The 144,179-nt window shown below is 35.3% G+C and overlaps 9 protein-coding genes across 10 annotated transcripts; 4 read left to right on the plus strand and 5 right to left on the minus strand.

Annotated features, from left to right (window-relative positions):
* Positions 1 to 4,389: 4,389 nt before the first annotated feature.
* LOC123309674 (potassium voltage-gated channel subfamily KQT member 1-like) lies at positions 4,390 to 13,844 on the minus strand. The gene is made up of 4 exons (XM_044892887.1): positions 13,807 to 13,844; positions 7,565 to 7,669; positions 5,868 to 6,057; positions 4,390 to 4,499 (listed from the first exon to the last, which is right to left on the minus strand). The coding sequence occupies exons 1-4, from the start codon at positions 13,841 to 13,843 to the stop codon at positions 4,448 to 4,450; spliced, it is 384 nt and encodes a 127-aa protein (XP_044748822.1). The 5' UTR covers position 13,844; the 3' UTR covers positions 4,390 to 4,447.
* A 10,565-nt stretch (positions 13,845 to 24,409) lies between these two features.
* Positions 24,410 to 27,608, plus strand: LOC123309981. Its single transcript, XM_044893311.1, has 4 exons — positions 24,410 to 24,844; positions 25,926 to 25,995; positions 27,206 to 27,293; positions 27,527 to 27,608. The coding sequence occupies exons 1-4, from the start codon at positions 24,518 to 24,520 to the stop codon at positions 27,588 to 27,590; spliced, it is 549 nt and encodes a 182-aa protein (XP_044749246.1). The 5' UTR covers positions 24,410 to 24,517; the 3' UTR covers positions 27,591 to 27,608.
* Positions 27,609 to 28,879: 1,271 nt separating this feature from the next.
* On the minus strand, positions 28,880 to 30,398 carry LOC123310002 (tubulin alpha-4 chain-like). The gene has a single exon (XM_044893357.1). The coding sequence runs from the start codon at positions 30,283 to 30,285 to the stop codon at positions 28,942 to 28,944; it is 1,344 nt and encodes a 447-aa protein (XP_044749292.1). The 5' UTR covers positions 30,286 to 30,398; the 3' UTR covers positions 28,880 to 28,941.
* A 3,154-nt stretch (positions 30,399 to 33,552) lies between these two features.
* On the plus strand, positions 33,553 to 38,827 carry LOC123309944 (UDP-glucosyltransferase 2-like). The gene is made up of 4 exons (XM_044893254.1): positions 33,553 to 33,875; positions 35,534 to 36,331; positions 36,690 to 36,909; positions 38,531 to 38,827. Exons 1-4 carry the CDS (start codon positions 33,632 to 33,634, stop codon positions 38,574 to 38,576), a joined length of 1,308 nt encoding a protein of 435 aa, XP_044749189.1. The 5' UTR covers positions 33,553 to 33,631; the 3' UTR covers positions 38,577 to 38,827.
* Positions 38,828 to 40,950: 2,123 nt separating this feature from the next.
* On the plus strand, positions 40,951 to 51,954 carry LOC123309943. Its single transcript, XM_044893253.1, has 17 exons — positions 40,951 to 41,097; positions 41,809 to 42,031; positions 42,222 to 42,390; positions 43,056 to 43,276; positions 44,275 to 44,323; positions 44,571 to 44,665; positions 45,240 to 45,417; positions 45,511 to 45,649; positions 46,007 to 46,192; positions 46,284 to 46,471; positions 47,364 to 47,516; positions 49,770 to 49,820; positions 49,889 to 50,039; positions 50,638 to 50,751; positions 50,961 to 51,009; positions 51,500 to 51,563; positions 51,784 to 51,954. Exons 1-16 carry the CDS (start codon positions 41,017 to 41,019, stop codon positions 51,559 to 51,561), a joined length of 2,109 nt encoding a protein of 702 aa, XP_044749188.1. The 5' UTR covers positions 40,951 to 41,016; the 3' UTR covers positions 51,562 to 51,563; positions 51,784 to 51,954.
* Positions 51,955 to 52,153: 199 nt separating this feature from the next.
* LOC123309538 lies at positions 52,154 to 63,662 on the minus strand. The gene is made up of 18 exons (XM_044892701.1): positions 63,525 to 63,662; positions 63,268 to 63,457; positions 62,740 to 62,923; positions 61,510 to 61,741; positions 60,680 to 60,750; positions 59,668 to 59,846; positions 59,267 to 59,303; positions 59,089 to 59,195; positions 58,200 to 58,443; positions 57,688 to 57,838; positions 57,448 to 57,633; positions 56,385 to 56,572; positions 56,010 to 56,165; positions 54,336 to 54,392; positions 53,236 to 53,368; positions 52,698 to 52,808; positions 52,373 to 52,407; positions 52,154 to 52,279 (listed from the first exon to the last, which is right to left on the minus strand). The coding sequence occupies exons 1-18, from the start codon at positions 63,594 to 63,596 to the stop codon at positions 52,273 to 52,275; spliced, it is 2,340 nt and encodes a 779-aa protein (XP_044748636.1). The 5' UTR covers positions 63,597 to 63,662; the 3' UTR covers positions 52,154 to 52,272.
* A 497-nt stretch (positions 63,663 to 64,159) lies between these two features.
* Positions 64,160 to 68,972, minus strand: LOC123309444 (lipase 1-like). The gene is made up of 7 exons (XM_044892571.1): positions 68,834 to 68,972; positions 68,132 to 68,451; positions 67,754 to 67,997; positions 64,803 to 64,958; positions 64,653 to 64,740; positions 64,409 to 64,554; positions 64,160 to 64,352 (listed from the first exon to the last, which is right to left on the minus strand). The coding sequence occupies exons 1-7, from the start codon at positions 68,858 to 68,860 to the stop codon at positions 64,188 to 64,190; spliced, it is 1,146 nt and encodes a 381-aa protein (XP_044748506.1). The 5' UTR covers positions 68,861 to 68,972; the 3' UTR covers positions 64,160 to 64,187.
* Positions 68,973 to 71,851: 2,879 nt separating this feature from the next.
* LOC123309530 (WD repeat-containing protein 26) lies at positions 71,852 to 79,554 on the minus strand. 2 transcript variants are annotated; one of them, XM_044892691.1, is made up of 10 exons: positions 78,973 to 79,554; positions 78,384 to 78,540; positions 78,147 to 78,331; positions 77,643 to 77,877; positions 76,180 to 76,339; positions 75,946 to 76,121; positions 75,536 to 75,714; positions 75,047 to 75,263; positions 73,455 to 73,626; positions 71,852 to 72,851 (listed from the first exon to the last, which is right to left on the minus strand). In XM_044892691.1, the coding sequence occupies exons 1-10, from the start codon at positions 79,152 to 79,154 to the stop codon at positions 72,793 to 72,795; spliced, it is 1,722 nt and encodes a 573-aa protein (XP_044748626.1). In that variant the 5' UTR covers positions 79,155 to 79,554; the 3' UTR covers positions 71,852 to 72,792. The 2 variants fall into 2 exon arrangements, with proteins under 2 accessions (XP_044748626.1, XP_044748627.1); XM_044892692.1 differs by having other exon boundaries at positions 71,852 to 72,952.
* Positions 79,555 to 82,299: 2,745 nt separating this feature from the next.
* On the plus strand, positions 82,300 to 86,800 carry LOC123309545 (venom allergen 5-like). The gene is made up of 5 exons (XM_044892708.1): positions 82,300 to 82,578; positions 84,541 to 84,705; positions 85,753 to 85,843; positions 86,209 to 86,359; positions 86,420 to 86,800. Exons 1-5 carry the CDS (start codon positions 82,447 to 82,449, stop codon positions 86,748 to 86,750), a joined length of 870 nt encoding a protein of 289 aa, XP_044748643.1. The 5' UTR covers positions 82,300 to 82,446; the 3' UTR covers positions 86,751 to 86,800.
* Positions 86,801 to 144,179: the final 57,379 nt, after the last annotated feature.

Below are 144,179 nucleotides of genomic sequence, written 5' to 3' on the forward strand. Positions count from 1 at the left end.
CCCTTGACTCTATAAACAAGTTGCTTCATATGACCCAAAAAGTATTTTTCACTTTCTCACTGCCGTTTAGTTAGCTGAAAGACGATACCTGGCTTTCAAAGTAATCTACTGATAGTAAGATTCCAAGAAGCCGATATTTTTCTTATTTATTTCCGCTATCTCTTGTCCAATCAGATTAGGTTAGCCAATCACAGAAATTCAAAAGCGTCAAACATCAAAATTCAACTTCAGTGATCAGGTTTCTAGGGTTTCCGTTTGACGCCGCCTACTTGGACACTACAGCGGGATAGATAAGCAAGACCCTATCAACTCTGGAAATGCCAACCGTCTTCTCATTTAAGCACTGTTTTCTTGTACAAACACTCACCGATAAGTGCCGTTAATAATTCAGAGTTGACATACTGATGTAGATTTTTTCTTGTACCTACAGTTTTGTCAATAAGTTAACTCAGGCGTAGTGTTGGGTGCACTCTTTCGACGCCTTAAGACCCTCGAAAAGCAGATATTTCGAAGAAGCTACAACTTTAGTTTTTAATATCTGGAGATTCTACGACAGAAGTGGAGTTTCATTGATGGTAAACTTTTCTAATGGAGCTTCGAACAAACCGTTACCAGAAGATCCGATTATTGTTCAAATAACGAACAATTGGTGTTACAAGTAGTAGGCGGATATGGAAAAAGTTAAATTCAACTCGATCACGCCATTGGAGCCGAGTTTTAAGTTATTGCAAGACCGATAGTAGCAGGAAAACACTAAATTAGGATCCCACAGCAAAACTGGATAGTACATTCAAAGTTTAAAAGACTGCGGCGTTCAGAACCCTTTCAAGTAAGAATTTTGTCTTCCGGAAAATGAGAAAATCTCCATAATACACAGAGGCTCAATTAGAGAGGGAATTCCGAAATATAGTAGCGCATTTCGTGAACAAGTTGATCGTTATGGACAATGAAAACATTCCACTTCCTCCAACTCGGAGACGAAGGACAATGAAGGTTTTAGACGAACGATTACGAGAATATTCTTTTTTATTAGGGTATGTAATTTTTGAGGCGGTTTAATCTCGCAGTGCAGATGATTTGTCTAGTGCAGAGTATTATATCCGATGATGTTTCTCCAAACTGCGTCAGTTTTCGAACAGACTTCATGCTACTGAGGAAAAAATAACTTGGTCAGATTAACATCAAATTATTTTGATCCTATACTTATTTGACACAAGCTTATCATTTATTGAAAAAGCCGTAACAAGATGACAAGAATATAAGAAATGTAGAAGCTCATCCTAGTTCATCCTTCTTCAAATATCTTCCAGTCTTAGAGTCATTCGGGGTAACTGAGCGCAGTGGGTAAGTGTGCGCAGTGCGTATATCTCGACTATGCAATGTATGAAAGAGGAGTTCATTTGGGTGAAGCAAGGGCGCAGAATCGCCATATTAGTTTTTCATAGGAGTGAGCCGTTCCACGTTTCTTTAACTTTTTATTTGCAATCAATCAAATTCACTAGTTTTCTTGTTAATTTTTAGCATCTGCCAGGTCCAAGTTCCGAGTCCCTCAGTGTTAAACAATATTTTATTCGATCATGAGCATATTAATCTAAATATATAATAAAAAATTTTAGGTTCTCTTAGCTGCTTAACTCTATAAGAACGTCAATTCAAATTTTGGCTTACTGGGGAAAGTGTGCGCGGGTAAGTGTGCGCATAGATTCTTTATATGGGCATTAGTTCAGTGAGGAATAAATTATGACATTGTTGATTTTCTTGGTTAAGACTCGATCAATATTGTCCTGTTTGTTCAGAAAAATATGAAGAGCCACCAACAGGGGAATGTATCAAGTGTTGTGTTCACCAAGAATTGTGGCACGAACAATAATGCACTGCTTGTAAAAAGGCGCTCCTGTATTGACAATAAACAGCATTTCTCTAATATTGTAACATTTTGATGACATTATTTTGTAATTTGTTTTGATTGTGTGGTTCACATAGCACTGCGTTCACTTACCCCGTGAGGGTGCGCACACTTACCCGCAATACGGGGCAAGTGAACGCACTCCGACTTTCTGTATTAAATTCTTTTTTTGTGGACAGAAAACGTTTCCGTTTGTTTGCTTTTTGATGTTTTCTTATAGATTAGAAAATTCTCTATCTTATGAATATGTTTTAATTTTCCTAGCTTCAACATTTGAAACAGGGTATGGCTTGAAAGGCAAAAGTGCGCACAGTTGCTCCGAATGACTCTAATATTTGAAAATTCTTCTATGATAGCTTCTCTCCAGAGTTTTCTCCCAAACAATTTGCCTATGAGATTCATTATTCAGAGGAACAGTGTGCTCTGAGTGATCTAGCAATACCTTCGTTAGTGTTAAAGCCACAATTATAAGGAATTTATCTTATGATTTTCAGGGTGCTGCATAGTGATCCCGAGGGTGATCCTCATAATTATCAACGAAATGTTCGAGACTATTTTTCATAATATGATTGAGATCATTACTGGTGCATAGTAGAAAGCGGTGTGAACAGTGTATATATACAAGGTTGCAAATGGATTTAGTAATCATGATATAGACCTTTCCGAAATATATACTCAAGCAGAAAGAAGTCCCTTAGCGGCTACTAAGTGGAGTTGATGTCCTTCGAGATTGCTGGTCTCCATTATCTCGCTATTTTTACGTTTCGACCCCCACACTTTTTATGGTTTTTTGTTACTTATGTCAGAGCGTGTCAAGAATTCCAACAATCCTATATACCTATATATTTCGCCAAGGTTCGGATACATGAAACACGTCAAGAAAGACATTGAATTTGCAGAATTCCTTCACCGAAAGGGTATATTCGTACAGTTAGAAAGGCAGAATGACCCTACAAGGTCGTGGCCCTTATCGATTCAAAAGAGATAGCGTGTAATTAATGCATGGATTCTTCTAAAACTCTTCAGCTGTTGCTAAAGTATTTCAAGCGCTGAAGTCGTGAAGCGCTACCTGAAACTCTGATGATAACATAATTTGTCGGTTCGAAATTTCCAATAATGATTCTGAAAACGCATTTGGGAAAAACTATTCTGTTACAGCTTTCCTGCAGATATTTCTTACAAAACACATCGCTATGAAAATGGCTTTCGGTTATATTTTCAAAATTGTAGATTTCAACTTCCTCGGTAGAAGATTCTATTTCTAGAGGGTGTTGGAGATGAATGGTGAAGCTTTCTGTTCAAAATTTTCAACAACTCCGATTGTAACAAAATTTTAACTTATCTGGGAATTTGCTGTAAATTCAGTTTAACACGTAATTGACAAAAATACAGTCTCAGAATTCCAAGCCATAAAAAGGTTTAATGATAGTGTGATATGCTATCCTTAACAACAGCATCACTGTTTTCAAGTTATATGTATTTCGAAAAGTCATATGAAAAATATCATTGGAATTTAAATGGGGTGTGATTTCCTTTTAAAGAAACCTATAGATGGTAAACCAAATCTTTGGTTCTTACAAGAAAATGTACTTTTTCGTCCATATTTCTGAAACTACTCATTTTACAGAAGAAGATTGAATACATTTTTTGCTTATTTCAACCTCTCTACATGATGAATACGAAAAAATATTGTAGCCATTTGAAAAAATTATGTTTTGATTGAACTTCTATTTGAATTTTTAACTTAAATTTTTGAAGACCCTGTAAAACAGATGACTGAAAGTAGAGATGTAATATGTTGAGAAGAGTTGGGTAGAATTTGGTAATGATACATTCATTAGAAAACTAGTATCAGCTATTTCAGTGAGCGCCTGCACCTGTCAAAATTTTAGGAAAAAGTTAAATATCTCAGAATCAGTGCTATATAGGACCATGGTTGTCAAACCAAAATTACCTTAAAATTCGACAAGGAATTCAAAAATGCAATAATATACAGGGTGTTCCATTTCAAATAAGAAAGTTGGGAAAAAACGGAGCACCCTGTATTAAGGTGGGTTATATAAAATAAAAGTTCAATCGATTACAGACAAGTTTTGTATGCAACTTTTTCTTCTAGCTCCTTTAGTTTACACAAAAAGGTATAGGGACGCTTCAACTCGGACACTATGTACTTATTCTCTCCACGCTATGGGTGGTTCCAAGACGCTCCAAGACGAAAAGTATTGGAGGACGCGACATCGTTCAAATTATCCCAAATTGATTCGAAATTCCCATGGTCCCATATTACACAAAATTTTCACTAACAATTTCAGCAGGTCACAGAAAATTTCTGCAACATAATCTGGTTCAATATTTACACAGTTTTGAGTTTCAGGAAGTGTAGGGAAAGTATTCTGTGAGATCAACAGAATTCTAAATTTCAATTTATAAGCAAAATGCGGATAATACGAATACAAATGAAACTGTTGAAACTAAAATTACGGCCTGGCATTACTGATTGAATGTAAATGACCGCAGGATATTCTCCTGGCGCTGACATGGTCATATTATATGTTGATTCTCCTCCATTTGAAATAGAATAGCTCCGTATACGCTGTAACAGAATAATTAACTTTGGTTCCGGTTGTGTTGTATGTCGTTAATTGATAATGAATGTAGGATTCCCTGACTGTGCCGAATATACCTAAACCCACGAATTAAAAATATGAATTTTTAATATAGACTTTGTGCGTTGTATGAAGATTGAAATTTATAATTCGTCATTTAGTAAATACAACATCTACACAAGTAGATTATATTGATGAAAAATTCGGTATACTCGACCCCTTGGTATTTTCTATTTCCCTTTCAAACTTATTAATGTGGCAGTTCATAATCACCAAACACATTACTACACGTGTATGGACATTCTTAATCATAAATATTACTCCTGCCATGTTTGTGGTTTTTGTACTTCTGATCATCAATTATATTTTTTATGGATGATCATTTGTTTTTCTCGATCCACAGAAGTGATTAGTCCGAATGGAATGTAATTAATTGGAAGCTTTTACGAAGGAACAAGGAATAAAAAATGTTATAGGTAGCTTAGACTGATATTTCCGTATGCGTTTTTCCGAATTAGAGAGTCAACTATCATTCGAAAAAGTAGGTTTATGTAGCGTCAGGAATTCATATACAAAAAAACGATGTATTCTTAACCTCTATATATCTGAAAGCAGAAGTACCCGAAAGATCAGGACAAGGGCGCTTACTTCACAATTTTTCTATGATGTACCAAAGAATCCAGGAAATGTACATGCATTATACGCAGATAACATCGAGAGGAAAAGCTTCTGCGAGGTGCAATAGATGCACACTGGTTTGTTATAAGTTTGTTAGCAACAGACAGATTGAAATGTGAAATGGAAACTATCGAAGATCTTATGAACAGAAAAAACGAGAAAATCATGAACTTTAGCAGCCTGGTGAACTATGGACTGAAAGAATAAGGACTTACAGAAGGAGACTGGGAAGGAGAATGCCAATTGAAGAGAAAGTGAAATAAGAACGGAGAAAGATCTCCAGAAGTGACAAAAAAAGGAATAAACGCTTACACGATAGTGAGCAAGAAGAAATGAACCGATCAAGAGACTGAAGGGCTATACGTAGATACCTAAAAGCTAAAAAAAAAAGCAGGTTAGGTTTAGTGGGTATACGAACTCAAGAATGTTAGGACTCTGACTCTACCACTGTTTCCCCTGCTATTTCCATAAGCCAACCAGAGGAACTCTGTTCCAATTATAAAAATTGACAGTAAGCCGACACAATCCATTCCATAGAATACTTTATTGATTGATGTAGTTATCTACTTTGAAAAGAGTTCAATTCTTGAAAAACTAGAATAGCGTTCTGAAATAATCAATAAGGATTTCCATAATTTTTCTACGATTTATAACTAATGAAGTATGAATGTACTTACACTATAAAGTGATATACAAAACATTTCCAATTATCTGGTCTCTCCAGAAAATTGTAAACCTGACCTTGAAAAGTAGCCTTTCCTGCTATCTTTCGATGCTGATGCAGCGCGTAACGGGCGGCGCGTCCCCATTTTGGTGGACTCTCCAGAAGAAGAGATGAAGCTGGATGCAGACAACAAGGCGTGGGTGCTGCAGAATTACATATGTTCATGTAAATTTTGAAATTTAAAGTGATTAAGTATATTGTAGGCAAGAAACTATGTTGGACGCCAGTATAATTTTCAAAAACAAATTATAGACATCTTGGCTTCTAGTAGCATTAAATTGGGTCAGTCACTTCCACATCAGGTGAAATGCGTTGCTCGAAACTATGATAATCGACTTTAGATGGCCTCCTCTTCAACTATACAAGAAAATTGTTCCAAATTTTATGATGAATTTCAAATCTGCATTCGAGAAAAATCAGGAACTTTTGAGTTCAAACCAGATAGACAAACACTCACATTATAAGTTGACGATGTGGATCAATCTCGTATTTGGATTGATGTTGTGGTCATCTGAATCATTTAACGCGATAAAATAAAAACAAATATTTTCATAGTGTTGATATTGCTTGAATGTTGTCTGTTGAATAATTTCTATGATCTAATATCAAAATACCAAATATTTCCTTCTTATATCGTATATTTTAAGATATTTACTTGTCCAATTTATTATAATTTCGTCTCCGCCACTCTATTATTGAGTTAATAGTAAAGGTATTTCTCATAACATAAAAAGTGATATCTGTTGAATTCGGAAATACACCTTTTACCTTCATGTTATTCTTCGATCCGCTGAATCAAAACTGTTTAAAAAGTGGCTGCCCTTTATAAAGTCACATCACTTCTAACAGTCTAGAAGAATTTGATATGAAGAATCATCATGAATCTCTTGCATTTCCAGGAAAATTTATTTTAAAACTGGATGTATAGATTTCAAAGTAGCCCAGAGGGGAAATTGAAAACTTTTCTGGATGGTTAACAAGCAGTATCGATCGTCTGCTCTAACCAATTATTCCTTTATCTGAAAGATTGCTGAATTCAGGAGTCAGAATAGTGGTAATTGAAAACCGACCCCATATTCTCGGTATAAACGGCAACTGAACAGTAGGATGATTTTGAAAGTGTTGGTTTCTGGCTAGATAAATGTTTCTATTTTTCCGTAGAGTTCGTATAGATATAAAGAGTCCTTCATGACTAGCTGAGTTGACTGGAAGGTCTGTTCTAGTCTATTTATATATATATCTACAATATACAACTTATAAGGAGCTATCAATTAATTGTTTAATGAAATCCAGTTCAAAATTATTGTATCAAGTATTTGAGGCAGTCAAAATGTTGATATACCAAAAGAAATAAGAACCATATATTTATATTTTTATTTATTTATATTTTATTTAATTATACAGAGCTTTGACAATCAATATCAGATTGCGATATAAAGGTTAACGTCAGTTTAACAAAGGTGAGATTGTCAACGATCACAGAGCATGTGTTACATCTAAGATCTGAGTGAAGTTTTTATTATTTTGCATCGCCTTTGTCATGTGTTACGCTACCAAAGTAGCGTAGAACTGACAAGGTCATATATGACAAAGACGATTATCAGTTTGTGGTGAAGAATCCTTGACTCATTTTTGACAAATTATACTCACCATTGCCGGTATCCAAGGATGTTTCCAAGAGACTAACTGACAGAGGACTAGGCTGAGGCGAAGATGGAGATACATCTACTATGGTGACTGACAACTGTGGTCTTCCTGTAATCAGAATTTCAAAAGAAAGAAACAGTCTCAGTTCCGACCTCATATTGGTTTATTACTTTTCTTCCTGTCTAGATTACAGAAAAATCACCATTTGACCTTGATAAAGTTATCAAGGTATCAAAACCATGTTTAATTGTGAGAATTTGGTTCAAAATAAAGTAAAACTTCTTACCCTTTCAAGTAAATATAGAATATACAATTCTGTTTATTGGGTATTTTAACAAGACTTGTACATCTACATGTATATATCGATACCAAAAAAATTAAGTGTCAGAATCGAATGCCATTCAACTATTATTCTAGTATACGCCAATTTCGAAGATTTTACCAATTCAACAACGTTGACACGATCATTTCATAAGCATGAATCCGAGTGGTTGAAAAAGTAACTGCTTGGGATCATTCCATCATGTACAAGCTTTTTTTGGAAATGTTAAAAATTTATTATACGATACCTCTTGCGATCCTACAATATCTGACGCAGAATTTAGTGCTATAAAACTTTTTTATAATTGATTATTCGACAGTCGGGTGTCCTAGGACGATATAAACGAAAAATCTCAGAAGCACTTCTCCTGGGATCACATTTATAGACGCCAAAAGTTGAGCTCAGTTCTGCCCAAAGGGAAAACCTAGTAAAGTTTTATTAGTTATGTTATGAAGCCATTGAAACAATAAAAGCTTCTGTGGGAATTAAATTCGTCTGAATCCCAATTCATCTGCATATTTGTATACAGAATTCTGCAATCATATTGGTTGTTCCCATAAATATTATCGGTTGCTTGTCCGGACACCCTGTATATACCGAAGTAAAGAGGTCAAACTTATCGATTATATGCACAATTCGGTATATTGGCTATAAAAAAGTCAGGGGTTGAGGCTTGGCGTGATATATCGTTAGTTAAATATTCAATTATCCTACTTGCAGACTTCACAATTGCTCGAAGAGTTAAAAACTATATGCGTATGTTTATATCCCTATATCTGATTCTAATTCTGCTCATTCCGGACATTCCATAATAACGAGCGTTAAAAATATTCTAATAATAATATAATAATAATAATATTTTATTTACAAATGCATACATAGGTAAGTACCCCTAAAATACACTTATAAATTTTTGTCGTCAAAATTACACGACTTGTCAAAAAAGGCATGTATAAACAGCTCAAAATAGTACAACAACAACATTCAAAGACTAACATAAGGCAAACCACAAAATAGGTCAAGACATGAATTCTTCCAGGCTATATAATGTCCGCTCCAGTAGCAGTTTTTTCACCATTTTGCTGAATTTTGATTCGTTGAAGCTTTTAACATCTTCAGGCAGTCTATTATAAAGTTTAAGCGCTGTATAGTTTGTTCCCTGTTGTGTTCTCTTTATCCTAGCCAGTGGAACTGTGAATTGGTTTCTTTTCCTTGTACCGTATGAGTGAACCTGTGAGTTGGTCGGAAATTTATGTCGATTCCGGTGAACGTACTTCACAGCGGCGAGGATGAAAGCTGATATACACGTAAGTATTCCCTCTCTCCTGAAGATGTCTCGACAACTCTCTCTTTGGCCCATGCCAAATATAGCTCTTATGGCTTTTTTCTGTTTTATTAGAATTTTCTGAGCCGCGCTGCTGTGTCCCCATACGATTATCCCATAAGTCATCTGTGAATGGAACGTAGAGTAGTAGGTCAGTTTGGCTATCTTCACAGTGGAAATCATTTTCATTCTCTTAATCAGATATATAGAAGATGACAGTTTACCGCACAGCTCCTCAATATGGTCGTTCCAACTTAAAGAAGATTGAAAAGTTACGCCAAGATAAGAGAGTGAATCATTGTTATGTTCCCTACTACTCAATAGTAATCTTTGTGTTTTATTTTCGTTCAGCAGTAGACCATTTGACGCGAACCATGTCCGAGCCTCCGAGAGTGTTGCCGCTGTCTTAAGCTCAAGTTGGTCCTTAGTTCTTGAACTATTCATGAAAGCAATATCGTCAGCATAACTGCATTCTTTATCCGATGTAAGATTTACGTGTAAGTCGTTTGTATATATTATAAATAATATTGGGCCAAGAATGGAACCTTGAGGTACTCCCGTAGTAATTTCTTTCATGTTAGAAATAACATTGTCCCATTTTACTACTTGATATCTCTGCTTCAGGTATGAGGTTAAAATGTTGTACGCCTTGCCTCGCACACCGAAATACCAAAGCTTACTCAGCAGAATCTCATGACAGACGCTGTCAAAAGCCTTGCTGAGGTCCACGCACGTAAGCTCCACATCCTCCCGCTTATTGAATGCCTCAGCCACCGCATCAAGCATCTCAGCCATCGCCGTACTTGTCGACCTGCGTTCTCTGAACCCGTGCTGTGAATCATGCAAAACCAAATACTTGTCAAGAAAACTCACCAATCGGTCCCTCAAGAGTAGCTCGAACAACTTTGATACCGCCGGCAACACAGAAATTGGACGATAATTTGAAGGCTCATCCGCAGACCCCTTCTTGTAGACGGGTGTAATAACTCCAACCTTCAGCTCATTCGGAAAGATCTCTTGTTCCATGCAGTCGTTAAGAATCTTGCAGAGTGGTTTCTTCATATGGGGTATTATTTGTTTCAGAAGGGACACTGACATACCGTAGAAGTCTTTAGTGTCCTTGCTCTTCAATCTTGATGATAATCTTTCAAGTTCGCACTCTGTCACTGGTTTCAGGTACATAGAACTGACGGAAGTGGTTTTCAAATTGTTTACCAACCTTCCTGAATCTTCTGGTGATGGATTCACAACACTTTGTATATGATCTCCAATAGAGGTGAAGTGGTTGTTTAAAGATTCCGCAGTTACTTTATTTAAATTATTTGGTTTCGTGTCCTTTTTTCTTACTTCCTGTTGTATCAATTTCCACATTTCTTGATGTTTATTTTTCGCTCTTTCTATTCTTCGGCAGTTTTTCAGCTTTACCCTGTTTACTATTTCAGTCTTCAGAGAAGTTTTCAATAATTTATAGAGCTCGTTACTGGCTTCGTCTTTTCGTATTTCATATATCGTTTTTGCTGCCTCCACTCTATTTTTCAGGGTAGAGATATCTCTTGAAATATGATATTTTTTTGTGTTGCGAATTTTATATTTTTTTTCAGGAAAATATCTTTCGTACAGGTTAATCAACTCATTATGGAATTTGCTATACTGAGTTGCGGCGTCGTTGTCGAATATTTGTTCCCAATTTATGGATTTGATACCCTCCATGAAACGATGAGTGTTTTTTTTATTCATCTGTCGTTTCACTTTATATTCAATTTGTTTTGTTTCAGGATTATCTGTGATTAACTTCAAAACTTGTGCCCTATGGTCAGACAGGAAAGGTTCATATGTAATAGCCACGTAATCAGTCTGTGATGCATTTGTGAAAATGTTATCTATACAGGAACTCGAGTGTTTATTGACACGTGATGGTTCTGTGAATATATACGTCATATTATACATTTTGAAAGTTTCGATGAGTTGCATCTTCTCTACAGATGATTTTCTGAAGTCAATGTTATAATCACCAGTTATCAATATTTTGTCATTTTCACATTGTTGAAGACATTCCTCAGATATCTGTTCGAGAACTGCCAAAAGATTGGAGAAATCTCCCTTTGGAGGCCTATAAAAAGATATGATGGTAGTCCTCACATGAGGCAATCTGACAGCCGCTATTTCAATTTCTTTTTCAATAGAAAGTTTTGTTATTGTTTCCAGTTCCTTGAAATATCTTCCACCCCTGACAAAAATTGCTGCACCTCCACCTTGGGACTTTCTGCGACAGAATGCGCTTGCCACACTGAAATCTCCCATTTTTATTCTCTCTAGTACACCCTGTGACATCCAATGTTCCGTGACACAAGCCACATCAATTTTTTTATCATTCGCAAAAAATACGAACTCATCTATTTTATTCGTTAGAGATTGCACATTTATATTAGTCAATGTAAGAGTCGATGCATGCATTATTTCCGAAAAAACGAGAAACGTCGAAGTGTTATACCACTTGGCCAGTTTTCACCCTTATATAATTCGTCAATCAAGTCCAGATCTCCACCGACCTTGAACGACCGACTGGTTGCTTCCGGTTTAGTCGGCAATGACTCTACAACAAAGATTTTCCCAGGGAATACTTGTTTCAGATGGTCTTGTATCATTTCAGAAGTGGTTCCCATCTCAATCTTACCGATACACAGCCATACCCTCTGTTTTATACTTGAAAAACTATCATTTACTTTCCTATTTCCTCCTGTACCCCGTATAATCTTATTACGAATTCGATTTTCCGTTTTATTGTATTTACTCTCATTCACTCCTACATCTGCAATGCATGAATTCGGTTTGTTATCGTCTTCATTAACAGCTGATCGTTTAGGATTTGTTATCAATTTCCATGAGTTCGTTGAACCGGAGTTGGTTTTCTCGGATGAAATATCAACACCTGTTAATTTGTTTTCTTTTATCACATTTTTTGAAGGTCTGCGTGCTACGTTCACAGATTGTTTTGGTTGAGATTCAGTCGGACAAACGTCTAGTGTTTTATCCTTTTCCAACACATTTATTTTAAATAATAGAAGATTATTTTTGTCTTCCATCTCATTTATAAGCTTTCTCAACAGGGAATTTTCTCTTGAAAGGGCTTCATTTTCTTTCGTTAAATCGGATATTACTCGTTCATTTGTTTTCTCCACTTCACTCAAGTTTATCAACTTTGTCTCGGTCTCAGGCATCGAATTTGTACCTTCCGCATAATCACTTTTGAGGTTAGTCAATCGTTCCTTCGGTTCACAGCATACAATTCTGAAGTCGTCAAGTCTTTCAATATCACTGTAATATTTCAGGCACCCTGGATGCATTACTATTCCACACTTAATACATTGTAGTCCATTATTTGGAATATTATGACACTTTTTACACTTTTTTGCCGGAAGTTCATATAAACACGTCTTATTCGCGACCATCTTGAAATAGTCTCTCTACTTCAAGTAGACTGCAAAATAGGTCAATATAGCCAGGATCAGATCCAAGGATTTTCGTCTTATCTCAACCGATTCTCCACAATAATATTTGAAACTTAATAATAAATATGAATTTGAAATTCAGATATCACAATGAGAAATGCTTCAATCAGGTGTTACACCTGATTATGATCTCTTAGGACAAAACTTTAGCGGGATCTTAGAGTGAAAAAAATGGTTTGAATGATCTGCTTCATTATTAGATTCAGAGCAGAGTAAAGAACAATGTCATAAGGAACTGTGACAAAGAATTCTTCATGTGGTGAGAAATATCAACTCATTCTAATCTGAAGGTTTATAAACGAAATTCATTCAGATACTTAATTTCCATTGAGATTAAATCAACGAATGTTAAGATCTGAATCGTGTATTAACAGTTAATTGAACGTTTCCAAACTTCTCTTTCTACTCTGCTTGATAAATGCAATATGCGGTTCCTGCAAACTGATAGTTTGGAGCATTTGCTCCAAATTGGATTGAACCAATTGTTTCCTGTCAGGTAGCGCTAGGGTATACCCCAGCCCTCTCAAACAGAGGGCTAAACAGAGGGTATACCCACAGCCATAGCTGTGAATGAATATATTCATTCATATTGTATGATAATAAATTAATAATAATAATTCAATATGTATAAGGATAACAATACTTGTTCAAATTGAAAAAAAAGAGAATGATACGAAAAATTTAGTGATTCTAGTACGACAAATCAATAATTGGTCACCAAATTTCATCGATATGATACAAAACTGATTAGTATCTCTAATTGAGAACAGTCCTTAGTCATTATCTATTCGTTTTAGGGCAGTCCAGCGTATTATCTCCTAATTAAAATGCTTTATATTGCAATGAATGAATTTAATCAGTTTGCTGGAATACTCGATTATGTAACAGCAGTAACTAAACTCTGAAGCAAAATAATATTATCAATAGAAACAGCTCAGTTCGAGCGTATAATCAGAATTGGATTACCGATGTTCATTACACGAGTACTTAATAAATGAATTAATTCTTTTTGTATCGTTTCTGAAATTATTGGAATGGAATGTGTATTGGATTCCAGGAAAATTGAATTTGAAGAAATATATAGGCTCACCTGCACTAAGAAGTTTCTGTTGTTCATCCAAGGCCATTTCTGCTGAGACTCAGCTTATATCCTCTATCTGCAACAAAATGTGTATAACTTTTTCTCTATTGTGAAATCCAAAATGTGTATAAAAAAAATGACACCGGTGACATGAATCAGGATCATTTGCGCTGCATTCAACTTCATATCCATCCCAATTATTTTCAGAAATACAAATGCGATTTAACTTGAGTGTTGAAAAATGTTTTGGAGCTTCGTGAGAAATTTGACTGCCATTGTAGAATTCCGCCTAATTCTATTCCTAGAATGATTGTGGAGATGCAGAATTTATTTGATTTATTTTTTTATTTTCTAGTGATATGCTCCCCACGAAATTTAGCGCCTTGGCGTACTCTGCAATTATCTATTTGATTTCAATTAAATGGTGTCGGCAATTTTCTCAATATTGAGGGAAAAATTTAAGATAACCTCGAAACCGTAAGCTGCATAATACACATTCTCTTTCTACTTCGAAAATTTGAGGTTTCTATGTTTTTCTTTTGCAAAAAAAATTCTGATAGATATGTATACAGACTGAGTAGAAATTAGCGCACAAAATTGGATTCTACTTCACTTTAACCTCCTAAATTCTTCTCTACTCTACTCCACTATACTATCCTCTACTCAATTTCACTCGACAACACTCTCGTCTTCTCTCCTCAACTCCGTTCTACCCAGTCCAACTCTTCTCCTCTACTCCACTCTACTCGAATTTACAATACTTTCACTCTACTCTGCTATAGATATTTTAATTTACTCTACCCTCTCCAACTCTTCGCCACTCTACTATATTCTAGTCTACTATATTCTACCCTACTGTGTTCTACTCTACTCTACTCTACCCTACTCTATTCCTGAGGTCGATGACATACATACTTTATGGGAGCTTGATGCATCTATATTTTAGATAATACTTACAAAACTGTAAAGTGTTATCGAAAATATGGTCTCAATTCCAAAAATTTATGAACATGTAATTGAAACATATTTCATCTAGCTTATCTCTCAATCATCCAATAATAATAGTCATCTAATAAAAATAGAGTTGATTGAGACACCCCTTCACTGACTACATCATCCTCGGTAACAAAAGGTGTGTAAATTTATGACACATTGAGTTAGTATTGCCACTAAAATATTATTCAACAACACTTCATCCCTTGTAGAGAAGGTGCATGACATAGAAATCATACATAGAAAATTGCGTACTTAACTTAAAATAAAAAATTTCTAGCATTTTTCTACAAATATTAGTGAATACAAACCAAAATAATGTGTTTGGCGCCATACTTTTTACTGACTCCAGATCTGATTTTCTTATTGTTATTAACAAATGGATTGAATTGTACTTAAATGTGTGACAGCTTCTCATGGATATCTGCTTCTTCAAATGTTTCACCTCCACAACAAAGAACATCAGAACAACATTTTCACAAGATTTTTTATGACGCATACGTAATAAGATCCAGTGAAATACAGGGCCTTAATAAATTATTGAGAATTGAAGTTGGCGTCAATTCTATATTTAATTCAGAAGCCATTAGTTAGGCACAGTACAAAATAATTTAGAAGTTGTATGTGATGTTACAATCAACCTACAACCTACAATTCCATATATAGCTTTTGTTCATCTTCAAAGGTAATAAATTTACAACTAGTATCTTTTACAACTCCACTGGAATTGCCAAATAACTGTGTCGAGAAAAGTTTGGTTAACCAATTTCATGAACAAGTGTGACTATTTTTTTATTTTCAGATAGTATACCATTGTTCATATTTATTTCGACGAATATAATGAATATGAATATCATTCTTAAATTTTCGATGTAGGGGATTGAAGTCTATAAAAAGTTTCAAGAATAATGCTTGCTCCGTCCAAAATATACTTTAATCATTATTTATTATCCTGAGTTCGTTTTTGAATTAGGCCAAAATAACGCAGAAGTTGGGCCAAGTAATAACTGATAGTAATTAATATAGTTCAGTTTGTCGTGAATGTCAAAATAATGATGGTATCTTATTCCTCTGGGGTATAATAATAACCTCGCTTCTGGACCCATTTATTATTCTGATGAAGCCGTACACATTGGAACAAGAAGTAATATAGGATTATATAAGCTGAGTGGGATCCGAAATGTACATCCAACGAACGGGGTAATCGAAGCAGGCTGCAATATCCTCGCGGTTGAGAGATATCAGAAAATAGAACCGCAATAGTGGGAGAAAAATCTGTGATCTGATCGAATTTGAAATATTTCATCACGAAAATTTTTTCTCAAAATAAGACCACAGTTATAAACCGTGAAATGAAAGAACGCAAGATAATGAGGCAGAAATCTCTAAAAAAATTACATTTCCACTATGGTAATAGTTTTTTGTAGTTTCTTGAGAAAGGCCAACAGCTCTCAGGCTCCATTCTTCGATAACATGAAGCACTTTGTTGTGACTTGGAATGAAACTCTTGTTAGAATGTTCTTATCAAAAGTAGAAATGAACTCAAATACTTCTAACTGGGCAAAAATTATTCTTCTTCCTATCGTATCGACTTACATTATATAGAACTAGAGGAACAATTAGATACTTGATTTTGACCTTCACATAAGGTCCTTTCGATTGTATAGGAAGTGTAGCACTTTTCTACACTCGGTGTAATTTACACTAGATTTTAGTATTCGTTTGCTGATTGGATTTACACCAGTGTAGAGGAGGTGTAGTTTATCCACACCTAGTCAAAGGAGGTGCAATATTAGTGTTCTATAGTGTGAAATGCAAAATTTGATGTTAATATCACGGACGTAAAGTTTGCGCAACTACACTGAAAATCAGCTGATTTCAAGTGGAGTGTATATTACACTATACCAAGAAAAAGACAGAAGGACCTATAATTGAAGTTGCTATGGTGACAGCAATAAACGTGTGTCGATTAAAAACTCATCTTAATCCCATATTTATACATATATAGGGCGAGTCTTTGACTCGTTCAAATATTTCAACAGTATAGATTCTTGAGGTAAAAGAAAAACTTTTTTCGCTTACCATTTTTTCCGATTCGGCTCTGATAAAAAGCTATAGCTATTTCAAGTTTTCAAAATGTGATGTGTCACCTCGGAAAAATAAAATTACCTTCAGAGTAACTAGCTACATCTGTGGTACTTCACATCTGTGGATCTTTTAACCAGAGTTGTATTCAGCCAAAGTACTCAATTTTTCAAATTTCACAGATTTTTTAACATCAAATTACTAGAAAACGGCGCTCTATACGAGAAAATATGAAGAATACTTTTATTTCATAAAATGTTCAAATAATATTCGTAGCTTTCACTTTAGTTTCAAGAGTTGGGTTCTTTGAATTTTTCGTATTTTTATGGTACGTAATGGTCATAATGAGAAAACTGGGTGGATATATCAAAAATTAACATTTCTTATGGTTTTTCAACAGCCTGTATCTTTTAAACCGAACCGATTAGAATCTACTGTTGAAATATTTGTAAGAGTCGAATACTCACTCTGTATAATACAGGGTGATTCAAAAGTCCAAATCATAAATTTAGGAATTTCGGTTCAAATTTTGTTTCTATCTCAAATCTATCCGGAGATACTCAATTTTTTTATTTCATTTTTTTATCCTAACCGAGTTGGGATACTGAGCTTTTGACTCATGGAAGACAGTTTACTCAGGGGAAACATTTCATAACTTGCCAAAAGGTAGTTCGAACAAAAGGTGTTGATTGCTGTGAGGCAAATATGTATCGACAACTTTGAAGTAATTTTTCTCAAAACCGGTACTTCCTAGCGGCTTTTGAGAAGAGTATACCTTCCTCATTGGTGTAGACGAAACTGTGGCTTTGTAGGAACTAAAGAAAAAACATGAAAATATTGGAATCCTGTGGATACGTTATCCTCCAAAGTTCTGAAGCTATGACCTAGACTTTTGACTTACCTTGTATATGAAAATGACCAATTATTAAGGGCCTTTTTTGCCAGAATTTGCGGGTTTTCGTTTGAGTTAATGGGAACTGTCCTTTTCTGAATTCTGATAAACAAGTAGATATATTTTTATTAATGGTGTACTGTCCTCATTTCACACAAACTTTCTGATCTATATTGTGGATGATAATGATACCCAATGAATAATGAATTCTTATTGACGAAACCATTACCGTTCTGTTTCTTGCGAGGGAATTATTAGTTTCACAGTTGTAGGAAAAATACGATCATTATGTTTTAACATCGGGATAACGTGTTTAACAAATTTTTCTGAACACGTAGATACCTTAATATATTTAATTTGTTGGTGAAAAGTGCAGCATACACAACATGTAACATGTATTATGCTCTCCGTAGTTATAAGAGATATGAAAAACATTTGGCATAATAATGGCACCTTGAGGCACTTACCCCGTTTAACACCCTGCGTTACAACCACTCCAAAACAAGAAATACTAATGGCAATCCCTATTGGTGATATATTTGACAGCTGGAATATAATGTTTACGAGTGATACAAGAAAATGCTTGAAAAAATGTAAATATTCGCAATATTAACATATGACAATAAACCAAAAAAATTACTCACCTTGTCCGTTCATCATTATAGAGTATTTTTTTCGAGCACCTATTAATTATGTAGATTTCCAAAGTAAGGGTTGCCATTAAAATTTCTTGTGTGGGCGGTGCCCAGGGCGTTGCTCAAATGCTATTGAAACATTTTACCTGTTTTTTTATTCCTCTTATAACTAACTAACTCTGGAGATATGAGAATTGCCAGTTTTTTTGAAGATGAAGAACAAAAAAGCTCCCAGACATTTTGGTATTAAATGCATTCCTCACGTTATATTTCGATATACAGAATATACTTTTGCGCACAGAAAAACTTCTCTATGTCTAATATCTTATATTTTATTTCCATGTGAGGTCATATTCTGGTTTTTCACAGGACAATTCACTATCCACGTTCCTATTGTCCTGTGGAAAACTGTATATCTAACTTCTATATGTGAACTGATTTAAAAGATTTAGGCTCTATTTGAAGAGCATTAATCTCCTAAACAGATGAAAATAACTCATTAAATGTTAAATTGAAAACTCATTGGCTTTATGTAACAAAACCTCAATACAATAGCATTCGATGCTATTTTGCATATTACAATTCTTTAAATTGAAACAAAAACGTGGCCGCGTGCCTTCGTCTTCTCCTATCCGAGTGTCCATCGAATACATTTTTAGCCGTTTCATTTTGGGAAATGTGCCCATTAGCCGGCTAAAGATGAAATTTCCTGACGCAAATGGAGACTTTATCGAACTTTAGCCGGTCCTCGAATATTAACCTAATTTAGGCTAATGTTGAGTTTATGCTCACACCTATCTTTAGCCGTAACATATAAGTACACGAGTACATTTAATCATCTGGGTTTTGTGTTGAAAATTTATCAAAAAATGGTTAATGCGATATAAAAAATCAATAAAATCCATTACTTATGATGGAAAACAAAATGTATGTCTCATGTGGAAAAATCAATTTTCATAAAACGTTCCATGGGAAATGACACTAATTTAATTTACTGAGTGATTCCAGAGCAACATGCTCCTAAGGAATTAGATGAGGCACTAAATCGGACAGCTGGGAACAATATATTTCACAATTTACGCAAAGCGTCCATCACTGTTATGACCATCTTTTAAAATAATGGTTCACGAACTATCTTCCAGAAAAGTGGAGTTAGAAGGTTCAGCAAATTAATTTTTCTCCTGACTACATCCAAGCAATAAATTCAGAATGAAAAATGTATTACTGCACAAGCGTATATGACAATGATATTTACTAAACGAGTTTAAAAAGAGCTTTGAAATTTACGAGAATAGATTACATACGCAACTTTCTCTATTCTGAACTTTCATTAGTAGGTATTTATTTATGGAGTAATGTTCTGAAATTGTTTAATATCTTTTTGATGTGACACTTTTTTTCAAGAGAAAATATTAATGCAATAATGCAATCAATAACAATATTTCAATGCCCAATCCTGATGGCGTTTTATATTTGTAAAACTAGTGCGGTGCGATTACACATTTTGATGTCACTACACTCATTCCAAAAGTTCTGCATCTAGTTCTACCAATGGAATTCGCTGATATAGAAAATTTCATTAGAAAAATTGGTTCGCCTTGAGTGCATATTATAATAAGAGAGCAATAATTTCAAGATAACTCATATTCGGCGTCCTTTGATACAGTGCAGCACTAGTTTTACCAGTCGAAAACGCAGTGAATTTTCTTATTATATATACCGTATTCGGTATACTCTCTTTTTTTCACGCACTTTTAATTTTATTCATTTACTTATTCATTTATGCAATAAACGGTTTTTACAGAGATTTGCTGTAAATATATGACATCGCACCTATGCTTAATTGTTACCGCACAAATAATCTCATAATCTATGTTATTTCTTCTATTAATACAAACCTATTATAATATTTTTTATTTCTAATTCTCAATTGTGGAATTCAATATTATTCAATTATCGATGTATTCAAAAAGTTCACTGAAATTGTTGTTCCTGTTACAAATAAGTGTTTGGAGATGGCCCATTATTCATTATTAAATCATAATGAAATGGACCTGTTTCATTCCTCAGATTCCAATTATTAATTTATATCTACAGCTCTTGAACTTAATAAGCTCTTACTTTCACTTAAAATCATTTCGAAACGTATAGTTTCGATGCGCTTTGAGCTATAATAATTATTCTGAAAATGATCTCGGATTATTGACGTGAAATAATTGCTGATGGAAAATTTATTGTGAATGGTATTAGGTTCTTTCGGTCGTCTTGGTTTATGTTTTTCAAAGTTTCGACAAGCAATCGCCAAACGTTCTCAGGGATTATATTATTTTGGGATGAATATGCTAAGACTATCAAATTTCTCCGAATGAGGGGGAACTGAATAGATAAATTCTGCACAAATTAGTACTCTCAAGGTCAAAGATAGCTGAGCAACGGTTAGCGGTTCCCGAAGACGTTTTAATTGCTAATAATTAAATAATTTAACTTGATTCACAACAGAAAAGGGTTGATACTATTATAGTACAATATAGTACTATATATACTACAGGTGTGAGTCTTTGACTTCAACAGAAGATTCCTGTCAAAACGAACACTTTTTCTTTTTACCATTTTTCTAATTCGACAAGATTGAAAAGATACGGGCTGTTTAAACAAAAAATGTAATTTTCAAATGATCCTTTCGAATAGAATGACCAAACTCCCAAAAGTAAGTTGAACGCTCACTGAGGAATATTTGCCATTTTGAAAAAAAAAGTTATTCCTCATATCATTTTCTAGTATAATGCGCCTCTTTCGAGTAATTTGATATTCAAAAATAAAAAATATTTGTGAAATTCAAAAGAATGGCTACATTGGCTGCATACAACCCTGTTTACAGAATCGCCTTCAAAACATAACATATTTTAGATTTGTAATGTCGTACATCTAGCTTTTTATTCTGAAGGGAATTTTGCTTTCATTAGAAGTGTTTTCTTCGTTCGTGTCAACTTATCGAAGAAGAAGAACATTTGAACCTTGTTTTAATATGGTTACTCACGAAATGTAATACACAACTATAATAAATGATTATATATTTAAGAATATCGGAGCTAATATGGGTATTTGCAAGATGAATGACTTATTATTATAGAAAATTAAGTAGAAACCAAGACAACAATATTTATCCCCAACGAAATTTCGGTAACTCATTTATTTTTTACCAAAAATACCAGTAAAATGAACTTTCGATGAATAAACAATCAATGAAAGGATTTTTCAAATTTCTGCTAACAGTTCCTAGTTCCTACAATTAAAAACTGAAAGAAATAGGCTGAAGTAAGACTATCTTTCCGAACCAGTCTCGAAAACTCGAATCGCTGTACTAATTGGACACAGAAAACTTAGTTCATGTTTTTTCTTGGATAATAAGGTTTTTGAACTAGAGTAGACCTTGGTGAACAAATGCAATTGCTACTTTATTTCTAATGTCTATCTTCAAAGAACAAGCCTAAATAGACTAGTTATTCTATGACTCCTTCTACAGTCTACAGTGTTTCTTTTTCTTACTCAAACCCTAAGAAGAATGAAAAGTGAAATGCATAGAATAATTACCGTCGAAGAAAACCGTATCTCAAATAAACCACAACATAGAGGAGCAGAAAACACATAGAAGAGCAAGATGTAACATGTTTATATTTCGAATTTGCCATCCATCTCGTTTGTTTTGGAAAGTTCTTCCTTTCAACGACCGACTACGACGACCGCGCACAGAATATAACGGACTCTGCCGAGTCTTGCTTCGAAATGCGTCCTTTCTAGCGGGAAATTCAGGATAATCGATAAACTAAATGATGCCGCCTGTAGTTTATTGGAATTAAGTATAAGAATCCTTTTTTCCCGCTCGTCAGGCTCAGTTATCGTGAGAGGAAATGTCAGGAAATAAAATCCCATTGCCGTGATCTTTCAGAAATATCCTTTCTCCATCGGCACTCTGACGGACACGCTGAACGCACCCCCTCAAATTCAACGATCCATCAGATGCTCTCGGAGAGGAAGTGGAGTACTGGGAGGAGTAATTCCAGTGGAGGGCAGATACAAGGATGGGTCGGATATTATTTCGATATGGGCCGAATACTTGGTACAGATTAACGATCAACACAGACAAAATATGTTGGATTTATAGGTTATGGGGAACTGTACGACGAACCCAGAGTGAATGAGAGATACGTTTTTATATTATCGCCTACTATTGGTATGAATTCCAATAGACTCATGGCAAAACTTACATCATTCTTTCGAAAATTCTGATTTGGAAGCTTTATTCGCAAGGCTTTGATGAAAGGACATCTTCGAATTTCACCCGAATTTTCAGCTTATTGGAAGGTTTTATGTTGATTAAAGCCATTAAGTTATTACGGTTAGTCAAGTGTGTTATACGAGAAAAACAATTTAACGACAATCCACCAAAGAACGAGGGAATTCTTGATCTGCATTTCAGTCATTCAATGCATTCCCGTTTTCCACAAGAAGAGACACTCTTATTAAATATTGGCACGTGAACTGAGTACAATCCAGTAACACAGAGCGCCACCCAGTATGAGACGATATCCTATTCAATCCCCTCCAGATAGAAACCCAGACGACAACAATGGCATGTGTCCCATATTTCCTCTGATTCAGTGCGCCAGGTGACGCTCTGTGTTACTGTATAGTACTCAGTAGCACGTGCTAAAATTCAACAAGAGTCAATTCCAAACGTTTTTCCATCAAAGAAGAAGCTATTGGAACAGTTTTTTCACAGGGGTTAGGACCACTAAAGAAAACAACCTTATAGCAAAGCCGACGTTTCGTTCATATATTTGGACTTCTTCAGGGCTGCAAGGTAACAAGTACACAAATTACAAACAAATACAAAAAGGGGCACTCATACATGGTTAACTCACCGTAAGCTAAATGTCGTTCAGTGTTGTTCTCATCACAATTCAGAAAACAACGTGAGAGGAACGGAAATTCGTTCAAATTTATACAAAATAAAACCATGAATGAACAAATAACAAAATCGTCAGTCAAACCATCAGAATATCATAACAAGAAATTATTCAGAATGACAATTACTATCAGTAGGAAAAAAGAAAAACAATAAACGAACATCAAGACCTCATGCGCAACGGCAGATGGTATCCACATAGAATTACAATATAAACCATCGAACAAAGAAATTATGAGTTTTCAGACATGTACTTATTCAATATATTGCAATAAATTGAACACAAACCCTGAACATCCGTCCTAGAATTTACACAATCATTCAAATTAATATAAATCATCTCACTAATACACCTTTTTTTGTAATTTTCCTCCCTGTCTAAAATAGAAGAAGCCATGTCTAAAATAGAAGCAATTCGACTAGTTCAGTTCAGATCGTATCACTTGATGATATTTATATCAGCGGGTGATATGCCTCTAAATTGAATCAGTTTATTAAATCTATTGCCTTTAGGCGCGATCTTTTCGATTGGTTAATGTGGAAAATAATCTGCTTGGATGGAAACATTTAGAATGGGAGAGGATAAGTTTATGAAAACCTCAGGAAGGTATACTACTCTCTAATTCGAAACAAGTGGGTCTTATACAAAGAAATAATAAAAACCATGGAAGAAATTATGTATAGACCCTGCAGAAACCGATACTGCTATAGGGACGTTCAGAAAGGTACGCAAGTGCTAGGAAGAGCAGAAGAACATGAAAAAAACATAATCCACTTCGGCAAGAAGTGCGGGGAGATCAGGAATCCAACCGGCACCAAGAGAATACGAGGAGGAAACAGAATCTGACCATCACCATGATCCCGAAAACCGGAAAGAGCCCAAAAAATCTCAATTCTTTTGATATCTTGGATAAAGGATTGTCCCTCTGGAGACTGGAGAGGAGTGTAAAAGACGCAAGGCTAAATTCAAAGCAAAAACATTTCAAGTGACATCTCCCCATTTTCTATGCATTCTGGTAGTTTGGACATGATAGATCATCGTCGACATTGTAAGTTGATTGTCATACACATAAATCATCAATTTCAAATACGTAATTAAATTACTAAATTCTAGTGAAAAATCTCTAATATATCCCAGAATATTTCGTAATGCCAAAAAAATACCCCTGGCCTACTGCTGGTTTACAAAAATATTCGGAACGCCTCAAAACCTTCATTCACGAAAGATGTACCTGTTATCCAAACCTCGATGACGACATGTTTGAAGTTCCCGAATTCTTGGTGATAGATCCAATTAAAAGACGGCCCTCTAAATTCAAGCTGAGTTTCGCTGATGACTTTCCTTATACCAGATTCAAGGACAATGAATTTAATAACGAAACTTGCGCTTGCAACCTATGCTCTGTATGCGAATGCAATATGAATTTGAAGCCATTTCCCCACTACGTCTTATATCGCGAACAGTTGCCGCCGTGGGTATGTAGTTACAGATGTAGAATCCAGAAACAGTAAAAAAAAAATTCTAAATCTCATAGAACTCAGTGAAATATGAGTAATTTGATGCCTAATTGTTGGAACCTTGAAATCTTAGAGATAGTGTGGTGAGATAGTCTAAAGCTATATGTATTTTTTGTTATCCTGAGCAGTTGTTGAATTTGGTGGATTCAGTCTAGTAGGATATTTTGTGGTCGAGTTGATTTCCAGTGGTAATTTTTTTACAAGATGTTTTATTGTGGACAAATTATTGGAATAAGAAAGCCATGGGAGCTTGCTTCTCAGACTTTATTGCTTATACATTTTGTTACCTGCTGCAAAATCATAAAATGATCACCGAATTATTTAGATTGTAGATGATGATTTAAGGGCGTTTTCATTGCACTGCGATCACAAGGTCTATTGTGTCCATTAACAGAACTGTTCACGCCTTTGCATAGTCTACAGTTCTCCCCCCAGCTCTAGAGTTACAATGAATTCCAGTATATTACTGACTTCTACAAACTTTTCCATTTTTTTCGTTGGCGTCACCAGGTGCTTTTTTCCTTCTCCTCAGCACAGAATTCAGCACTCGTCGTTCTCTGCTAGACCCATTCTCATTATGTACTTCCTGAGGTGGCAATGTCCTGCAAGGAATTAAGTGAGGAGGTGTAGCTTGCTAAGTTTCAGGTACTTCTTAAATGTCGCAATATTAAAGTTTCGAAGAACTACAAAAGAGAGTGTCAGGATCCGAGAAGGAAAAAACTGAAAGAGTAACAGAGTAATTGTCTGGATTGGATCATCACCGAAGCGTAGTTTGCCAAGTTCATTGAAATAACGTATTTCAAAAATATGAATTGAGTTTTTGCTATAGACAATATTGCAGGCACTTGAGCTTTCAATATTATACAAGTGAAATTTCGCTTTCTATCTGAAATTAATCGATAAAAAAAGATTTCTAGCAATCTAGTTAAACATCTGATGAACTTCACTAACTGATATGGCTATGAGAAGTGCATTTTTTATCCTTCACAATTCAATGCCCAGGTGGTCTTTGCTCTTTACTCATTCGATCCTTTTTCAGACCAGAAGAGCTGAAGTACGTTTCAGGAAGCCGGTACCTGAAAAGCGATTCTCTTCTGTTTCTCAGAAAGGTAAGACTAATAAAATTAATATTATGAAAGTACTGACGTGAGTTAGAAATTTGTTCAAATTCATAATGAATACGGTCTCCCATGCAAGTATTGAACTCACCCATCGAATTAGAAAAGTGGGTTTTTCTAATATTTTCAAAACTAAAGATACCATTTTGCTGAAAACTAATAGGTAGGTATTAGGCTTCAAAATGATGTTCTGAAGGTTCGCCTAACAGGCAAATAGTTTCTAAAAAACAGAATTTTTTTTTCTAAGTAGGTCATCTCAACCTTTTAAGAACATTTTCGGCTCAAAATCTGAAAAGAACAGACATTTAGGCAAAATGACTTGCCATGACAAACGCGCAAACATAATCCAAAACATGACCGTGAAATATATAGCTTGTACACCGAATATAATTACCGGATAATGAATATTTTATATCGTAATTCCAATGGAAAGTATAATTTCAAAATCGATCAAGTGGTTATAAATTGGTTGCAAGCGAGGAATCGATTGAACAGCTGAAAAATTTAATAATTAAAAGATGGGAGATGGGGCGTGATAAATTTCAAGTCATTAAAAGCTCTGCTCCATTTTGTTTCTCCCCTCACATTGAAATATTTTACATTCATATTTCGAGTTCTGTTGTCTCTAATTTACATATTTCATTAAATTGGGGGAGGTCGCATGCATGGCAATAAAGATACCTTGAAATTAATTGATTCAAGTTACTTGAAGAATGAGTTCTCTTGCTGCAAACATCAATATTCCAAGTAGGAACTTTTTTGTACTTCGACTCAGTGTTCATTATTTCTAGGAAGGTTTGCCATATGACTCCTTGTTGATAAAAACCTGCATCACATCACATTTAATTCACCTTTCAGGGAAAATTCACATTATATCTCTTAAGTTTTTCACTATACCTACATATAGTTTCCTCGCCAATTCAAAATTTCTGAAACTGAATATTCTGTATGAAAGTGGTTATAGTTATTGTCAACCTTTGAACATTCTGAATACCTTTTAGATTAGATTCATTTGTATGTTTTTCATGCGAAGGTTGAAATGTGGAAATTACCTATATCATTCGGATCGTGAGCTTAGTATGGCATCATTGAGGAGAAAGATCGAATTGGGTATTTTTTGGCATTCATTGGGGTTATAAGAGACAACATAATATATTGAATAGGGCTAAGCTTTAAATGGACATATACGTATCTTTTTTAGGTTGGAAACCTGAACCCATGAAACAAAAAATGGAAACTGATGAAGCACGAGTAAAAAAATCAGAAAAGAAAGAGGAGCCACCAGTACAGTGAGTATGAGTTTATTGGTTTCAATAAATACTGCAAGTTTTTTATATGATTTATAGTTTTATAAATCATATAAAAAACTTGATGATGTGCAGCCTTAATGCTGCGTGGAAAATCTCTGATGTTCTACCAGCATTAGACTGGCTGCTTGAGAAGAGCAGTCAATAAGTTGCATTTTCTTAGGACTTACTACTTATTTTCAAGTTATTCATCATCATTATCTCCTTTTTTGCAGAGTCCGGAGGAAGATTTCTGCATTTTCTTTCGATGATGATCCATCAAAGTTTCCATATCTTTGAAATTATTTCAGAAGTAATAATATTTTTAATAAAGTATCAATGAGTATATCATATTTTTTATTGGTAACATTGGATATTTGAAAGCATCGGCGTAGACAGGTCCCTGCCAGAGTTGGCCCAATCCCAGATACTGAAATAGACAATTAATTAATTAAATAACATAATTTTCAAGCAGAAAAGGTCCTGGATACGCAAACTTTTCATTTTTGGTCGACGTTGGATCAAATCTTATGCATAAAATTTCTTATTGTTGAAATAAAGACGACTCAACCTACCCTTTATTCAGATGAATAACAGTCATTGATATAAAATCAATGAATGTTTCATTAGGACCTAAATTGAACTTGCCATGATTCGGAGTGTCAACAGAAAGACTATTCCACCGAGGAAGAGTTGATGTTGACCATAGTTTCGTTCTTGTTTGACCTCCTCAGAGCAACACAGCTCTCTTCTCGATAGAAATTATAGACGCTTTATAATTCTATGCCAGTGACTCTATTTGGCACTTTTGCTGTTTAAATGTGAACAGAAGATAACACTACTTTTTTCGAAGCCATAAAAAGCAAATTGTGAGATGTTTCGTCGAGAAAACCTGTCATGTGGCAACTTTGGCCCTCGAAAAACAAAGGACCTTCAACTGAGATCAATATATAACCATCTGTTGGCAGAAGTTTTTGGTTAATTGAAAGCAACCAATTTCAAACGATGAGTCATTTTGCATCACGATAATTCGAGCCTACAAACGAAAGAAAGAAACGAGAATTTGGCAGCACAAAAAATCTAGTTGATAGGTCATCCACCTTACAGTCCCAAATGATGCTTATCAAGTAGTGAATAACAATTTCAATCGCCTAATAAGTGATGGAGACCTTCAAAAAACATGTTTTGCAGCTATTATCCTCTGACTGAAAAGAGCGCTTTGATTGGATGCTTAAGTGTATGAATGTTTCGTTTTTTCTATGCTCAATAGATAACTAGCAATCCTGGTAATGTGACGATATATTTTGCCTACTTACGTGAATCAAGTATGGTAACCTGAATTCTGTTGCGTCTGAGATGCGTCTTTCATATCTACATCTACACGAATAATCTGAAAGTTTTAGAAAAAACGATATTACTTGTAATAAATTCTTTGTCTTGAAGCATCTTTAATTAATTTTTCATTGTGGATAAATCATAATGAAATAACTTATAATAAGACAGAATGAATCCTGCTGAAAAAGCTCTAATGAGTTTAATGGATTAGTTAGTTCTTAGTTATTCTCCTATTTGTAAATGAAACGAAACGATAATACGCATGACAATTTTTATTCAATGAAAATTTCTTCAAATTTATTGAGCGAGAAATGAATCATGCTTCTTCCACTGGAGGCTCTTCCACCAGGTCACCAGAGACTTCTTCATAATCTTTCTCGAGTGTTGCAAGATTTTCTCTGGCCTCTCCAAATTCTCCCTCTTCCATTCCCTCCCCCACATACCAGTGCACAAAGGCCCTCTTAGTATACATAAGATCAAATTTCTTGTTCAATTTCGCCCACGCATCTTGAATCGCTGTTGTGTTCGCCAACATGCAGACAGCCCTTTGGACACGAGCCAAGTCTCCACCAGGAACAACAGTCGGAGGTTGGTAATTGATGCCCACCTTAAAACCAGTTGGACACCAGTCAACGAATTTCACACTGCTCTTAGCCTTCATTTGAGCTATGGCAGCATTAACGTCTTTCGGTACAACGTCCCCTCTATACAATAAGCAGCAAGCCATGTATTTACCTTGGCGTGGGTCACATTTCACCATTTGATTGTGGGTTTCGAAGAGTTCAGCTGTGATCTCAGCTACGCACATGCCCTCATGATATGCTTTTTCAGAAGAAACCACTGGAGCATAGGCTGCTAACGGGAAATGTATCCTTGGGTAAGGCACTAAATTCGTTTGAAACTCTGTCAGGTCAACATTGAGAGCACCGTCGAAGCGCAAGGATGCTGTTATTGAAGAAATAACTTGGCTGATGAGTCGGTTCAAGTTTATATAGTCTGGTCGTTCAATATTCAGTTTTCGCCTGCATATATCATAGATTGCTTCGTTATCTACCATGAAAGCACAGTCGGAGACATTCAAGGTTGCGTGTGTGGTAAGGATTGAGTTGTAAGGTTCAACAACGGCAGTAGAAACCTGGGGCGCTGGATATATAACGAATTCGAGTTTGCTCTTTTTACCAAAGTCCTGTGACAGCTTTTCCATCAGCAACGAAGTGAAACCAGAACCAGTTCCACCACCGAAAGAGTGAAAAACGAAGAAACCTTGAAGGCCGCTACATTGTTCTGCCAGTTTATATAATTTCTCCATAACAGGTTCTAGGATTTCTTTACCGATGGTGTAATGCCCTCTCGCGTAGTTGTTTGCTGCATCTTCTTTGCCGGTCAATAAGTTTTCAGGGTGATAAAGCTGCTTGTATTTTCCGTTTCTCACTTCGTCCACGACAGTTGGTTCAAGGTCTACTAAGATTGCTCTCGGGACAACTTTCTTATTTTCTACTTCATTGAAGAATGTTCCAAAGCAGTTATCTGCAAGTTCGTCGGCTTGTGGTGATAGACAGCCATCAGGTTCGATGCCGTGTTCCAGACAATACAGTTCCCATGTAGCATTGCCAATTTGAACGCCAGCTTGGCCAATGTGCACTGATATGCATTCCCTCATTCTAAATACACTTCGAATTTGATTATTTGACGAAAAATAATGAAGAAAATATAAAGAGAATACTTTTGATTTTGACACTAATTCATTCGGATAACGTCGAAGATGTATCCCTGGTAACCAGATTTATGAACTTTTATTCTCATCTAAGATGTTTTTAGACATCTTATTCTCATCGAAAAAATTCCGAAAGTTGTTCAGTGCGAGTGGTGATATTCTCTCTTCCGCTATATCATCTTAGTTTCTCAGCACCTGTTTCTGCTAGAAGGAAATTCTGTTTGAATGAACTGAATAACTTCACAAGAATTTTGGTATATTTCAAAATGATGTAGAACTGACTAGATAGAAATGTTATTTGCGTAGTGTACTCTATTGATGTTCTGAAGTATTTTCAATATAATCATTCCATCCCAATTAGTACAAAGTAGTCTTCCACAGGACGTTTTCTTGGACATTACGGACATCCATGGGACAGGTACAGTGGAAGTTCTATGGACATGCTAGGGACGCACAAATGTCCAAACATCCAAAGGACATACAAACCAAGTCCAGGCAGGTTGCGACGATAAATGGACATGAATTGTACGTCCCAAGGACGTTTTATGCTATTAGGGATTTCAGTTCATTATAAACATAAAGAATAAAGAAGAAATTCCTCACAAAATTTGTACTGGAAAAATTTCAATGATATTTGAAATCATTATTTGATCCAATGTTAAATAATTTCAGTCTTATCAAAGTTGGGATTCAACGCATTTGAATGATAACGATAAAAATTAAGGAGAGAACAGAGTCCTAAGAACATTTTGTTGCGAGGTTTTGCGAGATGTTGCGAAATGTTGCGAGTTCCGCATTTCTTTCAGAATCAAATTTCAGCTTGCAACACTTTTTATGAGAGACAAAATGCCCAACTCTCGTCATAAAATGTTCAATCCAGTGTTTCTAGCCAAAAGTTACTTTGTCACCAGAAAGAAATATTTTATCATAATGAAACACATAGTTTCTGTTACTCCGAAACGGTCGAGCTGATTTTATGTACCTACGAACAACCTGATGCATTGAGTTTCGGACTGAATCTACCTCGCGAATTTAGAGTCTCTGCCAGAGACTGTTGAGAGAGGTTGTCTCTGGTCTCTGCTCTTCTCTGCATGAAGTTAGAACTGGATGCACGGCGAAAGAGTAAAGAGTTCATCAAAGATATAATAATATAATATATACTAACTGACAAAGAAACAGCAACACCCAGAAGGAGCTGTTTGAATTTGAATTTTTTTTTTTTGGAAGAACATGGCAAGGAATAAATGATTGAAATTCGGAAAAAAAATCGTGAAGGTTTTTTCATAAAAAAAAATTCTGTTACCTATATATTGTGGTCGTTTTTTGCAAATTTTTTAAAATTTACAACAAATCAGATGTTCGAGGAGATTCAAAGTCGATGCTTAGTTGTTGTTAAAATGCCTAAAGTACGTGTACGCAGAATTTATCGCCGGCTAAGTGAATTTTAGAGAGGTCGAATTATTTGTCTACAGGAGGCGGGGTTGTCATTTCAAGAACTCGCTAACCGTACAAACTGAAATCTAACTAGTGTTATGAGATGTTGTCAAGCGTGGCTTGATAATGGCCAAAATCGAAGAAGAGTAGGCACCAGACGTCGAAGGGCCACAAATGAAGTTCAAGATCGGCGTCTAAGACTTATGGCCATTAGAGACCGATTTGCGACGACTCGATCTTTGGCTGATGAGTGGTTAGGAGAACAAGGCCGTCCTGTAATTGTCCGAATGGTTTACCGCAGCATAAGGTCTTTTGGATTGCAGCATTATCGACCCCATCTTGTGGAACCTCTTACGGTTGAGGAAAGACGGCAACGATTACAGTGGTGCAGAAAATGATAACATTGGAATATGGAATGGCATCAGGTCTCTCATCTCGATTTTCCTTAGGTGAACCTGATGGCCGAAGAAGGGTAGGACGACGTCCAGGAGAAAGACGTGACAGTAGGTGTTATGTTATGGGGTGCTATTTAACATGAAAGTAGTTCACCTTAAGTCTTTATTCGAGGTAACATGACAGCGCTGCGTTACCTTCAAGAAATAGTGGAGCCATATGTTCTTCCTTACCTTAACCGGCTCGAGAATCCAATATTTCAGCAAGATAATGCTCGACCTCATGTTGCCAGAGTAAGTTCAAAATTTTTGACGCGACCCATGTGAATCTTTTGCCATGGCCGCCCAGACCCCCCGATCTTTCGCCCATAGAGCATGTTTGGGACATCATGGGTAGAAGGCTTGAAAATTTCCCCCGGCCCTCACGGACTTTAACGGCTCTGAGACATGAAGAACAGGTAGCTTGGGAAAGTATCCCTCAAAAAGAAATAGAACATTTTCTTGCATCAATGCCAAGACTTGTTGAGGGGTGCATAGATAACCGCGTTGGACAAACACATTATTAACAAATTTTATAAAAAAATTGTTTTTTTTTTCTCCAAATTTAAATCATTCACTCCTTGCTATACTATCTATGTTTTACCAAAAAAAATTTTGAAATTTTAACATCTACTGCTGGGTGTTGCAGTTTCTTTGTTAGTTAGTATATATAATATACGATCTGGACGATAATAAATGAATAAAAAATAGAAATGAGACGTTAAGTAGCGATCGTCGTAGAATGGCTCGAATTTCAGCCAATATCCTAGACTTGCTCCAACATGTCAATAGTCAAACACCTCATCAGATCAAAATAAATATATCCAAAGAAGAAAAGTGCTATATGATTCTTAAATTCCCTAAGGAATTTAAAAGCAAACATATTATGAAATAATGTTCTACGAGCTAATTTTATCTTCTTGAATAATGTAATTTTTCAAAATATACATACTTAGATATCGGCAAATAAATGAAGATCTCAAGAGTAGTGTAGTATCGATCTTTTTCCATAATCATTATCAAGTGAGTCTTCAAAAAAACCAAATTACCCCAACATCACTACTTATTTATTGATGTTTTTGAAACTTGAGTAGATATTAAATTAGGGAGAGCTTTTCAATCGATAAAGCTCTCAACGCTAGCCATATCAGCAAAAAAAAAAGTTAGAGAAAGTACTTCATGTGTCTGATCATATAAAATATTTAATAATGATTTCAGAGAGTTTGCTCTTGAAACTAATCCAACGATTTTTTTTTGAAAAACATCCGACTCTGTAAAATCAAAATGTTTTATTAATATTCCTTGAATCAGCATATTTGCATATTTCCCTAATAATGGTTCGGTACGGTGAGACAGCGACCTCTAATTCTCTAGGACATCTATCTATTCATTTAAAAGTATGTATTCATCGGATAAACAACATTAGGATGTCGTTCAGGAACGTTCTCGTGTTGTTATTTGTTGTCCTGGTGTCATCGCAATCACAATGTTACAATATACTAGGTCTGTTCAATATACCTTCGAAAAGCTTACATTTAGCTGCAATAACATTGGCAAAAATTCTAGCTGGGAAGGGACATAATGTGACGATAGTGACCCCCTATACGTATAGTGAAAAACATGAAAATATTAACCATATATTCCTCAAGGAATCTGCGGAAGTCAATGAACGTGAGTATTCCACTGAAACACAAATTGATTTTTTTCAGTTCATTGCTCGATTTTCGTATTGTGGAGCATTTTATTTCTCTGTAAGCTAGGCTGACCAGATTATCTCCAGTTCAATGACGGACGGACCTGGGGAATGTGTATATGTATATTTATATGTACAGAGCGAATCTTTGAATCGTAAAAATATTTCAACAGTAGATTCTAGAGGTCAAAAGAAACACTCTTTTCCTGTATCATTTTTTCCGATTTAGCCCTGATAAAAAGATATAGCCATTTTAAGTTTTCATTATGAGCTGTGCCACCCCTGCAAAAGCAAAATTACCTTTAGAATAACTAAATGAATCTGTGTGACACTACACACATGTGGATCTTTTAAAAAGAGTTGCATTCGGTCAAAGTACCCAATTTTTCAAATTTCACAAATGTTTTTTATTTTTGAACGTCAAATTACTCGACAACTATATTCTGAAATTCATTTTCATCTTTTAAACCAAGCCGATTCGGAAAAAATGGTAAAGGAAAAAAGTGTTTCTTTTGACCTAGAGAATCTGCTGTAAAATATTTGATAGGAGTCTAAGACTCACCCTGTATATGCTTCCAGCTACTCAGTTTCCTACAACGTATGGTGATAAAAAAATTTTTAATTGAAAATAGAGAAATAATAAAAGTTTATCACAACGCAAAAACGAAAATTTAATAATATTAATATTATGGTTGTGCATTACACTGAGGAATGAGAAGAGGGCTTCAGGCGTTGCTAGCCTTTCTCCAAATGCAAACTGAATTGACCCAAAAATTCTTTTGAAAAATCTTCCGTAAATTTGCACTTTCTTTTTTTATTATCCATCTCAAATAATCTTGAGGAAAATACTGAATTAAAATCAAGATTTAAACGGACATTTTGCCGGACGTTTTCCAATGACGGTCTTCTTGGACGATTGACGGACTGTCCGTCACAATGACGGACGTCTGATCACCCTACTGTAAGCTAAGTAGATGTTAAAACAATGCTCAGAAGGGAGAGGGTCTAGTTAGGTTTTTGCTAAAATCGCCAAAATATTTAGCCCATATTGGATTTAACGTTGATAAATTTTATGACGTGATTCGTTATGAAAAAATTTCAGTCAAATCAAAATTTAGTTTTCCAAAGCCCTTCCATAATTTCACCCAAAAAACTATATATTTGTGATTATTTTATAAAAATTTTGAGGACTTTTCAGGATATGACTCCTAGCTTCTGAGCGGTTGAATATGACCAACACTGGATTAAAAGCTTTGTAGTAAAAAAAAGGATTTACGATGTGATTTATTCTAACTCAGCCACTGACTTTTATCACCTTTTATTCACAGGGTGTTTGAGTATGCCTTTGCATAATCCTTCTTCTTCTGCGAGTTTTGAATCTTTTGAAATTGAATTAATTAACCAACTGTCGACGACTATAAATGAGGGATGCCACTACAGATGTATCTTTTTTGATGTGAAGTCTGATTATCCACAAAATGCTTCAGAAATTAAAATCACTTCTTTTATTTTTATGACATTTCCATTTAAGATAGACATGAAGAAGCCGAATTTTTCACTGATGTCTCAGGACAAAATAAATGGAAAGTTTAAATTTTCGTAAAAAGGCGCTAAGAAGATGTCTTTCATTTTTCAGGTACCTTCACTAATTTCTTCGAATTCGAAGTTAACCCTTATATGATATTCCATCAGTTGGAAGTGGTGGGAGTGGAAAACTGCCGATTAACATTTCAAGATACAGCATTCCAGCGATTGCTTCAATCGAATAGCAAATTTGATTTGGTTATAGTCGATCCGTATATGTCTCTGAGCCTCCTCTATTTCTCAGAGCATTTTAATGCACCAATTTTGTTATATTCATCTTTCGATGCTAGTTATTCCATAAACCCTTTGGTTGGCAACCCTTCACCACCTTCTTATATCCCGAATTTATTTCTGAAATACTCCAGTGACATGTCTTTCTTTCAACGATTGGATAATTGTTTCGTTTATCTAATGAACGAGATAACCTTAAATTATTACTCCATCCCTAATCACAATAAGTTAGTGAAGGAGTTTTTCCCTGAGGCTCCCGATATTTCCGAATATCTATACAAAGCCACTCTCGTTCTATTGAACAGTGATGTAAGCATAATGAATCCTATGCCAAAAACACCAGGGATGGTACACATTGGAGGCTACCATGTAAGTAGGCCGAAACCTTTACCTCAAGAATTGGAGAATGTCATGAATAACGCGAAAGATGGAGTTATTCTCTTCAGCTTGGGATCTAATATAAAAAGCTCGCAAATGCCGAAATCGAGAGTTCAAGAAATACTTCAAGTTTTTTCGAGACTTAAGGAAACAGTCATTTGGAAATGGGAAGATGAAAATCTACCGGGAAAACCAGCCAATGTGATAGTGAGAAAATGGTTGCCACAGAACGACATCTTAGGTAAGCTGTCCATTATTACTCATATAAATATGTGTTTTCACAGAAGAAATCTCTTACTTGTATTTGTATTAATCACAGGTAAATAATTTCAATAATTCAGAATGATTCAAGCTAAACCATCCAAGGAAAATATTGTATATACGTTTTTTAAGAGGTTATTTCTTAATGATAAAATTCCCCCATTGAAGAGTATTGGAGAATTCCCGAATAAAGAGCAAAGAAAAAGACCTAATCTACAAAATTCCAACATAATTTTTATTTTTCATATTTACAAGGTATATTCTGATGCCTTGCAATAAGATGAATAATATGGATTTAAAAGGAAGTTCAATGATCCTAAAGAAAATTTTTTTTTCAGCTCATAATAAAACGAAACTCTTCATAACACATGGTGGCCAACACAGTATTCTTGAAACAGTTCATTACGGAGTTCCTTGTGTATCTATCTCAGTTTTCATGGATCAAGGTGCCAACTCTTATAGGGCTGCTAACCTAGGCTACGCTGAGTGGATACCATATGACGACTTCACTTCAGAAAAATTCGAGAGTGCTATCAATAAAACATTGAATGATCCAAGGTGTGTCTTCAAATTATTTTCATTCGATTACTACAGAATTCATTTTCCAGATTCAATTGAATCCTTTTTATTTATCAATACGGATAGTACAGTTTTCTTGACCCACATCTTTCGATGAGATTGATAATAAAGAATTTTTCCTGAAATGAATTGCAAGTGAGATAAATAAAATCTTCAGGATTACCTATACAGGGTGGGTGGCCTATTTATTAGACATTTACGGAGAACGGATCATTCTGAGAATTCTGGTACTGTGGTTTACGCTTGTGATCTATCTGAGTGAAATATTTTCATTGTTATGGCGTTGCTGCACAAAAAATACCCGCAATGGGAAAACCTGTAGGTATGGAATGTATACCGGCCAAACAGAGCTACTTGGACATCCTTTTAGGAAGGTTTTGAAAATATATCAATGTTTTTTGATTAGCAGAAAAAATATCTACGAAACTGACGTAATTTATAGTACTTATCACGTGAAAGTGTCTATTTATTGATTAGGCGGTGCTTAAAATATGTACCTTGTTTGAACGAGAGATTAATGTATGTGATAGGTTTGTAATACTCCCATGTCCTATATCGACAAAAAGTAAGACCATTCAAAGAATCAGGAATTTATTGAGCATTCAATGAATATGACATCATATGGAAAAATCAATTTGCTCAATTGTTTGCTCACACGTTACTGCGTTGTTACACTACTACTACGGAAATCTAGGTCTTCAGTAAGGCTTGTGATTCCTGAAGCTGAGAAACTACCAGGCAGGGGGTTTCAATTGAAAAGAAGCTTTCCAACGAAGCAAGTCTCTGTGACTTTGTTCTGTATTTGATGTGTTAGACCTCATTTGCATGGGTGCCTTTGCAAAATCCTTTGAAAAGTGTTAAATGTCTATAACCTTAAATGCCTAAGTCTACAGAGTGCTTCTGGTTTCATGAGAAACCCATCCGCAATTGAGTTCTGTATCTGAAATGGACTTGGCAGACCTCTCGATTTTATCCTGTAGATTTATACTAGGATTTGTATTGATCCCTCTTTGTTCTCCTTCTATGTTTATAGGCCGAAAATGCATTTCAAGAAATCTTAGAACCACGGGATGTTTGGGAGTTGCTTGTATGAACATCCATAGATTAATCTATGTGAACATCAAACTTCTATTTCTCCTATATTTCCAAAAGAATAAAAAATGCCAACCATTGATTCCTGAGACCAAACTTGGTCTTGTAGGTTATTATAATTTCTTTTTCGTGAATAAAATTTCACAGAAAGGAACAATTAATTTTTTTGTTCAACTCAACTTGAAACAATGGAGGTTTAAGAAGAAAATATTTTATTGCATTGTTTGATTTGTTTTCATTATATTTATCGTTTTTGAAGCTTCAATAATTCCAGATGTATATAGAGTGGTATATTACCGTCTTTGTTTAATGGGCGATATATTACTGATGAAGTTTACTAGGTCCATTCACATTTTGGGGTTTCTGCATCTCTTCACGTTTACACTAATCTAAATACTCGGCTCCGGCAAGACCTTTCTCCTATTCTCCTGCACAATAAACTGAATGAAAACTGTTGATTTGATTTTTGAAACAATTTATAGCTGTCAATCATTCTTTTTTATTATAGGTACTCTGAAATGGCAAAAAAAACGGTCAAAAATATTACGAGATAAATCGAGGACCCCACAGGAAGAGTTAGCCTTCTGGGTTGACTACACCGTGAGGCATCAAGGGGCTGAACATCTTCAGATGGCAGGTTTGAAGCTTCATTGGTACCAATACCTTCTTCTTGATGTTGTGTTGTTCTCTGTAATTGGTATTATATCATTTGTACTAGTCTCTATATTTATAATAAAAGCACTTATTTCTGGTCTATGTAAGAGTAAAACGAAGAGAAAGAAAGAATAAATGGACAAAAGTGAAATTATTTGTTGTTTGATTGATTCATTATTGATGTAAGTTCATTGTCCGCACCTAAAACTGTTGATATCTCGCATTCGCTTTTGACAATGAAAAATTTAAATCATTACTTTTTCACCCTCAGAGTTCTGTAAGAGTATTCGGTTTTTTCAAATGGAACATATTCAATAAATTCATACCAAAAATAAAATCGGTAATCCTACTAAACTTGTATCATTTTCCATACATGAACATTACTTATGAGATGTGTAGGATAAAAGGGTTGCTATTTTCATTGATAAGTTTGACATACCTACTCTTTAAAAACTCCAGCTTTTGATTCGGACTAATCTCCCATTGCTGCTTTAGAGCAGATGACAGGAATAATCCCAGCATGGAGAACAGTTTCGATTTTTAGAAATTGAAATTGAATTTTTTCATACCTATGGCCACATGAAAGTGAAAATTAACAAGATTGACTTTTATAGAGATATCGCAGAAATATCACTTATGTTTCGCAATCAAATGAGCTAATGAGCTATCATCGGTAATGCATAGACCTTGACATCCCGTTGGGAGAACGAGATAATTGTCTGTTATATCATATCATTGTTCACATTATGAATTAGATCATGAAATGCCGGAATGATTTCGAATAACATTCAACGTGTTTGTTTTCTTTTACAATCAAACTGATCAAAATTAAAAAAAACCTTCAAAATTTAACGGTTAGATTGAACGAACTATTCCTCTCAAGTTCATTCTTCACCTTCACATTTTCATATAAATTCAAATCCTTATCAAAAAATAGTGTGGGTTTCTCATATAATTTTTTTTTTAGTATGGTTAGCCTCTGTACAGAAACATCCCTCTAAAATGGCATTCTTAGATTGTTATAGGAATAGAAACCAAAAACTGACAAAAATGAAATTGTGAAGACATTCCATGAAAGCGAGAGTTCAATAAAAAAATTCTTGTGGTGTATGTAGGTCCTTTCGTTTGCATAAAAAGTGTAGCACTTTTCTTCACTCGATTTTAGTATTCGTTTGCTGATTGAATTTACACCAGTGTAGGAGGAGGTGTAAATCAAATCGAGTGTAGAAAAGTGCTACACTTTTTATGCAAATGAAAGGATCTATTAACTATAATGTATATATAAGCATGATATCCGCCTTCTATAGGTATTCGAAGATCATTCCAGTCTATATGACACACTACATATAAAAAAATACCTGTTGATAAATTCTTTTTTCTCGAAAACAGTTACTTTTAGCAATAAAACACAAGAGACCTTATTCATTCAAAATAAATATCAAAAAGTTTTTTTTCAATAGTAGAGTATGAATAAGGAAAAAAGTTCCCTGCGAATCAAATTTTCGGGGTCGCTTTTTCTGCCTAACCTGATAAATTCGAAATGATTGTATCACAGGAAGTAAAATACGTTGAAAATGCTCATAAACCTGTTCACTGACAGAATTTCCTTCAGATGAGCCCGTAGATAGAGGAAAGAGAAGATACCGCATTGCGCAGCTACGAAGGAGAGCTCTCTGTGTCTAACATCAACTTGTTTTTGTTTACGTTTACCCCAATCCGAATGTATCTTTTTCGGCATATTTTCCACAAATTACACAAATTCCTGGCATTTCGACACCGAAATTCTTGATACTCAAGTCTTAAAACGCACGAAACACTATTACATCGAACACAAATACGATAATAAACATTCAAATATTGGGGTAAACGTAAACAAACATGGAGTAGATGCACAGTAAATGTCAACAAAAACATAGAGATGTTGGAGACACTTTTCTTGTTGTTTACGTTATCTTCCCCTTCCTCTATCTACGGATGAGCCCAATGAAGAAGCCACAATAAACCACATCGCACTTTATGGAAGTGCTCTACATGTAAAAAGGCTTTCGCTCGAGAGATCAACAAAGTAGGTAATTCGGCCAGATAACCACCATTAATTTTCTTTGTCGAACAAATTTTTTCGTTTTTATGAAATTTTATTCTAATAAAGATTTCTGGATAGAAACAGGCTTTTAATTGATTTTGTTATAAATAACACTACTGCTACCGATTATCTTTGTTGTGATCATTTTATGGATGGTTACAAAATAAATGTCATCGAACTGACATTAAAATTCAACATAACGTATTGAAATTTTGAAGAAAACTTGAAAAGTTTGATAGAGCTTATTGCAATATAAAATGCAAAGTGATTATAATGTCGAAAACGTGACTATAATGTCGTTGAATCAAATGTGTGATCTGGCCCTTGGTTTTGTAAACGTAAGTAATATTGTTATTGACCTCCACAAAGATGTGTTCCTAAATGTAACGTCATGATGAATGAATATATCCACGAATACCCGTGAGATCAGTGAATTGGAGATAAATTCGTATCTAAAACTGAAATCACCAAAACATAACATTATTTCATTGATTCCAAATTCAACGGATATTATACACAATTACTTTCAGTTTTCACATTTTCTCGTCTATTCGGAATTCTTTTGAATTCTCATGCAGACAGGAGAATGATTAGGTCTGTATATTCTTTTGACTATCAGCAATACATTTTCGAATTAAACTAAAAACATAATTATATGATTTTTACTAACATGAGTTTTAAAGCACAACACGTGTTTTGCTATCACAATAGCATCTTCAGGTGGGTGAAGGTAAACTGCCTTTACCCTTCACCGTGAAGATTCTATTGTGATAGCGAAGAACGTGTCACGGTTCAAAAACACATGTTAGTGTGAATATCATATATAATGCTGTTTTCAGTTAAATGATGGATTTTCATGAAGTATTGGCTACATCAATTTCAGATTCAGTTATCTGAAATATTAACAACTGAAATATTATTCTTCTCATTTTTCTTCGAGTTTTGCTTCGTTATTCTAAATTTCTTTCAGTAGGTCGTGATATGAGGTTGCATTTCCTTCTTGAGTTGAAATATAATAGTAGGTAATAGTTAATAGTCAACTTTTACAGCCTGGCATAATTCATTTTGATCTATTGCATCAAATGTTGCAAGCCATAATACAGCAGTGTAACCTAATCGATGTCAAGATTAAGATCGGAGGTGATAAGAGCGCGGAAATACAAAAATTCACAGCTGGTTCCCGAAAAACAAGTCAAGGTACTCTTTCTTCTGTGAAAGGAACAAATCCATTTTCAACTACAGAAAACTCTAAGGTTTCCGTACCTGAACAAGGTGAGAATCTTCCTTTCACATTATTTTGATTTTCTATCTTTGATCTACTTTTACTGACAAAAAAATTGTTTTTGAAATGCTTGAAATAGCAGAACACTGAAATCTACAGGTCCCCATTGTTCCTATCGCCATTTTTTGGTTCGAATAACCTGTCTGTATCACTCAGTATAATGATGTATTCATTCTCCAGATACGAATGTGATTATTTTGGATCAATCTTCAAACAAACCACTTGAACATACTGTATCCATATCTGTGGAGCAGATGCAATGGATAATTAACTCAATAGTTAATCTTCAGACTCAAATAAATGAAATGAAACACTTCCCTAATAACCAAGATATAATTGAAACGTTAAGGTGAGTATCTAAATAGTAAATACCATGCAATTTTCTTCTAACCAATTTTTGGCAGCTTTCAAATCAGGATACGCTTAATATTGAATTAATCGCTTATTTGTTGTTCTTCTTTCATATTTGACATAGTATATTACAGGTGATTGAATTTATATGATATTTCCGCATAGTATATTGATGCTGTATTGTTGGTTCAATACCCAGGGTCGCCAAAATGTTGTTTGCCGTACTAGAGGATTTTTACCGAATAATCATAGTTCACATAGCTGATAATATCGATGTTTTTTAACGTTCATCGTCCCTCACATAAGGTTATAACAAATATTATATGAACTCCTTGGTTATAGTAATATGTGCTTTCAACCCACCGTATGTCTTAGTTGTTTTGTTTCATTCGATAAAGAATCGGAAGGAAGTCTATTATTATGAGAGTTATTTTTATTGAAGTGGACGCCGTGGACGGAATAGCAAACAACCAAGCAAAACATTTATTAGTTTTTGCCGAAAACCTAAGCATAACTAATTGGAATGACGAAAATTTGCCCTGTGGACAAATTAAAGTTGTTTCAGAAACTGCATGAATAATCTGCTGGCCTATGATCTATATTTACGAACCGCTACTGTCCTTGATCACATTTAAAAAAATAAAATAAAATGTCAAATTCCAGAGAGAGTGGTCAATCCATGAGTGATTCAACCTTCAAAAAAATGTCCCAGAAAGCAACCGAAAGTATAGGTGGCTCTCAAAAACAAATGAAGCGTAGTGTGAGTGATACACCGTTGGTGGACATGTTTCAAATATCGAGTCTAACGAAAAGAGTGGATGCTGCTGAGGATTCGATAGCGAAATTAGCTAGCTTAGTTGAAGATTTAGCACGGGATTCTCCTGGTAATTTCACCATTTTCAACGTGAAGACTTCTCTGATTCTTGTATACCGGGTGGCCCACCCCAGACGCGGCTCTCATTTTGAGGGAGTAAATGGAGATATTTCGAAAAATTTTTCTTGTGGTGTGTGTAGGATGTCCCAAAGCACAATCTAAAATTATTGTGACATATACAGGGTGTTCGAAAACAAAAATATAGTCCAAAGTTACACTTTTTGAAATGTAACACTAGATGAAACTAGTTACGCCAGCGGTACAGACAGAGTTTTCTCGAGTAGATAAGTTGGCTACTGCTACATATAAAAGAAAATTTCAACTCTGGAATATACATAGTGATCATAATTAATTCTCAAACATCATCTACAAATAATCGTCGAAAACTTTCTTATTTCAAATGGCACACCCGGTATTTCTATATCTCGTAAAAATTTATTTCGAAACTATCTTCATAAAATTCTCCTACATCTGAACCTGATAGTTTCTGAGCAATTTCCGATTTTTAATTCAAAACTAGTAAACCATTTTCGCCATTATCTCGTAAATGGTCCTTCTAAGGTATAAAGTGATCTGAAGAAGATCATCATAATTTCAGCTTGCCATTCCATTTTTGAGGTCAAATGACAATAATTTTAAATTGTGCTTTTGAACACCTTACACACACCACAAGAAAAGATTTTCAAAATATCTTTATTCACTCCCTCAAAATGAGCGCCGCGTCTGGGGGGGGGCACCCGGTATAATTGAGGAAACATATTTTCTCGCCCTTCTGCGGAATCTTCAGTATTTGGAAAAAAGGCTATTTTTTCCTTTGAATAATCCTATATCTATGGAATGCGTCAATCATGTCCGACTCTAATCTAAGTTGGAAGCTTCTGACATTATTCATAATCAACCACCAATAAATATCAATAAAACTCCTTGATATCTTGATCTTGAGTTGAGAAAAGAGACATGAAATTTTACCTAATATAAAATATATCAACCATTAAAATCAATTTTCAGGTTCTAAAGGACACCTATTAGAAATTGAAAGTTTATCGGAACTGAAAGGGTAAGTAATTGCATATAGCACAAAATTTCCGGGAAAATCTTGTTTTTTTAACTATTAAGTTTCTGACCATGCACCTAATAACTATGGTGCAGAGGGCCATACCATGGAACTCAAGTTTTGTAGGACAACAATCAACATATCAAAAATCAGAATATGTATTTCAAAAACAACTTAAAATCTTTTAGGAGAAATTAACTTGTCTATTTATTTCGTGTAATTTGATATAATCATCAATGTTGTATTGCAGGGAGTCAATAGCAATCATGGGTAACAGGAATGCATTAGAATTACTAGCAAAAGAGGTGCAAGCCTTAAAAAGAACTATATATAGTGAAGAAGATGGTAAGTACCTAATGAGAAATAGAGTTTCTAATAACGATAGAAAAATATACTTCACGTTGCTTTTACGTAGAGCAGACAATTTCGAAAACTTACTTAACTTATTTCTGAAGAAATTCGATAAAAAACAATACAATTTTCTAGTGAGAAAGGAGCGAGAAGACTGCATCATCCATAATTGCTCAGAGCGATTCTTTACTTTGTACACTGAATTCACACTCTTTTGTGATTTGGAATATGAATCAGAAGATTTTTAATTTTTGGCTAGTGAATTTTTTGTAACTCATATGAGTTGAACTATTGGTAGTTGAAAAATGCCTCTCTGGTAGTTACAAAGTTTAATGGATTCAGGGAAGATTCTCGAAACACTAATGATTTTCATAACATTCAAATCATTCAAAGTTGAACATTCAAGAAATAAGAAATATTTAAACCAGTTATACCCTAAATTCTTATTAAAGAATTGCTGAATGAAAATTTTCCATCAGAAAAATTTGTGTACAAGATGAAGACTCACCCTATAGTTACCCAAACTGTATAATCATGCTTCAATCTCCAATAATTTATTTCTCTGAAGAAATAGGCTCAGTGGGACCTAACTTACTGACAAAGATAGCTGCAGTTGATGTTAAACTCAGACAAACTTTAGATCAAGTTGAAATTCTTGATCGATTGACATCGGAGCAACTATGTACTTTGTTTGGACAGTGCGATGGACTAGAGAATTCCATCATTCATCTGGAGCAAAAACTGATGTGAGCTATGTGTTCTGAGATTCATTGGAAGAAATGCATTTTCAAGAGATCCTTTTCAGATAGAATAAATTGAACGATTTCATATAATTACAGGGATATTATCACGAGCCACAAGGCTCCCTTGATGTCGTTGAATGAAAAATATAATGAGATGAGAGATCAGGTTGATAATGTTTTAGTAGAGCAGAAGAAGATAATGGATACCAATGCTCAGAGAGAAATGAAAATTAATGTAAGTCTCGAAACGGTCCTTCCTTGAAAGAACAAAATGATCAGTTGCAAAATGGCGTAGGTACTGGTTACAAATTTTAAGAGAAAAGAAAATTCAGAAAATATCATTTAACAATCGTGGTATTTTAATCGCATATCACGATATTCATTCCAATTCTAATTCACTGCATTCCTTGCCGGTTATGTATAATAAAGCTACCATTGATCTTCATTTCTTTAAAACAATTTTTGATATTGATTTTCATCTACTTATTTCATCTAAATATTCCGAATAATATTATAACACTGTCTGGTTCTTATACCTCACTCTTTTTGATTAGTTTACTGCTCAATATTTTATTGTATATTTCTCTTTTAGTCTCTGATCGAGCAGGTCGAAGTTTTGAAAACTACCAAAGTGAATCAAGAACAATTTGAAATCGCATTAGAGTCAAAATTAGATGCCGATAAGATTCTGACCAAGGTTTCCCAGGAGAAATTCGATAAAACTTACGAAGAACTCAAAGTGAACATTGATGAAACCATAACTAAGCTTAGAACACAGGTGACCATAATACTCTCCGAAGATCAAAATCCTGCGTTATGCTGGAATGACGAAAATGTTACAAAATTAAATTTTTCTGTATCGGTTGTAGGAAGATATGTGGCAGAGGGCACTGATAGAATTACAGAACGAGATGGTTACCAAACTGGAAAAGAATGAGCTTACCGCGTTGCAGGAGTTTGTGAAGGGCAAACTGAAAGTTCTAAGGGATAAAGTGAGGTCTATGAAGATTTACCAGTCTGAACAAGAAGCAGCAGCTACGAAACAAGAACTCATCAAGTGGGTAGAGCTGTTGTTATGTTTGCTAAATATTTAATTGATCTTCAAAATGAGAACACCACCATTTTATCGTGTTTTCAAAAGCCAGCCTTGTCATTTATGTAGTTACATTAGTACATATGATAGAATATGACCCAAAATCTCACGTTATATTTTTCTCCGAAATCGACTCGAAGCAAACTGTTCAATATAGGCTTCTCAGGAAAAATATCAAAATCATAATTGTACCTACTCTTGGTGGATTGAAGCAGATACTCCAAATTTATTATACAGGGTGTCTGTAAACGAATGCGAAGGACTTGGGGATATGATTCGTCAATGAAAATAAGCAGGGGTAGTTTCTCCCTTCCAAGATACAGCTTTTGGAAGAGGACGAGTTGAAAGTTTTCAATTTTTTTAAGGGTTTTAAAAAACGCTGAGTCATCATACATAATATGAAGAACTAAGTAGATGTTACTCACACAATCTTTTTAGATTTCATAACTTTATTATCCTTATGATTTTCCTTCAAGAACTGTTTTCGTGAGTTAGATTTTCAAAAAATAAAATTCTCTTATGGTTTCCCATTCAATTCTGAAGAAAAAAAGTCTCTTACAAATTTTCTCTGCCTCATACACCTTCGTATACTGCTAGTTAGTTTTTATTTATTCCGAGAAAAGTATCGACTGTATCGTAATTTTGCAACAGAATTTTTTTCTCCAGAATTGAATGGGAAACCATGAGAGAATTTTATTTTTTGAAAATCTAACTCACGAAAACAGTTCTCGAAGGAAAATCATAAGGGGTTGTTATTTCCACCCCTAATAATAAAGTTATGAAATCGAAAAAGATTTTGTGAGAACCATCTACTTACTGAAGATGGTTATTGAAGTCTTTTGCTCCTTTGTTCTAGGAATGTGAAATGCCTCTCTTGTGATGCAGATGTGTCAACAAGGACGAGAGTAAACCCTCGAGACTATCCTAGATCCCCCGTTCTGCCACCCACCAGAACAATAGCCCCTTACCTGGCCTACGAACTGGACGTCATGAGAAAGCAGCAGAGAGGGTAAAATTGAAAGCAATTTGACTAATTAGGTTTATAAAGACAGTCATTATCCAGATATATGTTATCTTTGAGGTTATATGGTCGCTGATCCCAGGTTTGTGCATGGTTGTGCAGATTTGGATATCTGAACATTATAATATAAATGCATGCATGGAATGGATAATAAATAAACTGCTCCACAAGTGTTAGGGATATCGTTTTCAATTGATATCATAAGTATGTAATCTTCGAGAAAATCGCTGTAAAATCATTAAAAACTGAATAACAACTTGAATCGATCCAATAAAAATCAGTATGAGACATTTCGTCAATCTGGTCCTCTTTTTTCTGAAGTTTGGTTCATTGCATAGGCTTCATGAATGTTCTTATTTTGAAATGAAGTCAGTTTATCAAAGGCTTCGATTTGAAACGAGTTTTCTTAAAATGCCAAGACATAAATTAACAAACGCTGAGGCTAATAGGGCTATTGGAATGCTACAGGGTGGCCTAACTCAGGTTTTTGTAGCGGAAAGGCTCCTAGTCACCCAAAGTGTGATATCTCGACTTTGGAATAGGTTCAGAGAGACAGGTTCCGTGTTGGAAAGACCAAGGCTTGGTGGGCGACGAAAAACAACACCTGCTGTGGATCGTTTCATCACCGTTTCGGCGGGAAGAAACCCTACATCTACATGTAGAATGCTACGGAATACTCTTCAAAATGCAGATGGGGTCCAAGTTTCCATCTAAACCATTCATTAAGAGGAGTTTCATTAACACGTGACCATAAGCGTCAAAGACTGGAATGGGCAAGGCAACATATCAATTGGAACGATCAATGGCGTAGTGTCCTTTTCACTGATAAATCCAGATATGAACGATTTTCAGATTCTCGAAGAATAAGGGCATGGACAATCCCTCGTATACCCCGTACTGGTCGCTATGTCCAAGAAGTCCATCAAGTTCTGAGGGGGTAGTGTTATGGTATGGGCCGGGATATGTTACAACGGGCGCACAGATCTACACATTTATCTTGGGAATATGACCGCCTTACACTGTAGGGAGCATGCCATTGACAATGTTGTGCCAAATTTTCACGCTGCTATTGGTGAAACGATAACGCTAGACCGCACCGTGCAGCCATAGTTGAGAATGCGCGCGAGGAGCTTGGTATTCCACATTTACCGATACATCCGCACTCACCAGATTTGAATTACATAGAACATGCATGGGATATGCTCCAAAGAAGATTAGATAATCTTCAACCTACCCCAGAATCCTTAAATGATCTGATAGAGCTTCTGCCCCGTTTATGGAACCAAATTCCTCAAGAAATATTCAACAACCTCGTGTGTAGTTTGCAGAGAAGATGTCAAGCTGTTATTGATGCCCGTGGAGGCCATACATTGTTTTGATAGTATATTAAAATGCTTGAATTCCCTGGGAATAAAATTTCTTTATTTTACTCGATTTTTCTTAACCACCCTGTATACGCTGCAGACCTACAGGCTAAAATTAATTTGCAACTTGATATCATATTAATATGAATTTTCATCACAAAAATCTTATTTTAACTATATTTTTTGCAATTTACGTCAATATACCTATCTCATGTGGAGCAGTTTATTTGTTGTTGTCGAAAGACTCGAGGGAGATATTTGATTAGTGTTGCCAATCAGAATTGAGAAAGTGAATTGTTTTCACATCAATTTTCAGTGCGAAAAGAGAGTAAAGTATATTAATTCATCCATGTTACGCTAGACAGAGGAGTACATATCGGATATGTGGACGACAACAAATGTGTAGCACTTAAGATGACTGAAAAGGTGTATGCACTGATTAGATTCTGTTTTTCCAATTTTGAGAATAGAGGATAAATTTTGTTTTTCGCACACTCTTTAAAGACTTCCTGATGCGACAATACAAATGAATTTCACCTTCTGTATATTTTTTCCAATTTAGAACAATCTACACCACTGGGTTTTCCAGAACGTATATTTCATTTTCAAGTTAAATCCTGGTGGAATGACGTCAAAATTTGACGAATTTTGTGAAAAGCTCCTCTAGTTGTTACACCCTGTTTCGTATAAAACTATAGTCTTATTATGAAATTTCAATTTATTCAATCAAATTTCATCCCGAGCATTAGAAACAAGCCTCAACCTAATTTGCCGCATTTCATTTTATTCTACTTTTATAATGGAGTGAAGAATGGGAGCTTCTGTTTCATCCCTTGAATGGAATGCGCCACACACCTATATTTAACGATTGTTTCAGACAAGCCTACAGTAGAAACATGCATCACTTCGAAGCTACCGTCCGTAATAAGTAAGTATCTACAGAAAACTATGAAAGCCTGTTCTCATTTCATTTTCCCTCCCCTTCTTCCATTCAAGGGAGGATAGATTCGAGAATCGCTATTGCGGTGGCCCCCACACAGTCACTACGCCTGTACAAAGAGTCACCCGACTGGGACACTTTCTGGAACAATGGGGACCAGAGATGGAAACAGCTAATGAAAATTTCATAAAGGGCACGGACCAAAAGGTGATATTTCATTTTGTTCAGTCTATTTTTCTACGTAATGGTGAATGGCAGATGTATTAAGTTAGGCAGAAGAATGCATTTTGTACATAAGGGAGCATTTAGCGGATCCGAAGCACCTCTGCAATAATATTAAATTTTTTTATTAAGGTGGTAATTTTCTACAACTCGATATAGTTGTTTCTGAAATTAACATGAAAAGCGTAAATTTTTTACATTGTTGGCTACTCAGATTTTTCTACATTTTCTTGACGATGAACGCCCACACATCAGATTTTATGATGAAAGTTGAAGTTGAAATATTTTTCCCAACAAATGACAACAACTATTAGTATGGTTTTCTGTATATCCATTAGTTTATTTCAGGGAGAATGTTTTACCATGGAAAAACCAATCCAACATCGTATAACGTAACGTGGTGTAGTAGAAATTTCTATTTTGTAGAGTTTTTTTTGCGTATTTTAAGTAGAGAAACCTCTGAATCTTCTATGGGGTGTTTCAGGATTGTGCATTTATTCTCTATAGCATCTTTGTTTAAACACGGTAAATTTTTGAGGGAAATTTTTTCTGGTAGATGGAAATTTCTAAATCTTGATTACAGGTATACCTTGGAGGCATGAGGTCTGGTAAAGGACAGGCTGCAATGAGGGTCGAAGGAGATATTTTGAAGGATAAAAAGGACCAACAAGAAGAAGTTCCAGAAAAAGATTCGATGGTAAAAATTCATTTTTCATTTAATCATACCAAAGATTATATATGTATATTGAGTAGAAAAATGAAAACAGAAAGTTCTGCGTTGTATCCTGGAGCAAATAACATTCGGCAAAACTCACAGTCAAGAGTAACATTCATTTCAACCTTATTCTGTAATTTTAAAATTATATTTATCTCTTCATAATGATATAATGTTTCATATTTTTCCAGGTTTCAAAAAGTGATATGGACAGAGAAATGAACGGCTCTATAAATTCAGGTGCGAAAAATTTGCAATTTTATTTTCTGTGCACAATACAATATTTATCTCAGACCGTCTGTTCCGATATTCCTGAACAGTACTGTCAGTATTTCAGAAACGATGCCTATTGGCCCAGTCGTTCGAGTTCTATTGTTATTCGATTGCGGGCCAGTACTAACAGCAATATCGGAACAGGCCCTATATAGAAATCAATTGGAGATATGTATTTTATTTAATATTCTTAAGATATCACATCAGTATTATTATTCATAACCGAAACAATACTCTATACCCTTCGATTTATCTGCCCGCCCATGGGCGCCCGCAGAAACTTTTCTCAGGGGGGGCAAAATATCATCAACGATTAGTTTTACTGAAAGAAAAATTTCTCTAACGGTGTCTATCAGAATCTCAGGGGGGCCGTGGCCCCCCCTGCCCCCCCCCTGCGGGCGCCCATGTGCCTGCCATTGTTTATGATGTTGTAATTATTGACCTGTTTTCTCCACAGATGATGACAAGCTATTTTCCAAGAAGAGATCTACGAGTGGTAATGGTTTGGTTGATAAATGACCGTAAGTAAGGATTTCACAGAATTGGTAAATTTTAATTATTCAAAAATTAGAAAATGTTTTCATTGATTTGAATTGATTATTCATTTTCTTTCAGTTGATAAATATAGTTATATATTATTTTGATAGTTGAAAGATCTATAACTTTCACGATATTTATTGGATACACATCCATTGAAGTTTTTTGTCGTTGCGATTTCATAATAAGGATCTTAATTTACAGGACGAGTTTTTCAGACATGGCATGACATGAGGTCCAAGGCCAGTATACTATTTTATTTATTTTTTTAAGTCTTCAAAGTATTTTATATGCATATATTTATATTATATATGATTTATAGAGAGTATGAACTCACATGTAATAATAAAAATATATAAAAAAAAACAGTTGTGCATAAAAAAAATGTTTTCTCTCATCCTCAACTACCACGAAACACCTTCATTTCAAATAAAACTCTTTATATTCCAATAATTTATTGCGTGTTGAATTACACTAATTCCAATAAATGATCTATTTGACAGAGACTATAGGGAGATTAGGAAGCAAGGTTTGTCCTACCTCTACTGAAAAACAGTTAATGATGAAAAGCTCATTAAAGAATAACATTTATTACAAGTACAAATAATGATGAAAAAGTACACTTATATGCTACAGATATAAAATATATGATAAAAATGAATAAAACTCCTTCGATTTCAAGGCTTCTGATATTCAGCTCCTGAAAAGAAAAAATAATTTTGGTTCCTTTGCAAAAAATGTTATTTTGTGCGAGGGATATTGTCGATATTGAATTATCGTCTGTTGGACTCACTTTATTTTGCTCTCACTGTTCGATCTGCTAGGTACCTGGAAAAAAATGTTTCACAAAATTTTGTTCAAGGTTGAAAGATCACAAATCACAACAATTAAAAATTTTCTTATAAAATTTCATCACTCAGTTTTCAAGATACGATATATTTTTCGTCCAATAAAATTGCTGCTGAGTTTTTCATCTCAAGTTAAGAAGCAATTCCAAAAAGGAGTACTTATGAAGAAACCTAAAGTATAAAATTCAAAATATGCTTAGATATTTAAATTTTCAGCTCAGCTCTAACATTTGTCTGGTTTATCTACCCATTATTACTATAATTTCTTACCTTAACCCCTTCATCTTTCTCAGCCATATCAAATTTTATATTATTCTTCGCATTTATAGAATCTCCTGATTTCGTTATAGTTAAACTATTTTTTCTTTCACTCCTACTGGACTGTTCAGAAAAAAGTAAAATGGATAAGAAGGTATTATTTGAAAAGTTCAAGACGCAGCTTCAAAGTGACTGTGACAATGGGAATTAGGGATGAATTTGAATTGCATTCAAGAATATTCAAACACAATCAGGTTTATCGAATAAATGATCGATGATCGATGGTGGTATTTCAGACATCTTCTTTTTCAATCTGACTCAAAGTTGGTGTATGAATATTATTCGGACGAAAAAACACCGGAATAGTGATAATAGTGGTAGTGATAAAGTGGATAATGAAAGATCTGAAACCACATAATTGTCAAATAGTGGTTGTATCACAGAGAATGAATTGTAAAGAAAATGAAAATGATAATTTCTTGGTAGCATTGTAGCTGACGTATTTTGGATTTCCGAAGATATTCCCACAGAATAAATTTATGCCTAGTACCTGGCATTGAAAAGTCTCCCTTTCCACTTGTAAAGATTTGGGGCCCCATTGCTCTGCAAAGTTTCCTAGTCTGGTAACCCTCTGTTGAGGCGTTGTGATTGTATGTGAACCACCACAGTATCGATTAACAACCCTGAAAAGAGAAACAAATTGGTTGATGCCTAATCGATAAAATTCCAAGTTTCGAGCAACTTCAACTACTCGAAATGTTTAACTGTGTCTCCGACATAAGCTGATTGAATTTCGATTATGAAATGATGATTGATTGTCTTGACCCACAACAAGGATATATTAGAATAAAAATGTTGAGACAATGTATCTTCCATTTACGTAGAAATTACCAATTTCACACATACAGGATATCCCGCGAGAAGAATGCGACAATTGGAAACCAACTGGAGTTATCAAAGTGTTTCAATTGCCTGAAAGCCTTTTTTAGGACATATACAGAGGGATGTTGAATAAAATTCCCGAGGTTAATGAATCTTCAACTAATATTCTACAGACTGATTTTATATTTGGCAATTGTGTCACCCTTTCCGATCACCTTCGTTCTAAATTTTTTAAATTGAAAAAATCAGGGAAATTTTGACTTTTTTATATAATATGATAATATCAGAGCATCCTATGAACATTTCATTTATATGACTATGTTTCTGTTTGTCGCATTCTCACTGGGACATCCTGATGCCCTGTATACAAGTATGCCAACTCGAAAAATTCTGAGAAAAAATGTTCTAAAGAAACCTCAAAAAATATCAACCGAGCAATAAGTAACAACTAATCTCATCAATTCATACCCTTTTCTTCTCAAGGTTCTGAATCTAAAGTGCTTTTGAATAAGTCCAAATTTCCTGAATGATTTGGGATAGCCAGGGGTTGCGTTCTCTGATTGATAAATGAAATATTGTTTTAATTGTAATTCAAAGGCATTAAGAAAACTAATTTTGATTCTGCTTCAGCTCTCGCAAAATTATGGCGAAAGAAAATTTTAATTTCTAGCAAAGCACAGCTATAAAATGAAGTTTCTACCCCATTTTTACCATAAAAATTCGACTTGAAAGTCTATTATTATGGATTTTTAACAGAGATGGTCTCACCCTTTTCCATCTTTGGTTGCTGACTCAAAATGATGCAGATTCCGGCCATAATCCATTCTATAAAATAAATAAGAATTGTAAATTTTTATTGAATTTTTATTAAAACGGAAATTCCATGCTTTGAATTATATCATAATATAGAAACAGAGAAAAAATTCTTGAGTCGCCCAGAGCTCGGGCACTCTCCCCAACACTTTCTGTACGCAACCAACAACCCCATCTAGCATTTTGTATGACAAACCGGTCTCCATTTCCCGACCTGAACATCAAGAGCCAATGCTACAATACTAAGCAGAGCTCCAATTTATTGAGAACGCTATCCAATAAAACACACTTAGCACATAAACCAGTAGAGTGATCAAACAATTGGGAAAAAATTGCAACCAGATCATTAGTTGTTTTGAAATGGGTAGTACAAAAAAAACTACTTGATACTATTCGACGCAGAATTTGATCAAACTGTCTGAAAAATGTACTAAAAAAATATATGCCTCTGTTTTCATTGAACGCAAACTTTTATGTTCTACAACTTTCAAATCAGCAATTTGTTTTTTAAATTCTCAGTACCACAAAAGTAGGATCGCAAAACTGCCAAAACACCCTACTATGGAGAACTTTTTGCACAGCTTAAACGCGGTGGAAAACGTAGTCGATTCATACTGGGACATATCTGGAGTCATTTCAACAATAAATGCCCTGGTTGCAATTCTTTATAACGTTTCTGTCCTAACGAATCCACTGCCAGTATTGAATGAGCAGACACTGTGTCCTGATCCTTGGGATTTGTTGTAGTCGGACTTTCGTATACTGATCTCGCACAACACAAGCAGGTGGTCGATTTGACATTTGCTGCTGGAAAAAAGCTCATAGATGCCGAATATGTTAACCCTCCACATGGGAAATACTAGACAATTCCCTGATACCATTCGGATTGGAATACAGTTCCCATGTTTGGGGTGCTGTAGCAACTCCGTTCGTACTCCCTGAATCGGTGCTAGTTGTCTGATTAGATGACCCCAATATTACCAAGCGTTCAGTTCCTCTGTCACGTAATCGCTCTGTGGTCGATTTCGTACTGTTTTTTAGATACTTGCGTGGCCATGACTCGAAAACGTGCCACAAGAAATCGCCAAACAAGATGAATCCCACCAGTATACAGTTCAAGTTTTGTGCATCTAGAACGGCTAGATACGATCTCACTTTAACACCTAGATCTTCCAGACTTCACCTCTCTGCCACCTGACGCTTTCTAGGAGAAGTTTCATCTGCAGACCTACAGTGCTGTATCAATAAACTTCCTCTCACTATACTGGATCAACACTACTGATTACTGACTGCTATGGGTGTGTTGGACGGATAAACCCAAACCTGCCACTGCGTTCAAGCGGTCTATTGTAGCACACAGGTAAGCTCACAGAGCTAGATCTCTCCCTTCAGTCCCATCCTGCCCAAAAAGGAGATGATGTCGGAGGGGGAGTGATTCTTGAGTTCCTTTAGGATCATCTTCGGAGAGGATCAACACTAACAACTTCCTGTATTCAGCACTAACCTTCGATCGTTTTAGTGAGAAGGGGAAACTTTTGGTTACAGATATTATTGTCGTATGAGAAACTCTGTTCAACTGCATATTAATGGTATTATGTTAAATATGATCGAATATATGGCGGAACTTACTGCCGTTGCTGACGTCTCAATTGATCTAACTCATATGCCAAATATGGTGCAATATTCTTATGCGGTGCCAGTATCGGTGCTCCAGGATAGTTTATACTTTCATCGACTTTCTTCCTCATGATGACGTCTTGATCGCAAGAAATGCATTGTACACCCCTGAAATTCAATGTAAAATATACTTTATCTATAATAAGAATCTCATAATCCTCATTAAACAAAGACTAAATCCTTAAACCATCTTTGTTGCATAGAAATTCCTCGCTTATAGATTGTTGTCGCTTATAGAACGTTTCAAAAATTCCATTTATAGTCACATTTCGCCAAAAATATTTTAAGATTAAGGCTCGTATGGGCAAACTATAAATTTTTGCTCACTTGAGAAATTTGCTCTTTGTTGCCGCTGCTTCTTGATCATGTTTCATCTTGGCCAAAGTCTTCACTTTATTCTGTAAGCTTTTCAGTTTATCTGTGATGAATTCTTTCAATGGTGACAAATCATCTCTGCCAAGTTTTTCACTAATTTCTCCTTGTATTTCTTTCAGTGCAATGTGCCACAGTTCTTCCTGCAATGACAATTCGAGAAAAAAAATGACTAATACTTCAATACTTGAAGTGGTTTCAAAGGTCCCTTGGAAGGATATTTAATATTGACAACATGGCTAGTCTAGCCCAAGAATCAATATCTCGAATGTTTTGATAGTGCAAACTTTAGGATAGAACCATGAAAAAAATATAGTTCAATTTTAATGGATCATCGCCCTACCCAAAGTTTCATCCAGGAAAACGAGAAAATTTGAAATATTTTCGAGTTTTGTCACCAGTAGTACCAAAAGTAGATATTATAGCCTATTCGGGATATATTGTAAGGTATTATTGAAACCATGTTGTACGTTTTTCAATGTTATCTTAATGAGAAAATTTCACAGAGAATTCACGAAAAAATTTAGAATTTGTATTCGAAGTTTCAACAAAAACTTTCTTATTTCAAATAGCAAACCAAATTTTTTATTATTATGATTGTACTCCTAAAAACCGATGAAAAATGTTCCTAATATGAGCAAGGCATTCAGTTTCAATTATTCATCTCATTACTCATTACGAAATAATTCAATATTAAAAATGGTAATCATCAAGAATTCATATCAGCAAAATCCTATTTGAGTTTATCTTTTGTAAAAGTTTCGACGAGATGCCCAATTTCATGAAGAAGAACTTGAATTCATGGCTGGAGTTGATAGAATAATTAGACTCTTTATTCTGGCCGACCTAGACCATCAAGAACCACAGTGTCACAGAAGATAGAGTTCGAGCATTCTCATCAATATCAACCTCAAGACAAGCGAAAAATTGGTGCCTTTACTGAAGAAAATGATTACTTGTACAATGATTCTATTTATCTGAATACTCTTAATTTATAGGGTATTCCTATTGAACTCACCTGTTCCATGAGCTTCTCAAGAGCCTCTTCTATTCCTTTAGATAGATCGTCGCATGTTGCATTGAACTGATCGTGCGAAACCTTCCTGTTTATCATACAAATATCGACTTTCTCAGATAGAGCCTCTGTAAATTCGTCTCGTCCAACCTTATCGGCTTTCAGACAATCTACGTCCTCCGCAAGATTCTGAAATCACATCCTTGAGAACTGCTTAGGCCAGTTAATTCAATATATACCTACCATAATATTAGTTTTTTTGGAACTGTTCTCTTCGATCAGTACATTAACAGCATCCGACATTTTCGTAACGACACTTTCCAGAGCAAGTACTTTCCCATTGATCGTAAATATATTTTGGGTCATTTGTTCTTCAACATCCGCCGTACCAACACTGGAAAATGAAATGTAATCATTATCTAAACATCAAGCATGCCATATTGTGGAGGTTATCATAATAACTACACACACCAAATATAATTGGAGTAACCTAATTAGATGAATAGGTTTAGGTCTCGGTTTAGGCACTCTACCAATATATGCATATTATTTTGGCTCAACTTTTGAATGTCTCTAAATCTAAGCAAGCTTTCAACAAAGCTACTTTGAAATCTATTAAAATATTTGCACAAGATTGTTCAGGTTTGAACCATTCGATCCACAAAACTGTCGATTGAATATTTAATTCAACCTAGAGATAGGCTTCTGCTTCATAATTTCCTCAGAAATTCTTATCAATTGTTATGATTACTTACTCCTGTAAAACCTTATTAGACAACACCTTCAAAGAGCTCTCCATGTCCGCCATACGATGAGTAAGTGCGCTATACGAGCTGCTGAATATCGAGTCCATTTTATTCAATTGACCAATACACTGGTTGAGCTTCAACTCAACTTGACTTAACCGATTATCGCCTGGCTTGCTTTCTCCCTCACCTGGTGTCTGTATAGACGGGACAACAGGTACGCCTCCAATCACTTCACGTCGAGTAGAACCACCTGGAGAACTCTAATGTTACATTCGAATCGACAACAAGTTTCCTGAACACCATCTTAAGAATTTAATCATCAAAAACATATGAATATTGAATCCACATTACTCATTTTATTGAAATCTACATTTTATTAGGTCCAAGGTCCAAGATAGTTCCTCTCTGAAGCTTCTGAGAGCTCACAGTGAGCCACTGATCTATAAAAGTAGTCTCACATTGAAAGGTAGATCAGACAGTGGCCGCTGAGGAGCTTCTAAGTGTGGAAGGAAAGAAATTAGCAAATAATTTTTTCTTGTGGAGAGGGAGTTGTCTTATTGCACAACTGCCACTGCTGGCTAGCTGCCTTGCATTGTTTTTTCTGAGCCTACTGGATATTTCGTGTCTGGAAGGTGTTACTTTCTTATGCTCTATCCATAAGGTCTCATTTTCTTCAATTTCATGAATCCCTGCTACTTATTACATGATAAGCTTTAAACGTTTTACTCTGGCCAGATGATGTACCTATATATAACTATGGCATCCTCATATGCATGTCACAGCTATCCGTTGCAATGCATGCATGCGCCAAGCATTCCGTAGAAAATCTGTGTGTTGGTATTTTTGTGTGAATTTTTTTCCGATTGGAATGAACAAGAAATATAAAAGTGATAACCTGTTGACATCCTTTTTTGTAGAGCGTCGACCGTGGTCCTCAAATTCATCAAGTCCTCTTGAATCAGGGACAATATCTGAGCTGGTGACAAGCCACTCACGCTGATGCTGTAAAATAAAACATACCACGTTATTGCAAAATGGACTAAAATTGTACAACTGAATAAATATATTCTTACTTAGTAAGCTTCGACTCTGGCAGTGATATAACCTGACCTGAAAAAAGATTTTGTCATAATTTGCAGATAATCTTCATTCCGTAGCTTCTGCCCAGATCAAACGTAATCCAACTAGCATTTTTTCAATCAAATGAGTCAATTAAAGATATAAAGCGAAGATCAAGTGGTCTTATGCTCACCAATATGATATTTCATCCCATGATTGGGTATTACACAACTTTGAAGAAAAATGGATCGGAAAATTGGGTATGAACATCATTGAGTGTTCCATAATACTCAATAGTAGCAATGATAAGATCAAATGACACCAACATCTTGGCATCTTCTGTTCTTCAATAGAGTACGTAATATTTGTTGATATATCAATGTTTCATATCAATGAAACTGAGACTGAAACTCACTTGCAGCTGCACTACTTTGTGCAGAATCCACTTGATTATCTTTGTCTGTTCGATCTTTAATTCTTTTTTCCGTGAAACCTTCTTCTCCAATATCTTCATGTATCACCACGACTGGGTGGTCAGTTTTCATTTGTGTCGCAGAAGTTGATAAGGCGCCTATGTCCAAGTTCTTCGGCACTCTGGGATAAAACAGCTATCAGTATCTATTCGATGTTCAGTATAATTATAATGAAAATTCTAACGAGCTCTGAGAAAATACTTCGTCAAATAGACCAGGAAGAGGCATCAATTCCATAATTTAGTCCTAATTGTTTCTTATTATCGCAATTTTCAAGCACTTCATTTTTTCTTATATAGATCATTTCCATTCTCATTCCCATACAATGAAATTCTTCTTTCTCATATATTTTGTCTCATCGAAACACAAGGCATGAAAATAAAAATTGTGTGTGTAGAAGTTGCTACCCTATTTGACAGAAGCAATTTTTCGAAACAATGTTGCCTCACAAATAACAGTGAGACAATACGAATGAAGTAGTTTAACGGATAACCAAATTGAGAGCAAATTTTATAGACCAAATTGTTCATTCTTATTCCTTTATTTCAGAAGTTTTTAACATGTTTCGGGAATTATTCACACACGGCCAAAAATTCTGTTATAAGTAGGTATATATAGTTGGATGTTATATTGATCAGAAGCGTATTGTTGATCCATTTTTCTCTCATGGAACTCTCACAGTCGAACGTTCTTAAAATAACATCGAGAAATTTTCAGGGTGGGTTTATAAATTTGGATAACCAAAAATGGATTTCCTTAAAGATCTTATTTTTGTGAGATAAAAAATGCCTCGATCAAGAAATATTAATGTCTTAGATTTCACTGTTATTTCCTTGCCTATACTTCCTATTTCTTATGCCCCTTTTAAGCATAAAGCATCGACATTTATATTATTAACATATCATACTTACTCAACGAAGATTTTTTAAGTGCTCGATATTTTCGTTAACTTACTTAGCTGTTGAAGCAGTTTTTGTGGCATCATGCATAGAGGCTTCAGCCGCCACTCCTGATCCAACCCTCATCTGTTGAATCAACACCAGTAAATGATAGTTTTAAGGAATATTATCGTTTATAGATTAATATGAATGTACCGTACAATGATTCGAAAAAATGTTCGCTTTATACGTTTATACATCTATTGTTTCACTAGAACTACTTCAGCGGAGAGAACAGCTCTTCATCACCTTAGAAGGTGAGTAATATGTCAGATTGTCTCATGTAATAAAGGTTAGATATACTTCGCTGGAAAAACATCAGAAGGGTGCAGTAAAAGGCAGGCAATGCGGACACCATAAACCATAAGGTCGTAGAACATGGTCGTTCTGTTAGATCTTGATTTTACTCACTTTTTTCTTCAACTATCTTATGATGGTATAGATTTGAGATTCTTTGAGAGAACGTCACTTATAATTTGATGGTCCATTAAAACTTTGATACTCCATTAAACCTTGTATATAACACGTTTAATGGAGGATTGAAATTTTAATAGACCATTAAATTATAAACTGACGTTATAATGTTTACTAAAATTGCGGTAAAATTGTATGTTATTTTTTTATATTTCGTGAAGAAACATGGTGTCAAATGAGCACCCTATCTGAGGTGTGGGGTGTCAAATATCTGAACTTTTCTAGCGTTTTCGTTGATGAAATTGCAAAGGCAAGAGATATTTTTCGATATTTTCGATGTTTGTAGTCTTTTATTATTCTGAAAAAAGGTCATCCGTACTACTCTTTCATAACGTTTGACTAGAAATGTTTGTGTTTCTACAAACAAATTACCTTCGAAGTCTTCTTGTCGGTGAACAATGAGCTGCCCCTCCTTTGTGGCCTATCTACCATAGTTTCGAAATCGTCACCAAGTCCTTCGAAAGCTTCGCTCTGGACATATTTGGCGAGATCCTCCACAAAACTCGAGATCTTGATGACGGCCTGTTCTGTGGCTTCCATTCTCTTCGTCACCGTCAATATCTGGTACATGTCTAGAATTGGAGTAGGTTCTCCTGCTTTTGCTCTACGGAATGTTTAAAATCGGGTGAAAAACCAATTACATGTAGAGAATAGAAGTTGATGAAGAATTGATCTGTATTCTAATATTACTAATAAGAGTGTAACTATCTAGGTTATGCAAAAATTTTTCATTGACCAAGGTTTCGGGAAATCCGAAGGTTTGGAATCGAAGAACTATTGACATTTCCTCGATCATTAGGCAGGGTTTTTGAGTATAAATGTAGGTATTTGGTAAATTGTATGGATTTTTTCGGTAAAATTCTGATCGAACTTTCTTGGACTGAATTATGTCTAGCATTGGTATAGTTTTTATAGTGTTTACGATTTCCCTTCTGGAACGATTAACTTTTTCAGATATTCCTTCAGTTTGTTGAAGGGTACCTGAGTTTTTAAATGACAACCCTTACTTTTGGTACCAGAAATAAATAGACCTTTAGTTGCTGAGGGTGATTTGGTCATTGATGTTTTTTTAGCAACCCCTCTTTATTATAGAAACATAAATTCATTTTTCTTGGCGTATTTTAAGGTCAATGGCATACAGTTAGGAGCGATTGATGTTTTTGAAGCATATATTAGTTGATGAATTGTCTGTGATAAAATTTTCGTGCTTTTTAAATCTAATATGGGACAAAAATAGCAAGAGTCCTTTATTGTTCAGAATATTCACGAGTCTACGAGATCTTTAGGATACTCTCGTACGAGACTCAAGACGAAACTGAGAAGGGTCTACTTTCGTCCATGAAATATTAATAAGTCTCTTCTCGAAAACGAGACAAGATGATACTCTCATGGGCATCACTAACTTACCCCCATCACGCATGACAATGTTGCGTAATTTAGATTGAAAATTGACCTATCTGAGCACTTTTCTATAAAAAAGTAAACACCGAAGATATTAAGAGGTAATAAACTCCTTGCTCATACAGTTTATCTTTCTGTAAAAATATCGAAAATGGAACTAGGTAGGTACTCATGCTGGGTATTAGAATTACAAAAACTTACTTCACAGCTTTGAACAATTCGTTATTGGAAGGTAGAGCTCTAAGATCAGAAACTTCTTTTTGCAAACTTCTTATATTCCTCTCCATAGTTTGCAACTGGCTTGTAGAAATGGCAAGTGTCATAGCGGGGAATCTTTCTGATGGACCATCTGGTATAACCACTATTTTTTCTTGTTCGTTTTCATCTATGAGCGAGTAGTTTCATTTTTATTCTATTCAATTTAACACAATTATCTGGGAAAGTCTTTTGACATTAGCGCACAACTCTAATAATTTGCATTCATTCAAAACCTCTCCCCGAAATAATACGTTATTTATAATGATAAATGCTCCTCCCCTGTTCTGGCCAAATTATAATCATTAAAAAACTTATCATGATAAAGGATAAATATTGAATATAGAAAAGAATCACCGTCCTCAAATGGAGGAGGATGAAACTCATCCCTCACCTCACTTGCTCTCGAAGGGAAAAAATTCATTTGGAAAATACTTTTCAAGAAGATTCAGAAGTCACCGGAAAAAAACTTACCAGCGCTGACCAATTTCGTTCTTTTAACTGGTGTAACTTGAGGCAATTTACTTTTCATGTCAGGGTTCCAAATTTTATCTATCTGAATGGCTTGCATGCCTTGATATTGCATTTTCACTTCTTCCAAATTCAGCTGCTGACACATAACTTGCAGAATATTATTAAGAAGTCGATAACTAACCAATCCCAACTGAAATTTGGTAAAAAACCCGTGGAATGTGAGGAAACAATCACCAAGAAATCAAAAGCTGATTTACCTCTGGACCTGTAAGGGCAACATCTATCACCTGAGGTAGGGTCAGTACAACCACATTGCTTTGGTTTTCCATCTTCGTGAATACCACAAACCTTGAAAGCTCTTGAAAGAAATTGTCAACTTCCGAAAAGTGTGTCAGTTTATGTTCCCTACAGAGATCTTGATTGAAAAATTGAAAACACTAGAAAATTGTTCAACTACCCACTTTTTTCTTTTTATTCTGAAACTTTAACCTAGCAAAGTCAAGGATATCGCCTTTATACATTTTTACTGTGCCCTAAGCTGTGTTCAGTATAAACCCTTGGTTTTCGCATCACTATATTATAACGTATCAAAAATTCAACTGATATTATTCCATGCTCCATATACCTAATCATTTTAATGGACTGATATAGCACCATTTTTCTTCTAGCTGCTCAAAGGAAAAGACAGCTTCAGGAAAGTCATTTTGACTGGATTGATGAAATGAAGGCATCCCGGAAAAGGACTTTGAGGAACGTTTCGAGGATTAAAAAAAGCTTGCATAAGGATATCGTGTCAAACGATGATGAACTTTATTTGAAAAGATGAATAAAATAGATGTGATCTAGATGAAATTTTGAGTTCAGCATATATCAGAAGGAGAAAAATGTTGAGTAGAATTAAATACTTTTATTTCCAACATCTAACAATTAGCATCAGTGTATTCATTGAGAAAATTCAGTATGGGTTTGTTTACCATTTCGGGACTGTCTTCGGCTAGAAGAAAATCGAAATGACGATAGTCTTTTCTTTCGATCCAATACTTCTTGGCGTTTGGTCCGACTAAACCGATGAATTCATCCAAATCCTGAAAAATTTTATTCATAGAATAGGTATATGTTGCTGCACCAAACTAATTTTCACCTCAGGCACGCCAAACACATCTTTTCCTCCAACGAATATAATCAAGGGTGACGATATTTGGGAAAAATCATAAGAGGGTGGTTCAGCACATCCGTATACTTTCACGTTTTTCTTGGTACCATAATTGAAGTAACGTATGAGACCAACTAAAAAATTGTAAATAATTGATAAAATACGAAAAATATATTCTGGAACAGAATGAGTATCATGAAACACAGTATTATGACTAAATCAATTTCAATACCTTCTCTAGCCTGTCCGTAATGTATAACCTGTTTTGCTGATAGTGCCGTAGGAGTAAAAGTCAGAAATCTGCGAATGGAGGTATTGCCCTGAAAAATGGAATATTGTCCAAAATTGCATTTTTCCATTCACGTTACACATAGGTACATACTGTTACTGAAGGTGTAAGTGCAAAGGAAAAGTACTTCCTTATAAAACAACAGACCAATCTTTCGAACCAGGAAAACTGCGAACAACATTTTCGAACGAATGCCCTCATATTGTTGAGGAAAGAGTACTCAAATGGTCCAAATGCATGAAGCATAAGCTGAAAAATTTAGCGAATTGGTATTATTTGACTCTTGAACACACAAGCTGAAATAAAAGAGATAACATCTTCACATCCGCCGATATCAATAGTAACGAATGTTATGATCTGAATATAACAAGACACATGTCATCATTCAGGATTCCAATGAAAATACTATCCAATCGCCCCAACTTTTCCCCCTTTCTCTAATTATCTTATAGATAGTAAAACCCCTAAAACTTCCAAGTATCCCCCAAACTCAGACTCTGGATGCGTGATACGCCACTGGCTCCTGATAGTGGTCGGGTCCGGGCTGCTCCTCAGCTTCCTGATCGCCTGATGTCGATCCGGTCCTGCTTCCTCCTCGTCACCTTGGCGTGGTTGGATTTCTGATCTCATCCGCACTTCTTTCCAACTTCCATTGTCTCGTAGTTTGTTCCTCGAAATATCTGTATTTTCAAATCTTTTGAATTTGCCTATCTTGTGGGTTGTTATTATTTGGGATTACCACATCGATGAATAGTACTCTATTATCATCGTCATTCAGCAAATCAAGTCTACTTTGTGTTATTTTCCGGTTTGTGAGAACCGTGCGATCCCAGTAGAGTTTGTGATGATCATTTTCATACAGAATCTGGGTGGTAATAATTGTAATGGAACGTTTTTTGACCTTAGACAGTTGGTATTTTATTGCCAATTCTTGGTGCCCGCGGACTTCTGGTATCCTGAGGAGGATGTTTTCATGTGTGGCATATCCGATATCCATAACGACAGCTATACAGGGTGGTCCAGATCGTAACCAAGAATTTTTAACCACGTATTCTACATCAAAAATAAGCCCTAGTTTGTTAGATAAACATATGTCGAGAAATGTTTCCTCTCCGAGATACGGGGTGTTAAAATTATAGAAAAAAAATGTTTTTTATTAATAACTCTCACACTGCTTGAAATATTTTTATGAAATTTGAGACATAGATTTTGAGCGTCAAGGAGTACTTTTTGCATAATATCATTTCTTTTCTATTCTGCCAGTGGCGTCCGTACTGCAGTGAGACTGAATATTTTCAAATTAAAAAATGATACGCCACTGGCTTTTCCGACAATAAAAATTATTATTGTTGCGGTAAAATAGCTCAGTTTTGTTGGTAAGCTTTAGTGGACTGTAATCACGTTTTTGTTCTTGAACCAATCTAAGCCGATGGCGAAAAAGACGAAATGGATAGCACTTACAGGGTCGTTCCAGAAGATATTCCTGTAGACTTCCGTCCTCACGAATAGGCCTATTCGGTTTCCTCTTCTTTAGTACTCCCTCTGGGAGAACCTCACCCGATCCCACCTTCACGCCGCGACCAGACTTTCTGGGCAACTTCCACTATAGGTTATGCACTGTTTTTGCTTAACACTAATTTTACGTCTTTGCGGGTTAATTATTTGACTTTAGCAAGTTTTCTAGCGACACTTGATTAGTTCACCTAGCGATTTTTCAGCGAGCACACACTGTTTTTAACATCCAAAATTAGACTGTTCCTTGTGGTCAGTTTTTCTTCACATATTTCGCACATATGTCTAAAATGATTGCAGGGCGTCGAAATATGAGCTATATTACTTTAACAATTATTTAAATCCTTATTCAATTTGGAGCAAATTCGGTCTCTTGACTTTTCGCTGTACGAGGCACCGTTTCCGGTTAAAAAAATAAAACACATTCTCATGTATAAAGAAATCGCCAAAATTTGATATAGCAAAATTAGTCTATTTATTATGTACCTACCATATCAAATTTTGGCGATTTCTTCATGCATGAGAATGTGTTTTATAGTTTTAACTATTCTCATGCATGAAGAAATCGCCAAAATTTGATATAGCAAAAATAGTCTATTATTATGTACCTACCATATCAAATTTTGGCGATTTCTTCATGCATGAGAATGTGTTTTATTTTTTAACCGGAAACGGTGCCTCGTACAGCAAAAAGTCAGGAGACCGAATTTGCTCCAAATTAAATAAGGATTTAAACAGTAATTTTTATTGTCAGAAAAACCAGTGGCGTATCATATTTTAATCTGAAAATATTCAGTCTCGTTAAAGAACGGACACCACTGGTAGAATAAAAAAAAAATGATATTATGCAAAAAGTGCTCCTTGACGCTCAAAACCTATGACACAAATTTTATAAAAATATTTCAAGCTGTGTGAAAGTAATTAATAAAAAACATTTTTTCTTTTATAATTTTAACACCCCGTATCTCGGAGAGGAAACATTTCTCGACATATGTTTATATGACAAACTAGGGCTTATTTTTTTTGTAGAATACGTGGTTAAAATTTGTTGGTTACGATCTGGACCACCCTGTATAATCCGCTACTGAGGCATCTCTGGCTATATATTTCATATATATGTAGTTCCGTGTTAGAATCACTTGATTCTAGATGGCAATGATGATTTTTGATGCAGAGGTAATATTCTTCACAGTGCAATTGGAGAAAAAGTTATGCACTTTTATGACTAATTATTATTTACTTTTTCTTTCTCGTTTTCTGCTCTGGTTGTTTGTTTCAGATATAAAATTTCGACATGTAGGAATTTTTATGTCACCATAGATAACTACCTTGTCACAGGGAGACGTTTCATTTACTGAGGTTTTTCCTTAATCGCTTGTATCATAATTCAGTACACACAAAATATCGCAAATCGAAAAATGAAGGGACAACTGCGTGTCCTCTAACTACCTTTAGCTTCCGCCCATTTACCAATGAATCACCTTGTTGTAGAAATTATAGTGAGAGTTATCTACCTCTAATGATATATTTACCTTCAAATACGGAATTATGAAATATTCAAAACTCGGAATAGTTGGAACATGGTGACCAACAGCGGCTGCCGCTAACATTATACCCAATCGGATTTTGGCGTTGTATTCTGGCCTAGTAGACATCAGCACGAAGAAGTTGGTCGTTCCCTGGGAATGTCCTATATAATATATTCTGGATACTCCGGTATTCTTCACTATATAGTCGATAAAAGCTGGGATATCATAGTATCCGATTTCGTGGTAACTGAAACATAGTTCAAAAAAGGTCTGAGGAAAAAGTAACCACAGATCATCTTATACACGTTTGTACGGATTTAAGGCAAAATTGACTGTAGGTTATCTGAAATAATGACGTTCACATAATATTATACAGCTCACCTAAAATCCCAATATTTTTTCCTGTCCTTATTACAATCCCATTTGTTATGTTTCCTGGAAAACGGTGTTCCTCTACTATTCCCTAACCAAACATCAAATCCATGATCTGCCAAGTAATATGGCAAACTATATTCATTTAACAGATAATCACAAGCTGAACAAAACATTCCATGCATTATCAAGACAGGAGGCTTTATCGATGATGAACTATTCGAACCATTTTTTCCCTGCCTAATTCTGAACATGCTTAAAATATAACCATCTTCTGTTGTAACAGTATGGATTTCCAAAGGAAATCCTCGGTTTTTAATCAAATAATCCTGGAAATAAAATAAAATATTTCGATGTTTTCTTCATATGGGAAAGTTACAGAGTTTGCAGTACCTATACCTACTTGAGTTACTTGTAGAAAAATACCTAATCAAATCAAAATACAAATACAAATAGGTATTACCCAGTATTTTCAATTCATTTAGGTTCTTCTTACAAATATCATTTGCAATGGGTATACCTACGAGGAATTTTGTGATTATTTATCAATGGTGGTCATCAGTAGCCACCCTGATTTTGAGAAGTTTGTGGCTTAAAACAGATTACAGAAAAATTCATGTCGTAAATACTTTCGAAAAAACATTTCGCTCCCCTTGTCTAGAAGTACCAATCGATAAGCCTAATATCTGATGCGGTAACAAAAATACTTACAATTTTCGAGCAACTATCAATCTCCATTTCGCTTAGAATAATATATGCATGAGATTGTTGAATAAATGTTCTGCATAGACTGATGTTCGAAAAATTGCTTCACTTATCATTAAATTAAATTTGAATGTTCGAAACTTTTATGATTTTACATAAGCATATAGGAATACAACAACTAGTAATTAATGTTATTTTTTTACCAATGGATATAACAAATCCAATATCCTTGAAGACAATTAAAGGTGATCTAATGACGCATACGAACTTTTTCTTTTGTTGAGTAAAAATGGTAATTTTTCACATTCGACACTCTCTCTGTATAGATCCGAAAATCTTCTGGCATTCTGTTTGTATCATATTCATTCAATTCAATATTATTTATACGCGATTTATATGCAATTTGGATATAAATTTTTTTGCAGGTATTGGATAGGTACTGCGTTTCTTGTGTCTCCTCCAGCAAAGCACTGTTAAAATACGAAAGTTTCTTTCGTCATGTGATTCACTTGAGCAAATGAACATCCTGATGCTCATTTTATAGACGATTGATTTGAATATTCTTGCATGTATATTTGATTGTATATTATATTGAATGAAGAATTGGGTATATTGGATGACTTTAACATAATCAAGTTGAAAATTACCATAATAAAAATAATAATTTCCATTGCGATAATCAATTAAAAATAATAGCTCTACTTTATTTCACAAGAAGGCATCGACCAAAGTCATTCAGCCTGTATTCACAAATTTCGCAATAGTGTTAGGAATAGGAGAGTATTTACGATATGTGAGAAAAAAAATTACTCAAATGGACAATTGAATTTCCTGTAGTTCTTCCCAAATCCCAAATGGTACGTATTGGAAGTTTTCTCCTGGGTATTCTATTTCGGTCTCTTGCCACGCAGAACTCTACCAGAATTTCTTTGTTGTGAGCTTGCTGTGCGAATTTTTGGGACAGTTCCTTGATACGAAGATCAATAGGTTTGATCAGAGACTGACTCTGGTTTGATGTTCGTCACTTCGAAGAGAAGGCCAGAGACAAACTCTGAGAAGGCTGTTGGGTGGATTGTGGAGGGGGTTTCGTGGGTGCCTCATTTTGGTTATAGAATAGCCCTGATGGAAGAAGTTTCAGCTCTCCGAAGAAGTTTTTTGGTGGTCTCATTGGCCGACAAGTATATTGGATGGCAGTATTCTAATACAAGGTCGGCATTTTGTTTTGTATAAATATGAGCGGCTGTTGTTTTGCTTATACCTACCATTGTTCTTATAAGTCAGACTTCTAAAATATTTGCTCCTAGTTATACATTTTTTCTTCATGTCGGTTGCATGTCTCTTAAAATGACGCATCTGCGCGAACAACAGCGATTTAACCAACGACATCCTGAAAAAAATGTATTCACTGCTTACCTGTTGTGCAACTGGTTGCCAAATTTGACGCTACTGGTTCAGTCGGAAACAAAAGAGGGTGCATATAGAAGAGACGAAGCGAGGGACTTGGCTATCTTAGGTCATGTAGTAATGGATTCGACCTTTACAACTAGGAAATTGTCCGATGTATCAGGTGTTTCACGCACAACAATCATGAGAATCCTAAAAACACATACATTCCATCCTAAAAGATATACCATTGGTTCAGGAACTGAATGAGGATGACCCCAATTGCCAACTCCAGTTCTGTGAAGTGGTCAGTGAAATGATTAACGGTAATCAAAACTACATACATATCAGAATTACCCCAATGCCCGCGGTACTACTCCTTGGTACACAAAACCGTTGCGTGCCGATTTATAGCATCTTGATATTTCGATTAATTTTGGCATTTCATGAATTATGCCTAATGAGTTGTTTGTTGGGATTGTTGATAATGCATGAACAATGCATGAAATGTGCAAATTATTTATATATTTATAATTTTAGTTTCCTTCTGCTGTAGTAATCAAGCAATACGAAATTGCAATTGACCCTTATTTTCCCCGATAGCTCAGAAAGATTTTTAGTTTGTCTTGCTTCAATGAGAGGAGAGCTCGGAGAGATATCGTTTATACAATACATTCCCACATGCTCTCCGTTTTGGCAACCATATTCGCGATCTATTCACACTCAACAACAATTTGCGACGCCATTCACTAAAGATGAGAAGAGATGTAGGACATATCAGAGGCGGCATTTTCTGACTAATATAATATATAATATAATAGTGTTTTCCTTCTTTGGAACAAGCTACCTGAAGGACTCGTCAATGCGGCTTCGGTCAACGACTTCAAGAATGGATACGATGGTTGGATTCTCCAGAGATTAATTACTTTTTTCATCTCGTTCTGTAATGCAGTCTCTGTTTCAATATTTTGTTCGCGTTTACTACGTGTATTTCGTTTTAAAATTATTTTGGACTTGAGTTTATAGGTGTTAAAACTCCATTTTTATAAATTGTATAATAATAATAGTTTTCAATTTTAGGTATAGGGCTTATTTACGCAACCCTTCCCCTTTTTAAAGTAAAATCAACTGAAATAAGGAAAAAATTTGGTTTTAATTTGAAAATCTTGAGTTTTGATGAAATCGATTTGTCCAACTTGATGATCTTCTCATAATAATCAGCAAAAAATGTTATAACACTAGTAGAAACATTCAAAAATCGTAACCTCCAGTTTTCACCACTTTTTTCATTAGAATACTCATAAACCATTGACTTTTCATCAAAAGGTATGGCATATTTTTGAACTGCCATTAAATCGCAGCTATCTAACGATGCAAAGAAATACTGGTTGTGCCATTCAAAATAAGAACTAGATAGTAGGATGTTTCTGTTGCAACCGGAAGTCGCAGAAGCCTGAAAATATTTTAGGGGCGAAAGTCATTATCGAAAACCCCGAGGTGCAAATTATCAGCACAATATTATATTAGTTTTCGAAGTCTAATAGGCCATCCACGCCCTGTATATATTATACTGTCGGTTTCTGATTGGATCAGGCCTGAACACTGCTTTTGGGAATGTGTAGAAGGATAAACAAAAATGGACAAGTTTAATCAATATATTGAATAAAAAATTACACGATATCTTCATTTCATATTATTGCTTAGAAGCAAAAAATCTAGGATTAATCAAAATTGACAACATAATATATCCAACAAATACTTGCACATGTCAATTTATCACGATCACTCTCTACTTAGGACAAACATCAAATAACTGTCATAGATCTCAAAATTCAACTTCATTCAGAGCAAATGTTCAACTGATTGCATGCATGATGAATGTATGTTCAATGTGTGACACTTTTTCACTCAATACTACAATGACTTTCTATCCATCATGAACAGAGAATAGTAGAGATAACCAAGATAAATTTTTATTTTGTTTTTCAATTAAAATATTCGAATTATTGACGACAAGAATCGATTTAAAATAAGGTTTACTTCAGTCCACCCATTTATTGCAACAAAGTTGACATAAAAATCTCAGATTGGGTATTTTTAAATATAATTTCGATAATTGTCATTTTATAAATGTGAAAATAACACTTCATATAATGTATCAAAAATTCATGAATCATTAATAATATTAATACCTGAAAAAATTCCATAGAAAAAATTTAATTCATTCGATAAAATGCTGAAATCAATGCAAAATATCAAACACAAAGAAATCAAAGGAACATACAGAATTTTGATTGAAATTCCTCAAACCAGCGGGTTGATTGCATGATTGACATCCAGATGATAAATTCTGGTTCCGATAAAAATAAACGAGTATATTTCACGAATAAAATGTAAAAACCAGCGAATAAGTAATTATAAATCATCGAACCCATTTTAAAATATAAAAAAATCCATCATTATTACTAGATAATAGAGCACACACTTCTACGACCAATCCTGTAATCAAAACTCTAAAGTCTTTCGGCAATTAGATGAAGATGGTCATTCAAGATGTGTTCAGTCTTCAAACCCGTTTTGTACTATGACACAGTATCAGTCCATGTGCCGTTGTTCGTGGAGTCGTTATTCGAAGAAGACACTGAAAACACTAGGCACTAAAAATGTTGAATCACAATGGAGGAAGTAATATTGGCCCATTTTTGAGATGTCTTTCGATATTTTACCCAGGCATGGATCAAACTGAAACCAGATGTTCATTGTTTTTGTAATTTTGTTTGTTTTTTAATATCGGTTTTCTTGGTAAGAATGGACCAATCTTTGAATGAGTAACAAAGTCGAATTCCAGTAATGCATTCTCAATGACAGTATTCTCAATTACTCATATTGAAAAGGTGAAAAATAGAATAAGAATATACAACAGTGTACTCGGTGACATAAGATGTGTAATAGTTAGCCAGAAAGAACAATTTCTTGAATATTAACTTTGGGGTCAGTTATTTTGCTACCATGAAACAATATGCTACGATAAAACAATATGATGAAATTATTCTTTCTGGATGTAACTTCTGTTAGTGACCCTGAGTATAAACATAGTTATCACAAAAAAAAAGAAATTGAAGATCAATATTTGAGAGTCTTATGAATATGATCAAATACAGGATTTTTTTGGCCCCAAAAAATGATTGATGCATAACTTGATTCCGCCTTTGCTACTGGTTCGAGGACATGAAGAAATATTTACCTGTTTGCTTAGGCACCATTTTTTTAGGACCCCATACTCGAACAGTGAAATCATCTGATACAGAAACCATTATATGGTGAAAAACGGGGTTCCATGCAACAGCATTCACTGAACGAGTATGACCCTTCAAAGTTGCTATGGGATCTTCATTCTTAATGTGCCATATATATACCTGGGGAAGAAAAATGTATGAAAATAGAAAATATAATTTATATCATGAATTATTTTTTTTTTCATTTGTCACTCTATTAACCAGATTTTCCAAAATTCTTGGCACAAGCCAACATTATAGTCTTTACAATCATTTTGATTTTTGTCAAAATTGCTTCCCACATGACAAGAGATTTATACAAATGTGTGTATATAGGGTGTTTTCAAAGGCTAAATTATTGGCAAAACGTAGAAACGAATTAAACAGAAAATAGGAACATTTTTTCAACACAGTAAAGAGAAGATATTTGTACACTTTTTAATATTTTATTTTATGTAGAAAAAGGTACGGCCAGGAGGTAGATACTCCAATGTTTTAAAAAATTGCTTCAAAACATGAAATGCGAAAAACTCAAATTTCACCTGAATTTCACACCTTATTCAATTCAACCCTTAATAACGAGTTCATTGGATACTTGGAAATCTCATTGGTATCACCGAATTCATTTTAATATTTTTCATTTCTTTATGTTTATACATGTGTGCACAAAAATTTGAGAAGTAGGATATGGAGTTTTGATGGTAAATACATCTGTTTGAACGTAATGCTTAGCTTCTACACTGACATTATTGGTTGCTGTCATTATTGAAAATATGAAATCAATGTTTCGAATACTGCGTTTTCATATCAAAAATCACGCTAGAAATTGACCTCTGCAAAGGATGTTACGAGCTAACCGTCACCCTTAGGCACAGAATATCAATACAAATTCCATAGCCTACTTGAAGACGAATTTTTTTTTAATGCATGTTATAAGAAAATATCCAAAAATTGCTTCAAAACCATGTATAGATCTACTTTTCAGTAGTCATGTGTGAAAGAGAGCTTATGTTATGGAACTAGAATTGATTATTTGGTACTTTGAGGGAACTACTGACTTTCAACTTATATTCATATGATTGTCACAGATGATCTAAAATAAGAGAGAAACCAGTCCATTGCTTCGATAGCGATACGTTCTATATGGTTTACTCTGAACGTAACCTAACCTAACCTTGTTAAAAAAAATCACCTTTGAAAACACTTTTCATATGTTTACACGGCCCTTTTGACTCAAACCTAATGAATGAATTACTTTGAAACTTTATGTGCAATCTTGAAACTAAGGAAACTCAAGAAAAGCAGATTTTCAAAAAAGGACGCACCATTATCTCGTTGAGATATGACGAATCTGTAAGAATTTTGGACAAATTTATTTGTGAAAATAACATTTCAAAACGAATATTTCCATTTAGAGATGTTGAAGAAAGAGTAAGTTATTTTACCAAAATATGTTGTTATTTTTTTCTTCAATTCAAAATTCAAACTGGTTATTTCCAAATATGGGGCTCGCCCTTTGACACAAGAATAAATAAATGAATAAAAAAAATTATGGACTCACCATGCTATCTTCACTTCCACTGGCAATAAAATCTTGATTGACTCCTCCAAAGGTCGAATGTATATTGAAGTGACCTTGTGAAACTCCCCTGTACTTTTTGATGAGACACTTGTAATTAAGATCCCACAAATGAATTCCCTGAGTGAGTATGTTAAGTAGACAAAGCCTATCATTTCTATCGACAGTAAATGAAATAATGGCACGATCCTCATGGAGCCTATAAACAAACATATAAAGTAATGAAAGTGATAAAGTATTTACTACACATATAATAAAGGGTTGATTCCACTAAGGAGCAGATGATTCCACAAAAGTTGTTTTAGGCTAGATTGCGAGAAAAGGAAAGAAAAACATTTTCATGAAGCTCTAATAGTGTACCGCTTGAATGAATGACATGGGAAAAATCTCACTCACTGTTGATATGTATATGTAGTAAACAATAAATATGAACATTTAGTAGACAAATATCATGACAATAATAACACTTACACATCTGCATCTTGTGATTCTTCAAAAACATAAGATCTAATTCTGTGATGAGTATCGGAAGCCAGTACTGTTTTTCCATCCTTGCGACAATACAATCCATTAACTCTAACTCCATCCCAATTTTCCAAGATATTGCCCTCCATATCACACTGATAGAAATGACCCCTGATACCACCAACCTGAAGGTAAACAAACATCAATTTTCGTTCCATTAATGCGTGCAAGTCATGAATCAGCCTCTCCAAGAGAGGCTAAAACATATAAACACATACTGTAGACAGGTTTTGGGATTACTGTCCCTCATCAGTGTAGTGAAGTGTAACACTAGACGGCAGAGTACTGTGTACTCCGGGTACCTACAGGTCTTTAAATTCAAAATTGTTAAGCAATAAGTATGAGATTAATCATACCACAAATTTTTTTCCTGACTTGTGCCATGAACAGCATGTTAAGGCATCTTCTTGAGACTGACAGATCTTGAGAAGCTTCTCATTCTCGATGTTCCACAGCCAAACTTCTGCACTCTCCTCTGGACCACAAGCTATTAGGTGAACATTATCTGGACACCATGATATGTAAGCAACGCCTAAAATAAATTGAAATATTTTCATCTGAACATCTATTGAAAAATCAGATGAACCAACCGTAATTATGCCCTTCGAGAATTTTTTTGACTGAGAGTGTACAAGTTTCGGGGTGTACATCCCAAACAATAACGTTATTATCCTTAGAGCCTGTAGCAAGTTTTGTACCATCAGGAGAAAATTGACAGTACCAGACTTCATCACAGTGATCATTTAGTACCTAAAAATTAGAAATTATTCATGGAAGAGTCGAAGTTACTCCTTCTCTTCTGATTATGGTGAATTGAAAAACGACTTCAACTTTGCAGCTTTATTACTTTATACCAATAAAAACAGATAGTATTTGACGCTCGAGGTAGAAAACTTTTTTTAAATCATCATCAGGCTTTCTCTAACTCTTTTATTAGCATCTTCAGGAATGTTTAATTCGAAGTCGAAAAAGGAAGCCAAGTCATATACATACTGGATGTCCCAAAACTAGCGAATGAAATGTTACACCATGATAGAGTAGAATCCAATGGCAACAACATTAGATCAGCAAAGATGTACCGTTTCCAAAATAATTTTATGCAAATACCTGAAATTGACTATTTTCGAACTATTTTATTCAATAACGGGGTCAGTTTGTGATTAAGGATAGAGATTTTAGCTCATATTATTCCTAGATTATTATATTATCATCCCTAATTAAAATTATTCTAAGAAGTTAATGAAAAATCTCAATATATGTGAATTAAAACAATTATTTCTTCTACATAATTTTTACTCAGAATGAACACAAATTGGCCTTTTGATTGGAAAAAATACTTCGAAAATCTGCAATTTTAGGTTAGATTTTTATTTTGAAAGGTATGTACTAGGTATTTTCGCTAAACTAAAGTTGATGTCATTCGATAGTATTTGGTCTACTGTATCGTGGTGCGACGTTTGATTCACTAGTTTTGGGACAGCCTGTATACAACAGGAAACAAAACTTCATCATGAGAGTTTGGTTTCTTTTACAGTTATAGATTCGAATGATCAATTTAATTATCTGTGAAGTGTCGTCAAAATAGTGTTGAAGACACCAGCATTCATTTTGCGAAAATCAGAAGATTGCCTCTCAATAGCAACCTGTATATTTCCTCTTGAAAGCAACTTTAAGATTCACTTGCAGAGTCCAGAAGGTTCTCTGTAGCAAAACACATATTGAGGAGAGCACCATACTCAAGCTGCTCAAAGGCCTTGATCTATCTATCTATCAACTATCAGGAACTAAGAAGTACCTATTTTTCTGATTCAACATATTGAAGTGACAAGTTAGCTGAAAACATTGGTAATCTCCAAGAATCCACTGCCAACTCTCCTTAATATACACACAAAAGTTACTTTGTTAAAAATCAATGTACCACAAACCTTTAGGATTTCAAACACCTAATTTCTTTAATAGTGTATGTCAACTGTTTTGCCAAACAGTAATGATGTGATTATGTTTAGCTGATTACCCTATCCTTTGTAAATTTCAACTCCACATCTTTCCTTACCTGAATTGTATGTGTAGGGAAGTCTTCTTTAGGACAAATATGGTCAGTTAACAGCGAGGCAGTTTGCAAGGCAATTCCCTGAGATGTATTGTGATAACTGCATTGTATCGTTTGGTATTCTAGTGCTTGAGAAAGTAAGGCGTTTAAACGGTGTGGGGGTAACATAACACTAGGAGGCAAAAATGTTTGAAGTTTGTTCATCAAGGTTGTTCGAGACTCAAGTCCTTTTCCTTCCCTGAAATTCATTTTGAAAAACATTGTAGTCACAGAAAGTAGATTTCATTTACATCAAATGAAATGGAAAAAAGTCATTATCTGTTTCAGTAGTGTGGGTGCTAATAAACATGCTAATTGTAATATCACGCTAATAAGACTCAAATTGTATTCTTCAATTTATAACACACTTAGTATGAACAAAGAATTCTCTTTCTTAGTGAGTGGAATTTTCGATACAATGAAGGCCTTGAATGCCAGTTCTAAAATAATGTGTAATGTCTGACTTACCAGTTGGCTCGTTCCATGAGCTCTTGTGCATTTGAGCACATCATATAACTGGACAACTGATGAACACGACTTGTATTGTGCTGTAAAGGAGTGAGTTCATTCCTAAGAACATTAAGTGCATCTAAAACTTTCCCATCTTCAAGAAATTCCAAATATTTTTGTTCCAGAATAGAGAATTTCATTTCCTGAAAATAACCAATGAACCAAAAACGAAGAAACCATTTGACTGATACACACCACCATACTTTGAGAAGAAGTGATAAGAGGTTGAAGCTCTTGTAAGTCATGGTAAGCTTTCGACCAGTCACCATCAAGAATATGATGCTTGAACTTAACCGCTGCAGGATGATCTAATCGACATCCAGATTCCGAGATCAGCAGTTCAGCAGTGCGGCTGTTGAAATAGTTATTCATTAGGTAAATGATCATTTATGAATTTCCCAATAACTTTTAGGAAATCCATAAATTTCAATCATATTGAGTATAAGTTAATTGCTTAGAAAACAAAGTCTCAAACAGAGGAACTAAATAATAAAGAGTTAAATTTAGAGATCAATGGAAATGAAGGGTAGAATTAAAATTTTTCAAGTGATTTTGAAACGACGCATATCGAAGTGCTCAATCACAAAGAAATATTAGAAGAAGCCATTTTAAGAAACCAATTCAATTAACTGAATCATTTTATTTGTCTATAAGAAATGAGGCATCTCATTATAAAGAGAAAATAAAGAGTGGAATGACTTGGAGTATCATCGAACGAGATATTTCTGAATCTAACAAAGAACAAAGGGAATCAAAACAATGAAATGGGGTCAAATGCACTCACGTCAATCCTTCATTTTTTAAATATTGCCCAATCAATCGGACGATTTCTTGCTTGGTTCTATCAAGCTGAACTCCATCACCCGATGAGGAGCCATTGGAAATATCCAAATGTCCATTTTCCGTGGCAATACTATTACTCGAGGAAGGAGTACCATTTTGTATGCAACCGTTACTGTCTTGCATTGTGTCCAATTCACTATTACTCCTTCGGGATTTTTTACGAGGCGGAGCCCCACCGTCGTCCCCCGATTTTTCACTGGTAGAGGCCAGACTTATTTCTGAGATATTCACGTTCTCCTTACTTGCCACCGTAACGAATAAATTTCAGAAACACCTTTCAAAACACATGAATATTTTCACTTCATGTATCTATTCCGATTACGTCACAGATAATAATCTAAATCTGATTACTTGAAAATATTTCAGTAAACATTTCTGATTGCTAAGTACGCATTATCAAATTACACGATCTATTTTTGAGTTTATTTCTCACTTTTCTGTCACGTCAATTTTGTACCACCCAAAAACAAAGATCAGCTGAAGCTAGAACCTCGGACATGCTCGAATACAGTAAACAGCTGGTGAGTTTGACCTCGACCGAAATAATTCAGTGCGCAGTCCGGAAACGATCAGCTCTCGGCTGGCGCGGCGATTTGAAATTTCAACATTTTCCTGTAGCTACTGGAAACGTAATCTTCTATCATAGAATAGAGGATATATAGCAACTACTCATCAACTTTGTTCTTGATGTTTTAAATCGATTATGTTAGAAATGAATGCGATGAAATCAAAACCACATTCAATGGAGTGAACATACGACTTGGACTTGATTGCTGAAGTGAGGATAGAAGCTAATTGTGGGTTTATGCAATTTTCCTAAGACCTTGGACCTAAGCAAGGAACTAATCTTATCGATAGATGATGAGCGGGTGATCGAGAACAGCCAATTAGATTCGTTCTTTTCATAAGTCTTAGTTCTTGGGGTGCTCGCTCAAACACCATTTTAAAATTCACATATCTTTCACTAAGGGCCACTAAGGGGGGTATCAAATTACATGATTCAAATTTGATTAGGAATAAGATATTAATTATAAATGATTTTTTCGTTATATGCCTAGCTGGCATCGCTTTGATTTTTTCCTACTCATTAACACAATTGGTCGTGAAATGATGCCATAATATGAAATATCTATAGGCATCTGCTTTTATCTATGCCACATTACATTTCCTCGAGGTCTGATGCAGCTTTATTTGTAGTGTTCCTCAAAATATGAAATTGTTTTTTGATTATTCGGTTGATTATGAGTTTGAGTGGTGCGTAAAAATTATATATAAAGTGCATTTTATTGTGGAATTGAGCATGTCTCATCCGAAAGTTTTTTGTGTCCGATTACTCCCATGTCTTTACATCGTGTTGTAATATTAATTAGATGCATTATTTAGCTTTCGAAGATCTTCCAATGATGACTCGTACTTAACAGTATGTACCTATATAGGTATATATAGATATATCTACTTAATATATCGCATAGACCATAAAGACGAGTAAAATTATTTATAGGCCAGGTTTTGTCAAGGACAAATTATGGGTTCTATTCCCCAATTCCGAGAATGATGAAGAACACTAATTTTATTTTGTTATTGAGGCTTTGGGGGTGGATATATTTAAAGATATGCATTTTCGAGACTGGGAAGTAAGAAAGGATCTTTTGTGCTGATCCGACTGTAGTCGTTTCATACAAATATTAATTTTTGTTTAGTTCAAATTGCATTTATTGTGTATTGTACATCACTCTCGTATTTATTGTAAATTTTTTTGTCTGTAATCAAATAAATGAATAGGGAACCCGACTGAGGAGGACAGACAATTTGTTTTTCTTTTTGAAGTCTAGCCATATGGATTAAACCTACCTATAGAGTTGGGTTTATATCTACATTATGTATAGGTAAAGGGACAATTTTAATTTCAAATTATACAACTCTCCACGTATATAATTAAGAAGTTTGTCATGCATCCTCTACGAAAATTGCAGTGTAGTTGAGTTCTTTCAAATGGTAAGGGTAAGCTTAACTTTCTGTACCAGAAATGAATAATAGACTTACCTATTTACTGAAGAGGGATGAAATTTATATAGTATACGAATTTTGATTTCTCCATGTATGAAGTATTTATATGAGGTGTGAGCACATATACCATAGGAGTGATTTATGTTTTTGAAGTATTATCGGAAATATGCCTTTTCGTAAGGAAATTGCCGAAATAAAACTCACGATTGGGAAAATTAAGATTAGATGCAGGATTGAAAAATTGACCTTTATATTTTCTTATTTGAATTTCGAAGAATGAAACTGTTCAGGGAAAATAAGAACACCGGGAAGTTTTGTGATCGATTCAAAATACGTGAAAAAAGTGAAAATTCGAATTCACACCTGGAATATGAGAGGGATCATAAAAAAATCATCCTCAGCGACAAAGGGTCTATGCATTTCTGGCTCCAAAAGCTGGGTTGCATTTTCAAAACACTCAACTATACCCTCTGCTCCATCCCTCGTAAGCGGTGCAGAACAAACTCCTCAATGATACATGAAAAGTTGCGTAATTCAAATTAAAAATTGACCCGTGTTCGAACATTTTCCTACAAAGCATTTAATACCGAAGATATGCATTTTTTGCACCACTTTTTACACACTTCACTACTTTATATTTGTCATGATGCCAGACATAAATGTAAACGAAAATACTCAGGTAAATACGTAATTGTCAGCAAAGCTGTTCATTTTGCCTCCCTTTATTTTCTATAACTGGTCCTCCTTGAATCTGGAAAAATATTGGTTTTAGAAAAATTTCTCAATTGGTATACGTTTTGTGGGTATGCAGCAATTCTTATAGCTTATTCTTTTGTTCTTGTTTCATTCTGATGATGGAATTAATAGATTGAATAGTTGATTTTGACAAAAATAACTTGATCCTTTGGTATAATTCGATCGCACAAGAGCGTCATTTCAATTTTTGTGATGATTGACTGAACCTTTATAAAGAAACATAGGCGAAGAATGTTGCGGAAATACAACAATATGGAATAAGATATCTATCATGTAGAGTCAATTAAATCAGAATCATTAGATCGGGAAATAAATCTTCAATAGCGGAGCTTTTTTGGAGTTCTATTAGACATAAATTGTTAGTCCTTCTTTGTTTATTACCCGTTGAGATCAATCAATTCGTATTATTATCCGCTGAATTCTTTGTCTGCTTATAAGCAACAAAGGAAAGAAGATTTATCAAGGTGAAGAGTTAAATATCCGGATTGTCAGCTATTACTTACCGCATCTTTCAATACCGATAATTACGTTTATTAAAAAATAAAAAAGTGTGGAATTGAGGAATTTTTATTAATTCGATTTTGATCCTCTACCGAGTACCTGCTACTTTTGTGGAGGTAGCGGTTCGTGATCAGTTTTACCATCGATAAAAATGTGGAAATTAATGGTTTTTGCGGTTGTGCTGTTGCCTCAAGTGATATGTGTGGAAAATAAGTACTGTGAACTTTATTGCGACTTTTTCACGGAGAATGTGACTCATACTGTTTGTGAAAGGGATTATGAAGTTAGTAAAATTCAGAAGCTAATCAACTTACTTATTATCAGTTCTAAAAGTTGGAAAACTTCCTTCTATATAAAAAAAATGCAGTAATTATTGTAACATTATTGTAGTGGGCGTGAATTTTGAAATTCTGTGATATTTAGTTCAGAATTCTCTAGTAGGGAAGAGCACAGAAAAATTCAAAGCCAGTTGCGATGTAATCATTTACGAAGATCATATAAATAGACAAAATGATGGGAATATAACAATTTCACTTTTTAGCATCATATACGAACTTTAACAGAGTGCCTACAATTAGTTCATCAAAATTCTAAAATAACAATGAATCACACAGGGTGTGGCGTAATGAATGGATAATATGGTACTTGCGGGAAGAGGATGTTAGGATGGTTCAGAAAACCGAGTATCCTCGGTTTTCGGGACTTTCGACATTTTCGAAAATTAAAAAAAATCACATGCTTTTGCCACTTCTTTAGGTAGTAAGACTGCCAGTCAAGGAATTTTTGCAATCTTTTTTTTCGATAGTATTCCCGGATGGAAAAAATGCATTGATCTAACTCAAATTTTCTGTTTTGCTTATTTTATCCTACGTTTAACCTAGCATGGTGTAAAAATAATGTGGTCACCATATTATTTTGCCAAAGCCAGAAAAAATTCGCCTCTGATCCACTAAGATTCCGAAATGGTATAATTCAGCATTAAATAATACAATAAAACAAGTTCGTAATACAATGAGTAAAGGCCAATAGTTTAACGTAAAGCTTTTTTTTTTATTTTCAGCAACTGCAATGAGACATGCAAGCAGAATAAAGCAATCATTCATTAGAAGATATAGAACATCTAGTAGAGCTCCTGATATATGGCCACTTTGAACACCTTGTCTAAAACTTAATTCAATGAACCGATATTTTAAAATTGTTATTTTCTCTGCTTTTCTTTCACAGCTATGAAATTAATATATATTTTCAAGTGAATTTCAAATATTGGAGTAAATTTTAGCACTTCTGTAATTAAGAAAAAAAAATCGTTACCGAGTGTAGAGACCTGAATTTACTAATAAACTGGCATGAGGACAAACTTGTCTACCGATTTAATTTCATCCTCTTTTGGATACAGAAGGCCATCATGTACCTACTTAATAACGTCCATTAATCTACTGATTTGGATTTTGTGTAGCAATGGAACTCAGAGCATCAATATTCTATTGGCTTCTGATGATAAAAGAACAATTAGAAACGTCCAAGATCCCTGAATGAAATAAGATAATATTATACTTGATACATAACCAGAGTATTTCAAGTTTGCATAGTGCTTGTGTAACTTTCCCCTTCACTCCAATGAGCTTTATAGTTTAAAGCACCTCCTACACATTTCAGTGCTTATGATGGCGTTGCACTTCTAACAAAACAGGTGTGACATGCATTAACTCCTATGTTTGCACTTGTCCTGAATATGCACTTACTCCGATTCATCTGAATGATAGTTTATAAATGTGTTTTGTACTTAAATAAAAAGAATATACTTACATTTACATACATAAAAGGCTGACATTTTTCTCTCGATTAGTAATTTTATACGTTATGTTTATAAACTGAATGGGACCTAATTTAACGATATATTATTGTTCCATATGCCTTTGCTCCATCCACATCCTGCTTTTGAAATGGCAGATCAAATTGGCAGTTTGAAAAGAGTGAAGATAAATTGCTACAAAAAATTAAAAAGTAAGACGCCAAATTCGAAACTGAGGATAGATTGGTGTTTTCAATAATCTCTTTAACGATATAGGCACTTGAAACAAAACTATCACATTTAGTTTGTATTATAGAATTGAATTGCAAGCGTCTTTATAACTTTTTGATTTATCAATTTTCTTTCATAATTTCTAATATAAAGTCTTTTGAATAGAACATAAATTTTTTCAACACTATTTAAATTTTAATTTTAACCTTCCATTGATTTCAGAACTGCGGACCAAGTCTAGATTGTGGTGATGATTTTCAAGTACTTCATTTGGATGATGAGAAGAGACAGTTTATCCAAGATCTACATAATTACTTCAGAAATAAGGTTGCGAGTGGTAATGAGACAAGAAATGAACAACCATCCGCTTCTAATATGATGGCAATGGTAAGGAATGCTAGCAGTAGTCTATATTAGAAACGTTAAGAATAGAAGTGATACATTTTTTTTTCTTAGGCCACCTTGTGCAAGTTACGTAAAACTTGTAGGTACCCTTATTTCGAACGGTTCATCTGATGGCCCTTAATTTTATTTACAGAATGAACATAATTTTCAAGTCTTCGATAGTTTTTCGTAATCCTATAGAGTCGAGTAAATGGTTTTGCTTGTTTTTGATACAGTAAAATGAAGAGCCTAGGTATTCTTCTGTCCTTGAAACGTTACAATCATAAATAAAGACCCTGCATAATAAATCCAATACCACCATGGGTTTACCCGTCAGCTGTAGAAATTTTCAAGTATTGAGTACTGTTAAGTTAACATGAAAAAAATACTAACTTAATAGTTACTTGTGGTCACCATTCGTTTTTAGTATAGGTACCCAAGTAGAGTTCACAACGGATCTGGTGTAGGATTGTAATTACATTTACAAGAAAGTTCCCATCATATACAGAGAGATTCAAAACGAAAGGAAAACCAGCAAGTAGAGATAGGTACTACAGGTTATTATAGAAGACGATTGAGCTAAACAAACCTTATACAGATGTTCGATACTGCTTTGCTTTTTTTATTACAATCACAGATTGTATTCCGTGAACTGAAAACATTTGCATTGATAGTCTTTCCAACCTGCAAAAATGAAATATGTAATTCTTGTTTATGGATTGATTTGAGCTTTGGTACCTACCTATGTTAAAAATATTATAATTTATTAATTTAATTAAGCTACAATAACTGTCAAATGAGCCTTGATGAAATTATTAAGGCCCATTTGCAGTTTAAATGAACTGCACGAAACAAATTCCAATCAATATACCTAGGAATACTACACAATACACCAACCACTATCTTTCGGTAACAAAACGTTTCTACCAGGTCATATTTATCAGTTTATAGTATATTTTCTCCGAATGAAAGGAAATAAGGAAAATAATTCATGGAATAAGAACTCGAAACTTCATATTGGTATAATTTCCGTTTCCATAATCGTTCCAGAAATATAATAAGGAGCTGGAAAGTATAGCACAATGCTGGGCCAATGCATGCAATGGAAATCCACTTATACACGATAGATGCCGAAGAACAGGTGAATAATTCCAACAATATTCCTATCCCACTATCGAAAACGACAGAAAAAAGTTTTGAAATTGTTAAAATATGAATTGCAATGTTGTGTGAAACAGAAGTTTCCATACTAGGTAACTTCGAGAGCTAACGGATTTTAATTGCCCTGATTTTTGTTTTGTTATTTCAATATCTACCTTAGTATTATTTCTTCTTCTTTATCATTACTCTCGTTGGGCTCAATGGTGTTCCAAACACAAGTTTCAAAAGGCTATAAAAGATAGTTTCCTCGAATCAGTCAGTAGGAAATATGTATTGTTTTTGTACTCAATAAGATTTGAGAACGATATCCCTAAGCCTCTCCATAACCTTATTATATGTTTTCAGAGGAATATGAACACGTTGGTCAGAACTTAGGTTTCATAAACTCTTCAGTGGCAGATTTCGACTTGATGAAATCCATAAGGCTTTTGGTGAATCTCTGGTACGAGGAAGTTGAGATTTTCAAAAGCGAATGGGTTAATGTAACAGAAGATAGGTAAGGAAAATATGGAAATAATTTTGGACGTCTTATTCAATGTATTTATTTATCCATCAGAGGTCCAGATATAGTGGTCGGTCACTACACCCAGATGGTATGGGCAGACACTTCCGAGATTGGTTGTGCGGTCTCTTATTACACAACGAATTCAAGCGACTCAACATGGCATCATTTCTTACTGGTCTGTAATTACGGACCTGGAGGAAACTATTTGGGTCTGCCTTTATACGATGTAGGTGAGCCTTGCAGCAACTGCCCGAATAATTTGAAAAGTAACGAGAAATACGAGGCGCTGTGTGGGGAAACTGAATACTTTGGCGAAGATAATTATAGTCTTCTGGAGGAAAACAGTGACGAAGAACAAATTTTATCGGATAATGATTTATAGAGATATTTATTCCATCCCCAATTCACCCACCCCCTTATCACCAAATTCCCATTTATGTGAGAGGATAAACCTTTTTTATATTATAGAAATGACTTTGATTATTTTAATCGATCTGTTAAGAATAACCTATTAGATTCTGGTGTCAAAGTAAATTCAAATAATTAGAATCGTAAAACAATCTACACAGACAAGCAGACTTCGTCTTAGGGGCGCCGTATTGATATGGAGCCCCCTGGTCTCTAGGGAACCCGACTTATACAGGGTGAGTCTTTGACTCGTACAAATATTTAAAAAGTAGATTCTTGAGGTCAAAACAAATCTTTTTTTCCATTACCATCCGAATCGGCTCGGTTTGAAAGATACAGGATGTTGAAAGTCCACAAATGAATTTTACTTTCAGTTCTATCTCACTAACGGTTTTATCGAATGAAATGGATTTCGGAATACAGGTTTTCATTTATTTGATTAATCTTTTTCGAACACAAGATATCACCCAAAAGTGGAAACACTTTTCTCATTATGATCATTCGTTGAAAGCCTAAGGAGCATCATTCTCCAGTCTACTCTACACAAATAAAAGATTTTCCCAGTATAATACACATGTAGGCGGTTCTTCACCTGTTTTATGCTATCAACGGGCTTTCGCACCAGCCAAGAATCGTACTCACAGCAGGGACAGAACTCGGTCAGGACGAGGTGTTTCTCCTTTCTTGCTTTCTCTGGGTCACGGGCTTTCGCTCCAGATAGCACTGATAGCAATAGGTAGAGAAAGACCAGGACGGGGTTAGTTCAAGCTAAGGTTTCAAGTTAACAGTATGGAGTGGTGGTTTAACTCTGGACTCGCTACACGCCCTTTATTCGTTGTCGATTTCCACACTTTTCGAGTGGATTATATCTCAATAACAATAAGCGTAGATGGAATTGTGATACAAATTCTGAAAGGGCAACTCTTCTAGTAAGAAATCTGAGAATTTTATGGAGCTCCATGCAGCTGTTCGGTCTTGACGATTATTTAATTGATTCCATATTTTTGGAAATTTTTCGATGGTCACCTTTTGAGTGGATTATCTCCAGTTGTTTTGTCTGGACGTCCGGTACTCGGATTGAACTTGATTACCCCTCGAGTAAACGACAGAGAGAATAACCTATGAGCCTTAACTACTCGATCACTCGATACAGAACAGATCCGAAACAGGAAAACAGTAAAATAGCAGGGCTACGGAGTTTAAACAAGAATATCGCCTGAAAGACCATTCTTTAAGCTCACTCTGCTTATTCGCAAAGCAAAAAAGCCTAAATGGACACCTGAACTAGCATGAATTTCTTCTTTTGAAGATACACCCCGAGGTGCGGAAACGGTATGTCCCTAATGTGCTGAAAATCTGTGTCTGTGAAATTAGCAGAGACAAATTCTCTAAAATAAGTGTCTTATCAGTACTAGCGAGCAAACACATGATTTTCTCCAAATTCAGGACGTCTTTCACTGTTCTACACTTAGAACATAAATACATGGAATGGACATTGACGTGCTATGAATGTATTTGTTGTTGTAAAAACATTCGATGCTTCTCTGTCTAGCGCGACACTGAGGCAGTGGCGTAAAATACCTTTTTGTACGGAAAATTGTCGTGACAATGATGTCAGATTCAACTATCTTAATTGTGATTAGCGACACTAAGCAACTATCTCACTCGAGTCTTTGGACAACAACAAATATTTATTTTCCATTCTTTGAAATAAAACAAGGAAAATAATGGTCAGGAATGTTTACGGCTTCCAACGATGTCTGAATGCTGAATTGGAACTAAAATTAGGTTGATTAAAACCAAAAAAATGGCCGAATCATGTTTGAATGAGGGTGGATTTTTGTTGAAAAAATCAAACATTCATTATAATACATCAACAGTTCACTAAGCTGTTGGCATTTGGCATTGAAATTTTGGATGAGGGGGGATTTTTCAAACGCAGGTAGGTATTTGTGTAATTCTGAATAATTGATAGGTTATGAGCAATCCATAACAAACATACCATTGCACCATTAAGAAACTGGCTCGTCTCCATCTCTATGAACCGGCGGAAATGTTTAACGGCAACATTTCCTCCCCAATTTGAGCAGCAAAATGTCGCAAAAACCTTTTAGGCATTAAGTGGAAATTTGCAGAAGAACATTGATGGCCACTTGGGCTTTCTGGAAGTTTCCACCTGAGGTCCCCGCGCAAAAAAAAGTTGTTTTTTATTTCCTCCTCAATTATCCATGGAAGAGTGATAAGTTCCGGGGCAGTTTAGTTGTGCATCATTACGGGACCTATAAGTTACTGCGGAAAACCCCTGGAATTGAAAAAGCACTGCAAGTGTCACTCATTTGTTTTATACGCTCTTGTTCATTTTGTTTCCACTTTTCCGTCCGTTTCTGGAGTGGAAGATTTCAATTCCGGAGAACGGTCGATCGAACCGGATTAGTGAGTGGGTGGAGATTTATCATTAGATACCCAATTCCGCTTTTCGTGAAGAAAAAAATTTACATTCGGACCGTTCCTCTTATTATTTTGATGAATTTTTTTCTTTAATGTATACCGAAAGTACCTATGTGCTAAAAGGGTCTGGTATTATTTAACGAGATAATTAATGATTATTTGTTTATTTGGGCTGAGAACAGTACAAGTACCAGTGAAGCATCGACACTATACTATAGATTATGACACTAAAGACTATACTATAGAGACTGCACTATACTCGAAGAGAACTTAAATAGATTACCGTGATGGCCGAATTGGATTCCGAGTTGAGAGCTTTGAATAATTATTAAATTATAATACAAAAAAGGAAAATTGAATGAAATTTGAAAAAATTATATAATTTTTGGTGTAGGTACGTTAATGTAGAGTATCGATAGAAAATTCACTTTGTTTACACGCACTGAATAATTCCTATTTATAAATGGCATACCTAATTACAGAAATATTTTTATAAAAAAAGGAAGAGAAGGGCCAAATGGAAGAAATTACTGCTGTTATTGAATTGATTGTGTCCTGTAGTGAAATATCTAGCCAGAGAATTCAAACCACAAACCCAAATCATTAAAGATGAAAAAGGAAATATCATAACCAATCTGGAAGGAATAGCAGAAACATGGAAGAGACACTGTGAGCATCTATACTCAAATACCAAACCTGATGACAGACTTGATGCGGTTGATAAAATCACAGCTTGGGAAAAAGAACCGAATATCCTTAGAAGCGAAGTGGTTAATGCGGTAAGAAAGCTGAAAATTGGTAAAGCTATGGGAGAAGACCGAATAACAGCTGAAACAATAAAAGACATGAGAGAAGACGTCATTGACATTATTCACACAATATGCCAAGAAATATGGAACACGGGGGTTTGGCCGAAGGACTGGTGTAGATCTGTGTTTGTTCCAATCTACAAAAAAGGCAGCCCAACAGACTGCAATAATTACAGAACAATAGCTCTCGTATCGCATGTAAGTAAAGTACTCCTCAATATCATCAATGAGAGGCTGAAAGTGTTTCTATTACCACAGATCTCAGAAGAGCAGACAGGATTCGTCCCTGGAAAGGGCACCCGTGAGCAGATCTTGAATATCCGCCAAATTATCGAGAAATCGCGTGAATTCAATGTGAAAGTTTACCTATGCTTCGTAGATTATACCAAAGCGTTTGACTGCGTAAATTGGCGTCGAATGTGGGAAATAATGAAAGAAATGGGTGTTCCACATCATCTTATCTGGCTTCTCAAAGCCTTGTATGGAAACAATGACCAAGGTACGAATAAGTAATACATACTCGAGTCAGTTCAGGCTGGGGGCTGGAGTTCGCCAAGGATGTATTGTGTCACCACTGCTGTTCAATATATACAGTGAATACATTATGCGGACTGTTTTAGAAGACTGGAGTGGAGGAATAACAGTGGGAGGACGCAGAATCAACAACCTAAGGTACGCAGACGACACCCTGATATTAGCTGCATCTGAGGAGGAACTTGAACAGATAATGCAAAAACTTGAGACCATAAGTAAACAATACGGATTGAACATCAATACTAAGAAAACAAAAGTCATGATAATCGACCGAGCTGAAGGCAATCAACCGGAGGTCGCAAGCATAGCGGGATACGAGGTGGTGGATTCTTTTAACTATCTAGGATCAATAATATCGAATAAAGGTGGATGTGAAGAAGAGATTAAACGGCGGATTGCGATGGCTAGGACGGCAACAGTCAAACTGGTGAAAATTTGGAAGGACACCGACATTACTAAAAACACAAAACTTCGTCTGGCAGGTGCATTAATCTTTCCCGTTGCAACATACGCCTGTGAAACATGGACCATCAAGAAAGCGGATGCAAGGAGGATTAGCGCCTTCGAAATGTGGGTCTACAGGAGGATATTGCGAATCCCGTGGACAGCACGACGCACAAATGAGTCTGTTCTTCGAGAACTAAAGATCAATTCAAGACTCGTCACGAAAATTAACAGAAATATTCTGAGGTACTTTGGTCACATCACTAGGAGGAAAGAAGGAATGGAGAGACTGATTATTGAAGGAAAAGTCGAGGGTCGACGATAAAGGGGCAGATCTCCTTTACGGTGGTCTGATCAAATAAAAACTTACACAGGACTTTCCCTTCCGGAGGCTTCTCACAGGGCTCAGAATAGAGACGAGTGGTCGTTCACAGTCGAACAAACGTCATGACGTCACCATCTCCTTGCGTAGGAGAAAGGACTCAGGAGGAGGTAGTGAATTAATTGTTTATATAAATTACTAATCACCAGATTTAGCATTTTTGCAGTCATTTTTCATTCGTATGTTGACTTAGGTACCTATAAAATAAACATTTGTGGAGTTTGATAGACATCGAGCATTGTTATAATAAGTAATGGTTGCTAGTTTTTGGCTGTAATGAGAATACCTGCTATTTTTGATTAACCAGCATGAACTCACAAATAGCTTATATGAACTGTCAAACATTTTATTGAAACTATAATTATTCAGTTATCATAGCATTATGTATGTACCTTTATCGATAAAAAAACAGTTTCGACTGGAAATCTCAATAGCAATAAGCTTTTTGATCAATCCCCTAAATTCATTTTCCATGATAAATGCTGTTTAGATCTAAAACAGCGCAGCCGTGAGGATGCATTGTGCAATTTTTCGTCAAACACATTATTTTATCGGTCATCGTTATATCAAGGTTGTAAAATATTTTGCAATAATAACTAATTTCTGCATTTACCGAAACGGATAATTAATTCGAATACACTCTCAACTCAACAATTAATAGGGATCGCGTATAAATTTCTCATGATTCGTGGCTTTTGTTAAGTTATCTGGAACGTCTATTTTACATGTGCTCTTTTGGAATTGGATATTTTAAGTTATTTTTAACAATTATTTTTTACATTATCAAGCTATTACCCTTTGAAATCGATAAATTGTAGTAGGTGGCATAAGAGAACATCTTCTTCTACGTGCGGTGCCCCACTGGGCTGAACTGAGGTCTCGTGACCCATTGTTCGTCCGCTTGTAGTTGCAGAGACTCAAACTCTGTGACATGCTGCTCCTGCACTAGCGGCACAGGGAACAGCTAGTCAGTCCCATTCTATTTAAGTGTTTATTAAACAAATGGCCAGACATTACTCCAGTCACTAGACTCACTTGTTTCCTCTCAAGAGCTAAGAGTTTTTTGACCTCAGGCACAGAGGGTGGTCTCTCAATGAGAAGCCTCGACTGTCTGAAACCACTTCTCATGCTCCATTCAGAAGAAAATTTCCCGTCTAGCCATGTATTGAAGAAGTTCTTGACAGATGTACGACAGATAGGTAGCGCCGGTCCCGGACCAACAAAAGCTGAGCGGGCTCCCCGCTTTGCAAGTATGTCTGCCTTCTCGTTTCCCGGAAGTCCTGCGTGCGCCGGGCACCATATAACTTTCACAATGTTATCAGAGCCTAGCTCCCGCAGTGCCTCTCTGCATTCCTCCACTAGGTTTGAGTTAACCCTTTCCCCAGAAAGGGTTTTCAGGGTTCCCTGACTGTCACCACAAATATAGATGTGTTTGCCGGAGTACCCTCTGCGGATATTCCCCAGTGTGCAGGCCAAAACAGCATACAGTTCAGCCTTAATTATGGAAAAATCCTTTCCTAGGGGGATGGACAGATTGAAACGAGGTCCCACAATTCCCACTCCAGTCCCTGTGGGCATCACAGAGCCATCAATGAACCAAGTGGGACCTTCAGGCTCAAGAAGCCTGTTTGGTGTAGACCTTAGGTCTCTGTCAGGGACAATTACCCTGCAGGGTTCGGCAAAGTAGAAGCTGGTGCCCGCGCGGTCCCCTCTATGGAGAAGGCATGCGTTGGCATCCTGTGTAACTACAAGGTGTAAAGGAGGTAAGCCCAGCAGACACTCCATAGCTGCCGTAGGGGTGGATAAGAGATGGATGGATAAGAGACCATGTGGTATTCGTTTCTAAACCTGTTTTCTTCTAGTTTGAAAGCATGGGTTCGATCAGAATTGACAATAATTGAAGAAATGGAAGCAATATCGATGAATCACTCATGCCGAGAAGACATTAGCTACTGTGAAATTTGACCAAATCGGTTGAATGCTTCGCAAATTGTTGCTCGGGCTTGGAATGGGTTCATCCAAGAACAACTCCAGAAGCTTATCTCCATGAGGTGGTCAGCACTGCTGTTTAACAGATGTTAAAGATCGCTTTTTGATTCTCAATGCTAGGAGCAATCCCACATGTGATCATTCGATTTCACTTTTCCTAATAAAATTGTATATTCAAATCCTTCCCTTCGATGAGATGAGATATAACAGGAATAATGGTAGTCGAAGATCTAGTTTGAGTTGTATGTGCACCCTCCTTCAGAATAACACATCTTCTTAACGAAACACATCAATATTCATCCAATGTTTATGCTAAGATCCAGTGGGTATTCTTGGGATTCTCATGGAGGCCAGGACATCCGAGGGCATAGTCAGAATCAAATTTGCATTGCGTATTACGAATACGCACCATCTCATGAAACCATAATTTATTCCATCAAATGCTTGTTTAATTGGGGCATATTCTGGAATTCCCTGAATGATAGTCCCAAACATAGAAGAGGTTGATCTTACTGTTCCCCTCCCAAATGTCACGACCACGTGACGGAAACCCAGAGAGCGATGAGAAGAAGACGTTATATTGTCTTGAAACAGTGAAAAATCTATTCATTTCCTCAACCGTGCTTGAATTTCCATTTAATCTGACACGAAGTAAGAAAAAGTTACGCTTTCAATCAGCGTCAACAGAGTGCTCTGTTGAATATTTTAAATGATTCGGTGTGCAACATAAGTCGAAAGAACTGTGGATTTTTACTATTATGGTATCGGGTGGATGTTATTTTGTATAATTGAGATTTTTCTGAACACAAATCCGGCACCCCTATATTTCTAGGTACCCACCATTAATTACTTATGTATGTATCTTTTTGCGAAACATGTATAAGTCTAAACCTCATATATTCATTAATAAGTCCGATTGTATGATGTTAAAACGGGAGTTTTTAACAACATCCATTTGTTAGAGAATCCATTTCATCGGAGATATTCGATTTGAATGAGGCCCTTTTATAGGTAGTACACATAAAAATATTGCAACAATTTTATTTCTATCCTGATATAGTAGGGATGGACGATGGATGACACCAGCATACTTTATTGTACTATAAAAGTTAAGATCTAGGATTTTCACTCGAATTCTACATCGGCTGCTCTTCTGAATTGAATCTGAGCCAAAAAAGAATTCCTCAAAATTAGAGCATTCAATTCGAACTGAGTTTTATAGTTATTGAAATATGAGTCATAAAATCACATCTCACGTACAGAATAATACAAAATTGTGAAGTCGTTTTGGCAACTGATTGAAGGATAAATTGGGAGATGCTTGCATTTTTACTGAAACTCATTAGGCAGGTATAGGTTTTCTCTCCCAACATCTGGAAACTAGGAAATTGTTGGATAGGTTTCGAAAAAAAATGTTGCATTTGGTGCGTTTAAGCTTGTGTATACAGGGTGAGGCTTTGACTCGTGCAAATATTTTAACAGTAGATTCTTGAGGTAAAAAAACAACTTTTTTCCATACCATTTTTTCCGATTCGGCCATGATAAAAAGATAAAGACATTTTAAGTTTTCATAATGAGCTGTGCCACCACTGACACCCCTGGAAAAACAAGATTACCTTAAGAATAACTAAATAGGTCTGTGACACTTCACTTCTGTGGATCTTGTAAAAAGGGTTGTATTAAGGCAAAGTACCCAATTTTTGGAATTACACAGATACTTTTTAATTTTTGAACATCAAATGACTTGAAAACGGCGCATTATACGAGAAAATATGCAATATACATTTAATTTAAAAAACGTTCATATATTCATTAAATAGCGTCCAAATAATTTCAAGAGTTGAGTTCTTTCAATATTTGATATTTTTATGGTATGTAATGTAATGAGTAATTGGAAGACGTGGATGATATCTTGTGTTTGAATAAGATTCATCAAATGAATGAGAACATATATACTGAAATTCATTTCATTCAATAGAACTGTTTGTGAGAGAACTAAAAATAAGATTTTTTATGGTTTTTCAACAGCCTGTATCTTTCAAACTGAGCCGATTCGGTAGAGGAAAAAAGTGTTTCTTTTGACGTCAAGAATCTGCTCTTAAAATATTTGTAAGAGTCGAAGACTCACCCTGTATAGAATAATAGGAGGGAGCATAAGACCGTAAAAGTCCTACGACTCCTGTTTGCAGCGTATAATATATTATTATTAATATATAAATTGAATCCAACATGTGAAACACTTACCTGTTAAATGCTATGCATCCGTTTGTTTATGAGTCTTAGTACAGCCAAAGAGTTGATACTCTTTGGTACAGCCACAAGATGCACATTCAACGATTTTGAATTGTGTGTTTGTTCACAATTTATGCCCCGGAACATAAACACAAGAAATGGTAAACAAACATTTGTATTTGGCCAAAGACTGGAGTCAGATAGTTGCTTTGTTGCCAATAACAATTGAGCTAGTTGACTCGAACATTGTTGTCACATCAATTTCGAATGCGAAAAAATAGGAAAGTACATACATTTATCCATGTTACGCCACTGCCTTAGTGTCCATCTAGGGCCTAGATGGAAAAGTATCGAATGTGTGAACTACAACAAATGCATTCGCAACACTGCAATGGCCATTCCTTTTATTTATATCCCACATGACTGATGAGTAACACAAATTGTTTCAATATGGTCGTTTTCCATTGCATGTTTATTCAAAGAAAAAGTACCAAATTCTCCTTCCTGGTGTTTTATATTCTATGGTGCCAGCCTTATTTCCCATTTTATTACGGTTATTCGTAAGAACCATCTTCTCCAATTTTTATTATACTTTATGTTATTTCTTCACATCAACTCCCTATTTTTACTTCTTACGAATTTCCAATATACTATTTGGTGAAAATATGTTACATGCATTCAGTACAGCCATAAACAGCAGCTGGAAAAGCTACATTTTCGACTGTGTCGTCTAAGAACACGAATAAGACACGTTGCCCGTGGGACCTCTTACTTTCGATACGAAGCATCCATTGTGAATTCATCCTGTGGAATAAATTCCCGACGACAACCAAACCTCATATCAATTCAGTGCGGAAGAAGAATGTCGAAAGATTCTTTTTGCAGTTTTCGGTGATAGATGTCTGGAAAAACAACCTTTTAAGTGAGAGGAGTCATATATGTGTCTCGTTCCATTTGGGAATAAGAACAAAACAGCATTTTTATTGCTGGTAAATTCAAAAGGAGCAGTTTTATTTCCATTGTGTGTTATGACATATTTCTCGCAATTCTCTCTCGCATTCATTTCCCAATATTATAAATTCAAAGTTTACGGTCTGGGTTGAAGTTTATGACTGAAATTCATATTCAGGACCACTTTACACTTCGGGTACGGTAGGGTGTACAACGCCATTAGGTAGCTAAGGAATGAAGGAAGACACAGTGGCATTAGGTATACGTTAACTCCATTTTCTCATTCCCATATTTCAGAAGATTTGGAATTGTTAAGTTGATCGGTAGAGAATGGAAATCACTTGAGAGCTATCAGGTATTCATGTCATCCAAGATGTTATTGCTTGAGGTTGATATTCAACCATTCACATTCATTAATGTCTCTAGATATTTCAACGAAGCAATTCAGAGCATTATTATCCATGGGATATTATAGTCGCTAATAACATGAAGCAAATCGAAGATATATTATGCAGGTATGAGATTGATTTGAAAGAGTGATCTTGGTTTTATAAAATGATAACTGAAGAAATTATATAGTAAGAGTGACTGACAATATAGTCATTATATACAAGGTGTCCCAGGGTGACATGATGGCTTATATAGAAATCATCACAAATTTGTGCTGAAAATTTGCAACCAGAGGTTTTCGACTACGAACTGTCTTCCTTGAATATTTTCGGATATACTCAGCTTCCAGTTATACCGAAAACAGCCTACTATTTTATTATTTCAGATGGCACGCCCATGCAGTATTTCTTTAGAGTAGGTAAAATGTAATCACTTTATGAGTATTGGGATTCCTATGAAGAAAATGGTGAAATAGTTTCGAAAAAATCTTCACCATTTGAAATTCTTGCATTATGAAGAATTATAACATTATTTGCTGTTTGGACCAAAAAATGTACAGGGTATGATATATTTTGTGCCCTTAGCGAATGCAACCTATGTACCTTCAGTACGGCTCTGATTGTACAGAGATATAAATTATGTAGTAGATAGAAAGAATTTGTGAAATCTTTCAAACCACATCCGGTTTATTTTCTGGAAATATACTATGAATTATGAGATATTGAAAAAAAATCATAATCTCGTGTTCTTGTGAAATATTCTACAATAATCCAGACAGGTGAGTATCTACTGATTTCAAAGCTTCTTCCTATTCGGATTCACGAGATATCACCACCATTATCCTCCAAGCAATAGAACACTAATGTTTTTCATAAATCAGAACCAAAGTTGGCTCAGACTGATCCGAGGCGAGATACAAGGCCTAAGTGAGCTTTTGTGCTTTCCCGAAGCTTTTCCAAGCTTTGGAGTTACCTACACGGAGCCGCAGACTCAGAATTGAACGGAGTAATGAAGTGCGGCTCGTGTGGCCAAAATGCAGGTCGGTTGCAGGGTCGGAATGAGCCCCGATGTATTGCAGAACGAATTTGAAAAATCACAGAATTTGAAAACTAGAATTGAAAGAATTTTGGTCTCGTTAGGACTTGCTTTTCATCCAATTTGACATACAGGGGATGGGGATGATCTGAAAATGTTTATTTTTGACTCGGTTTCTGCATCTTCTCAACTTATCTAATTTTCATATTTTTCAGCTTGCATTTGATGAGTTTCCAAAAATATTTTTAGCAGAAAGTTATGGAATCTTATGGTGTCTTTTTCATCACATCATTTCCAAGTCGAAAATATTTAGCACTGTAACATTCGGTACATTTCGAAAACATAATATTTTAGGGAAAAATTACTAACTGATGAATCTCGAAAATACCAAAATGCGAAAATCTGGAAAATCATGAATCGCCTTCGGAATATCGGGTCGTAGAATTGGTTGTAAAAAAAAAGCCTGTCCTCTTCTGTTTACAGACATTTTTCTTAACCTCTAGTTTTAAGAATATTCAGGAAAAACTGAAAAATATGTCAAGAGTTCACACTTTTCTTCATTTGTATACACAATACAGGATGTTCCTAAATTGAACGTACAAACGAAAAGGGGAGATTCCTTAAGTGAGTTTAAGAAAAAAAAGTCCCATAAATATGGGGTCGCAAACGTTTCGTTTTCTAGATACAGAGTGTTGAAGTTTGAATTTTTTTCAAGTTTTTTTCTCATAGTATCTACACTTCACAAGATATTCAACTGAAATTTGGCATAGATATTACATTTTAGAGTTCTCACCACGTGACATGGCAATTTCGATAGAAGATCTACAGGGTGATATTTTTTCTGGAACACTGCCACCTGTTCTTCTGCAGAACTTTTTTTTGGTCAGCAACAATTTGAAAAAATGTAAAAAGAAGCTTTGTTCTGATACTAAACTTTTCGGTCTCTTGTAGTTTTGTCGTATCTACCAACGATTTCGAGAAAAAAAATTTTGAACGATTCTCTCGAAATTCTCGTAACTATGATAGGAAGGCCAGTTTGTAATCTGTGGTAGATACGACAAAACTACAAGAGACCGAAAAGTTTAGTATAAGAACAAAGCTTCTTTTTACATTTTTTCAAATTAACAGTTGCTGACCAAAAAAAAGTTCTGCAGAAGAACAGGTGGCAGTGTTCCAGAAAAAATATCACCCTGTAGATCTTCTATCGAAATTGCCATGTCACGTGGTGAGAACTCTAAAATGTAATATCTATGCCAAATTTCAGTTGAATATCTTGTGAAGTGTAGATACTATGAGAAAAAAAAAATGAAAAAAATTCAAACTTCAACACTCTGTATCTCGAAACGAAACGTTTGCGACCCCATGTTCATGGGACTTTTTTTTCTTAAACTCACTTAAGGAATCTCCCCTTTTTGTTTGTACGTTCAATTTAGGAACACCCTGTATAGAAAAACTACTCGATCGTTTTCAAGGTAAGCTGTTCATTCGGAATGATACGAATGGACTAATAAGGATTATACAACAGAAAGGATTTTTGTTTATTTCGTGGCAATTTATGCTGTGTTCAAGCAGAGCTCCTTAGAACTAAGACCTAAGAAATTGACTTGATAATGTGCAGAGGGCAAACACTTGAACGCCATCTGCCAATTAGATTGGTCCCATGGTCGCTTTTTAAGGTTTCAGTTCTTAGTAACTGTCCATGAACTTACCATTATTCAAGTTGAGGAATTCTCTCAGGTGGAGAAGGATGATACTCTAAAACTTCAAGTGTGCGTAATGATCATGGCGGAAATTTTCATATCGAAAAACTCGCTAGATTCGAAGAAAATTATCCTTTCATATCCTTTCGCGAGGAAATTTTAATCAACAAAGTTTCAGTTCATCACTCTCCGGAGTAGAATTATTTGAAGCCATTGAAGCGTCCATCCACAGCATATTCAGCAGACGGGGCTCAAGTCAGTTGAGACAGAGTCGAATTCGAAGTTGGTTTTATTGGAGGGAAAATTACCCGTGGTTGCTTGAATTTTTTCAGAGCGATTTTTTGTTCGGGGTGCAGAAATGTATACTTCATTCACTTTTATTTTAGCAGTCGGTTGGCCATGGAAATTTGACTCATTTCACTCTGTATAGTACGAAAATGTGGGGTTATGAAGCTTGTCAAAACATTTTTGGATTTTAAATCAACGCTATGTTGGCCGTTCTACGTAGAAGTTTCATTTATTACGTATTTTATCACAATGTCGAATCTCTTCGGAAAATATGTGACGAACATAATTGAAGTTTATACAAACTGTTGAAGGCATACCAAATCCAGTTATTCGCATGGAAAATACAAGAGATCAGTATAATATCATAATATGCACTAGCTTGAGGAGAGTTAATGCTCGTTATCTTCTTTGGCTTACATCATTTGTAGATTTCAAAAATATTAAACCGAAGATGAAATGCATATGATGCAGTGGTTGGGAATGGGTATCTCCCGAAGGAATTAACAGATAATTACAAGAATGTTAAATTCTTCAACAAAAATCATCTTGCATCAATATAAGTAAAAGGAATTGAAGGAAGTTTCGAGTTAAGATGAACTTCACCTTTGAACAAAAATTTCACATGAATAAACAAGTAACAGGGCAACTTGCGCGTATTTGTGGCTATTCATCTTAATACATTGATGTAATAATAATAATAATTAGGTATTTATTAGTACCTTGAGACATTTACATTGTATAGGACAAGTCAAATGAAAAATCCATTTTAGGGAACTTATTCTCCGATGACATTCATCGAAAATCCTGTAGTAAACTTTTCGCATTAGGTAATTCACTCAAACATAAAATTCTCAAATGCCACCACTTTTGGGTCTCCCAATAGAAGGAAATTCTTTGTCATCCTCTTCATTCACAATCTTTCTGATTGTGGAAATATCCAGCTGAAATATAAGTCGTTAGATTCAGATGAAACATTATAATATAAATTCTCTTACATTGGTCGCATTCAGCGGACGGAGCGCAAAACGCTTCTGCTACCCATCGGTAGCGGTAGCGGTCGGGAACATGTTGAACGTTCGCTGGCAAGCCGAGATAGGATAAGGCAGTCCAACGAGCTGTCACTATCAGCTGATTAGTTGAGAAGTCTGTAGGAAAGACGTAAACAAACGGATTTTTTAAGTTTCGTTAACCTTGTGCTGGTTAAGTCAGTTTTTTTTTTGTGAAAAACATAACCTAGAATTCTGACGAATTACTTTGTTGCTCTAGTATATTTCCTATAACTTATTTAACATCCTTCTTCATTACCTTCCATCAATTTACATTTCATTTTCCTCAACAAACTCAAGCTCGTGCATCTTCCACACTAAATAACAACTACCTACTCAGTTCAAGTCCAACTTTCGCTCCTTTCCGCTACCGCTACCTAGCACAAATCAAATCCGCTCCCAAAAGTGGCGTCCGCTCCAGAACGTGTTGAGAATGTAGCGCATATGTCACCGAACGTTTACGCTAGCGTTTGGTAACAGTTGCGCAACTGTTTCGTCCGCTGAATGCGACCATTGAGTATGTTCGCTACCGTCTGACGTATTGTGGATTTTAGAATATCAGGATATAAATATTTGAATGAGCGGACCTGAATTCTAAATAGCACTTCCTGAAACCCTGTCACTTTTTTCAATCACGTTCGGCATTTTCGTAATAAAAATTGAGGTTAATTGTGGCAACGGCGTTATGACATTAACGACATTTCATGAGTGCCAACCTAACTTTGTTCTAGTTACAAAAACTTGAGAAAATTATTTCATGGCCAACCGACTGCTAAAATAAATTTGAATAAAGTATAGTGGATATAAAGATACAACCTAAGTGGCATGAATCACCCAAAATTTTTCTGAATAACTTTTTCGCTCAGAAATCCATTTACACATGATGATGATAATATTTTTCTCCTACTAAGGATACTTCATTATCGCACTACAGATTTGAGTTCCACATACAAATTGATTTTGGAGGTACCTACATCTCTTTTTCAACAGAAGCTACGAACGCTTTTGTTTTCGTCCACACATTCGATACATCTCTATTTAGCGGGAAACTAAGGCAGTGGCGTTACGTGGATACATTTATGTACTTTTATATCTTTTCGCATTGAAAATTGATGGGACAACAATGTCCGAGTCAGCTTTCTCAATTGTGATTGGCAACACTAAGCAATGCACCTAAGATGACATTGGTGTGTCACTTTTTGCAAGCATCAACATTTCAGCAAATCTAAGGAAGTCTAATGATACTCTCTCGTCTTATTTTGTTTTGCGTTGATATCGAATATCGATCAACGAGTCAACAAATATGAACTGGCTCATTTTGTCAGCTGTTAAGGAATATTTGTGATTTACAGTTTAATTTTCGTTATAAACAAATCTGTCAATATTTCAACGCTATAGAAGGGTTCGAAGGAGTGTTTACTATTCTTCTTCAAAATAATTTCTGTTTGACAAATTGTATCATGAAGAGGGTAATTCAATATGATTTTAATGAAACACAATTGATTGGTCAAATATCCAATATATTCAGTTGACGGAAAGGAAATTCTCACTATAACTACTCGTGAAGAATATTTGAAGAAAAGAGTCGACTAGATTCATGTATTTTTGTTTCTTAATATATGCTCACATCACATTACGTATTTCCTATACAGTTCTTTTGAAAATATTGATGAAGTTACCATAAAACTTAGCTATATCCATCCCTAATGTTGGTTCATCGGATTTGGTTCTGCCTCAAATTCCAACAACACCGAATTCTTAGCTGTAGCTCTTGATTGTCCATAGGTACAGAAAACTGAACGACCTGTTGAATAAATGAATGTTCTACACCCTTTCTCGAAACTAATAAATTTTCACACACCAATAATCACTTATAAATACAACATATTCGTAAGTCGTAGGAAAGTATTCAAATTATTTTCAAATATCGATTGACAATGCTCCGTTAAATTCTAAACATAGCGCTACCTACACTGGAAAAAATGAAACTGATCCGATATCCCCAACAAAAAAATAAAACTGAATCAAATCAGTGAGTACACTATAGTTTTAGACATCTTAAATGCACCTATCTAATATCTTCCTATCTCCATGTATCCATGTTCCAAGATTTTACCATAATACACAATGCTGATGATTACATCTATATTTAATGATTTCGAGTACTCTTTATGAATTCCCAATTTTCTGAGAAAATGCGACTAATTCATTATCCCTAAGTGATGAACTGACTATTTTCGACTCGCATAATTCAGAGATTTATGATTATAGATAGATTTGGACTTAGTTTCCTTGAAGCTTTCTTAGATACTGGAATTGATTGGATTTCTGGAGCTGAGAACAGCTGATGAGGAGAAACAATAGACCTAAATTCGATGTGAACTGTAACCCCCTTTTTAAACTTCAACTATATATATGGTTCGTTTGCTTCTCGGCGTGACGTCAATCCGAAATATAGTAGTAAAGAAGATATAAAAAGGCGCAATAGGAGATTGGTAGTTCCCGGGTGTTGCCACTCGCTACGTCACTTTAGCTAGCGCACATTGGCGTGCTATCATAAAATTAGACTTGATCTGGCCACCCTATAAAGGTCGGGTCCGGCTTGTCCTCGGCTCTCTGATGTCGATTGAGTTCTGTTCCCTCCTCTTGTCGTTGCGGCTTGCAATAGTTAGGCATCATTTGCTTTCTACGGTTACATTTTTCTGTAAGTGGGAGCGCCCACCAAAGTAGCGTAGCACTGACATATGGCACATACATGGCGAAGGTGATGCATAATTTTCAGATATAAACTGAGAATGATATATTTCACACAACTGACACTTCACTCAGATGTGCGATATCTTAAAATTATGAATCACCTTCGTCATGTATATGCCATGTCAATGCTACGCTACTTTGGTGGGCGCTCCCCCTAAGTGGGAGCGTAGCACTGACATGACACATACATGACAAAGGTGATTCATAATTTTCAGATATGAACTGAGAATTATATATTTCACACAACTGACACTTCACACAGATGTGCGATATCTGAAAATTTTGCGTCGCCTTTGTCATGTATATGCCATGTCAGTGCTACGCTACTTTGGTGGGCGCTCTGCCTGAGGAAGACGGTGAGGAGGCGTAACTTATTCTTGCTCAGGTCTAAATGCTTCTTGGTTCTTGCGGTTTTAAAATTCCGAAGGAATTTTTTGGGGAAAGATTCATGCCTGGACTATTCCTTCGGAGTGTTTCTCTTCTGGTATCTTCCTTCTTCAGTCTCTTTCTTTCCTATAGGTGCATTTTCCTTCGGCCGTTTCCTCGGCACTACCATGTTAGCTTTCAGTCGATGACATAGGGGTTCAGTGCTTTGATAGCGGCTTGACTATCAGAATGGATCACTATGTCATATCCTTGATAGTTTTCCAAGTTTATATCCACGCTTCCTTCGATTGCAAGTATCTCTGCCTGGAAAACACTTGAGCAGGAGCCTAACAATATTGTACACCTGGTGCTTGCCCCATATATTCCATCAGTATACCATTTAATGGTATTAACTTTGAGATTCTTCCTTTTACAAAGCATCGATTGTGACTTTAGCATTGCAGCATCCACACTCCTCTTCAGAGGAACATTCACTTATACCAGATATCTCAGATATCAAAATGATTAAGCTCTGTTGGAGCCCTTTTCCGGTTTTCGGGCTCATGGTGATGGTCGCTTAAGGCTGCTCCTCGGCCTCCTGATGTCGATTGGGTCCTTCCTCCTCGCCTTGTCTCTGGCATTCGTTGGGTTCCTGATAGCTCCGCATCTCTGGTCGAAGTGGATGGTGTTCTCTTTCATGTTATGCATTTCCCAGGAACTTGCGTACCGTTCTCATCGTCCCCAGTTTTCTGCATGAAAAAGAAAAGAAAAAACATGGTCTTGATATCCTTCAACTTCCATTGTCTCTTGGTTTGTTCTTCGAGGTCTTTGTATTGCGAAGTTTTTTCGATGTGCCTATCTAGTAGGTTGTTACTGAATCGTCACGTCGATGAACAGTGCTCTTTCCTCATTTTTATTCCGTAATATGAGGTCAGGTCTATTTTGTGTTATTTTCCGGTCTGTGAGAACCGTGAAAAACCCAGAACAGCTTGTGATGATCATTTTCCAATAGAGAATCTGGATGGTAATTGTAATAAGAAACTTTTTGTGACCTAAGAAGTTGGTATTCTAAATGCAATTTTGATGTAAAATCTTGGCCACAGCATAATGTCTATTCTGGTACTCCGTACCTGCGAACTTCTGGCATCCTTCGGTTATGTGCTGGATAGTTTCATGTATCGAACAGCCATAACGACAGCTATCGTCCGCCACTGAGGTATCCTTGGCGATATATTTCATATAGTTCCCTGTTGGAATCACTTGATCTTGGATGGCAATGATGAATCCCTCCGTCTTAGGAAACAACTTTCCGGAAGTCAACCAGTAGTTCGACGCAGACATGTCGACATAATCATGGTTGACCTCATTCTCTTGTCTCCCATGTAAAGGCTTACCAATCAGTTTCTACATGTTGCTTTCTGCAGATTGTTCGACGTTTTCTATGTGATCCGGTTGCAGCTTTAATGGAGTATAATTATCGGCTTGATGAAGTCTTGATGAAGCGGAGCCTTGTTCAGGAAATATTCTCAAAGTACTTTAACTTCCTGGAACATATGGCTGGACAAATCAATAATTCCTCGACCCCCAAGATGTTATTAGTAGATTATTATAGGTATATTTTTCATTGTTACCCTGGGTGCATTCCTGTTATAATAGATTATTAGATGAATATAATTTTATAGGTTATTATTATTGTACCCCTTTTTTATCCTAATATTTTCTCAAAACTTACCTGGAATGACTTGAATTTCCAAATAAGATTTCCTAATTTTCTAGACGGTTAAATCTAGTGATAAATGCAAGCGTTTAGAATTCTGAATACAACGCTGCGTCTCGTGGAAAACGAAAGACGTTTTAATATAATTCCTTCTTCTCAACATTGCGACCTCTTACCCAGCAATCAAGCCGAAGACGTTTGAAGGTGGAGGGACGTAAACACTTCAAATGCCTTAATTACACATTGTTCCAGGTTGCACGGGGGGGTTACTTCTTTCCCTCTGTTGAGTTGTTCTGCAGCATTTAACGATGGGAAAAAGCGGATCCAATTGTTCAACAAACATTTTCTTATACCTACTTAATTTTCTTAATTTCCGTGAACTCCGAGCCTTTCCGGCCGAAGCGTCAAGTGGAATTAATATTTTGAATGAACCTGGAGGCGAATTGGATTTCCCTCCATTTCTTGGTAGCACCCACTCCTGTCCCGAAGGATTTATCTTGATTATTCATGTCAAAAGCTGTTAATTTAACACATTGCTCAATTATCTAGGAAATGTATTAATTAGGGATTGAATCCACTACAAGTTTTTCATCAGAATAATAATCTTCTGGGCAGCGGCGGTTCGTGGGTGGAAGAATGTGGGTGTTGTTAATCTAAATCAGAATAAGTTTTAATGGACATATTACTCTGCTAATTACTGACGAAGACTGGAGCCCACAATGTCCACCCTCAAGAATACCATCAAATGATCCACAAATGATTCTAAACCGCGACAGGTTCTGGCGCTGAAGTATTTGAGGCTGACGCCAAATGCTTATTACCGCTAGACCGCTGTCTAAGCGTCTTTCTGGTAGAAATGATCGCAATCGAATGATGGGTGGAAATAAAACAGAGCGAAACTATCAGAAATGTGATACAGCGATGCATTCTGACAGTCAGGCATCGATTAAAGCACTGTCCTCTCATACCAACGGTTCTAAGATGGTAGATATACCGAAGAAAGCTCAACGAATTATACAAGAATAACAAAGTATGCATAGTCTAGTTTACCGGTCACTCGAGAATCTGAGAAGAAAGGAGAGGCCAATACACTTGCATAAGTGAATGTACCTGCAGGGATTAATTTCAGAAAAAGGAAAAAACCGAAAGAGGAACACAGGCTCTTCCTGAGTTGAATCACCCCAAAAAGTATCTTTTATTATTATGACTTTGGCATTGAGGCTTTCATACTCAGAGGAACATTCAGATATACTACGGTGGTGGTTGGGACCGACCTGTTTCTAGGCTTCCGATGTCGATGGGCTTCTATTTCCTCCTCTCATCCTTGGGGTTCGTTGGGTTCTTGATTTCCCTTCCCGAAGTGTACGAGGATGTATTGATATCTAATTAGCCTAGACCAGTTCCATGCATAAAAAAATATTGAATAACCATAGCAACGAACAATAACTCATTAGAAGTGTCAGTGTGAAGTTTAAGGTCAAAAAGGTAAACCAGAGTTACGACAACAATTAAAAGAAAGAAGGTATCCACTGAATTTGTGAAAATCGAAAAATTGGAGAATCGAGCCATCATCAAATACCTGTATTCAAAAGGGTTAAGAGGTAAGCAGATTTTAGAAGATATGCTTAATACCCTTGGTGATCAATGTCTTTCGTATGCGACCGTGAAAAATTGGACTGCAAGCTTCAAAGGAGGTAAATTTTCTATTGAACATGATGACATATCGGGAAGGCCAGTTTCTGTGTCAGTCCCCGAAAATATTGATGCAGTTCATGACATGATTTTATCAGACCGTCGAATTGGGCTAAAACGGATATCTGAAGCACTGAATATTTCATACGAACGCGATCATCATAGAGTTACGTCAATTTGGATATGAGAAAAATTGCTGCGAAATGGATCCCCAAATGTTTGAATGTTGACCAAAAGCGTGCAAGGGTGGAAGCATCGCGTTCGATCTGTGATCGATTTGAAAACGATGTAGACTTCTCAAACCGAATTGCTACTATGGATGAGACTTGAGTACATTTCCAGAAACAAAGCAACAAACGATGGAATGGCGATACTCTGGTTCTCCAAGACCTAAGAAGTTTTGTGTCTAAAAATCTGCTGGAAAAGTTCATGCTTCAGTTTTTTGAGATTGCCATGGAGTAATCATGATTGATTATTTGGATAAGGGTAGAAAATAACCGGAGATTACCATTCGACATTACTGAAAAAATGAAAGAGAAAAGACGTGGAAATCTATCCAAAGGTGTTTTGTTTTTTCAGTACAACGCCCCTGCACACAAATCTCATGTTGCCATGCAAAAAAATTCGTGATTTAGGCTTTAAATTACTAGAACAACCCCCCTCATTCACCAGATTTGGCACCATCCTACTCTCATCTCTTTCCTCAAATGAAAAAAAGTTTAAAAGGTCGTAAATTGCCTTCTAACGAGGAGGTTATAAAAGCTGTGGAGGTCTGGTTTGCAGAGCTAGAAGAAACATTTTTTGAAAGGTCTAGAAACGTTGCATGTTCGCTGTAATAAATATATCCAATTAAGAAGAAAAATATGTTGTGAAATAAAATATTTCGACATTGAAATCTTGTTTGATTCTATAGTAGGCTAAGAATTTTTTAATATATCCTTGTATGCTGCTCTCTTTTATATTTTTTTGCATTTTCCAGGAACTTACGTACCGTGTTTTATTCTCATATTTATGCAGTGGTATCATTAGGTCTATTGTGTGTAATTTTGCGTGTGATCCCAACAGAGCTTGTGATGATCTTTTTCCGATACAGAATATGGATGTATAGACATGTAGTGGGGAACCTTTTTGGTCTTAAAAGTTGTTATTTCATAGCCAATTCTTGGTGTGAAATATTGTCATCAGCATCATGTCTAATGTTGTATTCCCTGTCTGCGAACTTCTGGCATCACCTGGTGATGTGCTGGATGGTTTCGTGTGTCACACAGCCATAACGACAGCTATCGTCCGCCACTTAGGCATCCTTGGTGATATATTTCATATAGTGTTCTGTTGGAATCACTTAATCTTGGATGACATGATGAATTTCTGTGTCTCGGGATACAACTCTCTGGAATTCAGATATGTCGATATAATCATGGTTGACTACGATCTGGTGTCTTCCATGCAAAGGTATCGCCATTTTGCTTTCTGCAGAGTTTGATGATGTTTGATGGTTTCTGTGTGATCTTGTTGCATCTTTAATGGAGTAGAAGTGTCAGAATCACAAACTTCTCGATGAAGTTCTAATGCAGCTTTGTTGGGAAAATATTTCCTTCGTCCTTCAATTTTCTGAGATACGGTTGGACATATCAATAATTTCTCGACCCCCAAGATGTCGTGGGAGCTATGTTCGTTCTATTGAGTTTCAGGGTGATGTTTATGATGTCAGCATTGTTCTCATTTTATCTTTGTAGACACAAATGACACCAAATGACTGAATGAGTATCTCAGTACTGAGCAAGCTTAGATATCAATCTTGCTGTTTGGACCAGTTTCATTTTTTTTTATTATCCCTACGTACCGAAATATCCCTCAGAAGCTCTGTGAGCTTGTGCAACTTCGGGAAACCAGTTGTGCTCTGTGCAGGCTTTGTTTATGTTTGTAACTGTTAATTCTAACCCAACAGTGAATGATGGCCCGTATCGTATTGGGGAGAAAATGGAATGAGCCAGAAACACTCACTAGCAACTACTGTTTTTCAGCATGAAAAAAGTACACAGGCAAAATAATTTAAATATTGAATTCATGTGGCCGATACTTGATGGAAATCCATAATTGAAATGAAAACAGAATTTACATGATTTTCAATAGCATGCGTTGTTAAACACCGACACGTTTCATGTTAGTGAAACTCAAATAATCCTGTTCAAAGTTTGAAATAAATAAACGAGTTTTTTTTTTGCTGCACTCACAAAACATATCCGCTTATTTCATCAATATTTCTGTATTCAATTTTCTCTCACATAATTTCACCCGACTTAAGCTGGCAGGTACCAGATTATTTTTATGAATACTTCTCTTTCGGCATGAAAGTGATTTCCCAAGTCTCTAATAACCTGACACAACGTAGAAACATTATCCTATTATCAATGAAAAAACCTGCCAACTAGACCGCACAGTTTTTGAATTCTTTTTATTGTAACAACAATTTGAGACATATCATATATTATATTCTGAATCAGAAAAAACTATAGACCTGAAATAAATATGTAAAAATCAAGGGATTCATATTTTTCAAAAAATAAAACTTAATATAACTGAAGTGGAGACTGAAAAATATACCACTTGTTTTTCGATATTGATGAAACTTTGAAAAATAGAGGGACCAATTCAAAAAGCCAAAAACCGAAACGTTTTCACTTATAACTTCAACAACAGAAAAAACTGCAGTCTATTGGTCATTCATTATGCATCTATTGAAAATCGAGGTGAAAAATGTGCCAACTATTTTAACAGTTTTTTACGGTTATGGAGCTGCCATTCAATCTCATCGAATTTTTCTCCCCCTGTAGGTACATAGTAAAATTGTTCCCAAAATATCAATTGAGTAAATTATTTGTTCTGGGGGTTACGCTTCAAATGTCGTGGCGTATAATTAGATCGTTTGAGGCGAATATTTCATATATGGCTCAGTTATTCCGTTTTCTCCAACTAGTTGGAAAAAGCAATAAGGTCAAGTTGGTAACATAAAAAAGCTATATTGTTGCATCCATGTATCGGCATAATATCCAGATGCCAGGACGGTCAATAAAACCCCTCAATATTACATGAATATGCTAATTCGGACACTAGAGACTAGCATGATTGTGGCATTTACATAGTTAGCTGATCAGCGAACGATGTCCGGAGTTTATGACCCTATGGCACTATTTTGCCACTGATTGCCTGTTTCAGCCAACCATGAAAAACGCTTTTCATACCAGAGTTTACATATTATGTTCAGTTCACACAAACGAGTGGCGCTCAAAAGCTAATTGAAGTTTTGGAAGTTGATTTAAGTTGCAAATAAGAAAGTGGATCTTTTGAACGCCTGCATGTTAATATCGGTGAAACTCAGAATGGAAACTTGAGGTCCTGGCAGCAATCGATTAAGTAAAAGTCAGATTGAGGATACTTTGAAGTGAAGTGCTTTCTTCCACGTGACTTTTTTCCCAGTGAAAAATATTCTTCTATATTCTTCGGGTCCACCCACTGACCCACTTCTCCCCATATTAGGGGATGTTGTTAGCAGTATCTATGGCTTGAAAGCAACCCCCTAGGGTTGTGGGACATTAAATTGTGCTATCATTCACAAAGGTCATCAGTGGCTCGACATTCTTTGGATACAAGTGTGGGGACATCATAAAGTCATCGTGGATCGTTTTCATTGATAAAAAAAAGGTTGAGGCAAAATATAATTATCATTTCCAAGTAATAGTTGTACGATTCATGAACAAGATGGGAAAACTTTAATATATTGAGCGAAAAATTATTTTATCGATAACATTTGTATTGTTGTTTTCCAAACGAAACACACTGCACACAATGACTTTATGTGACTTAGATGAAAATCCATAATTGATCAAAAACTAAGATTGAAATCAAGTATTGCATTTCGATTTCGTCATCTTAACCTTTTAATGGTCATCTGGAGCTCTTCTAAGTGGATTTTTTTCAATCCATAGCATATCTATCCCATGTACACTAAGTCACAAAGCCTGAATTGATCGTATCCTATTGTTCTCTGGTGGATTTTCAAGGTATAAAATAAGTAAAATGCGAATTTATTAAGTCTAAACGTTTCATCCCTACAATTAAAAAAAGGTTCATGGGATTCAATGTCCGAATCTTGCTCAGCAACAGAAGGTCTATCCAATTCTGGCAAAAAAGTTAGGGTTGACATTTAAAAAACAACCCTCCAGCTCTCGTAAGCTGTGCATGAAAACTACACAAATTATTGTGTATTATATTATACATGGAAAGTTGCTATATTGAAAATATTATAGAATCGTTCGACCATTTTTGTAGAGAATAGGAAATTGAAGGTGATTGTAATAGCTATTTATGTAACAAGTACATAAATTAGGTCTTTATGGACGAGTCCAAAAGTTTATGGCAGAGCGAGCAAAGCGAGCGAGGCCAATAATTTGGGCAAGTCCGTAAAGTCTAATTATGTACGAGTTGCATACAAAGCTTTATGTTCGACTGCAATGCAGAAATTTTATTTTCTGAAATGGCTTATTACTGAAAAACATTAAGTGTGCTTTTGATTTTCTTACCTTAGTAACCAGCGACCTTAGCAACCTTAATAAACACAGTTGCAAAGATTATAGAGTAGAAAGATAGGAAACGCCCTCATATCGCTAGTACTAAAAACCGACTACATTTTGGCCAGTGAAAACACGCGTGACAATGAGATGGCGCTAAAAACGCACTGTCAATACAGGAAAACTTTTTGATAACAGTTTTCTGTTTTTTGATTGACGGGCGCGAAATTCGAATTCTATTTCTCGTATTGCATTCCAATATTGACTTTGTTTCTATCAGAAAACAAACATCCTGAGCGACAAAACAAAAGTAATGGTTTTGCTTTGTGATCAGGATGTTAGTTTTCATCTAAATATTGTTTGGAATCAATTGATATCAACGAAAAACGCTGTTGGATGTGCTATATGTTTATTTGCAATTCATAAAAAATTTACAGAAATTGAAATAGTGGGCAATAAATGAAGCTTTTACTAGGACACTAAAGTATATGGTGATCTGCTATACGTCGAAGGTGTTGTTTCTGTACAATAGGTTGTTCTGAATTAATGAACTTAGTTGAATTTGTAAAATATACATATATCAGAAATTGATATGAACCAATATTCAACATACCATCATAGCATACATATTCCAGTTACCTACATATGTCGGTATTATTTAAAGAATTTTCAGAACCACACTTAAAAAAAAACTTGCAGACATATGCAAGACCTGTATGTCAGTATAGTTTCTTGGTGCTTTTTTTATGATTTCCTTATGATATGGTCTCTTCATGACACAATATACAAATTGATTTATGAATGAACAAAACACTCACAGCAGGTTTCATAAAACTTTGACTTTCTAAACAACAACTTGACAGTCACTTGGTTCCCAAATGGAAATCAATAAAACCTCTGCATTTCTGAATATATTGAAAGAGTAGCAATTGAGAATCATTGAATGGACCTATAAAGATCATCATTTTCACTTAATAGGCCGTTCATGCAAGGGATGCTTTCTGCATACAAGAATTTACGTCGATGAACAGTTCTCAATTTACCTGCACTACCTGCAGTAAAATGTTCATTGCACATGGTGTAGTTAGTAGTGTTTGCTGAAGTAATTGTCTTCAAGCCCTGAGAATTTTATCCACTTCGGAGCACTGAAAATAAGAATCAATGAATGACCGATTCACATGTTACGACTTACGCTTCCATTTTCCTTAGTTGAGTGAAAAACTTAATCACGTATAAAATACATTTTATTATTTGATTCACCGTTCTTCACCATTCAATAATTTTCGAACAATATTTTGATGTTCTCAACAAGAAATAAGACAAAAAACTCCAAAAATCAGCAACTAGAACGAGCCATATAAACAAAAAGCGGAATGAGAATCAAAACATTCAAAACCTCTTTGATCAAAATTGACGTCTGAAATCTTAAAAAATGTCATATATTTCTGCAAATGGCACTCAAATTAATATTTTAACCAGTCCTAGCGTTTTAAAAACACGCGTGACACATAGATGTCGCTCAAATCGCTTTAGTCGCCTCGTTTCCCATCTTTCTACTCTATAATCTTTGCACAGTTGTTTACTTCCGTAATTTTGTGACAAACGTCATAATAATAAAAAAGATGGATAGTGCTGGAGAAGAAAGCGTAGAAAATTTAGCCGAAGCGCCAAAGAATCTCTCTCACCCACTAAATCTAAAAGTGCTCATAAAAATATGTATGGGGCCTATAACGAGTGGTGTAAAACGAAGAAAATTGTAAAATCGACAGAAGATAGTATTCTGGCTTACTTCAATAGTGAACTGAAAGCTCACAAAAGTTCTTCGCTATAGACTACATAGATGAATCGGAAAGTACTAAAATAAGTGTTGGTACCAGAATATTGGCCCAGGAAGAAGTTGCATCAAGAGTATTGCAGATCGAAAACTGTGCTTCCACTTCGAGTTCGACTTCCTCAGGCATGCATTTTTGTAATAACAATGAATGTGTTTTTAATATTCACTACCACACTAATGCTTAGAATAGTAATTCATAATTTTGTTTTAAGGTCGAAGTTCAATTCTTCTTCCTTGAATAAAGTGTTGTTTGCATCTAGTATATTCATTTGACAGAATGATAGTGACAGTTGAGTCCAATAAAGTGGTGTCCAATAAAGTAGTCAATTATGGACACTAAACGAATTCATAAATAAAGTGTTTATGATGCAATCGAACATAAATGAAAATTATATCCATACTGAAGCGATTATAATATATTTGACCTGTCAATCCTGTCATGAATATTCAATCGATTTCTTGTACCTCCCTTCAAACTTCGCCCCTTCCAAAAAAAAATTCTCGATAGGATGAGGAAAACCCTGAAGACGGTCTTATTAACACCTCACGACGGGTCCAGATAGGATTGGGGTTTCTGGCTCTTAAACTTATTGCCAAACTGGAGCAGAAAATTTCAGAGTCACTTCTGATATTTCAATGGCTCCTTTTATCAGACATCTTTATATAACAGACAACAGACATATTTTCATGACACTTCGGCCCCATCCATATCGATTTCAGCTCGAAAGGAGTGAATAGGTAGTTTCGAAACCTCAATCCTGGAGCATTGAAAGTATTCGCATTCTTCCGCTCGAAAATTAATGACAACATTTTCAGATTCTAATTTTTAAGGAATGGGAAGATGAAGTTGAGATGTGTTAACCGATAGAAATTGAAATACATATTCAAACTTTTCTCTAGAGAATATTAAACTGATATTGTGTGAAATTTTCAGAAAAAGCTCGTAACTTTTCATCTCTGAGTTCAGTTCTCAGATGAACATGAATACCTACCTCTCAATGTAAACTATCATAAAAATGAATGTATAAAAGCTTGAATATTTCGTTTCTCCATGCGATACAAGGGGTCCGTCAATGCATTTACGTGTTTACAACTTGATTTTGCCAATTTCTTCAGAAATTTCTGCGACATACCAAAATTATTGAAAAATGTTCAGTTTACATCTAGGGTTAGGGATTATAATTTTTCTTCAGAGCATTTTATCTTGAATCTAGTGATGCTCATGAGAGTCTCTTCTCGTCTCATTTTCGACAATGAAAGAGTTTTGCTTCCGAATTAGAAAACTTTTCTTCGTATTCATATAAATTTTTCCTATTTTTTTTCCTTAAAAGATTTCAAAAGTAATAAGTTGTTTTCATCGAAAATTTCATCACAATGATCGGAAGCAGAAATTCTTCCTTCAATCTAATCAATAAAAAAAACCTTCCAGGGTATGCTTATGTAAAACACAAGCCGATGGTCTTTGGTATATTTCATAAATATTCCATTCATTTGTGCGTTCACTCTGAAAAACTGAATAGATCGTAAAGGGAAGCAGCTGTGGCATAAACAAATAATAATACGAAAGATTATGCAGGGTGACAATTTGAACACTTGCCAGTCCAATTATGTCACAACAAGGATGATTTCAGAGAAAATGCAGGAACAGGTCAATTTCTGTTCATAGGGGGGCATATTTTGAGCAGAATTGTAAGCCGAAATCTCCCGAACCCTAGGTGTAGGAGCTATCACCCCTAAATTCTCAATAGGGAATAAGGGCTGAGCTATACCTCAATTGAAAGATCACTTGACGCTCTACATGAATACTATGGTTTGCAAATTCTTATTGAGTCCTTGAAGTAGTTACAGGGGCTGACAATTTTAAAACTTACCAGGCCAATTATGTCTTGACAAAAATGTTTTCAGAGAAAATGCCGGAACAGGTCAATTTTCATTCGGAGGGGGATATGTTTACTAGAAGAATTGAAAGCCAAAATCTCCTCAGTCTTAGGTGTAGGGGTTGTCAACCCTAAATTCTCAATAGCGAATAGAGGGCATTGGCGCATCCAGGAGGGGAGCACGGGGGCACGTGCCCCCTCCCAAGCGTCGAAAAGCTAACTGATTTTGCTATGGTAAAACCGTAAAAAAATACTTTCATCAAGCTTGCAGCTAGGCGTGCCCCCCCCATAATATCATTCTGGGTGCGCCACTGATAGAGGGTGAGATATACCTCAATTGGAAGACAAAAATAGAGGGACATATTGTCTTCCAATTGAGGTTTAGCTCACCCTCTATTCTCTATGGAGAATTAAGGAGTGATAGCCCCTAAACCTAGGTTTGAGGTGATTCGGCTTACAATTTTACTCAAAATATGTCCCCCTCCCTTTGAAAATTGACCTGTTCCTGCTTTTTGTTTGAAAACATCCTTGTCGAGAAATAATTGGCCTGGCAAGTTTTCAAATGGTCACTTCCTGTAACTACTTCAAGGAATCAATAAAAATTTGCACAGCGTAGTGTTCATGTAGAGGGACAAGTGATCTTCCAATTGAGGTAAATCTCACCCTCTATTCCTATCAAGAATTTAGGGGAATAAACTACAAATAATAACCGAAATAATGTCAAATTCCACGCTGAAAACCTTCATCACGAATTCTGAATTGATTTAGATGATCATTTGACACTCCAGATCCTCCATTTTCTCCAAACGAATAGCTCACAAAGCATTGTCGACATGGCAAAAAAGTGAAGAAAATGTTTCGAGACATCAAAGACGATGCAAATAAAGAAACGACTTGAGGACCTGAATAAAAGCAAGAAAGTAACGCAGCAGCGCTTTTTGCACCACCATCAAATCAACCATCTCCTATAATGAGACTGATTCTCATTCACTCAACACTAAATGAATTACAGTTAGCCACTATGAAATTCTCAGATCGTTAACTTATTTTTCTGCAATACCAGTTTGGCCGTCTTTAGCTATCGCACAATAGCAGCTCCATTAAATTGGGAAATATTGAAGGCAGACGACAAACGGACCAGCGAACTCGAAGCAAGGACATAATAAAATCAAATTTCACAGAAAATACGAATCAAAGAGAAGAGAATGCAAAAAAAATGTTCGGCCACACTACTGAAATTAAAGCTATCCAATTCGAGCTGAAAGACTTGGAAGGTTGAAAAGCTTTTGTTCCCTCATGTTAAAAGCAATGAATATTGGGGAAAGAAAGGGATTTATTTTGCTATCTTCGGGCAATTGGTCTGAAAGAGTTCGAACTACACAGTCTCTTTTGAAGCTGGGCTTCATTAGAAGGAGCTTTTCACTAAAGGATACGTGATTGAAATATACTGACCGACAAATTGTTCGATTCTTTCCATGGGAGAGGCTTCATGGCCTCTTCGTAGTCCGGAGAAGCTTATACTATTTCAGACTTGACAATCAGAGACAGAGAGAGAACTAACCTCAGTTGTTCACAAATATACAGTGTGTCACAATGAAAAGGAAAAAGGAATAGAAGGCGTTTTAGTTATAGATGTAGAGTTCGATAAATATTCTTTAGTTGAACAACTAGGATATTATTATACTCTAGCTAGGGAAATAAACCCATTTGAAAACATGAGAGAGTTAATAATATCATAATTACTAATGACTTATTTCTGATTAATACCGAAAAATTGGTAAGTATTTCGAAATGATTTTTATGATAATTTTTTATTTATTTCCACAACATCGACTCCGACTGCTATAATAAGTATTAGCCATTCATAGTTTTGACTATGACAACAGAGCTGTCAAACGTCAAGTGCCCCAAGGGCCACTTCAAAGAAAATTGCACTTTGAAGGCCGTATTGCAAAAAAATACTTCGTTTGTAACATTATGGGTGAGTTTATAGCTACGAGGTTTTATTGATATCTAGTTAGCCTAGACAAGTTCCATGCATAAAAAAATATTGCGTTACCATAGCAACGAACAATAACTCATTAGAAGTGTCAGTGTGAAGTTTGAGGTCAAAAAAGTAAACCAGAGATACGCAATAAATTAAAAGAAAGAAGATGTCCACCGAACTTGTGAGAATAGAAAAATTGGAGATCGAGCCATCATCAAGTACCTGTATTTAAAAGGGTAAGAGGTAAGCAGATTTACGAAGATATGCTTAATAGCCTTCGTGATCAATGTCCTTCGTATGCGACCTTGAAAAATTGGACTGCAAGCTTAAAAAGAGGTAAATTTTTCATTGAAGATGATGACCGATCGGAAAGGCCAGTTTCTGTGTCAGTCCCCGAAAATATCGATGCAGTTCATGACATGATCTTATCAGACCGTCGCGTCGAATTGGGATATCTGAAGCACAGAATATTTCATAAGAATGCTTCTATCATAAAGTTCACGTCAATTTAGACATGAGAAAAATTGCTGTAAAATGGATCCCCAAATGTTTGAATGTTTACCAAAAGCGTGAAAGGGTAGAAGCATCGCGTTCGATCTGTGCTCGATTTGAAAACGATGTAGACTTCTTCAACCGAATTGCTACTATGGATGAGACTTGGGTACATTTCTACGATCTAAAAACAAAGCAACAATCGATGGAATGGCAACACTCTGGTTCTCCAAGACCTAAGAAATTTCGTGTCCAAAAAGCTGCTGAAAAAGTTCTTGCTTCAGTTTTCCGAGATTGCCATGGAGTAATCATGATTAATTTCTTGGATAAGAAATTAAGAGAAAAAAGAGAAAAGGACGGGGTTTTGGTTTTGCAGTACAACGTCCCTGCACACAATTCTCATGTCGCAAAATGTGCAAAAAATTCGTGATTTAGGGTTTGAATTACTAGAACACCCCCCTTATTCACCATATTTGGTTCCATCCGACTATCATCTCTTCCCTCAACTGTAAAAAACTTTAAAAGGATGTAAATTTTCTTCCAACGAGGAAGTAATTGAAGCTGTGGAGGTCTGGTTTGCAGATCAAGAAGAAACATTTTTTTTGAGAGGTCTAGAGACGTTGCGGGTTCGCTGTAATGAATGTATCCAATTAAGAGGAGAATGTGTTGAGTAATAAAATATTTTGATATTGAAATTTTGTTTGGTTTTATAGTACCTAGCCTGAGAATTTTTCAATATATCCTCGTATTTTTGATAGAATGATTAATACTGAAATATTGGTTAGTATTTCGGAATGATTTTTATGATTATTTTTTTATTCATTTCCACAACATCGTCTGCAATAATAGTTATTAGCTATTCTTTAGGTTTTGACTATTACAACAGGGCTGTCAAACGTTAAGTGCCTTAAGGGCCGCTTCAAAGGAATTGGAATGCCGCATTGCAAAAATTCATTGTTAGTAACATTATGAGTGGGTTTATAGCTATGTTATGAATAGCTATATAAAAAATAATGCTTAGTAGCATAACAAACATGCATGTTATACGTATAGTTTCTTGGAGCGTTTGAAACATTTGAATATAAGTCATTTCTCTCAAATTCTCGGATTACCTCATATCCCTGTTAAATCGATATGATAATGCGCGCTAAATTCCATGCGACATCAAGAAATAGAGATTGACAACAGCTGAATTATGTATCCCCTTTGTACCCAATTTTCTATTCCCAATTCGAAAATCGATTCCATAAAGCCGTCTTTCCGCCCAAATAAATCGAATGTCATATGTAGGGTTATTCGATTTGTGTCTGAGATATTTATATGTAGATGCTTTACCTCCTAAATTGGAATGCGCCACAATTTATTGTGGGTTGAATTTTGGTACGAGTCCTGCGAATTCCGTTCGCCGATGATGTGGAAAAATTCGTGTATTAGATCTCCGGATGGCGGTTTATGAGAGGGGCCTAACGATTTAGTGGAGCATTAAGGAACGTGCCATATCCTTCGATAGACGCTACGAGGGGAGGAATGGATATGTTCTTGCTGACATCCACGTTTGTTCTCTGGGCACATCACGTTGTAATCAGGAAATATTTGACTTCACTACTTAGACGTTTCCTGCGCAACTGGAATTCTGTAACTGCATTATAAATTGTTGGAGATTCAGTGGGCTAGTTGCGAATTCTAGTTTCCTTAGAATCCTTAGTATTTTTATATGGTGCACTGAGTGATTGAATACTTTACATTGAAATTATACAGGGTGACAATTATTTCACGACTAGGATGATTTCAGAGAAAATGCCGGAACAGGTCAATTTCTGTTCGTAGGAGGACATATTTTAAGCAGAATTGTAAGCCAAAATTTCCTCGACCCTAGGTGTAGAAACTATCACCCCTAAATTCTCAATAGGGAATAGGGGTTAAGCTATACCTCAATTGAAAGATCTCTTGACCCTCTACACGAATACTATGGTTTGCAGATTGCCCTTGAAGTAGTTACAGGGGCTGACAATTTGAATACTTGCCAGGCCAATTATTTCTCGACAAGGATGTTTTCAGAGTAAACGCCGGAAGAGGTCAATTTTAATTCGGAGGACATGTTTCTAGCAGAATTGTAAGCCAAAATCTCCTCAATCTTAGTGGTTGTCACCCCCCTTTAATGCTTAATAAGGAATAGAGGGTGAGCTGTACCTCAATTTGGAGACAATAGTATTATGTATAGGGACATATTATCTTCCAATTGAGGTTTAGCTCACCCTCTATTCTCTATGAAGAATATAGGGGTGATAGCCCCTTGACATAGGTTTGAGGAGATTACGGTTTACAATTTTGCTCAAAATATGTCTCCCTTTGAAAATTCACCTGTTCCGGCTTTTTCTTTGAAAACGTCCTTGTCGATACATGATTTGCCTGGCAAGTTTTCAAATTGTCACCTCCTGTAACTAAATACTTCAAGGAATCAATAAAAATTTGCAAACCATAGTATTCATGTAGAAGGACAAGTGATCTTTCAATTGAGGTAAATCTCACCGCCTTTCCCTATCTTAATAGGCTATCACCCCTCAATTCTTAAATTGAGGGGTGATAGCCCATAGAGTTAGGGTAGAGGAGATTTCGGCTTACAATGCTGCTCAAAATATGTTTCCCTCCGTATAAAAATAGACCTATTCCGGCATTTTCTCTGAAAAAATCCTTGTCGAGACATAATTGGCCTGGAAAGTTTTCAAATTTCACCCTGTATTCATCCATAACAAGATTCTGATACTCTTGTTAGAAATATCAGAAGGAAAGAAATACCTCTTGTATGATATAATAATATCCTCAGGAATATACTGGAATTGTTCGAATACAACAATTCATCGAACTGCTAGTGCAAAAAAACATGAATTCGTGAAGTCGAAGAAGTATTATGTTATTAATTGTGCTATCAACAGGCCAAATAAGCATAAAAGCCTGTAGGATAGTACAAAAATTTCGAAAAATCTACAATGTTAGGATTTCCAAGATCCATACAATGAAGCAAATTAACTTATGCAAAGTGTAGCTATTGAAAAGCAAGCCGATCACCCAATAACCATTCTATTATGGGCCGGATTCGTTTTATAGGTAGTCTCCAGTTTTTTGGCCATTGTAGGAGAGGTCTCTGCAGATGCTGTTCACCTGAATAAAATTATAATGGCAGTTGAAGCGTCGAATTATTCCAATAAATGTTCGAAATTATTTCAAAGTGTGCTGATACATTACAGATATGAGAATTCACAAGATAGTCAGGTTTGAAAAACCACTTTTCTCATCCCCTCTGACTGCCAAAATTCCAGAAATATTTCAAGTCCAGAATGCAATATGACAGGTGCTGCATATATTCTTGTCGTAGATCATCCTCTTGCATTTCAATATAATTGAATAATATAATAATGTGTGTCATAAACCAGAGCCATTTCAGTGTATGTAGCGGAATATATCAGGGACTACTATTAGGGAGTGACACTGTGAGATCTGAGATGAAGCCTCATTATATGAGCATTATTTATTCAACTAATCAGTAGGTTTAATGTTATAGTACCAATATTCGAATCTACGGTTTTTCTGTTATTCAGACATAGGTGGAGGTGATCTCTTCAATAAAATTGAAATATTACCAATGAGCATTGATGAATATACTACAAAATTGAAAGTATTGAATTATCTATTTTCAATAAGTATTCTCAGGTTTTTGTTCTGCCCTCAGAATTTACCTCACATCAGTCACAACTGCGCAAAGTGAAATATTTGTTTATGAATTACAATTCGTTGAAATTCACTTGTGATCATCATTGCCATTGACTAATTTATCTTGGATGAGCATTGAAAGGGATATCCATATAGGGACTAGTAACATTGTGGGAGATTTGGCTAATGCGAAAGCTCAAAAAGTAGATTTCTATGTTGTGAAGCCTGAATTCTTGAATAAATCAGAATTTGAAGAAAAATTTCTTCTTCTCTAAGCCTTCGTAGAAGGATGTGTCAATAAAACATCATTGACTGAAATCTAGTAACTTTCTAACAAAAATGGAAGCGGGGGTGGCAAAATTTTTTTCGCACCAGCGCATAGAAACGCTTAGAACCGCCGCTGATACCAATATCGCTAAGACTTGACATTCGCTATAACTTCATTCCAAACCTATGAAAACTACAAATGATTGCTTTAATTAATTAAATCTAGAAAAATACCCATTTTTTACCACTTTCAAAAGCTATTTTCCATTCACTTCTGTAAATACTTAAAAAAAGCATATTGTCATTTTCTGAGGAGGGAAACAATGAATCTTCAGTAAAACAGGAGAACAATCATTCGAATGTAGAAACAGACAACTGTCTTGAAGGTCAGAGTTAACAACACTGAGATTATAGAAAGTTAGGGTTGAGAGGCAGAGATGAGCCAAAGCTCACATTGCTTTTTTGTCATTACACGCGGAGCCAAAGAACCAACCTTTCAAACGAGGTTCCCTTAGTTTTCAGGTTATTGAAAAAAAAAAATCTGAAACTCACGAATTTCGCATTTTTGGAAGGAAATCGGGAGAAGGTGAAAAATGGTTAGACTATATATCTTATGAAGCCTTGCTATCTGCGGATAAAATGTGGGTGCGGAAACGTTCTTCAAGAAAAGAACCGCCTCCTAGAGTCCCTCGTTTCTACCAGAAAAATGAGGATGAAAAACGTAAAAATTAGACGTCTCTTCCTTAATTCTTGACAGATATCGATGGTCATAGAGCGCGGTGGGTAAAATCTAAGATGTCTAAAACACTGGTGTGTGCACTTGTCACTTTTTGCAAGCATCAACATTTCAGAAAATCGGGGATATGGGATCAGTTTCGTGGCGGCGCCACCATGTCATTTGCTTCGTTCTATCCTTGTTCTATCAAAGGAAGTCCAAGATACTCTCTCGTTTTAATTTGTTTTGCGTTGATATCGAATATCGATCAACGAGTTTAAAATGTGAACTGGCCCATTTTGTCAGCTGTTAAGGAATATTTGTGATTTACAGTTCAATTTTCGTTGTAAAAACAAATCTGTCAACATTTCAACACTACCGAATAAGGATTCAAGGGAGTATTTACTGTTCTTCTTCAAGGTAATTTCCGTTTGACAACTTGAATTCGTGAGGGGGGTAATTCAATATGATTTGAATAAAACACAATTGATTGGTCAAATATCCAATATATTCAGTTGATAGAAAGGTAATTTTCACTATATCTATTCAGGAAGAATATTTGAAGAACAAACTCGAATAGATTTATCAATTTCTGATTCTCAATACATGCTCACAATTCACATTGCGTATTTCCAATACAGTTTCTTTGAAATATTGCTGAATTTGCCATAAAACTTAGCTATATCCTTCCCGAATGTTCGTTCATCTGATTTTTTCTGCCTCAAATTCCAACAACACCAAATTATTAGCTTTAGTTCTTGATTGTCCATAAAGAAACCTGAACTTACTGAACATGTTGAATAAATGAATGTTCTACGCCCCTTTCTCGAAACTAATACATTTTCACACACCAATAGTCGCTTATAAATACAACATATTCGTTAGTCGTAGGATCGTATTCAAATTATTTTCAAATATCAATTGACAATCCTCTGTCAAATTCTAAACAGCGCTACCTACAGTGGGAAAAACGAAACTGGTCCGATATCCCCACGAAATTAAAAACAATATCGAATCAGTGAATACACCAGAGTTTTAGACATCTTAGTAAAATCCATTAGATTTGTAGAGCAACGCGTACTGTTTCCAGCATTCTTATTCACAAAATTTCTAGTTATTATTATTTTTCTTAAGAAATCGTCCAGTAAAGGTTGAATCATCAAAAAGGTGGATATTTTTGCTCCTAGTTATAATTATTACGTTTTGGAATGGATTGCCAACTCTTTAGACTTCTGGAGAAAAAACGTCACATTTCGTCGACCCAACTTCATGTGAGTTATCGAAATATTCTGAAATCTAAGATAATAATCCGGCATGGACCGGCGTAGTGACGCCTAAAACCCGGCGCCAAGGGGCGTCGGCGGACGATGCTTTTCTCTCTCAGTTTTCCGCAAGCCATTGTCGCGAGCACTGTGTGCCCGACGGTATTTTCATTATACCTTCTGAGTTTGTGCTCTCTACTCAGTGCGATGCGTTTTCCGCTGCGCCGAGAATTATAACTTACCTAGGACATGATTTTCTAGACAAGGAGGGGGACTTTGAAGGTATGTTGGGAATGAAGATAGTGCACCTGATCCGGTTTAAAAAAAATTGCACCCAACAGTTTTGCGACATTGAATTAATAGTCCCTGCTGAGGATGAGAAAAAATAAATTAGCAGTACAGTGGGGACACAATCATCAAACTTGTCTCAGGCTGTTTGATTGTGTGGTTTCAGAAGGAAACTCATCTTTGATTTATCGGGAATAAAATTTCCGTTAAATATATTTTTTGGAGAGAGAACAATATTTATTTCACTCTGGCTCTTCCAGGTCAGAACAAAAAAATCTTTTTCTATATCTCCAAAATAATCCTGAAAGTGTCATATCAAGATTGACACACAGCGTATTTCAAAGATTCACAGGAAGCCCTGTGTCAAATTACTTCGAAAAGATAAAAAAGCTACTCATTTCAAGTAAATGTCGAGTGTACAGTTCTGCATGTTTGATATTTGAACAGTACCTGCATTGATAAAATCGGCATTTTCACTTGCCATATATATATATACTATCCTATACCATCTATTTGCCTCTATATTCTATACTATCTATACCATTCATATATCTATTATACCAATATCGATAACACGCGTTCTAGACTACGACAAAAAGTTAAGCCAAATCGTTGGGAGGAATCCACTTGTACGCATGCGCGAATTAGAAGTTCGAAAATGACAATTAAGATATTGGTTAGTTTGTTTTCATATTTGACGTCGAATGAATTCGAATGATGATTTATTTCAAATTCTTGTACACATTTTGAGAAGAATTTTATTCGACGCGAAAGTTAATGAATATTGAATTCATCGAGAATTTATCCGTTTTTTTCAACTTTCATATAAATCAACGAAAAGAGATCAAACCAAATGAGTGCATCAAAACTATTCACTCAATATTATTATGATTTGTGAAATAATAAGTGCCGAATAGGAATGGTATTGTCTATACTCAGTAAACTCAAGAGTGACATAATAACAATTTCGTTTAATATTACTGTTTCATACCAGTTTCAATATTGCGTGTTTGTGTCAACATCATACTTATCTCACCTCCTGAATTTCCCCTCTTGTAAATCTACTCAATACTCAATAAAAAATATTCTTTGGTCAACATTTAATGTAATATGTAGTTATATTTTATATATAAAAGTACAGAGTGCTCATTAAAAGAGCCATGCTTCAATAGTAGCAATACAATAATCAATTTGGCAATAAGAATATTGCCAGAAGATGAGAAACTTGTAGATACTAGTAACTACAGTTGAGCTTTATATATATAGATGTCGATTTAGATATTTCACTATTTCAGTGCTGAAAAAACAATCATATAAATTGAACTAGAATTATTACCTCAACTCCCAACTGAATTTCAAGACAATAACAGACTTATCTAGATACAATGCAGACAATATACGATAGTGAACAACCTAGAAAAATGTATTCACAGTCCTACAATTTTGTTGATTCAACATCACTTTTGTTAGTCTCCGCACTCCGCAGGTTTTCTGTGGATTACACATAATATTTCACTTTTGTTATGAATCCAAGCGTCTAGTGTTGCAAAATGATGAAGTTTCAAGAATTTTGACTTCTAGTTATTAGAAATCAACGAAGAAATACAAATTATACTGAGTTTGAACCTGATTCAAACCTATATCAACATATTGATAGGTTAAGGTCGAAAATATTCGAATGGTTGTGAAGTAAAATCATTTCATTCCTGTCAATTCATAAAACCATGTATCAGAAAGAGACAGAACTAATCAGGTATTTTTATTCTTAATATTTCTGCACATGCGCATAAGTCGATTCCGGCCACGGGCTGGCTTCAATTTTCGAGGTCCCATTATCGATATAGAATATAATAGATATATGATACCATTCAATGAGGATGATGTTGATGCTACATCCATCAGTCCATTGATATTCTAACGATGTCAATGCATCGAATATTCCTCTTTTATTAACTTCGGCAATAAACTCTGAAATTTCATTTTGTTGACTTGTCAAAATCGAATTGGTGAAAGATGTTGAATCACTTTTTATTCTCAGCATCGTTCTCTATTTTGAATAGAGGAAGTCAAGTGCTTAGAACATAAATACAAGGTCAAGTGTGATCATAGACATAGAGTCTATGAGTGTGATAGATTTATATATTTCTATGACATTCTCATCATCAATTTGAGTCTGTTGGTTCCCAAATCATATCATAAACTTTTCATATTCTCTATAATATGAATTTTTTGATTTTTCTGCTATCAATTTCGATGTGGCGTCTTCGACTAACTTCCCAATGCCGGATCAGAATTTTATTTAGATTCGAAAACATTTTGAAGTTTACAATCATATGAATTGTCAGATGAACCTGCATATAAATGAAAATTACAACCAGACGCAACATCATCTATCCATGATTGTAATAGAACGGTTGATGATTTAGAAGACAGGGTCTCTATGAATGATTATATTGCAGTGAGCGTTGAAATGTAAAAATTTTTGAGATTCCAATAAATTTAACGCATTGGGAAACAGAAATTCCTGATAATAACTGAGATTCCAATTAAAAAAATGACTATCCATTTCGTAGACATGGAAAAATTAAATTGAAGCCCACTGCTATGTAACAATCATTTATGAAGATCCTGTATAATCGTATGAAACTGCACATTGCTATCATATTCAGTATGAAAGGATATGATGGAACAATGGAGGGAAATATGAATAAAATATAACAATGAACTTTCAGACGCTCAGTGAATTCAAATCCGAGATTTATACTAGAAACTGTCTGCAACCAAGCACTTCTTGATAGTTAGGTGCAAAATGGCGAATGCGCAAGGTTTGCCTTTATTCATAGTTTCCACTTTATTCTACCGAATTTCGCAATTTTATTTCGACTGAGTGCAATTTGAATTCGAGAATGACTTACTGATCGCCTCTCTTAAACCACGAAGTTTTATGAGGAAATATGGTTGTCCACGCTTCAAATCGATGATGTCTAAGATATTTCCATTTGCATTCTCTCTAAGGAAATTTGCAGTAGAATTCACCAGCCACACAGAGTGTTTTTAAAGGAGTGGCTATTCTTCAACAGAAAGTAAAATTGGTTTTAAATAAAACGTAGATATCAAGTCAATAAAACTATTATCAGGTATTTGGATTATCTATTTCACCACTTCACCTATTCAATCATTACACCGATGTTTCGGTCGCCAATCGGACCTTTTTCAAGGATAAATGATCTCAAAGAAGTTGAGTCAAAAATAATAAAAACTGCACACAAGGTTTCATTAAAAGCGACTTTGAACTCCAGTGAAAATTTTCTCAAAATTTTCTTTAAAACAAGTCAATAGACTTGAATGGAACAGAATGGAAATTCTGTTTTCCTACACATTATTGACTTGTTTTAAAGAAAATTTTGAGAAAATTTTCACTGGAGTTCAAAGCGCTTTTAATGAAACCTTGTGTTTTTATTATTTTTGACTCAACTTCTTTGAGATCATTTATCCTTGAAAAAGGTCCGATTGGCGACCGAAACGTCGGTGTAATGATTGAATAGGTGAAGTGGTGAAATAGATAATCCAAATACCTGATAATAGTTTTATTGATTCAATAACATGGATGACAATATGAACCCAAAGTAGATATCAAGTTTACGAAGTTGGAAAAACCGTCGACCAATTTTATCCGAACACCCTTTATCCCTTGATAATTGAAATAACCTGACAATTTTTCTACCCGGAATGAAAGAATGCGAAATCCGTCTAGTGAAAATTCTTGGTTTTAATTTGATTATTTCGTTTTTACTCAAAATATATGTACATATTCATATTTCTTAAATATTTGAATTCGAGATTCGTTCAGTTTAAATTCCCATTTTAGATCCACGTGAGTACCTATTCAAAACAGGGGGAAAATTATATTCTACTTTCGATCTTGTTTTTCCATTCACAGAGACACAACGTAGAATTGGTGAATATTGTAGTCAAAATTTGACTTACCGTTGTGTTTGGACTTCATCACATTTCTGAGGATTTCATAATGTTATTATTGGCTTTGATTGAATATATTGAAACTGGGTTTCAATAACTTGTTATCAATGGATGATCCTGAACTTTGTCTCTGACAAATTTGCTATTTTCCCCTCTTCAAAAAATATCTGGCGCCTGATATAAAAATCTTGGAAAATTCCTGTAACAAACCACTGACCTGTCTGTTTCCTCATTATCTTTACCTTGGGTAACATCAGTATAAAAAATAGGTCAGAAACTCATCTGAATTATCATAAAACATGTTTCAAAGTTATCACTTTTGATTTCACTTCCGCTCAGTCTGGCAAGACGGGATAAAATTCGCAACTTATAATATCGGCAATGCACAACTTCACGAACACTTTCAATGGCGTTTATAAATTCGACTACACTGTTCACCTCCCTTTCCTACATTTGATGACCAATTGATACAGTGATGACACTCCAGTCAGACATGATTTAGTTTCAAGCAAGATTATGACAATAATTTCACTAATTCTCCATTAATCAAACTAGTCATAGGTGGATGTTGACTTATTATAATTAATGGAATAATTATTGAAGGATTCTTTGGGCTACTTTGATTATTCTAAATTTTTCTGAAAATGTTCTTGCAAAAGTTTTAGCAAGCATTCATCAGTAGTCGTCAGGGATAGGTACTCTTGTTTTTTAAGTGAAGAATTCACCTATTCAGTTATACTTCGCTAGGAAGAGTAAAATGCCAATACTGTGATATAAAGAAAATAAATTTATTTTATGATGCGATGTGACTATACATATTTAATATTATTATGTTTTTGAAGCTTATATGAGTATGATATAATGAATGAATAACCGAATTTTGCCAGACATATAATGTTTTTCTACCTTTATGGAGCTATCGGAATTAAATACACAAGAATTCGAAAACAATTTTTCTTTCTTGGAGAGCCGGGCATGCTTTTATAGCGTCGTTTATTCCCCATTCCTATAAGAAGTAAAAATTTAATTCAATTCCCCCTACAGAAACTTCCGGCATGGGTAATGAATCTTTTATGGCCCACCCATCATAAAACTCAGTTTGGAAATCGGTAACGTATGAGGAAATTCTTTTGGTTCCTGTGAGAAATATGAAAAATTTTCCACATTATAACTTGAGAAAACTCCAGCTACAACTGAAATCAGCGAAGTATGTATAATCTTTGATTATTCAACCTTAATACTCAATAGTATAATACAATATCATACGAACAATGTTGATGTGGATGGAAAGATGAGGAATAAAAAAATAAAACATGGCAATTTTTCAATGAAATTATTAAAGAGAAACTACTCTCCTTATCAAAAACCCCCACCTAACACTTTTGAAACTAATGAAATTATGTTCGTAAATTTTGAGCGCCAACTTGGAGTCATCATTTTGTTATTTTTTCCTATGACATAAAATCACTATTCTCAATTGTCACCAGAATTACGATTACTGTCGAATTTTGAATCATTTGAGTGTATGGTGTAAATAAAAATCATTTTACCTATAAACACAAAATTGACACAGGTCAAGTAAATGGTTTCTGTTTCGTCCGAATCAAATCTTATAATCACTCTCCTCATAAATCAAGAGGCCTCCAACACATTCATACTTTGAAGAAGCGTTTATAGTGCCTAGCGCACGCTGAATCATTTAACTTAGTAATCAGAAGGATTCTCCAAAAGATGGGCTTTATCTTGAGATCCAAATGTGCTTTAAGAACATTTCCTCCCTCATTATTACTATAACGCCCTGTATATATTATAAGTTTGATGAGTAGACACCGAACAATGATAATAAAACAATACTTCTGCCAGTGTCTTATACAAAGAAGAATGAACATTCATCGAAATGAACCATGAAACAGGTAGGAAGCATCACTTTTATCCCACCCCTTACTAAGGATGTATAAATATTATTATACACCAAGAATAACCCGTTTTTTCCTTATTTTTATGACCACTTACGAAGATGAGCGAGAATAAAATTTAACGACGAAATTCCACGGAAAATTTGTCACGGAATTCTTTATGTATTTCGGTATTTATAACATTTTAACTAGGTGAGGAAATTGTGTGTGAAGATGGACGAATTTCCTAAGTTAGGGAGTTTATGTCTTGCGGAAAGAGGAAAATAAATTGTAGTGTTGAACTGGGTCGACTTTTTTTACGCAGTTTATTAATTGTTCCGGTTTTCATGAGTGCTTGGGAATTGTTCGGTGAAGTTTTTATAACACCAGGGAATATTTATGGATAAACTTCTGGAAGACAATTCGATGACGATCAGTCACGTTTGTGTCAGTTTGGTCTAGAACTGAACAGATCATTTTGTTTTCTTCGGGTTTTTTTGAATGGATAACTGTGCATAAACATTCCTTCGAGATCTTGAAATTTCGCGAGTCAAGAAAATATATAATCCGTCAAGAAAACGTCAAGACAAGATTTTTTTTTATTTTTTGATTTTTTTCTCAAGACAAAACAAGAAGTTTGTTATCAAGACAAGAAGTCCTATAGTGCCTTACTGCCTTGGAACATAGATAAAAGGTCTGGTCATGCAGTGCTACTACATAATGCATATTCGATGCTTTTCTGTCTAGCGCGACATTAAGGCAGTGGCGTAAAATGGATAAATTCATATACTTCCTACTTTTTCGCATTGAAAATTGATGTGACAAAAATGTTCCAAGTATAAAGCAATACACTGGGATACTTATATTCACAAAAAGATTGAACTTTATTTCGACAAATCTGGCTGCCTATGTATTTGTTTGCAACAAAATTGCCACATGGCTCCGTCTCCGATAGAAAGACGTTTGGAATTGACGTTTTTCCATCGGAGAAGGAGCTGTGTGGCTCTGACGAGGTCGAATGAGACCGAAACCATGGCCAGCATCTGCTCTTCTTCGGTGCAACGTTCTCCATTTAGTTCTCCTGACGATAGCAAATTGGCTAGTTCAATTCAGATCGTAACACTTGTTGATATTTATATCGGCGGGTGGTATGCATCTGAATTAATTCTTATTATTGTATTCATTGCCTCCCTGTTGAGGTGTGATCAATTTTCTTTATGGTACAACTAATGTTCGAATATTTCGGCAATTTCTGATTTGGATAACATATAAAGACCATTGCGAAATACTGTAAACAAATGCGAAGGACTTAGGAAGATGATACCTCGATGAAAATAAGCAGGGGTAGTTTCCACAAATTTTTTTCGAAATCGACTTCCCTTTCAAGATATAGCCTTTGGAAGGCGATGACGAGTTGACAGTTTTTAAGTTTCCTTACGGGTTCTAAAAAACACTGAGTCATAAAACTATACATATAAAGCACTAAGTAGATGTTACTCACACAATTTTTTACATCTCATAACTTTCTTATTAGGGGTTGAAAATAGAGGATAGATTTTCGAAAAACAAAATTCTCTCATGGTGTCCCATTCAATTCTGGAGAAAAAAATCTCTTACAAAATTTCGATACAATCGATACTTTTCTCGGAAAAAATGAAAACTTACAAGCAGTTCTGATCACTGTTCATTCCATTTCATCGTATAAGAGTTCCATAGAATGACTACCTCCCTCTAAAATACATTCATCAACTCTCTGTCTCATAGACCTTCGTATACTGCAGGTAAGTTTTTAATTATTCCGAGAAAAGTATCGATTGTATCGAAATTTTGCAAGAGACTTTTTTTCTTCAGAACTTGATGGGAAACCACAGGAGAATTTTATTTTTCGAAAATCTACTCCACGAAAACAATTTTTGAAGGAAAATCATAAGGGGTTAATATTTTCAAACCCTTATAATAAAGTTATGAGGTTATGAATCTGTGTTTTTTACAACACGTAAAAAAAAATAAAAACAACTCGACATCGCCTTCCAAAAGCCTTATTTTGGAAGGGAGGTCAATTTCGAAAAAAATTTATAGGGAATACTCCTACTTATTTTCATCGAGGAGTCCTCTGCATAATTCCTTCGCATTTTTTTTGAAGACACCCCGTATATCACAGACATAATTTTTGTCATACCTGAGGATACAATAACTGAATAATATAGAACTTCCCGAGCAACAGTGTAACTCAAGATTTATTAATTCGTTTCGTGAGAGTTTAATATATTCAAGGACCTCAAACGTGAATACTTATGTCATAAGTATTTTCTCAGTGTCTCTCAGAATTTCGAAATCCATCCTGTTGGAACTTAATTACCAACGTTGAGATCAGAAATGCGGGTAGCGGAGCGTGAAGACATGTCTTTCTATGGCGAAACTGTGGCGTTCCAAGTGAAACCTGATGAAAATGGTCGACCGCGTAAAACCAGCGAATGGACCAGTGCGAATATATGAAAATCTCGCTGAAAGAACATTATTCACATTCAGGCAAGTAACTTCAACTGTAACGTTGATGGGACCGTGCAGGAAAATTAGGCGTTCGCTGGAGCGGTCAAGAGAAAAGTTGCTAGAGACATTCGGAATATCTAACTGGAGAAAAGCGTGAGTTGCCTACTAATAGAACGGAGGTAGGAGCTGACGTCCGCCTGGAAAGGGGATATATCCGTGAGTATCCACTGGAATAGAACAGGGAATACTTCTGGGTCCGGATTTGGGAGATTAGGACAGTTTATTCATTATGGAATTTAATACGGATGATTCAACAAGAGGTAGATTGTAGATTTAGCCAGAGGGGTTCTCGCAAAGGTCGCAGAGATTTGGCGGAATTCGGGCCTAAATCAAGTTTCTCCCTTTAGATAACATGGGATGCTGTGTTAAAACAGAGAAAGGACGTTATATTTCAGTTGTGCATATCCTATAGTGGGTTTAGTTGTTAAACCATTATTTTTCATCTTAATTTCTTGTTATCATATTCATTCATCAGTTTTATACAGGGTGAATCTTTGACTCGTACAATTATTTTAACAGAAAATTCTTGAGTTCCTATACCATTTTTCCGATTCGGCACTGATAAAAACATATAGCTATTTTAAGTTTTCATAGTGAGCTGTGTCATCCCTGGAAAAACAAATTTCCCATCAGAATAACAAGCTTAATCTATGACACATCTGTGTATCTGTTAAACAGAGTTGCATTCAGCCAAAGTATGCAATTTTTCGAATTTCACAGCTAATTTTCAATTTTGCAATTCAAAGGTTCACAGGAAGCAATGTGTCAAATTACTTTGAAAGCTACTCATTTCAAGTAAATGTAGAGTGTACAGTTCTGCATGTTTGATATTTGAACATTACCTGCATTGATAAAATCGGCATTTTCACTTGCCATATATTATGATCTATGCTATCCACATCATCTATTGCCATCTATATTCTATACTATCTATACAAACCATTAAATGAGGATGATGTTGATGCTACATCCAGTGCATTGATATTCTATTGAACCATTATTTTTCATCTTAATTTCTTGTTATCATATTCATTCATCAGTTTTATACAGGGTGAGTCTTTGACTCGTATAATCATTTTAAAAGTAAATTCTTGAGTTCCTATAGCATTTTTCCTATTCGGCACTGATAAAAACATATAGCCATTTTAAGTTTTCATAATGAGCTGTGACACCCCTGGAAAAACAAATTTCCCATCAGAATAACAAGCTAAATCTATGACACTACACATCTGTGGATCTGTTAGGAAGAGTTTCATTCAGCCAAAGTATGCAATTTTTCTAATTTCACAGCTAATTTTCAATTTTGAATTTCAAAGGTTCACAGGAAGCCATGTGTGAAATTACTTTGAAAGCTACTCATTTCAAGTAAATGTAGAGGGTGCAGTTCTGCATGTTTGATATTTGAACAGTACCTGCATTGATAAAATCTGCATTTTCACTTGCCATATATTATGATCTATACTATCCATACCATCTATTGTTATCTATATTCTATACTATCTATACATACCATTAAATGAGGATGATGTTGATGCTACATCCGGTCCATTGATATTCTATTGAACCATTATTTTTCATCTTAATTTCTATTTATTATATTCATTCATCAGTTTTATACAGGGTGAGTCTTTGACTCGTACAATTATTTTAACAGTAGATTCTTGAGTTCCTATTCCAACTTTCCGATTCGGCACTGATAAAAACATACAGGCTGGTCCAGATCGTAACCAAGAAATCTTAACCACGTATTCTACATCAAAAATAAGCCCTAGTTTGTCATATAAACATATGTCGAGAAATGTTTCCTCTCCGAGATACGGGGTGTTAAAATTATAGAAAAAAAATATTTTTTATTAATAACTTTCACACTGCTTGAAATATTTTTATGAAATTTGAGACATAGGTTTTGAGCGTCAAGGAGCACTTTTTGCATAATATCATTTCTTTTCTATTCTACCAGTGGCGTCTGTACTGCAGCGAGTCTAAAATTTTCAGATAAAAAAATGATACGCCACTGGTTTTTCCGACAATAAAAAAACTATGGAAAAAATGGTTAGAAAAAAATATTTCCTTTGACCTCAAGAATCTACTGTTGAAATATTTGCACCAATCAAAGACTCACCCTGTATAGACTTCACTGTGTGTTTTACAGAGTATGTATGAATATGATTTTACTCACTGGGTGTCATTGGAAAAAAAAAACAACAAATACAAATCATGACTTGTACCTACTTGTATATGCAGGGTAATCTTCAAAATTTAACCTTCCAGCTAAAGTCATCTAGGAAATTTCAAGGTGACTGAGGTGAAAAAGAAATTCTGATTGTTGCGAATATTCTCTAGCCCAATTGATACAATGAAAAAAATTAAATTATTGTAAGGAGACAGTTAACATTTCAGAAGAAAGAATTCTGTTTAGCAACTCTTTTCCGTTGAATCTTTGCCAATTATTTTTTCATGAAGATTCCAATCTAGAAAAAACGTCGAAATACAACACCATCTAATTTCCTTCCCTTTGAAAATTGTGAATTAGAGCATGAGAAAAAGGAATCGAAAAGAAAATAATCACTTTATATTTGTGAAGCCTTGACTGATGTCATTGTATCAAAATATTTTATGTGAAAATGAGCTTAGGGGAATGAATTTCTTTCATTCCAGAGCTCAGTTTAAGGTATCCCAAAGAAATTTTTTTAATCCCCGAGCTCGTTTCTGCTTTTGTACGCGTGGAGAATTGATAGCTGCTCATTTATTTGCTGTTTTTTCGCCGAGTCGTGAGTCTGATGATACGCTGGACATGGTTGTAAATAATGAATGCAGCGAGAGCCCTTGTTCAACAAAGCATTGATAAATCTTCATCAAGGTTACGTTCAACAAATGCGACGAGCAATCAATACAAATTTTTCGAAGGCATTTCAGTAGGCTCTTCAACTTTTCAGGCTGAAGCCGATCGAACATTATTTCATTCTCGAAGAAAACCGATGACAGACCTCTAATTGGATTCGTCTGAAAATCAACTATATTAATAAGGGACTCCACTGATAGAAATCAACATGAGATGACAATTTTGCAAGCATGGAACTCCTTGATTTTCACGACAATTCATACAATCTACATGCCACCTTCCTGGTTCAGGTGATCTTGATGAAAAAACCAAAAACAACCTGAAAAATTGGTTTAAGAAATTGATAATTGATAAAAATTTGCCGAATATGTCATACATTCAACGCGCTCTTGCTTGAGTTACTGTTTATATTTCAATTTATTAAGGAAAATTTGATTTCAAAATTCTACGATCCAAAAACCACTATTTTCTCCTCTGCGAAATAATTTACATCCCATTGGCCTTCTTACACAGGTAGCATCAAATTAGAATGGGTTTACACTGAAAACTAATGAGTGTAGATCCTGTAGTGAACAGCAGAATTAGAAAAATGAATTTACGCAATCATAATTTTACAAAAAAATTTCACAAAAGTGAAGAGTTGTAAACTAGTTTGATGCAATGGTCGATAAAACCTCTCGGTCAGTGAAAAAGATTTCTTCATAATATTATAGAATGGAACAATGAAAGAAGTGATTTTCCACTAAATGAGCGGAAGCTTATGACGCAGCATGACTACAGGACAGTATGGAATTTTTTCAATAGGTGGAAGATTATTATTGTGTATTTCATTGGTCTAGGTTTTCATGTTGACGAATAAAAAAGTCTTAAGACCTGTGTGATGAAAACTATAAAGAAATGAATAAATAAACTGCTTTATTTTTCTACAGCTAAATAAACCCAATTACAGAAAAATTAACGATAGGAATAAAAATTAATTGCTCAAAAATAACTAATCACTTATTTATACAATTGAGGTTTCTCTGTTTGACAGTGGTCAAAGTGTGAAAGAAAATACCACAAGATTCACACAATCTGTTCTCTATTCTACACGTTTGCTGAATGGGCGTTCGAATCGTGCTATTACTCTAACGAAGGACATAGATTTCACATTTGAACTGAGATAAAATCTCGGATAAAATTATAATAACTGTTTCCTTTCGTTTTTCTTTTCCTTCCAAGATGGAGACATGAAAAAGAAATTTATTTCGATAAAAAAAAAACTATGAAAATACTGTTATCTTGGATAATAAATAACATTTTCCAAAAAAAAAGGGGAAAACAATATGCATGCGAATACTTCAGTTCAAAGGTGCATTCTTTGTTGATGATTACAAATAAACAATTATTAATAAGCAGCACGCGTAATGTATGTAGATGTGTAATGAAAATTGAAACTTTATTCTTGGATCTTGTCGATATTCGATAGGTACATAATAAAAGGATATTGTATTAATTGGAAATAAATAAATTGAACAAGAATATACTCCAAATGTTGCTAATAGATAACGATTTCAGAACAAGCTGAATCTTAGGGATTTTTTTCTATTCAGTACTAATTAAACTTGAATTTATGTAATACATAACTCTAATACCGTCAAACGGGGAGAAGTGGAGAAGTGCTATCGATTGGCCTTTTTACCAAAATTTTTGGCTGCACAGTTTTTGAAATTTTTTTGGTTGAAGTGCGATCCACTTCACCTCGTACTTTGGGGTGAAGTGGCTCACATTTTAAAAATCAATGGATATTCACTTTAACTATACGAGGGTAGAAGTGGATTATATGAAATGAAATAATCATATATTTCGAATCCTAAGACCAACAGGTGCTGTGAAATCAGAACTAGAACCATTGAAAAAATAAAAAAATCTTTATTCTTCCTGTGTAAAACTAAATATGTTTTGTTTCAAAATAAAATACAATAAACAGCGAAAATAAATTTCTAACGAACATAAAAACAGTCTATTGAATGAAGGCACTGGCGCAACTCCCCCCCAAAGATACCACCAATTCAAATTTTTTTCTAGTAAAACATTGAACGATCGTTTGGTGTAAAGCCCCTCCCCCAAACAAAATCTTGGCTGTGCCACTGAATGAAGGTATATTATTGTACTCTATACTCTAGTCAGCCTTCATATAGGTAGATATTCAATTCTCTCTTCTTTGGCTTCCAGAGTAAAGATGTGCCAGCCACATGTAACTTGCTTCAGGTGGATTTTGCAAATTATTTGGTGCCTTTTCACAAGAGCTATATCCTCTGCATGCGGATATACTGAAAGGGTATTTTTGTGACATTGGCCTATACGCAATATGGTCAAACATGACATATCATTGGTGATCGACTTCACCCCTCACTTTTGAATGATGTAACGAATATTTTTTTTCCTGAAGAACTGTGGTGGTACATTTGATTTAAAAACAGGGAATATCATTCCAACTATTTTATGCGCAACTTGTAAAAGTTTAGGTGAGAATAACTATCGTAGTTATCGCCAAATATATAATCGAATTGAACAATTGAAAAACTGTTTATTCGAGAGAGTACGAAACTTTTTTTTTGTGAGAAATCTTACCATCTAGAATTGTATCCAGGACACGAGTTAGCAATCTTAGGAGGTAACAGTAGACACAGAGTTTTTTTCGTGGCAATTTAGGGTCTTGTCTATGAGTTACGCTATAAAATATGCGGAAAAACATGGTTGATCCACTTCACCCCGCTATATCCACTTCACCCCGTTTGACGGTATCTTATTCGATAATTCAATTTTCCCACCCACTAAATAAATAAAAATAGCTGTTCTGCCTCCTTGTGAAAAATTTTCACTTTTCATTTGAGTTTCTTCGGAGGATAAGGGACCCCTGTCAAGCTCTCATACGTAGCCCCTCCAGGACAAGGTACGCCACTGTAGCCTGACCACGGTCTACCCCAGAAAGCAAATCGAATAAGCTGCTTATTAACTTTTTTTTTGCGGGAAATACCCCAATCCCCTGTCACAAAACCGATGCAAAATTGGCTTTCATCCGGCCATTGAATCGATGTTTACGTAATTCTTGGGATAGTTGTTACGGAACTTCGGCCGAATAATCCAGGAATTGAATGAATATTCAAATCCTTCGACAAAAGTTCCCAAGTCGGCATCCAGGCGTGCTGAAATCACCTTCCATTTACCCCGAGATCCGCGGGCGTAAAAGTAGGGAACATATAATATGATGCCGAGTCATTCTTCTTCGGAACTTTTCCTAATTGAGTTATTTCAATTCGGAATTAACCGGCGTTCTGCAACTAACCAATTAAACACAATGAAGTTTTGACTTAATCGAGTATTTCGTTCTGAGTATATATATTTATACTGTCTGGATCCGAGAAGCAATAATGGGGGCCATATTTTATTCAACTACCAAATTCGCGAAATAAACGCAAAGATTATATCTCGGAGCTTCACCGTCTAACGAAGTTCCGCCATAATCTCTACATCTGATGAGCATTTAATTATTCGAAACCATTTTCGAGAGTTATGCGGGAAACGGGAAACAGTGTAATCGAAGTAAGCTATCTTGATTCTACTTTGCTACTCCTTAATTGTAAGTAAATCAAGATATTATTTGCTCATTGCTTCGCTTCGTAGGCGGTGAATATTCTTTATTATCATCAAATATGTCCTGTACCGTCTCATGATTATTGCAGTTAATCTCATTATCCTCATTCTCTGTTAGCATAGCTAAGCAGACGGTCAGCAGTGTTTGTTTTAATCTAAAGTTAGGGTCAACTCCCTTAGATTATTCATGTACATAGCTAAGACGCTTTGTTGAGAAAAATTTTTTCACATTTCATCAACGACACAAAGATACTGATAGGATTTGCTCCAATTCAAGTAGTGGGGAATTCAGCGATACCAGAGTCTGCCTTTCTTATAACGCATTCATCCACATTTAAATTTCCTTCGCCTCTGTCATCCAGAGCCAACAATAGAGATTGCATTCATGCCAATTAGATTGATCCCTTTCTTAGTAACTCTGCATAAACTCACCATAAATCTATTACTCCTTCCGCTTATTGTTCAAGATTTATTCATTATTACCGACGCCTGTCATTTTACTCTTATTAATTGAAGTGATAAAACATTTTGAATGATTCACAATTTATGTTAATTAGACAATATTATACGAGGATGTATTGATATATAGTTAGCCTAGACCACTTCCCTGCATAAAAAAAAAATTCTGCGTTACCACAGCAACAAACAATAACTCAAAATACATACATACAATACAAATTGTAAGTGTCAGTGTGAAGTTTGAGGTCAAAAAAGTAAACCAAAGTCACGCAATAAATGAAAAGAAAGGAGATGTCCACCGAAATTGTGAAAATCGAAAATTGGAGTATCGAGCCATTAACAAGTACCTGTATTTGAAAAGGTTAAAAGGTAAGCAGATTTACGAAGATATGCTTGATACCTTTGTTGATCAATGTCCTTCGTATGCGACCGTGAAGAATTGGACTGCAAGCTTCAAAAGAGGTAAATTTTCCATTGAAGATGATGACCGATCGGGAAAGCCAGTTTTTGTGTTAGTCCCCGAAAATATCAATGCAGTTCATGGCATGATTTTATCAGACCCTGGAATTGGGCTAAAAGGACTATCTGAAGCACTGAATATTTCATACGAACGCGTTCATCATATACATAGTTCACGTCAATTTGGACATGAGAAAAATTGCTGCAAAAAGAATCCCCAAATTTTTGAATGTTGACCAAAAGCGTGCAAGGGTAGAAGCATCGCGTTCGATCTGTGCTCAATCTGAAAACGATGTAGACTTCTTAAACCGAATTGTTACTATGGATGAGACTTGGGAGGTACATTTATACGATCCAGAAACAAAACAAAAATCGATGGAATGGCGACTTCTCCAAGACCTAAGAAGTTTCGTGTCCAAAAATCTGCTTGAAAAGTTTTGCTCCAGTTCTTTGGGATTGCCATGCAGTTATCATAATTGATTTTTTGCATAAGGGTAGAACAATAACCGGAGATTACTATTCGACATTACCGATCACTCTACGGGAAAAAATTGAAGAGAAAAGAAGCGGAAAGCTATCCAAAAGTGTTTTGTTTTTGCAGGACAACGCCCCTCAACACAAATAAAAAAACTCGTGATTTAGGGTTTGTCCTACTAGAACACCCCCCTTATTCACCAGATTTGGCTCCATCCGACTATAATCTCTTTTCTCAACTGAAATAAAAATTTAAAAGGTCGTAAATTTCCTTTCAACGAAGAGGTAATAAAATCTGTGGAGGTCTGGTTTGCACAGCAAGAAGAAACATTTTTTTTTTAAGGCCTAGAGACGTTGCAGGTTCGCTGTAATAAATGTATCCAATTAAGAGGAGGATATGTTGAGTAATAAAATATTTTGACATTGGAATTTTGTTTGGTTCTATAGTAGGCTAGGATTTTTCAATATATCCCCGTATTACTCCACTCGGTTATAGAATCGAAATTTGAAAATATTTACCATTCCTTCTGACTGATACAATCAAATTACAAATCAGCTGATAAGATTGAGAATTTATTGGAATGGACGAAGTAGTTCGTGTGAAAGGGGAAGAATGTTCGATTCAGAGGCAAATTAATTGATAATTAATGTTTCAAGGTGAAGTGGGGCGTTTTTGAGCGGATTTTAATTGGCTTTGTGGAACGGAAGATGAAAGATTGGGACTCTCCCAATGCTCCAAGTATTAAATTCAGGATGCTGTCGAGGTCAGGGGAGGCGTAGACGATTGATTGCTGTGTTCGATATACGTGGAGTTCGATTGCCTCTCGAAAGATCTGTTTGGGTGAAATAAATTGCCCTTTTGGCATCGACTGGATTTTGCGTCAATGGGGCTAGGATTCCAAAAACTGAAATTCTTCCTCTGATGCTAGAAGAATACAGTTTTCTGAAAGTTGAGCCTTGGTAAATTTCATTATGTGTTTTGAATGCTGAAAAATTTAAAACGATCTTGGATTCATTGCAATCCAGATAAATTTAGATATTTTTTGAGCGCTCCAGTACTGTATATTACTCAGCCACTTCCAAAATGAAGCAAAATTTGTAGATAGATTGTCGATTGATTGTGGCACCACTGCTAGACTGTGTTCAGTGACGTGTAGCAACAGAAGCTGTTAAAAAGATCCACAGACATAGATTCAGCTTCTAATTCTGAAGGTAATTTTGTTTCTCAAGGGGTTGCATAGCTCAATATGAAAAATTAAAATGGCTATATCTTTTTATCAAGGCCGAATAGGAAAAAATGGTATAGAAAAAATGTGTTTCTTTTGATCTCAAGAATCTACTATTAAAATATTCGTACGAGTCGAAGATTCACCCTGTATTTATAAGATTTTGAGTGTTTTTACAAGAGCTTTAAATCACTCGCAGTCATTTTGAATTTTCGAAAGATAACATTTTTTTATTTTTTAACCATTGAATTCAAAAAAAAAAACTTCATATTCAAGCACTGTTGGTAATTTGGAAATCAATAAATAATCAATATTAAAAATTTATTCAAAGGAAATTGGGGAAAAAGACACTCGAACAAATACGCCTTGAGTTAAACGATGGCCAGAATTACGATTTGAAATAGGACTAACCTGGAATTTGTAGATTTAATTAAAAACAACGTTACTCATATATTAGGGACCCATGAGAGTCGAATGTCAAAAATACATGGTTCTTTCGGAACGAAGTGAAAATAATTAATATATCGAAGTATTCAATCCAAAAAATCCATAGTTGAAAGCTCTTTCTTTTTGAGGCGCAACCTCATAAGAATTTTATAGGCTACAACCAAGCACATAAACTGTCACAGATGATGCAAAATGGCGAATGTGCCACGGTTATCTCGATATGTCAATGGTGGCAACCCTGGTGACAGGGGTACGTTTGCCAAGGCACGGCTAGACTTTTTCAGCATGAGAGAATTAACATTCATTACGTTCATACTGTTGAAGGAAAATATGAAATCGGCAATGTCAGAAAGATAGCTGCCGACTTTCATTTATAAGTTGCACAAGTCCCATGAACTGTTAAGGCCACTTGCAGCCTTTTGTATCTTTTGTTGAGCGACACTGTAAGGCTGGGTTCAAAAACTATCCCAAGATAGAGAATATCCAAACAACAGTTTGGCTGCTTCTCACTCCTGAGAGGGGGTTCGCCTTCAAAAGATTTTTCCCATCACACAGACTGAATAATAAAATGATATCAGATGTCACAAATGACAATGTCAACTTTGGCAATCATATTTTTCGATTCCTTTTTGTTGCATTTGTTGTTCTCGAAATAAATTGCAGTTTTATTTTGTTTATTGAAAACTTCTATGTAATAAAGTGATGACAATTTTTATCTCATTATCGTACATCTTCTCGAATTTACATTTTGACGTTATAGTTGTCGATCACTTGTCCGGACTCTTACACTTTACAGTTGTAAAATTAAAAATGTTTGAGGTTCTGGCTCAAACATGATATATGACAGAAGTCACTGGCCTCGTTCATGAGTTCGTTTTGCGGTATAATTAAATATTCTAGGATGCAAACTTAAGCTAATCATGCAATGCATTATTGTAGAGTAGTTACATTAAACTATCGCCAAAATGCAAAATGAAATAAATAATCCCAATTTGATTTGATGAAAACATTTCCACTTGTAATTGTTATCTTGGGGCATGTTATTTTATGAAATGGATTCCAACTCTTGTCTCAGTAGTCTCGTTCGAGAATCATCACACAGAGAACAAGGAGATGTGGAGGAGAAGCATTTGCTATGAAGAAGTTATTACAATTTTCTCTGAACTCAGCCATTGCTTTAAACGCGGTGAATTCAACTCATTTTGTTATAAGTCTTCTATTTAGATTTCCATGAAAACCTTGGGAAAATAATGGACAAAAATGTCGAAGGGAAAATGAATTTCCGAGAAAATACAAACTTATTTGCTGTGAACACTAAAACGAATATAGAGGGATGTATAGAATTTCACATGAGAATATGGGGATGTACTAGGGTGATCGAATTCTAACCAATACAAGGCGTTTTCCGCTAACTCTCCATTAGACGTATCTAGATAACTGATTGTGATTTTTTCTGAAAATTTGTGAATCGTATAATTGATATACAGGTACATATATATTATGTCAGCGACACATTTTTAGTTATCAAATACTATGGCATATAAGTTTTGATGATATAAGAGCTCAAGGAAAAACCTCAGTAAAAAAACCCTGTCTCTCCTTGAGCAGTGTAGTGATGACAAATTTGATCACAGAATAAGATTTTAAAACTAAAGGGCT

Source organism: Coccinella septempunctata, chromosome 3 (assembly GCF_907165205.1).
Source record: "Coccinella septempunctata chromosome 3, icCocSept1.1, whole genome shotgun sequence".
In the NCBI taxonomy this organism is placed as follows: domain Eukaryota; kingdom Metazoa; phylum Arthropoda; class Insecta; order Coleoptera; family Coccinellidae; genus Coccinella; species Coccinella septempunctata.

What these genes read in the sequence shown, in the direction of transcription:
- LOC123310002 (XM_044893357.1), bottom strand. Translation starts at nt 30,285, where the DNA reads ATGAGGGAATGCATATCAGTGCACATTGGCCAAGCTGGCGTTCAAATT.
- LOC123309538 (XM_044892701.1), bottom strand. Translation starts at nt 63,596, where the DNA reads ATGGAAAACCAAAGCAATGTGGTTGTACTGACCCTACCTCAGGTGATA. An exon ending in TTGCCCTTACAGGTCCAGAG is followed by an intron (nt 63,458 to 63,524) that starts GTAAATCAGCTT and finishes ACCAAATTTCAG; the next exon opens with TTGGGATTGGTTAGTTATCG. An exon ending in GCAACCAAAGATGGAAAAGG is followed by an intron (nt 53,369 to 54,335) that starts GTGAGACCATCT and finishes TTCTCTTTTCAG; the next exon opens with GGTTGTTAATCGATACTGTG.
- LOC123309981 (XM_044893311.1), top strand. Translation starts at nt 24,518, where the DNA reads ATGCCAAAAAAATACCCCTGGCCTACTGCTGGTTTACAAAAATATTCG. An exon ending in GCGAACAGTTGCCGCCGTGG is followed by an intron (nt 24,845 to 25,925) that starts GTATGTAGTTAC and finishes ATCCTTTTTCAG; the next exon opens with ACCAGAAGAGCTGAAGTACG. An exon ending in CTCTTCTGTTTCTCAGAAAG is followed by an intron (nt 25,996 to 27,205) that starts GTAAGACTAATA and finishes TATCTTTTTTAG; the next exon opens with GTTGGAAACCTGAACCCATG.
- LOC123309530 (XM_044892691.1), bottom strand. Translation starts at nt 79,154, where the DNA reads ATGCAAGACAGTAACGGTTGCATACAAAATGGTACTCCTTCCTCGAGT. An exon ending in CTCATGGAACGAGCCAACTG is followed by an intron (nt 77,878 to 78,146) that starts GTAAGTCAGACA and finishes AATGAATTTCAG; the next exon opens with GGAAGGAAAAGGACTTGAGT. An exon ending in TCTCGAAGGGCATAATTACG is followed by an intron (nt 76,122 to 76,179) that starts GTTGGTTCATCT and finishes AATTTATTTTAG; the next exon opens with GCGTTGCTTACATATCATGG.
- LOC123309944 (XM_044893254.1), top strand. Translation starts at nt 33,632, where the DNA reads ATGTCGTTCAGGAACGTTCTCGTGTTGTTATTTGTTGTCCTGGTGTCA. An exon ending in ATCTGCGGAAGTCAATGAAC is followed by an intron (nt 33,876 to 35,533) that starts GTGAGTATTCCA and finishes TTCATTTTTCAG; the next exon opens with GTACCTTCACTAATTTCTTC. An exon ending in GCCACAGAACGACATCTTAG is followed by an intron (nt 36,332 to 36,689) that starts GTAAGCTGTCCA and finishes TTTTTTTTTCAG; the next exon opens with CTCATAATAAAACGAAACTC.
- LOC123309545 (XM_044892708.1), top strand. Translation starts at nt 82,447, where the DNA reads ATGTGGAAATTAATGGTTTTTGCGGTTGTGCTGTTGCCTCAAGTGATA. An exon ending in TTTGTGAAAGGGATTATGAA is followed by an intron (nt 82,579 to 84,540) that starts GTTAGTAAAATT and finishes CATTGATTTCAG; the next exon opens with AACTGCGGACCAAGTCTAGA. An exon ending in CTTCTAATATGATGGCAATG is followed by an intron (nt 84,706 to 85,752) that starts GTAAGGAATGCT and finishes TAATCGTTCCAG; the next exon opens with AAATATAATAAGGAGCTGGA.
- LOC123309444 (XM_044892571.1), bottom strand. Translation starts at nt 68,860, where the DNA reads ATGGAGATTGATAGTTGCTCGAAAATT. An exon ending in TCATAATTCCGTATTTGAAG is followed by an intron (nt 64,959 to 67,753) that starts GTAAATATATCA and finishes TAAATTTTTCAG; the next exon opens with CTTATGCTTCATGCATTTGG. An exon ending in ATGTGTTTGGCGTGCCTGAG is followed by an intron (nt 64,353 to 64,408) that starts GTGAAAATTAGT and finishes AAAATTTTTCAG; the next exon opens with GATTTGGATGAATTCATCGG.
- LOC123309674 (XM_044892887.1), bottom strand. Translation starts at nt 13,843, where the DNA reads ATGGCCTTGGATGAACAACAGAAACTTCTTAGTGCAG. An exon ending in ACAGAAACTTCTTAGTGCAG is followed by an intron (nt 7,670 to 13,806) that starts GTGAGCCTATAT and finishes TTCTGATTACAG; the next exon opens with GAAGACCACAGTTGTCAGTC. An exon ending in TTTGTATATCACTTTATAGT is followed by an intron (nt 4,500 to 5,867) that starts GTAAGTACATTC and finishes ATTCTGTTACAG; the next exon opens with CGTATACGGAGCTATTCTAT.
- LOC123309943 (XM_044893253.1), top strand. Translation starts at nt 41,017, where the DNA reads ATGCAAAGTGATTATAATGTCGAAAACGTGACTATAATGTCGTTGAAT. An exon ending in CATCTGGAGCAAAAACTGAT is followed by an intron (nt 45,418 to 45,510) that starts GTGAGCTATGTG and finishes ATATAATTACAG; the next exon opens with GGATATTATCACGAGCCACA. An exon ending in TAACTAAGCTTAGAACACAG is followed by an intron (nt 46,193 to 46,283) that starts GTGACCATAATA and finishes TATCGGTTGTAG; the next exon opens with GAAGATATGTGGCAGAGGGC.